General features: G+C 33.0%; 13 protein-coding genes and 2 long non-coding RNA genes across 24 annotated transcripts; 4 read left to right on the forward strand and 11 right to left on the reverse strand.

Annotated features, from left to right (window-relative positions):
- Nucleotides 1-13,265: 13,265 nt before the first annotated feature.
- Nucleotides 13,266-15,752, reverse strand: LOC146940475 (uncharacterized). Of its 2 annotated transcripts, none has more exons than XM_085754174.1 (8): nt 15,616-15,752; nt 14,795-14,966; nt 14,578-14,710; nt 14,222-14,399; nt 14,059-14,116; nt 13,882-13,970; nt 13,628-13,720; nt 13,266-13,539 (listed from the first exon to the last, which is right to left on the reverse strand). In XM_085754174.1, exons 2-8 carry the CDS (start codon nt 14,819-14,821, stop codon nt 13,533-13,535), a joined length of 585 nt encoding a protein of 194 aa, XP_085610300.1. In that variant the 5' UTR covers nt 14,822-14,966; nt 15,616-15,752; the 3' UTR covers nt 13,266-13,532. The 2 variants fall into 2 exon arrangements, with proteins under 2 accessions (XP_085610300.1, XP_085610299.1); XM_085754173.1 differs by having other exon boundaries at nt 14,059-14,125.
- A 230-nt stretch (nt 15,753-15,982) lies between these two features.
- LOC146940476 (phosphatidylinositol/phosphatidylcholine transfer protein SFH11-like) lies at nt 15,983-25,440 on the reverse strand. 5 transcript variants are annotated; one of them, XM_085754175.1, is made up of 12 exons: nt 24,817-25,105; nt 24,200-24,322; nt 22,433-22,479; nt 21,975-22,078; nt 18,104-18,179; nt 17,771-17,889; nt 17,429-17,695; nt 17,313-17,341; nt 16,893-17,033; nt 16,718-16,774; nt 16,176-16,235; nt 15,983-16,014 (listed from the first exon to the last, which is right to left on the reverse strand). In XM_085754175.1, exons 6-11 carry the CDS (start codon nt 17,816-17,818, stop codon nt 16,208-16,210), a joined length of 570 nt encoding a protein of 189 aa, XP_085610301.1. In that variant the 5' UTR covers nt 17,819-17,889; nt 18,104-18,179; nt 21,975-22,078; nt 22,433-22,479; nt 24,200-24,322; nt 24,817-25,105; the 3' UTR covers nt 15,983-16,014; nt 16,176-16,207. The 5 variants fall into 5 exon arrangements, with proteins under 5 accessions (XP_085610301.1, XP_085610302.1, XP_085610306.1 ...); XM_085754176.1 differs by having other exon boundaries at nt 15,989-16,014; nt 16,176-16,240; nt 24,817-25,106; XM_085754180.1 differs by lacking the exons at nt 15,983-16,014; nt 16,176-16,235; nt 16,718-16,774 and having other exon boundaries at nt 16,894-17,033; nt 17,264-17,341; nt 17,429-17,679; nt 24,228-24,317; nt 24,817-25,440.
- A 126-nt stretch (nt 25,441-25,566) lies between these two features.
- Nucleotides 25,567-29,313, reverse strand: LOC146940477 (linamarin synthase 1-like). The gene is made up of 2 exons (XM_085754172.1): nt 28,800-29,313; nt 25,567-26,747 (listed from the first exon to the last, which is right to left on the reverse strand). Exons 1-2 carry the CDS (start codon nt 29,293-29,295, stop codon nt 25,792-25,794), a joined length of 1,452 nt encoding a protein of 483 aa, XP_085610298.1. The 5' UTR covers nt 29,296-29,313; the 3' UTR covers nt 25,567-25,791.
- An 18,228-nt stretch (nt 29,314-47,541) lies between these two features.
- LOC146940478 (linamarin synthase 1-like) lies at nt 47,542-51,002 on the reverse strand. Its single transcript, XM_085754182.1, has 2 exons — nt 50,354-51,002; nt 47,542-48,723 (listed from the first exon to the last, which is right to left on the reverse strand). The coding sequence occupies exons 1-2, from the start codon at nt 50,901-50,903 to the stop codon at nt 47,780-47,782; spliced, it is 1,494 nt and encodes a 497-aa protein (XP_085610308.1). The 5' UTR covers nt 50,904-51,002; the 3' UTR covers nt 47,542-47,779.
- A 7,673-nt stretch (nt 51,003-58,675) lies between these two features.
- On the forward strand, nt 58,676-60,112 carry LOC146940479 (uncharacterized). Its single transcript, XM_085749879.1, has one exon. The coding sequence runs from the start codon at nt 58,676-58,678 to the stop codon at nt 60,110-60,112; it is 1,437 nt and encodes a 478-aa protein (XP_085606005.1).
- An 11,395-nt stretch (nt 60,113-71,507) lies between these two features.
- On the forward strand, nt 71,508-75,124 carry LOC146940480 (NADH--cytochrome b5 reductase 1-like). The gene is made up of 9 exons (XM_085754164.1): nt 71,508-71,720; nt 72,831-72,972; nt 73,135-73,225; nt 73,332-73,409; nt 73,674-73,754; nt 73,866-73,955; nt 74,189-74,254; nt 74,464-74,550; nt 74,829-75,124. The coding sequence occupies exons 1-9, from the start codon at nt 71,612-71,614 to the stop codon at nt 74,919-74,921; spliced, it is 837 nt and encodes a 278-aa protein (XP_085610290.1). The 5' UTR covers nt 71,508-71,611; the 3' UTR covers nt 74,922-75,124.
- A 127-nt stretch (nt 75,125-75,251) lies between these two features.
- Nucleotides 75,252-76,840, reverse strand: LOC146940481 (SMAD/FHA domain-containing protein). The gene is made up of 5 exons (XM_085754165.1): nt 76,485-76,840; nt 76,174-76,238; nt 76,037-76,097; nt 75,723-75,869; nt 75,252-75,511 (listed from the first exon to the last, which is right to left on the reverse strand). Exons 1-5 carry the CDS (start codon nt 76,762-76,764, stop codon nt 75,378-75,380), a joined length of 687 nt encoding a protein of 228 aa, XP_085610291.1. The 5' UTR covers nt 76,765-76,840; the 3' UTR covers nt 75,252-75,377.
- Nucleotides 76,841-77,777: 937 nt separating this feature from the next.
- Nucleotides 77,778-82,044, reverse strand: LOC146940482 (haloacid dehalogenase (HAD) superfamily protein). Of its 5 annotated transcripts, none has more exons than XM_085754161.1 (7): nt 81,458-82,044; nt 80,407-80,421; nt 78,999-79,748; nt 78,817-78,894; nt 78,582-78,655; nt 78,376-78,483; nt 77,778-78,107 (listed from the first exon to the last, which is right to left on the reverse strand). In XM_085754161.1, the coding sequence occupies exons 3-7, from the start codon at nt 79,678-79,680 to the stop codon at nt 77,991-77,993; spliced, it is 1,059 nt and encodes a 352-aa protein (XP_085610287.1). In that variant the 5' UTR covers nt 79,681-79,748; nt 80,407-80,421; nt 81,458-82,044; the 3' UTR covers nt 77,778-77,990. The 5 variants fall into 5 exon arrangements, with proteins under 5 accessions (XP_085610287.1, XP_085610286.1, XP_085610285.1 ...); XM_085754160.1 differs by having other exon boundaries at nt 80,391-80,421; XM_085754159.1 differs by lacking the exon at nt 80,407-80,421 and having other exon boundaries at nt 78,999-79,568.
- A 1,962-nt stretch (nt 82,045-84,006) lies between these two features.
- Nucleotides 84,007-87,933, reverse strand: LOC146940483 (serine carboxypeptidase 1-like). Its single transcript, XM_085754183.1, has 7 exons — nt 86,585-87,933; nt 85,977-86,084; nt 85,608-85,882; nt 85,151-85,515; nt 84,941-85,033; nt 84,681-84,786; nt 84,007-84,454 (listed from the first exon to the last, which is right to left on the reverse strand). The coding sequence occupies exons 1-7, from the start codon at nt 86,967-86,969 to the stop codon at nt 84,302-84,304; spliced, it is 1,485 nt and encodes a 494-aa protein (XP_085610309.1). The 5' UTR covers nt 86,970-87,933; the 3' UTR covers nt 84,007-84,301.
- Nucleotides 87,934-89,132: 1,199 nt separating this feature from the next.
- LOC146940484 (serine carboxypeptidase 1-like) lies at nt 89,133-91,968 on the reverse strand. The gene is made up of 7 exons (XM_085757973.1): nt 91,578-91,968; nt 90,832-90,939; nt 90,463-90,737; nt 89,992-90,365; nt 89,783-89,875; nt 89,525-89,630; nt 89,133-89,285 (listed from the first exon to the last, which is right to left on the reverse strand). Exons 1-7 carry the CDS (start codon nt 91,966-91,968, stop codon nt 89,133-89,135), a joined length of 1,500 nt encoding a protein of 499 aa, XP_085614099.1.
- Nucleotides 91,969-94,140: 2,172 nt separating this feature from the next.
- Nucleotides 94,141-97,359, reverse strand: LOC146940485 (serine carboxypeptidase 1-like). The gene is made up of 7 exons (XM_085754184.1): nt 96,764-97,359; nt 96,090-96,197; nt 95,723-95,997; nt 95,266-95,627; nt 95,055-95,147; nt 94,781-94,886; nt 94,141-94,571 (listed from the first exon to the last, which is right to left on the reverse strand). Exons 1-7 carry the CDS (start codon nt 97,179-97,181, stop codon nt 94,407-94,409), a joined length of 1,527 nt encoding a protein of 508 aa, XP_085610310.1. The 5' UTR covers nt 97,182-97,359; the 3' UTR covers nt 94,141-94,406.
- Nucleotides 97,360-102,486: 5,127 nt separating this feature from the next.
- On the forward strand, nt 102,487-103,634 carry LOC146940486 (uncharacterized). Its single transcript, XR_015033496.1, has 3 exons — nt 102,487-102,623; nt 102,737-102,791; nt 103,483-103,634. It is a non-coding gene; the product is annotated as an uncharacterized LOC146940486 (long non-coding RNA).
- An 8,735-nt stretch (nt 103,635-112,369) lies between these two features.
- Nucleotides 112,370-115,184, reverse strand: LOC146940487 (serine carboxypeptidase 1-like). Its single transcript, XM_085754186.1, has 7 exons — nt 114,745-115,184; nt 114,242-114,349; nt 113,873-114,147; nt 113,402-113,781; nt 113,189-113,281; nt 112,914-113,019; nt 112,370-112,701 (listed from the first exon to the last, which is right to left on the reverse strand). Exons 1-7 carry the CDS (start codon nt 115,127-115,129, stop codon nt 112,546-112,548), a joined length of 1,503 nt encoding a protein of 500 aa, XP_085610312.1. The 5' UTR covers nt 115,130-115,184; the 3' UTR covers nt 112,370-112,545.
- On the forward strand, nt 115,181-117,778 carry LOC146940488 (uncharacterized). The gene is made up of 2 exons (XR_015032022.1): nt 115,181-116,610; nt 117,114-117,778. It is a non-coding gene; the product is annotated as an uncharacterized LOC146940488 (long non-coding RNA).
- Nucleotides 116,955-119,818, reverse strand: LOC146940489 (serine carboxypeptidase 1-like). The gene is made up of 7 exons (XM_085754185.1): nt 119,356-119,818; nt 118,814-118,921; nt 118,438-118,712; nt 117,982-118,343; nt 117,774-117,866; nt 117,505-117,610; nt 116,955-117,327 (listed from the first exon to the last, which is right to left on the reverse strand). The coding sequence occupies exons 1-7, from the start codon at nt 119,741-119,743 to the stop codon at nt 117,175-117,177; spliced, it is 1,485 nt and encodes a 494-aa protein (XP_085610311.1). The 5' UTR covers nt 119,744-119,818; the 3' UTR covers nt 116,955-117,174.
- Between the last annotated feature and the right edge of the window lie 2,302 nt (nt 119,819-122,120).

Here is a 122,120-nt window from a genome sequence, read left to right on the forward strand (position 1 = left end):
TGAATAGTGAATCACAACATAGTATTAAATATTATGTCAGACACAACCCGTGCGACGCACGGGTGTAGGTCTAGTTAGGAGTGAGCATCGGTCGGGTTCGGACGGGTTCGGTCCGAAAAACCCCATCTCAAATGAAACCGAAGAGAGAATAGCCAGACCCACTTCCGTCCGTTCAGAGCAACGGTTTGGTCGGTTCGCGGTTGAAATCGGTTACGGGTTGAACGGTTCGGTTAATTCGGTTTGTGCCTTCTCCATTAGTGAGTTGAGTTTGAAGATTTTCTGAGGAGGGCAAGGACATGTTGCTCACACCAAAACATTATGAAGGGTGGGAAGAATCATTTCTAGATGAATGTGAAATTTTTAAGTGAAGTTGCATACTTGCATTGTATGAGACTATTTTCTTTGTTGTTGATGGAGGATGAAGATTTTCATCAGTGCAGAAGTGTAAGCCGTAACAGAGAAGGAAGGATAGCTATAGAGGGAGGCGCAAAGCTTAGGGCTAGAAGAGAAGAGAGTACAAATTACTCATACTGTGAAATTAGAAAAGAGATTAACATTAGAAAATATTTGAGTGGTGTCTATTTATTTTATTTTATTATCAATAGCTATCCACATGCTATGCACTATCTTTATGCTGACACAAATGATATGACTTGACAAGAGGAATTAATGAAAAATATATTAAGGCATTAGACACAAGCACGTGAAGCTGTCATACGTGTGATGAATTTTTCATATAAGCTACTTGCAATAACTATAAGTCGGTCGGACTTGGGTTTCGACATATGTAGTTTTACAATTCGATTTCGACCATGCATAACCATACCAAACTGATTTTTATGGTTTTATAGACCCGTAGACCAACCCGTAACCGACCGAACCTTTTATTTTGCAACGGGTTTATCGGGTTTCGGTCGGGTCCGGTAAATATGCTCAGTCCTAGGTCTAGTAATATATTGATTCTTCCCCGTGATCATAACTTAATAGACAAGAACAATGCATTATTGTATGATCGGGGTTCGAACCTCAGAAACCCCATTTATTTACTTTAAAAAGTGAATTCTAGTCACTAGATTACTTGAAGAAAAAAAATAAAATACCGATCTAAAATTATTAGTAGTAATAAATATGGTTTGACATATGTTGACAGATAATTAGGTTCCTCAAAGGATCATGAGTTCTTTATCTGAATGGTGCATTTTGAAGAACTTGTTGTGAAAGGCAACACCTTAAATTAATTTTTGTACCTTGAACGATTCATTTCTGGTTGGGAGATATCACATGTAACAACAAAAATCGCTAAATATATCACTAGACTACAAATGAATGAGGATGGTCTCCTTCCATCATTTCCTCTTCTTCAAATAGTACTCGCTCTATTGCAAATTATATGTCATTTCAAGAGAGAAAAATTGTCGCATATTATATGTCGTTTTACAATATCAATGAAGTATTAATGTTATTTTTTCTATTATATCATTAACTATTTATTACTCTCAACTTATAATATATATTTTCCACACAAAATTAATTACATTTCTTAATACGTGTGTAATAATGCTAACGACATCATGCAATTTGGGACTGTGGGAGTATAAGAGTAGAGGAAAAGTTAATGAAATATAACAACACCACCATAATATATAAAATGTACGAGATAGATATGACTGTGTATAATTAGAACTTCTAAAAAAATTCAAAAAATAAACCTTTTAATAAGAAAATGATTTTATAATAATAAAAATAAGGGATAAAAATAATATCTTATTAGAATTTATTTTAAAATGAAAAATACACCGTTGAATCGAGGATGAACAATTCATTACCGTATCATCAAATTGGATGGTTAAAATCATAGGTTAGTCATAATTTCTGAAATATGAGACAAAAATTGCGCAAATAAAAATGAGGGGACCAAATTGCTATTTAACCAAAATAGTGGGATCAAAACTTATTTTATATTAGATTGAATATAAAGGATTGATCAAATAGCATTGTGATGAATAACTTCTTTGATGGAAATTATTGTATGATGATCCTCCTAAATCAATAGTTTTTGTAGATTTCTTCTTCCACTCCAAGCAATTTTGTCTCATCTCTTTTCCTTTCTCCTAAGAGGATAAGGTATAACATGGTATAACATGTGGCGCTTCCTGGTTGACTGCCTAAATTTATCTCACCTTAATAATTTGAACTCAATTATTTCATTCAAATTAATTTTTTTAATTTTTTTTTACCAAAATTCATGATTTTTTTTTTGTTTATAAATAGAGACTTGGTTCATTTAATTTGGACGCAGAAAAAAATGAAGTTTTTCACTATCTTAATACTATTATCTTTTTATTAGCTTTTTATAAAGTTTTAATCTTCTTTTTAGTGAAATGGGTCCCAATAATAATCATTTCAACACCCATAATTCTTCTAATTACTCATTTAGCTACCAAAATCCCGACAATTATCAAAATCCAAATCAATTTTCCAACCAACGTCCTCAAAACATACCTAATTAAGTTACTTGTGTGCTATGTGCTTAGTTTGTTGTCTTGCATTTTAAGTTATTTGTGTACCGCATGCTTAGTTTATTGTCTTGCATTTTAAGTTATTTATGTGTCGCGTGCTTAGTTTATTGTATTGCATTTTAAGTTAAGAAAATAAAAAATAAATTATTTAAATAAATTTTGTTTTTACAAAAATCTAAAAGATAAATTGTTTAGTGTTTATTATTTTAATTTAATTATAATCGATAATGGTAATTTTATGTAATCATAAAAACAAAAATATAAAATTAAATAAGAATATATGAAATAAAAAAGTGGTAGGGTAGAGTGTTGAATGAAAAACCATCGGAGAGTATAAAAGTTGAATGAGTGTTGAATTATTAGGTGGAAGAGAGAGAAAATGACGTGGAGTGTTGGTAATTGAAAAAGTGGGTGTTGAGTTTTTTAACCATCGTAAATGGTCTAGTGTCAATCTTTGTTTAAACTCTCATGTGTGGTGGTCGTGCCCTTTTGTTTGTATGTGCATTAGTTAAGTCCTCTTTTTCTTCTGTTTTTGGTTTTGAGGACCGTAAATTTTTGAGGTTTTTTCTGACAAACTTTACGCTAGTAAGGACTTTCAGTTGGTGTAAATATAATCCATTTTTGTTTGTTAAAAGTTGTTGCATTTATAATATTTGGCATTTTGACCTTTAAAATTTATGTTTTAAACCAAGTAAATTGTGTATTGTTCACCATATCGTGCAATTCGTGGGCTAAAACTCTCATACCATGTAGCATCTCTCTTAATGAATATGGTGTCACACAATTGACACATAATTAATTACGTTCCAAAAACATATAATCATGAGTTTTATCTCTGATTGCGGCATAATGAAGAACATGTTGAGAAATAAAATCCCTTTCAATAAATTTGCATATCTTGAAGGATAAATTTCTCATCGGGAGATATCACTAGTAACAAAAAATAATCGCTAAGTAAATCGCTATGCTGCAAATGGATAAGGATCCTCTCCATCCATCATTTTTTTATGAATAAAAAAAAAGCAAGGAAAAGATCAGGAAGCAACTAGACATCCCACCTAAGGTTGGCACCACATAGTTGCTCCCGTTTCCTACCACTTGCTCTAAAATTTTATTAAAAAAATGAAAAACTATATAAAAGGGAAGACTAAGCCAAAACCCTCAGAGGCGAAAACAAAACCATCATTCCCTCTTCCAGAAGCAAAATAGTATAAAAGGATAGGGAAAGCCAATAAAACATTATAATAAGATGAATAACATATAGTCCATATGACCTGTCTCTATGAAACATAGATCAGTTGATAGAGACATTACATTATATATATATATAGGGGACGGGTTTTGAATCTCATATTCCCCTCTTATTCACTTTAGAGGTGAAATTCTATTCACCAGACTACTTGACAAAAAAATAATAACATATATAAAATGTAAGGGATGTATAGGTGTGTAATATGGACTTCTAAAAAATTATACAAAAGTGGACCTTTAACTATTTAAATAAAAAATAAATTTTATAATAACAAAAAATAAAATTTACTTAGTATATTTTGCTAGTATATAATTATTTTACACATGCATCCAATGATATGTTGTTACGTCAATTAATAAATATGAAAACACATAAATTATTATATTTATTAATATTAATTGATGTGACAATATATCATTGAATGTATATCATTGAATGGAACTCATATTAGACTACCTTGTACATAAATAAGGGTCATGCTAACAAGTACCCTTAATAAATCAATTTACAGTAGTGATGGTGAGGTGGTCACAAACAATGTGACGACAAAATGGTGAGAGAGAGGTACAAACGATTCAACATGAAAATCAACACAAAAAATAATATACACATAAAAATAGTATAGAGATAAACTGATTCAAAATTTCTTCTTACAGGAGGAGTACAAACGGTTCAACATGAAAATAATATACACATGAAAAAATAATCTTGCAAACTGTATCAAACAATAGCCATTAGGGATAAAAAAAATTAGATAATAATTTTTTTGGACAGAATGCTATAATCTAACATGTCGCAGCCAAGGAAATTCTACGGAGCTAAAAAAAATTCAGATTGATAAAGTGAGCAATAATAACTATTTCTTTCCAAACTGCTGTCAAAACTTGCATACCTTTATAGGTTTAAATGAAAATTTATAGATGTTTGTGTGGATTAAATGGATAGAGACAGACCTATAAAAATAACCAATATAGTATAACCTAAATGGTTTAGGCAAAACCCTTGCAATTCAAAAATAAGAAAAATGAAGAGAGAAACTTGAAACCAACTTAAAAGCCTATACAATCATTGGAATGACCCCATATTCTAAAAAGCTTGAAACTCTGAACCCTAATAACATTCATCTTCATGACAGAAAAGAAGAGGAGATAAAAGGATTTTGGAGAGATGAGGGAAGAATTGAAATTGAGATCGTGGTTATGAAAAATCATTCGTTCTTGTAAGTAAAAGAGATAGAGTGAATGAGGGAGATTAGATTGAGGTGTAAAGAATGAAGGGGTGAGGACAAAAAAGAAACTAAGAGAGAGAGAGAGAGAGAGAGGGGGGGGGGGGGGGGGATGGAGAGAGAGAGAGGGATTTGGAACTGCCTGATGTGGGGAGAATGGTCAATCAGCATTTACTATGGAAGAGAAAGTGGAGTCGTGTTTTAAGGGGGAAGGGAAGTTGGGTTAAACAAAAATGATCAATATTTAATTTAAAATAAAGATAAATCGTAAATATGTATATAGAAAGCATAGAGTTGTCCTCGTAAGCTTAGCTCAGTTGGTAAGGACGATGCATAATATATGCAAGGTCGGGGTTCGAACCCCGAACACCACCAAAGAAAAAAAGCAAAGAGTTAACATCATAATCATCAGTGGCACAACAACATAATATTTAACTAACACATTTTCATTTACCATTGATTGTAGGACCATTTAATTTAAAATAAAGATAAATCGTAAATATGTATATAGAAAGCATAGAGTTGTCCTCGTAAGCTTAGCTCAGTTGGTAAGGACGATGCATAATATATGCAAGGTCGGGGTTCGAACCCCGAACACCACCAAAGAAAAAAAGCAAAGAGTTAACTGTTGGAATATTTTATTATTTAATAATATTCCAATATCATTATGTGGGCAAATATCGTAATAATAATTATATTAGCTATTTATCAATTGTGAGCCTTAATTGATTAGTGATCAAATTAAGTAATAAGGCTATTAGATTTCTAATTAGATAATTAATTAAATATTTAATTAGTTGATATGGACTCAATGAGTGGATGTCCGGATGGCCCATTAACGGAATAATGGGAAACCCTAATGGTCATCCAATATAAAAGAGGCTATGGTCCCCAATATACCGTACACGGCATACTCTCTCTTCTCCCCATCTGAAGAGAACTTGAGGCATAAAGGTACCGGTTGAGGAAGAACCAAATCGGCCGCCACTAACCCTGTTTTGTGTTTCATATCATCGCATCTTCTCTTTGTTTATGGTTGTTGCTGAGAGGGCTGAATATGAAAGCTCTATCCAGGTATTCCTAATACCCTAATTCTTAATATCTTTGATAAATCAAACATGTCGTAGATCCGATCATAATCATGTTCAATGTTTTGTTTGCTTCCGCTATTGATTCATAATTGTTGAACATGTTTTATGAAATCTGTTTATTATTAAGACCTAAATTTCCAACAAGTGGTATCAGAGCCACTTCATGTTTGATTTATTGGGATTGATTGATTTTCAAAATTTTGTTGCTTTGACCTAATTATAATTTGGAGCTTTTCGGTTACGTTTACGGCTTAAGAAATATGTTTTTTTTAATTTCGGTAATCAAATCCTCCACCTTTTGATTTAAATTGTTGCACTCAATTACTTATCGATTATGGCTTCAATCGGTATGGAATAGTAAACTTGATTGTTATCACTATTATTTATCATGCTACTGTGTTGCTTGAAACTTTGTGACCCTAATGTAATTTTGGTTGAAATTGGTTGTTGAATGTATTTTATGTTCTTTTCCAATTTTGTTTGAATCCTAATTTAAAATTTGGTTCGGTATCAGTCATCGATCCAGTTCAATTTTTTTTTTTTTTGCAATCTGGCAATCCTTTTGTATATTACACTTTGGATCTCATTGGTTTGACTTGTTTCCAATTTTTTTTTAATTGATTATTCACTATAAGTCTTTACCTATTTCGCCTCTAATTTGGCCGCTTCATTGGTGGCGTATAAATTTGCAATGACCTCGGTGAATAGTTTAAATTGAAAGGAAATAGTCTCTCAAGGGTTGATCCAATTTTTTTTTCTTTTGGAATCATAAACAGATTGAAATCGATAATTTTGTATTCTTCATGTTTTGTGGATACAATTTTGACAGCAAATGTTTTTCTCTTCTTTCTTTCTTGTTTCATAAGTATATTCCATCCTCTAGGTTGTATATATACATTTTTTGGGAATATTCCTTCAGGGTGAATATTTGGATTTGGGAAGAAGTATTCTTTCAGCATGAATATTTCAATTCAAATGCATGTAATTTTGTGAGCTATTTTTTTTGGATATGAATTTGGTTTGCTGCAGCTTTCGAAAGCAGGATACATTGATGAAATTGAATTCACATACTTGAAGTTTTTAGAAGTAAGCATTTTGCATATTTCGAATTTGTGAAATCAATTGTGTTTGCTCTTGGCTTTATTTGCATTTGATTGTCGGTTTCCAAAATGAAATAAGGATTTGAATATGGCACTGATAAATATTTGGATATTTTATCGTGAATTTGATGATTTAATTCTATATTAAATCTTTTGGTCAAAATAATTTTTCATTTTTTATCATATCTTGCAGTTTAATTTATATTTGAAATTAGTGTTGATTCACAAAGATTTTGTACATAAAGTTTATTTTGAGAAGTAGGCAAATAAAGAGTTAAAATATATTTGTGATATATATGTTGCCTTTTAATAATAAATCTCAAAATAGTATGAAGAAATTTTTTTTAGTACAGAAAGTGAGAATTTGATTTTTTAAATTTGGGAAATAATAATTCTAATTTTATTTGTTTATTTATAGACATATAAAGTTTGTTTCCTTTATTTAGGAAATATTTATGCTAGAGTTATGTTTTATTTTGTTTAAAGAATCATTCAGTTTATATTTGTGAATCAATTATAGCATGAATATTTTTGGAATATAAAGATTCAATTTTCATTTGGCTTGAAATTGAATATTTGGTTATAGCATGATTATCATATTTGAGTTTATTGTTATCAAGTTTTCTACAATAATATTTTCTTATCATGCATTTTGAAAATATTTCATGCTATGGTTGTTGTTGTCTTTTTTTTTGTGATATCTGTAAATGTATTGTTATACATACATTGGTGTGGTTGTTTTTTTGAAACTTGCATCTTCTCTTCAATTATTGTGAATTTGTCTTCACACTTAAGGGTTGTTGAGTAGCCTAATAGTTACACAACAACATAAAGAACTAATTTGGCCTACATTATGTCGGTAGTGCATTGTAAATTTAAGACATTTCCCATTTGCCTTGTAAAATTAAGACCATTCCCACTTAAATTCATTTATTGAATTGTCTGGTAATTTTGGTTGAGTTGGTTGAAACAACAAGTTGCAAAAGTAACCTCTGTTGCGTAGATTTGATTCAATTGGAATTACAAAAGATGTAGTATGAAATTGTTCATGCGAGCTGTTTTAGTCGACCAAAAGGAAGGCACAGCTTGGCCGAATAATTACATACCTGCGATGGTAAATATGCGGTAATTATTAAGTATTCCATGTGGATAATGAGGATGTCAAAAGGCACCCATTATCTGACAGGACTTCTTAAGTTTATCCATGTGGATAATGAGGATGTCAAAAGGCACCCATTTTCTGACCGGACTTGTTACCATATTTGATCATTGCATTGAGATACCGTTTGCAGTTAATTCTTAGCAGTCAAAAGATTGTGTTTTAATGGTGCTTTGGTATCTTGTTTTGGGTCTTTTAATTTACAACTTGTGATGTTAAATATGTGGTAATTCTTAAATTTTTCATGTGGGTAATGAGGATGTCAAAAGACACTCATTATCTGACAAGACTCTTAAGTTTTTCCATGTGGGTACTGAGGATGTCAAAAGGCACCCATTATCTGACAGGATTTATTACCAATATTTGATCATTGCATTGAGAGTACCGCTTGCAATTAATTCTTAGCAATCAAAAGATTGTGTTTTAATGGTGCGCTTGGTATCTTGTTATTGTCTTTTAATTTACAAATAAAGATCAATTGTGCATGTCTTACAATTAATTAATTTTGACATGTCTATTAATGTTGTGTGAATGTAAACTCATTTAAGTATTTAAGAGTTTACATCTACACTTGTGATGGTAAACACACGACAATTATAAGAATTTATTCTTTGTCAAAATAAATTGTCATTGTTTGATCATTGTTATAAAATATCACTAGCAATTGATATTATTATTTAAAGACTTGATATTGATGATGCACTAGGTATTTTAGTGAGTGCTTTTGCTACTCTTGTTCTCTCTAAACTAATATAGTTTATGTATCTGCTAATTTGAGTTAAATTCTTTAACTCTTAAAATTCTAATTTAGGATTTAAAGAAGAACATTGATATTGTTCTTGGATCAAGACCTTAGATAAGGATGGTGAAACTCACATTCTCTCACAAATTCAGTACCTAATGTGAGAATCAAGTTTGACAAGTGAGTATACACCAAATTCCATAGGCCACGTGTGATCATAAAGCTAAAATATCATATATATTAGAGGTGTTTGCTTTTTTTAAGATGACAAATTTTTTTGTCATATTTCCTTTGCTTAAACTAAGGTGCTTTTGAAGCAATACAGAGAAAAACAAGCTCTCATTGGAGAGTGAGTATTCTATTAAGATTATTAGGCAAAGAGAATATTATGAGCACATTATGTAGATATTTAATCTTGCTGAGACACTATAATTTCGACTATCAGGCAACTTGTTCGAAAATTCAGAATTTATTATTCTATTTGCACAATTAAGTTTATAACTGTTATAGTTAGAAATGATCTTTTTGAAAGATCTATTCATAAAGTGTGCAAATAAAGAAAAGTTGAAGCAAGAGAAAATTAAATAGTGCTCATTCGGAAAATACCTCAAAAGATAAGGGCAAATAAAGAAAGGTAGTCTTGACTGACTTATGTCCAATGATGTTGAAAGATATATCAATTTAGAATGGACAAAGTCGATAAAGATTGCTTTATTCATTTTTTGAACCAATTTTAGATTGTCGTTACTAGCTTTTTTTTGTATTTAAAAGACAATTTGGTGAATCATCATTTTTTTTTTCTTTATTCTTTTTCTCTTTGAATAAGCCATGATATCTTGAGTTTTATTTTCAAATGATGATTCAATGTGTTTTTTAAGTTCAGTTATTAGAGTCAATTTAGTTATGACTTGTGACATTCTATATTGTTTAAGGTTTTGAATACTATTAGTTTTCCGTCCCACAAATTAAGAAAATTTTGAGACATAAATTTTTAAGTTTTCTTGAGGATATTGAGTTTGGGGGAGAGATATGGTTTTAGATCAAAATTGAATGAGGAAGAATTAGTTCTAAACTAATTCATATAGTTACTATTATTATAGTATATTTGGATCCTCATGAGGACATTATTGTTATACCTCTCAATCAAGTTAAGAAACTATTTCATATAGATCAAACTCAACACCCTCAAGAACTAGGGATTCTAGTGTCATTAAGAATTGACTGAAAAGAGAAATTCTATTTAGTATATTTGAAAGACTCTATTAAGACAGTCTTGATACTAGTTTGCTTATTATAATTTTGGAGCTGCACAAGATGGATTTCAATTTAGTGTTTCTTAATGGTGACATTAATGATACAATATGGTGCAACTTAAGAAAACTTTTGTGTCAATAGATACAAAGTAGATGTTTTGCAAAGTCATGAAATCCACTTATGAGTTAAGAAATTTGTCTCTTTATTGTTACTACATATTCTCATAAAGCAATTATCTCATTTGGTTTTGAGATAATATTATGGAGAATTGTGGATTTAGCAAGTTCAGTGGGAGTAAGTTTATATTAATATGTCAATTTTATTTTATTTAGTCAACAATGATATATGTTTGTTATGTGAAACCAAGGAAATCTCAAACAAAAGTTAGTGATGAAAGATCTTGGGGACACCTCTTTTGTGTTAGGCATTTCAATACTTAGAGATTCTTCTCAAGGTATTATTCGGATATCACAAAAGATTTATATCAATAAAGTTGAAAATGAAATGACATAATTTTTGGTAACCTCAATCACCGAGAGAGACTTTTCAGTCTCAAATATTGCCCATTAGGAAATTTATGAATTCAGAAATTTAAGTATTTTCCTAAGTTTTGCCTATAAAATATTTTTTTATGTATGATCTTATTTATATGCATTTGGAAATAGCATATATAATTAGATTGTTTGGCAGATACTTGAGCAATTCAAAGTTTGAATTGTTGAAAAGCAACCTTAAGGATTATTAAAGAGAACAAGAGAGCTTATGCTCACATCAGAGATGTGACAATTTGGAGATCATTTTTGTGTCAGACTCTGACTTTTGGATGTCAGTATATGACATACATCCTAACTCAGGAAATGACTGTAAGTATTTATGTCACTTGGTTGCATATCGTTAAAGGCATTGAAAGACCACTCAAGTTATATAGTGACATAATTCAGTCGTATAGTTATTTGATAACAAAGTTTATAAGGTTCATTACCTTATAGATTATTGTTGTTGAATGATAGAACAAGTAGAGACAAACTTTATGCTAGCTGATCCGCTATTCAAAGACATGACACATAAGGTCTTTCATATGGTTGTTGTCATTAAGGATGTCTTGGATTAGTGGGAGTCTCTTTTACTTTATGTTCTATACTTTTGTTTTGGTATTGATACAGACTTTATGTTATGATTTTCTGCAGAAATAAAGTTCATGAGGTTATATTTATTATAACCATTTCTGTATCATTTTGTGCAAATATTGAATTTGCAAACTTCAGTTTTGATCTCACTAAAGTTTTCAGTTGGATCAGTTGGAAATAGGCATGATTTAGAGATCACATTACATGAAATTTCCATGTCACTCATCCATATCGATCTATGTCATCAAGTGCATTGGTATGGTGGTCGTTGGGGTTCCGTTACGTTATATGTCAGTGACGACAGCCGCGGTGGTCCCATTATTAATGTATGAGGTGGACCAGATTGTAAGGTTGAAATCTAAAGATAAATAGCATTCGGATGCGCGCCTAAAGAATTCTGATATAATTATTAAGATATGTAGCCCAAGTGGGAGATTGTTGGAATATTTTATTATTTAATAATATTCCAATATCATTATGTGGGAAAATATCGTAATAATAATTATATTAGCTATTTATCAATTGTGAGCCTTAATTGATTAGTGATCAAATTAAGTAATAAGGCTATTAGATTTCTAATTAGATAATTAATTAAATATTTAATTAGTTGATATGGACTCAATGAGTGGATGTCCGGATGGCCCATTAACGGAATAATGGGAAACCCTAATGGTCATCCAATATAAAAGAGGCTATGGTCCCCAATATACCGTACACGGCATACTCTCTCTTCTCCCCATCTGAAGAGAACTTGAGGCATAAAGGTACCGGTTGAGGAAGAACCAAATCGGCCGCCACTAACCCTGTTTTGTGTTTCATATCATCGCATCTTCTCTTTGTTTATGGTTGTTGCTGAGAGGGCTGAATATGAAAGCTCTATCCAGGTATTCCTAATACCCTAATTCTTAATATCTTTGATAAATCAAACATGTCGTAGATCCGATCATAATCATGTTCAATGTTTTGTTTGCTTCCGCTATTGATTCATAATTGTTGAACATGTTTTATGAAATCTGTTTATTATTAAGACCTAAATTTCCAACATTAACATCATAATCATCAGTGGCACAACAACATAATATTTAACTAACACATTTTCATTTACCATTGATTGTAGGACCAATAACACTCTAGTAATTAAAATCACACAAACCGGCAACCACATATTTGTATTTAGATGCAGTACCTATTGTTTTAACTTTTTTTTTATAAAATAACTAGTTACAAACCCGTGCTTCGCACGGGGGTTAGTTACTTTTTTGACAAAATATTACATCGGACGGATAGATTGCGAAATGACAGATAATTATAAACCATAACACAATATTTAGAGTACTCCTGCATCACGAGTTAGAAAATGAAATGTTCAAAACGGCTTATCACGAGTAACAAATGAAAACGTCAAGGACTTTTTTGTTAAAATTTTCTTCAATAAGGTAACAACTTTAAGTAATAAGATATGATATATAAAGATATTTTAGTAATTTACTAAATTTATTATCGGGTATGAGTACACGTGGTTATGGATACAATCAAATCCGTGTCTGTGTCCATATAATAATGGATAGTTAAATACCCGTTTATTATACCCGTGGATACCCGCTCCATGCCCGTGACGGATTTTACCCACGGGTACCCGTGGGCATTTAGAATACTATGGTTTTGAAATTCTTTATTATATGTTTGAATAAGTTATAATTTAGAAAATCTGTTTATTACTAAAACCGATTCGTATTTGCGCTCAGGTTTCTACTTTTTTTAATAATGTTGATACAATTTATCTAAGAACATATATGTGGCAGAGGCTTAAAATTCTGCTTCTTAATAAACTCGCTTCTGTTATTTTATGTTTGGCTATTTCCCTTTGAGCTGAATTCTAATTAATATGTGAATTTGACAGCTTATCATCTTAGTATAGATTAAAAAATATAACAAAATAGCTCCACCATCACTAAAAACATCACATATGGAATTTGTCAAAGATTCACACCCAGAGAGGTCCACTTCTTGTAAAGTTTTGCATTGCAATGCTAATGTAATTAAGTTGTCCTGCTTTTGCAGTGCTAATTTCTGCATAACCAAAAAGCCCATCATTAAGGGCTATACTCTAGAATATAAGAGAATGGGGAATGAATGAAGACATAATTATAAGACATACTTGAAGTGAATTTGAAGTGATATTGATCCGGTGGAGCAGTTAGACACTTGTATAGAAGAAAGTGATATAGCACTCAAGTTCAAATCTGCTAGTCTGCAAAGGAAACAATTCAAAAATAAAATAAAATTAGATGCAACAATAGAAAAAAAGATTTGGTATTGACTTACAGAAAGTGAAAAGCAATAGCGAGAGACACATCAATAATAGAATTATAGTGCTTTTCTTGGGAGAGAAAAAATGAAGCAGAAACATACTTGCGACAGTACGCCAATCTAATATTCTTCATACGTGGAAGATCCAACGACACCGAAGTCAATAGACTGCAACTGCAGAGTTCCAAAACCTGCATTGGCGGTGATAAAATGTATTAATCCTTATACTCACGAATTCAGACATGTCATTAATATCAATATCTGGGACAGATAAAATACCTCCAACATATAGCTATGAGCTATTGCAGCCATTGATGCAGAAGTGATGCCCTCGCAGCTATGAAACCTTAGAATTGTCAACATTGTCATTCGAACCAACTTAAAAGAGAAAAGCGACCATGTTAGACAAAGCCATATACTTTAGTTCAAAATACAAGCTTACATATGCAAAAAGCGAGTGTACAATTTGAAGCACAACTCCAAAGATATGCTTGGGCAGTATGATGCATCAAGAAAACCAAGATTAGGGCAATGATGCGCTATTTCACGCAGGGTTTCATCGCTAACACAAGAACAGTTATGCATGTCCAGCTTCACCAGTTGAGGGCATGAAGTTGCAGCTGCACAAATAAATGTATCAGGAAGTTTGTTGCAAGAACCAATATCAAGTTCATGTAGAAGAGGGCAATCAAGTACAAATTATATGAGAGACAATTATCAACAAAATAATAACTCAAGACTAACTTCTACATTAGGTTGATGTATTTGAGGCATTTTTCGAGCTCAGCCATGTCTTACCATCATCACAATTGTAGTACCGTTTATCCCAAGGGATCGACGCACTTCTATGATGAACTTGGACTGGAAACTTATCATCATATCCCACTAAATAACTCATTTTCATTGGATTTTGTCCCAAGATGTAGTTAACCTGAAACACAAGGAAGCAAAAATTTAGACTATTTCCAATTCCTATATGTTACTATCGAAAATGGTTAGAAGGTTAGTAATTCACCTGAGAGCTTGAAAAATCACGAAGCATTGAAACTGAGAATGCATCGGTTTCGCAGTTGCACCGGATATTTTGAGATGATCAATGTAATCACTATACAATTTACTGAGAAAAGATGTTGTTGCAGCATACTGGAGTAATGGTCCATTATCAGGTTTTGGAATAACCAATCCACCTACAATTATGTTTAACATTAATCATTTATTTTTTTATTCAAAAAAAAAATTAACAATCTTTAGCTGCATCATTGCATTCATACTGTAATCTTTAGCTTGAAATCATTGCATTCATGTTCTTTTAGAACCTTGACTTTGGAAGATAAACCAATTTTCACCCAATCATCTATGAAGTCACTGCATAATTATTCAATTAAACCATAAAAACTGTAAATATTAACAATTTTTAATAACATAATAACTATTGTCATTGCATACATAATGTACTGCAACACACATATAGATGATGCCATGTAGCCAACAACCTATTTAAGGTTGATTATAAAAAAAAGGGTTGGATTATTATACGAACCCTAAAACAGGTATTATACGGACCCTAAAATCTGGAACAATCTGACAAAAGGACATCGAAGTCAGAATATGTAACCAATGCGACTAAATGTTATTATAACAAATGCGTAATGGCTTGACAAAAATGTCCGAAAATTACTACACTTAGGCTTGTTTGATTGTGTTTTGGTTTTTAAAAACTGTTCAATAAAATAGTTTTGAAAAAATGTGGTCTAAAATAAGTTTTATACTATCGAACAGTCACAAAATAGATAGTGGTACAATAAAAAAATGATTAATAAAAACTAACAAAATCACCTGATAGTCTGAAGGGTTTTCCTCTTCTCCACTTGGACCCTTAAATGGAAGCAGTTTAACTTTAGGTTTTTCTAAAGAAAACACAACAGGGAAATCACCATCAATGCCACGATCTCCACCGTCTAAAGCTTTGTAATAAGCCAACCAACTCTAAAAATCAATATGAAATTCCAACCAATTAGTTAGAAGCACAATGTATAGATTGCATACATAGAACTCTAAGCAATAGCATACATCCATGAATATTTTACTTTTATTCTGATTTCTACTCTCTGTTCCTGAAATTCGTTTTAGATTGCTGAAAGGCAAAGTTCTAAGATCAGCATCAGCATTTTCAGTAGACAGGTAAGAATCCACATTCTCATCTGCTGGTTTTCCATCTGCTGCATCCACACATTCCTATAGTTTGTATTCCATTGAAGAGAACAAAGATTAGAAGACGGGAATCCAATTCACAAAATAAAAAGAAAAATGAATTAACACGAATGGTGATGGAATTATTCATTGCAAGTTGGAGTGAGAAGATATCAGGGTTCTTCTTTGTCTTTATGCAAACCTACCAGGACACATTCTCTAGGTGCTACGGGTGCTGTCATTTATCACTCAAGAGATGCATCACCCTGGACTGCCAAAATATCAGAACTTGCAATACACATAGCAAGTAAAAATATCTTTGAATATTGGTAACTCACATGAAGACTATAAGTGCTATCCACACTATATTGTAAAGCAAGTTGCAAAAAGAGCAAGAAAAAGTTACAAATCTGTCACAAGTGATGGCTAAACTACGTTCCTAGGATCTATGATTGAAACTTAATAAAGCATTGATAAAAAAGATACACCAATCTGTCAAAAGAAATTGTTACAACAATTCAACACTTGAATGAAATCAAGTTCACTTCCTAGCTTTGAAATCAAGTGATAGCTTTAAAGCATGGCAACAAACAACAGGAACATAGTTTTTGGTATGTCACATGTAATTTTGAATTTTGTATACTTGGTTAAAGTTGTGATTGAAATAGCCTTAACTACATTGCATTAAAGTACAAAAGTGGGAGAGAGATTTGAGATGTTGAAGAGAGATTCTCTTAAGGAAGTTCACCTTGCTGTGTCAAGAGCAATCTTCATTCTCATATGCCAAGTCAGCCATGAGATTTTCCTTCAACGTAAAATTTTGCACAAGAAAAATGTAACCGAGTTTAGAATGTTATTTAACTGAGAGTTGTAAATGTCTTCTACTATGTATGTATAAATCAGCATCAAATACAAAACATTACCATATAATAGAGCTTCCAAGGGAAATTAACTCATACACAATAAATCTCATGTCTCCATTAATGCTACAACCGAGTAAAGAAATTATATTTGGATGCTGAATTTTACTCAATAAATCCACCTCATTCTGCAAATTCATCCCACTATTAAAGGGAACATTAGCATCAAGGAAAATCAGCATCAGTATCACAAAAGGAAACATAAAAAGAGATGATTCATTATCAAATGCTACACTTTCAATTCATAGAAGACATGTACATCCAAATCATCTGCTACAATAAAAATTTAAGAATCTGTCTAACTTAATCACACATTAATAGCAGACATATATATCCAAATCATCTGCTCATGAGCTATGATCAACAAAAAGTACCTCAGGGTAATAATTGCTATCAATCTTCTGAATTTCCATGAAGATTTACCTTGCAGGCTCTGAGAAATTAGACATTCCCTAGAAGAATAATACAATCACATAACAAAATCAGCATTATTAGACCAAATAGTAAATTATGAAACAATATATGAAAAATTTGCTTACTACTCCATTGCCATCCAAGATACTTGTGGTGGATGCTATGTGTCTTTTGGCTGCTAATGAACATGCAGGGTATCTTACTCTTAGTGTTTTCTCTTGTTCTGACACATGATGCTTGATAAGCCTTTCTTGTGTGGTTATTTGCCACAGTTTGTTAACATCTATCATCCCACTTCTCCCGATATACACAGGTCTGCCACATTTATCAAGCCCATAGAATCCATGAGGATAGCATTTTTTCACTTCTGTGTATTCTGGAAATTTGAACTCCTGATTATGTACCAAAAAATGAATGACATCGAAAAAACAAATTAAAACTCACAAATGAATGATATCGAATAGTACCTGTCCTGTCGCTGTATACAGTCTGTTATACCAACCATCTGTTAACATCCCAAAAGCTGAATATAGATGTTTGCGACCCTCACCAGGACTTTGCAGCGTATACTCAATGAAATAAAATCCTGAACCATTTTTTCGAGGCAAATTAATAATTAGAACATCAAAATTCAACCCATAATTTCAGTTTTGAGAAGTCTCTCTCTGTCTCATTAAGCATACATTAGAACTATATATAACCTATAACATATTTTCTTTCCCTTATAGTTGCAACCTTATAACATGTACTGCAAAATAATGCAGCAACTTTCAATGACATTTAAGAGTAAAAGTATGCACCTTTATATGATTTACAATCTATGAGTTTAGCAACCACACCAGGTGGTTTTTTCCAGTTTCTGTCCAACCCACTAACCTGTCATATTCATATTAAGCAAAATAGGGTGAATATTAAGCATACCTATGTTGGAAAGTGAAGTTTCACGTACCTAAAATGTTACCCAGTGTTTTATCTTGGTTTTCGGGTGTCAAACATTGATTACGTTTGAACCTTTTTAAACCGGTGATATCTTATTTTTTTCTTGGGAAGGGAAAAAGTAAGCAAAACCCTTGAGAATCGAGGTCCGGGAGTTGTTTTCGCTACGGGAAGGTGTTAGGCACCCATAACGACTATAGTATCCTATAGGAACCGTCTTTAATTTCTACGCGCGCGCTTTATTTTTAAATGCTATTTTGAAAGTGTTTATTAAACCTAAGAATATTCTAAGTGAAGAATTGGAGGGAGAAGAATGTTTTTGGATTTTTATTTTAATTGAATTGAAGGAATTTTGTTCCTTGCCTACGTACCCGTTTAAGGGATCAAATCCACCGTAGTTCTCTTCCAAAAATGTTTTTTTTTTTATTGGTTGATTTTAGGTTTGAAAATGGAATTTTGAAGAATAGAGATTGAGGGGCCTCAAGGGCATGAGAATTTAAGAAAAGGTGAGGTTTGATTAGTCATTTGTAAAAGAAGTCAAGTATGATTATAGTTCATTAGAATTTGATTAAGAAAAAGAAAAGGAAAATACAATGGGATTTTGATCCCAAGGTTTATTATGAAAAAGGGTTTGAGTGAAGTTGGTCATATTTTTTTTGGAAATTGATTTTTCTAAGTTTAAAGCCTAAACATACATCTAAACATACAATCCTAAACATACATCTAAACATGCATATTCTAGCTATATACCTAAAGTGGTGTGTGTGCATGTGTCGGTGCTTGTGTCAGTGTACATCATTAGAGTCCATTGTCCATATTACATCATAGGCCTAGATACATTCTATGGTCTTGCAAGAAATGTAAATGACATGAAAGTAAAGTACAAAAAGTCCTAAGTGTTTACATTCTAAGCCTTGGTACAAATTAAATTGCAAGAAGATAAAGGTGAATATGAGATGAGATGGGAATGCTTATGAAATGATGAACAAAAGAGTTAGTGATGATAGGTATAGTATGGTAGGAAAAATTGACAAGGAAATAAAGCATGGTAACATGATAAAATGGCAAAGAAAGATGACAAAGTATACCTAACAAAATACCAAAATTCCAAGCAAACAAAAGACCTATAACCCTCACATTATAACATTTTTCAAAGAGTTTAGGGGTCAGCCCTAATATGAGAGTTACAAGAAAATCATAAGCCAAAGAATCATGATATGAAATTAGGCCTATTTACATCAATTCACATATTAAAATAACAAAAAAAACTTGCTAACTAAGCAACCAATTATCACCCATTCAAAACAGCACCAAACACTACATATTAGGCAACAAATAACACCCTAAGATCACCCATCAAGTACCAATTATCATGAACCAAAATGTTGGAGCTAAAAAGTGCAAGAAGCTTCACAAAATATGATGAAAAACAACACAAATCACTCACAATTTCACATGTACTTTTTCTAACAATTTTCAACATGCAAAAGGTCACAAGGAACAAGTCTTAATCACTCAAAACGAATGTAAAAGAAATCACAAGGTTTTTACAAATTTTTCATCAAGACTTTCAACAAGAATTAAAGAAAAAAACAATAAACCAAAGTAAAAATAATTCTCCAGTATTTCTTGATCAATCTTGACATGCAATATGTCAAAATTGATCAAAAAGTACAAGGAAAATTATAGGAATTTTTCCAGAATTTTTAAAGGACTTTTTGAACATGCAGGGGTGCAAGTAGCAAGAAATTAACTAAAACGTACAGAAAAGGAGGGTGTAAACAGCAACAACACGCAGCAACAATAAAAAAAGACAGTTATGGGCCCAAAAAAGCTGGATCGGGTAGATCCATGGGTTGGCTAACTGGATCGGTTTATAGAGGGAGTATAAGAAGCTTTGTACAAAAAAAAACTACACACTCAACAAAAAAACATCACATTACCAAGTTCTAGAGAGAGAGAGTCTGACTTCTCTCTAGAATCAACTCGCCGGCGATGAGCTGAGGAAGATGACCGGAGCTACTCCGGTGCGGTGGTTGGCCGGAGCGCCGCCGCACCGGAGTTATTTTTCCCTCTTTTTTTTGAAATTTTTACATCATCTTGCTCGTCTTCTCTTCCTCTACTCAAATCCAGCCTTGGATTTTCACAACGAACCACATACAAGCCTAGATCTACGTTTTAAACTTTGAAAATTTTTGAAACACAAAGGACGAGACTGAAAGAAGAAATCCGTTACCTCCGCTTGTACTGAAAAAGATTCGTCTTATTCTTGCTTCTTCCTTTCTTTCAATTTGTTCTCGGATTCCTCTTCTTTTCACGACCTGGACTTGGCTTCGTGTTTCAACGGCCTTGTATGCATGAATGCTCCTTGATTTCGAACCTGTTGTGGTTGTGAGGTTCGGATTGTGGCTGTTAGGGTTTGGGAAATTCGATTTTGTTGAATTTCGGTTTTGAGGTGGTGGATTGTGAAATCAGTGATGAATTGGTGATGTTTGTGATGTATTTGTGGTGGTTTGCGACGATTTGGTGGTGGTTTGTGGTGTAACTGATTCGATCTTGTTGAATCTGCTTCTTGTTGAGCTTGATCCTTTTCTTCTTCGTGTTCTCTGATCAATTTTCCTTCGACACCTCTTTTTCTCTTCTCAACCTCCTCTTTCTGTGATCGTACAGAAATTCTGTGCTGGAATTGCAGAAAGAGGCAATTCGATGATGAAGATTCGATTGAATCTCTGAAAATTGCGAAGAAATTCGCTCAAATCTTCTTCGATTTCAATTCTGGTATGGCTGTTGTTATTGATTTTCTTGCTGAGAAATTTGCTTGGTTATGGATGAAGATGAAGATGAATCTTCATCTGGTTCTTGAGAATTTACGGTTTTGATCTTGTGAATGGAGGAGAGAGAATCGAAAAGTTGTTATTGATGAGTTGTAATGTGATGAATGGATCCTTGACCTTTTGACTGTGATGTGGCTTATATAGCTGATGATTGTACTGCCTGGACCAATGACAAACTGCCATGTGGCGTAACTAACTCTTGGACAAATCAGGACCTGACACGTGGCACTGGACTATGACTTGGACAAAAAATGGACTAAAATGCAAATTTCAGAAATTTAGGACTTAAAAATAAAATAAAATGAATTAAAATTGGTAACCGGCAAATAACGTAAAGTGAAACGATTAAAACTTGACAAAACGGACTAAAACGAACCAATGGCCTAAATAAGGTACTTTAAAGTAACCTCTCTCTGCCGAAATTTCGTGTGAAATGACCAAAATGCCCCTGGGGCTAAAATGACTGAAAATGACTCAGATACAAATTTTAAAATGGATTTTTAACAAGAAATTGAAGCAAAGACTCATACAAGCAAAATTAAAAGACTCAGAGACAATTTTTAGGATTTAAACAGGGCTTCAACACATGAAAAGACTAAAATGCCCCTAGGGGCAAAACTGACTCAAAATGACTTCAAATGCAATTTTTAAAATGGATTTTGACATAGAATGAAACAGAGACTGATTCAAACTACTTGAAAGGGCTCAAACAAAATTTTGAAAGACTGAGAGAAGTTTGACATAGGAAATGACTAAAATACCCTTGCATGTGAATTTTGCAAATAACATTGAAATAGAATGCAGAGAAAGATGCAATTGATCAGAGACATATCAAATGACTTGAAATGCAAGAAAGGAAAAATTGATTAGTATTTTTAGGTCCAAAATTAGGGTATAACACCCAGCTCTAAAAATTGTTCATTGAGTCGATCCCTCCTTAACTCTTCTCGGTCAGCCTTCTGTGTCTTTCTAGCAGGTGTAATTTCCATTGGTTCAACTTCAGACCTTTCCCAGTAAATACATAAGTTCCAAAAACGCAAAATAATTAAATCAATGAAAGATCATTTATTTCAGCCTTCAATAATAACAAATCCAAAATGATCAAAAAAAGAAAGAATAAAACTAATTTACTTCAACTCTTCAAGCAGTGACCTTTGACATGTCCAAAAGCCACGGCTTGAAAATTTGTTCCACACATTATGAAGCCAATAATACATAACTTCTCAGGAATCAAGTCTAATGGAACTTCTCAAGTTAAAATCTGATAGAATCATCGCTATTTAAATAATATGAAAATGTCTATTGTAGCCTAAGATCATGAAAAGGAGTGTAGCAAGAGAGTGAAGAAAGTGAACATACAAAATCCTTGAAACACAGATTATCAGCTCCAATAAAGCTTGTTCTCCCTGCCAGGATGAAAGTAACTGAAGTCAGATATCCAATTTCGCAGAAAAACCTAACCTTTGAGAATGACCTCACGAACAATTGGCCTTACCACAAATTTACAATCACAGATAAACTGAGCATTTAAAATATCTGGAAAATGAACTCTTACCCAATAGCATAGTCAGAAATCCAAGCCACTCAAACCACCTCTATCATAGGATCACTATCTACAACTACTTGTCAACAAAATTTAGTTTGTATAATCTGCCTACTCAAATCTTTTTAGTTTACATTGAACTGTTATCAATAGTGCATTTCATAAACCCATTTTTATCTTCATCAAATCTAACAAACAACTGAACCTCAATAAGAACACCCAATTCAAAATTTAAGCTACAAAATTTTAATTTCATCAAATCTGACAAATGAAAGAGTACAATATGGCAGACAGATGCATATAAGGATCATTTAGCTTGTGAGAATTCTTTCAAATTTACTAATAAATTAAATTCCTTTTCTTAAAGAGTGATAAAGAAGCAAGAAAAATATTTTAAGTGTAAGATACAATATGATGCTTTATTCTCTTATGTTGATTCAATACACCTATATATAAACAACTTCAACAAATAAAAGTTCATATTTATGTATCTTTCCATGATTGGTACTCATGAAGTTATATGTGCTGCTTATGAGCTTTGGCGTAAAAATAAGGAAGACAGGGAGGAATATCAAGGTTATAAGTTGTTTTATGCGTATTCTATATATCATTGTCACATTACCAGAATGCTCTTTTCTGTAAAAAATTCTTTGCATTGGGACTAATCTAAACCTGTTTCAGATGGATCGTTCTAGAGGTTTTGAAATTGAGACCAAGAAAAATGATGAGACCAGACAGACTATATTCTAAATAGCCTCTAATGTCATAATTTAAATGCACATGCTTCAGTTGCTATCTTTCCAACATTACTGCTATCATACATCTCTGCTATCATAAATTCAAGAACATCATAAGAGAATAAAGCATCATATGTAGATTTAATAGTGTTCAATGCTGCAATCCAGATAAAAATCAAGTACTAAATCTCAAAATATCTAATATTATTGCCAAAAGTCAATATTTTTTAGCACATCAAATGACAGAGCAAACCTATTTTCTCTAGAATCTTGTGCTACCAACTGTAACCATCAAAAACACCAAGCTAAATGTATCAAACCAAATTATATCAAATTCCTCTCAAAGTTAAACATGAAATTGAGACATAATCTGCAAATCCTCAAGAAAAATGATGAGACCAAACAGACTATATTCTAAATAGATGTTAACAGGTAAATTATTCACCAAATAAGAACAATTCAATCATATCAACCACAAGAGTCTTCAGTTACTCATATCAAACAGACTATAACTTTCATTTTCACCAATTGAAAACCCATAAAAGTATTTTCAAAATCCAGACACACATTTTCAGTAATAATTTTTTTTTACAATCCCTTCAAGACCAAACAAAATTTCCAAAACATGCATACCAAAAAACTATAAATCATAATACTCAAAATGAACAGACCATACCATAATCAAACTAAACATATATTTTCCTATAAAACAAACACCAAATAAAAAAATCAACATACATGCATAAAAAAAACCACCAAACATACCTAAAAACATGTCACAACACATGCAAAATACAAAAACAATCACTCAACATCATACAAACACAAAAAACCTCAGAAAATTACCTTGTAAGTATGGTGGCTTAGTAATTACCATTAATACCTCTTCTATGGCCTTATCTTTCTTAGCTTCAATTGCCCTTACGACCTTGATTTCACCATGGCATGTAGCAAGTTCATTAACCTTTTCTGCAACAGATTAAAACTTGTTCATAATTATTTTTTATGGCATTTTAGATAGTAACATATGAGAGGATCCATATTGAACAGATTCATATATCACTGAGACTACAAATATGCCATCAATTTTTAAGTCACCAAGTAAACAATTCATGCATCACCAATTTTAGTCAATTTCACAAACACCTTATGTGCAATTTATACCAAGTGTGATTTCATCTCAAAAGAATCAATTTTTTCACAAGTTACTTGTATAGAAACATCACAAACAAAAACATAATCACACCAAAAAAAGAATCAACAACAAAAAAAACCCAGAATCACCAAACCACAAAAGCAAAAACAAAAATAAAACAGAAAACACACAAAACTCATTCAATCTGAGACATGCATGGCATTAGATTCATGAAAAACCCTAAAATTCCTTTTTCCCCCAAATGAAAACCTAACCCTAAATTCATCAAATTTCAACATGCATGAGGGAAAGGAAAAGGGAAACTCACCTTAAAATTGAAGCTTGTCTTCTTCTCCAATTTCCCTTCTTCCTCCATCGGCTTCTTTTCCTTCTTCTCCTCTCCCTCCCTTCTCTCGTTCTGTTTTTTTTTTTCCTTTTTTCTTCTCTGTCCCGTGTTCTGTTTTCCTTCTTCTTTTTTTTTCCTTTTCTTCATCAACCAAAAAAACACATATATATAGGTAGGCAGCTCCAATTAATTAATTTACCATAATACCCCCAATAAGGGTAAAAAGGTAATTTCCACGGACTATTATTTTCCTATCTAGTTTAGTAGATATACCATAGATTCCATTACAGTTTATAATTTTAGATGTATGCAGCTTAAGAGAGATAGAGATAAAAGAGAGTAATATCTGATAGATGAATAATGTTTAAAAATGAAACCTTACATTTTATATATGTTATTATTTTGTGTGATTAGGGGTCGAGACTTTTAGGGTATGAAAGACAACCCTAAAAGTGGTTAAACATGAGAAAACGTGTTCTAACAATCAACATGCTTTTATATCATTTATTTTTGACGCTTTCAACTACCTAGCATCAGAGACCATCTACATAGTTTTGTCAACTAAAAAGATCTTGCGGTGCAACTTGTTGTCTATTTGCCTTCTATTCATATGTAAGTAATCATTGATATATAAAAATATAAATTTCAGGTAATTAATTTTTTTTGACCAAAACAAATCTATTACATTTCCAAATCAATCAAATGAGCAATCCAAAGGAACATAATCAAAGATAAATGAAGCAACATTAGTAACAATCGTCCTTGTCAACAAGAACCACAATATTTTCCTGTCCATACAGTTGAAAATTATGAAGAAAAAAAGGCACAAACTCACTTTGCACTAATGCAAGATGACACCAAATTCAAAATAGTCAACATGACAATGATTGATGGTGATCAAGTAAGAATTATTTTTACTAAAAGTAATAGAACAATACACATTTCATATTAGACTGATTATAATATAACTGAAATAGCATTGTGATGAAGAAGCTCTTTAATTAAATTATAGAAATTATTGTATGATGATCCTCCAACATTAGTAGCATCTGTAGCTTTCTTCTTCCACTCCAAGCAGTTTTGTCTCATCTCTTTTCCTTTTTCTCCTTCCATCATTTCCATCACAAGTTTGGTTATCTCTTCCCTTTTAACATCATGGTTAATTTCCATCCCTATTTTCCAAGTGTTGCATAAATACCTACAATTTGTTTGTTGCTCACCAAAGAAAGGCCAACAAATAGTAGGCACACCTGCTGAAATAGTTTCAAGTGTAGAATTCCAACCACAATGAGTCAGGAACCCTCCAACTGATGGATGATCAAGAACTTGGTCTTGCATGCACCAACTAGTTATGTATCCTCTATCCTTAACTTCATCTAGAAAATCTTGTGGCAAAGATGAAGTTTCTTCACCCATTACTACATCTGGCCTCATTATCCATAAAAACGGTAACTTACTATTTGCTATTCCCCATGCAAATTCTTTCAAGTGGTGATCAGTCATAACAGTTACACTTCCATAATTAACATATAGGACTGAGCAAGGTTTCCATCTATTCAACCATGTTATGCATTCTATGTCAGATTTCCATAAACTCGAACCACTTGCCGTAAAACCATGTTCCATCTCAGGAAAGTGCCTACCAAGCATGTGAAGTGGACCAATGTCATATATGTTTGGGTTTTTGGCCCTAAGGGTGTCAAGTGCTTCACCTTCCAATTCTTCAAATGCGTTGATTATAATCATTGATGATCTTAAACAATTTTGTGCTTTAGAACCTTGGAAATTAAACATTACATCATTAAGATCTGTGATTCTTATGAAGCTTGGAAGGTCTTTTAGTCTAATATCTTTCATTCCCGAGATCCAATCTAAACTTGTTTCCAAAGTGCCATCCGCAATAAAATTTTCATCTAATAATTTTACAAAAGTAAGTTACTCAAGTTTCAAAATATGATTATGAAATAATAGTTTTTTATAAGCGAAACGATGTCTACAATCGATCATGTGTGTGAATTTAGAAGTGATTATGATAAAAAATCAAACATTTTTAATAATTTGACAATTATAATTAATTTACAGTTTAAAAACTATCCACGCTGACGGTGTATGCAAATTAAATTCAATATTAATAAATTGTATATTTTGTTGTTTTAATAAGAAAATGTACACTACCACAAATTGGCTCTAACAAAAGAAACTAGGTTATACGAACGGATTTAAAAACTTATCCTATCAAGCGCCAAAAATAGAATATATATTTTTTCTATGAACTAATTAAAGTATACTAAAATAAAGAAATAAAGGTAGATACCTAAATATTCATATCGCATTAAAAATTTAATATTTTAAAAATATTTATCGAAATAAATCTAACAACATCTAATATATCAATCATTTATCTTCATATTACAGTGAAAAAAATGATTAGAATATATTACGTAAATAGTGCACATATCGCATTAACGATTAGAATATGATTAGATATTTTGTCAAAAAAAAAAAGAATATGATTAGATATGATTAGAATATGCCTCTGTGCTAATGTCATTTTTATTTGTTTAATAAAATACTTATATGAAGCAACGTTATGATTCATCCGATGGAGAAGTATGTGAGCAATAGTTTAGTTTAGCTACTTCTTGGATTTAGAAGACATGTTCTGTGGCCACTACATTTTTGTTGGTACCTTGGCAAGTGACAACTATGTCTAGGGTCCATGATTGGCATCCGTCAAGTGTTATGTCTCTAGGACACGGACACTTACTAAAGATTTAAAATTGAAAACAATTGATAAAATTTATGTAGAAAAAGTTGTTTTTTCATGTTTTAATATATTGGATATACAATTGTTATCATTTTTCTTAATATAATTGTGATTGTTAATTAAGTTACTATCTTTAAATGATATTGATCTCCAATAAAAAATAATTATTTAGAAGAATAGAGTTCGATTTTTAAATGAAAAATTATTTATTAAATTTTACTTATTTTATGTAGAATTATGGAATAACAAAACCACATTCTTCTACAAACCGAAAGGGGTTAAGACAAAAGAAAACAATAATTGAAATTGTTGAATCAAGATTAGACAAATTATATTTTAAATTCAACATTTTTTTATTAAAATATAAATAAAAATATGTATTGAATTTTCGACCGTGCGACTCAATGACCATGAATTTTATGAATGTATAAAAACATTGACCACAAAGAATCCGATTTGAACTACTTTTTTTTTAAGGAAGATTTGAACTACTTGTTGACTCATTTGGCTAGTTCCAGTGTCTATCCCATTTATTAGCTCACCATTTACTAATAAGGGTGTGAATTTTTTTCATGTTATTTAAGTACTTCATCTCATTAGATTATAAGTGAAAGAAAATATAAATAAATTATTTTTGGAACATTCTTAGGTACTTTTGAGATTAGTTAGATACCAATACTCTTTAGAAGAATTTTTTTTTAAAATTTTAAGTAAATTTAACATAATTGAATTATAAAATGACATAGCATTGAAGATTGTACGTTGAGTATGAATCTGCTGCACAATACTTCTTACAATCAATGTTATAAACAAAAAAGATTATTTTTTAAATTTATTAAATAATTGATATATCTGATCTATATTATATATTATAAATATATGTTATTTAATATATCTAAAAAGTTATTTTTTTTAATTATAATAGTCATCAGTGGATCATATACTAATTTCATCACGAATTAATTGAAGTTGCAAAATTTAACGTCTGCAAAACCACGATACGTTGTATTCTCGTTTGAGTTTTCCTGGGTCAGGTATCATGTCCCTCAATCTTTGTATTTCTTTCTTTTTATTTAATATAGTTTCTCTTTTGCCTAAAAAAAATATATTATAAATAGGATAATTTTAAAACATTATATTTAATAAAAAAAAAAAACTTGTTACGAAACATAGAGAAAAAAAAATCGGTTTAATTTACCTTTGAATGGAAGAATTCCTCTTTTGACAAGCTCCTCGAATTGCAAATATCCCACAAACCCACAAGTAGAAGCAGTCCAAAGTTGGATCTCTCGAATGCCCAAATCCTTAGCCACTCTTCCAGCAAAGTCATAATTGCCATCAGCAATTATACAAGTAACTGGAATATGAGGTGATGAAGTGTTGAGCTTAATCACGAGCTCTTTGAAAGGAGCATAAAAAAATTTTCTAGTTGCATCCCACAACGTTAGAACATCCTGTGTTGCATCTTTATCTGATTCTGGTAAACCATCAGGTATGGTCTCAAATTGAAAATCAGGTAGACCCTTAACAAAGTCAGCTCCAAGAGACTTTACCAAACGTTTGTGGTTGAATTCAGTGTTCACAAAGGTTATGTGGAAACCATTACAACGTAGGAGTTTGGCTAGTTGCATGAAAGGGTTCACATGACCTTGTGCTGGAAATGGTACTAATACAACATGTGGCTTTTGGTCCATTTTAATTTGTTTTTCTGTGAGAGTGGGAGTGATACTTGTATGATTATTATATAGGCCGGAGGGACTTGTATAATGTCGGTACCATTTCTTGTCGTTTATATATTAGTAATAATGTATGTAGTCTTGAGGATAATGTTTTGGCAAATATCACATGTGCGATACACACAATAATTGATATATGTGAGGCTATAATATGTGTCTTAAGATGGATTTATCTTTTTATTTTTGGGGTAAGAATAAAAGGATAGCTAGCAACTTTTCAAGAATTATATATGTTGGAAATTTAGGTCTTAATTCATAAAACATGTTCAATACAAATAAAAGTATAGCGGAAGCAAATTGATCATTGAACATGAATTATGATCGGATCTACGACATGTTTGATTTATCAAGAATATTAAGAATTAGAGTATTAGTAATACCTGGATAAAGCTTTCATAGCAGCCCTCTCATCAAGAATGATAACCAAAGAGAAGGTGATCTGAAACAAACATCAACATCAACACGGTTAGCGGCGGCTGATTTGGTTCTTCCTCAACCGGTACCTTTATGCCTCAATTCTCTTCAGATGGGGAGAAGAGAGAGTTTTGCCGTGTACGGTATATTGGGGACCATAGCCTCTTTTATATTGGATGGCCATTAGGGTTTCCCATTATTCCGTTAATGGGCCATCCGGACATCCACTCATTGAGTCCATATCAACTAATTAAATATTTAATTAATTATCTAATTAGAAATCTAATAGCCTTATTACTTAATTTGATCACTAATCAATTAAGGCTCACAATTGATAAATAGCTAATATAATTATTATTACGATATTTGCCCACATAATGATATTTGAATATTATTAAATAATAAAATATTCCAACAATCTCCCACTTGGGCTACATATCTTAATAATTATATCAGAATTCTTTAGGCGCGCAACTAAATGCTATTTATCTTTAGATTTCAACCTTACAATCTGGTCCACCTCATACATTAATAATGGGACCACCGCGGCTGTCGTCACTGACGTATAACGTGACGGAACCCCGACGACCACCATACCAATGCACCTGATGACATAGATCGATATGGATGAGTGGCATGGAAATTTCATGTAATGTGATCTCTAAATCATGCCTATTTCCAACTGATCCAACTGAAAACTTTAGTGAGATCAAAACTGAAGTTTGCAAATTCAATATTAGCACAAAATGATACAGAAATGGTTATAATAAATATAACCTCATGTACTTTATTTCTGCAGAAAATCATAACATAAAGTCTGTATCAATACCAAAACAAAAGTATAGAACATAAAGTAAAAGAGACTCCCACTAATCCAAGACATCCTTAATGACAACAACCATATGAAAGACCTTATGTGTCATGTCTTTGAATAGCGGATCAGCTAGCATAAAGTTTTGTCTCTACTTGTTCTATCATTCAACAACAATAATCTATAAGGTAATGAACCTTATAAACTTTGTTATCAAATAACTATACGACTGAATTATGTCACTATATAACTTGAGTGGTCTTTCGATGCCTTTAACGATATGCAACCAAGTGACATAAATACTTACAGTCATTTCTTGAGTTAGGATGTATGTCATATACTGACATCCAAAAGTCAGAGTCTGACACAAAAATGATCTCCAAATTGTCAGATCTCTGATGTGAGCATAAGCTCTCTTGTTCTCTTTAATAATCCTTAAGGTTGCTTTTCAACAATTCAAACTTTGAATTGCTCAAGTATCTGCCAAACAATCTGATTATATATGCTATTTCCAAATGCATATAAATAAGATCATACATAAAAATCCTATAGACAAAGCGTAGGAAAATACTTAATTTTCAGAATTTATAAATTTTCTAATGGGCAATTGATAAGTGCCAGGAAGTAGTACTTTTAATGTTTATTTATGGCACGTTTGTTACTTGTTTCACAAGTTATCCAGGGAAAAGCCGAGAGAAAAGTGAATTTTGACCTATTACGCTTTAGTCATCTTACTCTACCCATTTGTGCAGGAATTGAGTGTCCAAACATCAAGCAAGTGCAAAAACAACAAATTTGGGCAAAGGCCAGCTCGCCATGGCGAGCTAAATGGCGAGGACTTCCAGAGAGCACCAGGCCACTTCGCCACTGAGATGGCCATGGCGAGAAATTTCGCCAGGCGAAGATCTGGCGAGGCAAAAGGCGAAGAAAGGCGGTTTGATCTGATTTTTGGTGACGTGGCAGAATCCCATTGGTGAAGAAAATTGAGCTCGCCATGGCGAAATGTGACTTTTGCAGATTTGTATAAAAGCTCATTTTCTCTCATTTCTATTTATTAAGTTAGTTCTTATCTTAGTTTTTCTCATAGTTTTCATAGGTAGATATTTCTTAGGGAGAAATAAGGTAGATCATATAGAGTGAGAGTGATTTTGGAAGTTGGATCTTTATTTCTTTGTTGAGACATCACAAGTGTAATGAATCCTTCCTTTTCAATCCATCCTTGCAAGGCTTCCATGATGATGTGTAGCTAAATACCCTTTGTTGGGATGTAAGGTACTTGATCTTGCTAAACATGTAATCCTTTTGATCTTGCAATATATGATTCTAGCAATTTATATTCAATATTGTTGTTATTCTTGTGTTAATGCTTTCAATAAGATTCAAGATGATTTGGACACAAACTCTTGAATCTAGAGCTAGAGTAGCAATATATCTTAGGTTAACTTCTTTGACAACTTTGTTAATCTTGTGATAATCACCATAATCAAGAGTTTAATGTTTTCGGATGCTTAATCAGGCTGGACACGGTCGATTAAGTTATCCGATCGACTTTGTTATCGTTTAAGGGATTTGGACACGAATGTTTAAACGATAACTTAGAAATAATTATATCACTTTGGACACGAAGGGTAGTTTAGAATTGATTGTGATAATGTTGTTTACAAAGCTAGAATTCGTATGGATCATTAGGTTACGTGTGACGCTTGGTTAAGGAACGCTACTCCTAACAAGTTTCAATCCTTATTTATCTCAACTTTTACTTTTTGCAAATTAGTTTAGCTAGTTACATTTCAATTCAAACAAACAAGTACTCTTAATACTTGGAATGATAATTGATGTTAAACTGTCCTTGATAACGCACTATTCCCTGTGGAGACGATATTAAAATACTTACTTTGTTTGATGCAAGATTACTTCATCAAAATGCGGTTAGTACAAACAACTATCAAATAAAGAAAAAATATTTACGGATTATATACAAATGCTTAAAACGATAAATCAATCGTTCTATCTATGATAACTAAACACCATTCCCCGGCAACGGCGCCATTTTGATGAAGTAATCTTGCATCAAACAAAGTAAGTATTTTAATATCGTCTCCACAGGGAATAGTGCGTTATCAAGGACAGTTTAACATCAATTATCATTCCAAGTATTAAGAGTACTTGTTTGTTTGAATTGAAATGTAACTAGCTAAACTAATTTGCAAAAAGTAAAAGTTGAGATAAATAAGGATTGAAACTTGTTAGGAGTAGCGTTCCTTAACCAAGCGTCACACGTAACCTAATGATCCATACGAATTCTAGCTTTGTAAACAACATTATCACAATCAATTCTAAACTACCCTTCGTGTCCAAAGTGATATTATTATTTCTAAGTTATCGTTTAAACATTCGTGTCCAAATCCCTTAAACGATAACAAAGTCGATCGGATAACTTAATCGACCGTGTCCAGCCTGATTAAGCATCCGAAAGTATTAAACTCTTGATTATGGTGATTATCACAAGATTAACAAAGTTGTCAAAGAAGTTAACCTAAGATATATTGCTACTCTAGCTCTAGATTCAAGAGTTTGTGTCCAAATCATCTTGAATCTTATTGAAAGCATTAACACAAGAATAACAACAATATTGAATATAAATTGCTAGAATCATATATTGCAAGATCAAAAGGATTACATGTTTAGCAAGATCAAGTACCTCACATCCCAACAAAGGGTATTTAGCTACACATCATCATGGAAGCCTTGCAAGGATGGATTGAAAAGGAAGGATTCATTACACTTGTGATGTCTCAACAAAGAAATAAAGATCCAACTTCCAAAATCACTCTCACTCTATATGATCTACCTTATTTCTCCCTAAGAAATATCTACCTATGAAAACTATGAGAAAAACTAAGATAAGAACTAACTTAATAAATAGAAATGAGAGAAAATGAGCTTTTATACAAATCTGCAAAAGTCACATTTCGCCTGGCAGAATATTGCTCGCCATGGCGAGCTCAGTTTTCTTCACCAATGGGATTCTGCCACGTCACCAAAAATCAGATCAAACCGCCTTTCTTCGCCTTTTGCCTCGCCAGATCTTCGCCTGGCGAAATTTCTCGCCATGGCCATCTCAGTGGCGAAGTGGCCTGGTGCTCTCTGGAAGTCCTCGCCATTTAGCTCGCCTTTGGCTCGCCATGGCGAGTTGGCCTTTGCCCAAATTTGTTGTTTTTGCACTTGCTTGATGTTTGGACACTCAATTCCTGCACAAATGGTAGAGTAAGATGACTAAAGCGTAATAGGTCAAAATTCACTTTTCTCTCGGCTTTTCCCTGGATAACTTGTGAAACAAGTAACAAACGTGCCATAAATAAACATTAAAAGTACTACTTCCTGGCACTTATCAGCAATATTTGAGACTGAAAGTCTCTCTCAGTGATTGTCACCTATAATTTATTATGTCAATTTATTTTCAACTTTATTGATATAAACCTTTTGTGACATCTGAAGGATACTTTGAGAATAATCTCTAAGTATCTAAAACTTAATACAAAAGAAGTGCCCCCAAGATCTTTCATCGCTAAACTTTCATTAGAGATATTCTTGGTTTCACATAACTAATATATCAATGTTGACTAAACAAAATATAATTGACACATTAAACTTGAACTATAAATTTACTCCCACTGAGCTTAATAAAACCACAATTCTCCATAATGTTATCTCAAAACCAAATGAGACAATTACTTTATGAGAATTTGTGGTAACACTAAAGAGACAAATTTCTTAACTTATAAGTGGATTTCATGACTTTGCAAACCATCTATTTTGTATCAATTGACACAAAAGTTTGATTCAGTTGCACCATATTGTATCATTAATGTTACCATTAAGAAACACTATATTGAAATCCATCTTGTGCAGCTCCAAAATTATAGTAAGCAAACTAGTATCATGACTGTCCTAATAGAGTCATTCAATTAAACTAAATAGAATTTCTCTTTTCAGTCAATTCTTAATAACACTAGAATCCCTAGTTCTTGAGGGTGTTGAGTTTGATCTATATGAAATAGTTTCTTAACTTGATTGAGAGGAAGAACAATAATGTCCCCATGAGGATCCAAATATACTATAATAATAATAGTAACTATATGAATTAATTTAGAACTAATTCTTCCTCATTTAATTTTGTTCTATTACCATATCTCTCCCCCAAACTCAATATCCTCAAGAAAACTTAACAATTTATGTCTCAAAATTTCCTTAATTTGTGGGACGAAAAATTTATAGTATTCAAAACCTTAAACAATATAGAATGTCACAATCATAACTGAATCGACTCTAATAATTGAACTTAAAAGACACATCGAATCATCATTTGAAAATAAAACTCAAAATATCTTGATTTATTCAAAGAGAAATTAAAACAAAATTTAATTCAAATAATGATTCACCAAATTGTCTTTTAAATACAAAAATAAGCTAGTAACGACAATCTAAAAATAGTTCAAAGATGAATAAAATAATCTTTATCGACTATGTCCATTCTAAATTGATATATCTTTCAACATCATTGGACATAAATCAGTCAAGACTACCTTTCTTTATTTGCCCTTGTCTTTTGAGGTATTTTTCTGAATGAGCACTATATTATTTTCTCTTGCTTCATTTTTTTTTCTTATTTGCACACTTTATGAATTGATCATTTCAATGATCATTTCTAACTGAAATAGTTATAAACTTAATTGTGCAAAGAGAATATTAAATACTGAATTCTCAGACAAGTCATATGATAGTCGAAATTACTGAATTTTCGAACAAGTCATATGATAGTCAAAATTTTAGCGTCTTAGCAAGATTAAATGTTTACATAATGTGCTCCTAACATTTTCTTTGCATAATAACCTTAATGAAATACCCATTCTCCAATGAGAGCTTGTCTTTCTCTATATTGCTTTAAAAGCACTTTAAGCAAAGAAAATATGACAAAAAATTTGTCATCTTAAATAACACCTCTAATACATATGATATTTTTTTTTTCTTTATGATCTCACGTGACCTATGAGATTTGGTGTATACTCACTGTCAAACTTAATTCTCACATTAGTTGCTGAATTTGTGAGAGAATGTGAGTTTCACCAACCTTATTTAAGGTCTAGATCCAAGAACAATGTTAATGTTCTTTAAATCCTATATTAGAATTTAACTCAAATTAGCAGATACATAAACTATATTAGTTTAAAGAGAACAAGAATAGCTAAAGTACTCACCAAAATGCCTAGTGCACCATCAATATCAAGTCTTTAAACAATAATATCAATTGCTGGTGGTATTTTACAGCAATGATCAAACAAGGACAATTTACTTTGACAAAGAATAAATTCTTATAATTGTCATATGTTTATCATAATATATGTGAATGTAAACTCTTAAATATTTAAATAAGTTTACACCAACACAACATCATCACACATGTCAGTAAAATATTAAAGAAACGTGCTTCTTTATTTGTAAATAAAAGACCTTAACAAGATACCAAACGCACCATTAAAACACAATCTTTGGATTGCTAAGAATTAATTGCAAGCGGTACTCTCAATGCAATGATCAAACATTGGTGATAAGTCCTGTCAAATAATAGTCACCTTTGGGCATCCTATTACCCACATGGATAATTACGTTATAATCACCACATATTTACCCTCGCAAGTGCACAATTATCCGGCCAAGTTGCGCCTTCCTTGGGGCCAAACAACAACTCGCATGAATAATTTTACACTACATCTTTTGTAAGCTTAATTGAAATCAATTTACACAACAGAGGTTACTTGGGCAACATTATTGTTTCAATTGACTCAACTAATTTTACTAGACAATTTTAATATATATTAAATGGGGTGATACATCCTGTCAAATAATAGTCACTTTCGGGTATCCTATTATTCACATGGAAAATTACTTTATAATCACCACACATTTACTATCATATGTATGTAACTATCCGGTCAAGTTGTGCCTTCCTTGGGGCCGACGACAACTCACATGGATAATTTCATACTACGCCTTTTGTAAGTTCAGTTGAATCAAATCTACGCAACAGAGGTTACTTTGGCAACATGTTGTTTCAACCAAAACAACCGCAATTACTAGACATTTCACAGTAAAATAAATGGGAATGGTCTTAAATTTACAAGGCACTACTGACATAATGTAGGCCAAATTAGTTCTTTATGTTGCTAAGTAATCATGAGGTCACTCGGAAACCCTTAAGTGTGAAGACAAATTCACGAATTTGAAAGAAGATGAAAGTCACAAATCACACCAATGTGTGTATGACAATACTTAAGTATGAAGACAAACTCACGAATTTGAAAGAAGATGCAAGTCACAAATCACACCAATGTGTGTATGACAATACATTTACATATATTGCATAAAAACAACAACAAACATAGCATGAAAATTCAAAATGCATGATAAGACAAAATATTATTATAGAAAACTTAATAACAATAAACTCAAGCGTCACAATCATGCTATAAACCAAATATTCAATTTTAAGTCAAAAGAAAATTGAATCTTATATGCCAAAATATTCATGCCACAATTGATTCACATATACCAATTGATTCTTTAAATAAAATAATGAATAACTCTAGACTCAATTATTTCCTAAATAAGGAAATATACTTTATGTTTATAAATAAACATACAAAACTAGAATTATTTATTTCCTAAATAAGGAAATATACTTTATGTTTATAAATAAACATACAAAACTAGAATTATTATTTCTCAAGCTTTGAAGAACCAAGTTCTTACCTTATGTACAAAAAAAAAAAATGTTCATAATATTTTGAGATTCATTATTAAAAGGCAACATATATATCACAAATATATTTTAACTCTTTATTTGCCTACTTCTCAAAATAAACTTTATGTACAGAATCTTTGTGAATCAAAACCAAGTTCAAATAAAAAATTAAGCTGTGAAATAAGATAATGATATTTAAAAACCATCTCAAATAATTTTTTTTTTTTAAAACAAATCAAATCCAAATACTTATTTATTAACAATATATTTGTATTTGATATATCAAAGACCTAATAGATATAACAAATAAAAAAATCTTTATAAATAAGTCAAACCGTAAGATTTGTTTAAAGATTTCCAAAATTTATATTTGACATGAATCCAATATACTTGTATGTTTTCTAAACCGAATAAAGGGAATCTGATTATATGAAGTATCTTTCAAATTCACATATTTGATTTGAAATGGATATGGAACCATATATATCCATAAAACAAAACAAAAATCAAAAAACAAAAAATGCCGAGAAGGTTTTCTGGATTTGTTTCAAATTTAATTCCCTTTTATTTCATTCAATAACAAAAAAAAATAAAAATACAAGCCAATAACGTCGAAACATGGTGGCTGGATTCATCATAAACATGACAAGATTTAAAATTTTCCATAGGTCTAATTTACACTCAAAATTATGCACACAGTACTTAATCCACCCATGAAAATTTTCGGAAATAATAGCAACATGGTGGCTGGATGCATGATATTCATGTAAACATCAATGATGAATTCTAGAGAAGACCTAGTGAAAATTCATAAATAAAGAATTGCCAAATTACATGAGACTATATTCATCATTTATTTATTTTTAAGAGAAAAATTGTGCACAGCAATCACAAAAAAAAAAAAAAAAATTGTGCTGAAAGTGCGAATGGCAAAAACATGTAATACCAAAAAATCATTCGGTGCAACCAAAATAAAAATATCATCACTGATGGCAAATATGAGCCGAAAAACAAAGAAACCAAATATGAATGAAAATTATTATTTACAACTGAAACTAGGTTCCTTTCAATTCATCAAAATTAAGTTAAGGTTCTAAATTATATAATATTATGCACCGTACATCAAATTTGAGACATCAACGCAAATTCATTCATCTTGATGCGCATATAAATTTCAATTGAAAAAGTAAAACTGGACCATTGTCGAAGAAACAAGAATCCCGATAAAACAAAGTTTTAGGGTTCATACCATTCACATAATAAAATTAACCAATTTTGATAAATCAAAACATGAAGATCTGCTCTGATACCACTTGTTGGAAATTTAGGTCTTAATTCATAAAACATGTTCAATACAAATAAAAGTATAGCGGAAGCAAATTGATCATTGAACATGAATTATGATCGGATCTACGACATGTTTGATTTATCAAGAATATTAAGAATTAGAGTATTAGTAATACCTGGATAAAGCTTTCATAGCAGCCCTCTCATCAAGAATGATAACCAAAGAGAAGGTGATCTGAAACAAACATCAACATCAACACGGTTAGCGGCGGCTGATTTGGTTCTTCCTCAACCGGTACCTTTATGCCTCAAGTTCTCTTCAGATGGGGAGAAGAGAGAGTTTTGTCGTGTACGGTATATTGGGGACCATAGCCTCTTTTATATTGGATGACCATTAGGGTTTCCCATTATTCCGTTAATGGGCCATCCGGACATCCACTCATTGAGTCCATATCAACTAATTAAATATTTAATTAATTATCTAATTAGAAATCTAATAGCCTTATTACTTAATTTGATCACTAATCAATTAAGGCTCACAATTGATAAATAGCTAATATAATTATTATTACGATATTTGCCCACATAATGATATTTGAATATTATTAAATAATAAAATATTCCAACAATATACACATCTATTTTTTTTTTTTTGAGAAAAAAATTCAAAAATTTTATTTCAAGTTAGTATAGTATCATTATTAAGTAACAAGCTTTTTAAAATAAAATAAGTTTTGAAAATTTTAATTATCTATAATTATTACATTTTTGTCATAAACACGGGAAAGGAAACCGTGGAAGAGAGAAATAATTGTATAGTCATAGCCTCAAGTAAAAAATCATTTAGATGCAGAAATTAATATAGGACATATATTAATATTTAAATACACATAATTTAACGTTGTTGAATTCGTATCCAGATCCTCTAATTAAGTTGGAAGAGATCTTTTATCATCTCATTCAAATTATTTTGAGTAAAATACAACCAATTGTTGAATGATAACAACAAACAAACAAAAAAAATAATCGTGTAAAATAAGTTTACCTATTAAAAACAATGAAATAACTTGTATTGAGTAGAGGATAGAGACCATTTATTTTTTAAGTTTGATCACTACGGTCGTTTGTGGCTTCTGATATCCCATTGGATTGGTATCTATACAGTTCTTCATGGCGACTTATATACTCTTTCAAATCAGTTTTGTGCTCTTGGAGGGTTCTCAAAAAATTCAAGGACAACTTCTCTATTATTTGGATTTCGGTCTTATTTGTTATCTGGAAAACCGTAACAATAGAATTTTTAATAATCATTTTGATCAGCTTACATGACTTCTTGAAAAGGTTAAACTCCAAACCTACTGGTGGTTGAAAGCGAACTACATTATGTTCGACTTTGACTATCCCTTTTGGAGGCAAAATCCTTTATGTTGTTTTCAAGCTGCAATGTAATTTTGTTTTTTGTTTCTTTGGCTGTTGGTAGCCTGACTTTATTGTACTTAAACTTTTAACAATTACCTCTAGCAAGCCTTGTGCTTGAGGGGCTGTTAGTTTTTCCTTTAATAATTCGCTTAGTTTATTAAAAAAAAAAAAGATTGTTGTTGGTGTTATTGAAATAAATAATTATGTTTAACTTGGTTTGTTATAACTAGAAAGCAACAAACATTTATATTTTTAGTTTTAATCAAAATCAAAATTTCATAAAAAAAAAAAACATAGTTCATAATTTTCAAATTTTAGCTCAGCAAAAAGAGCGGAAAGACGGGCACGTGAGTGCCCGTCCTTTCGCTAGTATAAGATAGAGGTAGATATTTGAAGAAGATTATTCAACCTCACCGTGGATGAAGCCGTGCAACATCTACTAATCACGTGATCGTGAAAGTTGCCAAAAGTCAACGGAGTCAACATTGAATCCAATGATAATTATGATATATTTTTGTTAAATCGGAAAATGTTAACAACTGCTCAGTGAGAAAGAATCTTATTGTACTAACTCTAACCCGTGCGATGCCCGGGGTTTTATAGAGTTCCATATATACCTATCATATTAGCTATATATAGGACACAGTGATACCTGATAAAAATCTGGCAAGTGTACCAAAAATATATCGAAGTAATAAAATTTATAAGTTCGTATCCACAAGGACTGTTTCAATTTCTACTCGGCAAAAGCGTTAAAATAAAGGATGTATTAAATTTATAGGGTTGCCCTAGGCAGTTGGATTAAGTGTTAAAATAATAAATTGCAAGTAAATAAAAATGGTTGGAAGTTATATAGAAAACAAATGATTAAGCCGGTGAATCCGCTATTGCTCTATATGACTAGTTTACCTCTCTTTACTCTCGATTGCTATTCATTCTTTACGACAAATTAACTAAGTGGTTTTGATCAATCTCTTGACTCAAAACCCTTTCCTAAGTTATAACCCTATTAATCTCTTAGCCAGATTGAATAACTGCGGAAGCGATGTTGGAACGTTAATTTATATGTCATAACCCTCAATTTCCTATCTCTAGGTTCCTAGTGTTGAGTTAAACAGAATTATTATTTCAGGATTAAAAGCTAGGGCTAGTAGTCATTCAATTCCTAAGATTAATTCATGTAATTGCAAGAAGCTAGGGTTAATAGTCATACAAACAATCATATGAAAAGCAATGAACACAAATAATTCTGAATAAAAACTAAATAATAATGATAATAAAGAGAGTTCAACTATTGGTTCATATATTACAATAGGTTCATCATGGCTTAATCAAAGAAAATTAGCTACACATAATTGAATGAATAAACAACATAATAAAGAAAATAAACCGATAGAGTTTCGACGTTGCCTGCGTTGCTCCTCAATTTCTTTTCAACATGTGCTGCTATTGTTTCCAATCATCCATGTGCAACTCTCTTTCTGTCTCGTGATGCGTGCTTGTTTTCCAACCCAAATTGTGGTGCGGCTGCTGTTCCCAAAACCGTAAAAACGTGAATGCCTTCCTTGCTAGCTTCTTGTAAATATATATATCTTGTGACCTAGTTGTTTTCTTTTGCAACAAGCATGTTACGTTTTCCTTTTCTTTGCTTAAGCCCACTTTTCTTTTTGTCTCATACCTTCTATTCACACCACCCAAAAGCAAAACACTTGTTCTCATCCTCATTAATTCATACGTGGCAGCAACTTAATTCAATAATCGTGGCACGTTTCGTGGTTCATCGTGCCACGAAATTTCCAGAAAGTATTAGTGAATTCTACATCCTTGCAACGTGGCACGATTAGAGCAAACGTGGCACGATTCTTCACATTTTTTCCTCTTTTTCTCAATTTCTTCCTTTGGGCTCTTGTTCCTGTTTTAATCTGATTTCACCATGAATTACAAGTAATTGACTCTCTAAATGCTATAAAAATATCATAAAAAGACTCTAAAAACGTGGAATGACGGACTGTCATCACAACCCCCAACTTGAACCATTCCTTGTCCTCAAGGAATCTACTTGCAATATTGACAATCGACAGTAAAATAACAATTACCTGATCAAGCGATAGTACCCAAAAGTTCAACACCTTACTAGCTAAAGATGAGCTAGTTTGACTTGTTAGCAACCACCAATTCACAACTCCACGCAACAATATGAAAAGGGTTCACACACAGTCGACATGCAATCTACATATTACCATAAGCTTGAAAAGTTTCTAAACGTCAATCAAAATCAATGTCAATGCACACTTTGAGGTCTTTAAGGGTTATAACGGGGCTTAGGTAAAGGTGGGATAATATTTGGATAAGTAGGCTACACAAAATTTGAGTTAGGCATTCCTACGGAAGTTAAGCACAGAAGTCAATCCATCATTCATTCACCTTATGGAACAACAATTATTGCAAAGGTACTAGAGAATACTTGTAACTATTGGGACCATTGAGTTTAAAGTTACTCTGATTTTAAATGTGTTGTCCCTTTTTCATTCTATTTTTTTTCTCTTTTTTTTTTTTGATACACCATTTTTGAGTGTATATACACCAATTTTTAGTGTATTTTTCATGATAATGTTCTCTCTTTGTTCTCTAGTACCTCCACCCCCAACTTAGTTGGTTGCAAATTCCAATAGCAACCCTAAACTTAATATTTAGCAACGTTCTACAATGCCTAACTCAGAAAAACAATATGTGACAAGTCTTAAAAGTCTCTAAGCTTGTAATGCAGTTTGTCACCGAACAAAAAGATCTAAACCTACCGGCTCAATTTGGCTAAAGAAAGGATAATTATTCAAATATAAACAGGGTAGGCTTCAAAAAGGCTCACGGGACCAAGCACTTTTGCCTCAGTGTGCTAATGACAAAGATCAATCGACAGTAGAGAAACAATGCAAGTTCTAGAAATGTAAAAGCATGGAACACTCTATATAAGTAAATTGAAAAAAATAAAATTTGGTCATGAACCTTACAGTGTTAGATTTCTGGGAGTTGTGACTACCTATCTTTAACTGTCGTACACTTCGCCTTTGAAATCAAGTCATTCCTCCTTTTGAACTTTTGGAATACCACTTGAACAAGCATTTGTTACTAAACTGGAAAAAGTCAATAAAACAAACAAATTCATCAATAATAAACAAGTGCAAATTCAATACATAACATGGGGTACAACTGAGTTATTCAAACACAACGACAATTGTCTGACTCAACAATAGAAATAAAATACTGAAAATAAAGACATAATAAAAAGGATGGGTTGCCTCCCACCAAGCGCTTTCTTTTACGTCATTTAGCTTGACGCTTCAACCACTGTTAGGGTGGCAAATATGTCAGAAAGAACACTTCATCCTTCTTCTTCCTCTTGTTTGGTAGGAATTCCATGAATTTGTAACAAAGAAGTAGATGCTCCCATGCGCTCACAGTTAAACCTTTGAAATTTAAGCTCTCCCACCTTAGAGAAGGATATACATCAATTTGCACACGAGTGATTTCCTTAACCCCTGTTGGTTCAGACTTTGAGGAAATATCTACACTCCTCACTTTTGGATTTTCTTCCAACACAACCTCGTGACACTCAGTCTCCATCTTAACCAACTTCCTTTAAGACTCACATGTTTTCTCAACAAGATCACCACACTGAACATCAAACTTCTCAAATGAAACTTGATTTGACACCAAGAAATCATCTAAAATGTTTTGCAGTTGAGTATTGTAATCAATGTTAATCAACTCTTTCTTCCTTTCACAATTACTACCTGGTTGATTTGCCTCATAATGACCACAACTCGAGATTTTGTTGTCCAAAATTTTGATCTTAAAAGATAGCATATATTTTTCATACTGCAACTTACCAATCTCTTCTGTGTCATAGAGGAGTACCCTGTCTATCATAGCTGCAAAACTTGGATAAACTCTTCAGTAGCAAAGCACAAAGAAATAAAAGTGAAGAGCATTTTTTTTATATATATAAACAAAAAATATAAATGACAGAAATCCTAAATAATAACGAAATTACCAAGCTGAAATGATTCAACAGTCCCCGGCAACGGCGCCAAAAACTTGATAGAAATCTGGCAAGTGTACCAAAAATATATCGAAGTAATAAAATTTATAAGTTCGTATCCACAGGGACTGTTTCAATTTCTACTCGGCAAAAGCGTTAAAATAAAGGATGTATTAAATTTATAGGGTTGCCCTAGGCAGTTGGATTAAGTGTTAAAATAATAAATTGCAAGTAAATAAAAATGGTTGGAAGTTATATAGAAAACAAATGATTAAGCCGGTGAATCCGCTATTGCTCTATATGACTAATTTACCTCTCTTTACTCTCGATTGCTATTCATTCTTTACGACAAATTAACTAAGTGGTTTTGATCAATCTCTTGACTCAAAACCCTTTCCTAAGTTATAACCCTATTAATCTCTTAGCCAGATTGAATAACCGCGGAAGCGATGTTGGAACGTTAATTTATATGTCATAACCCTCAATTTCCTATCTCTAGGTTCCTAGTGTTGAGTTAAACAGAATTATTATTTCAGGATTAAAAGCTAGGGCTAGTAGTCATTCAATTCCTAAGATTAATTCATGTAATTGCAAGAAGCTAGGGTTAATAGTCATACAAACAATCATATGAAAAGCAATGAACACAAATAATTCTGAATAAAAACTAAATAATATTGATAATAAAGAGAGTTCAACTATTGGTTCATATATTACAATAGGTTCATCATGGCTTAATCAAAGAAAATTAGCTACACATAATTGAATGAATAAACAACATAATAAAGAAAATAAACTGATAGAGTTTCGAAGTTGCCTGCGTTGCTCCTCAATTTCTTTTCAACATGTGCTGCTATTGTTTCCAATCATCCATGTGCAACTCCCTTTCTGTCTCGTGATGCGTGCTTGTTTTCCAACCCAAATTGTGGTGCGGCTGCTGTTCCCAAAACCGTAAAAACGTGAATGCCTTTCCTTGCTAGCTTCTTGTAAATATATATATCTTGTGACCTAGTTGTTTTCTTTTGCAACAAGCATGTTACGTTTTCCTTTTCTTTGCTTAAGCCCACTTTTCTTTTTGTCTCATACCTTCTATTCACACCACCCAAAAGCAAAACACTTGTTCTCATCCTCATTAATTCATACGTGGCAGCAACTTAATTCAATAATCGTGGCACGTTTCGTGGTTCATCGTGCCACGAAATTTCCAGAAAGTATTAGTGAATTCTACATCCTTGCAACGTGGCACGATTAGAGCAAACGTGGCACGATTCTTCACATTTTTTCCTCTTTTTCTCAATTTCTTCCTTTGGGCTCTTGTTCCTGTTTTAATCTGATTTCACCATGAATTACAAGTAATTGACTCTCTAAATGCTATAAAAATATCATAAAAAGACTCTAAAAACGTGGAATGACGGACTGTCATCAATACCATTCAAGAAATCAAGTTATAATAATTTCCAATATCATAAATTAATTTATAGTCGTGATGGTGAGGTGGTCACAAATCATGTGACGACAAAATGATGAGAGGGAGAGGTAATTGGAGAAGTTTTTTTTTTTTTTTAAATAACTTGCTTTGGAGAGTTTAAATAAACTATTTGGTAAACGTAATTTTTGTGCATTTAAAATACTACGACCTATAATTCTTTTCAAACAGGTGCACCGCAATTGCAATAACACGAACATTTTCATTGTGTACAATGTTTATGTTATAGCCAATTATAAAATATTCCTCGATATTAAATTGGATTTCAAAGGAAAATGATTCAAAATATATTTCACTTGAACATAATTAGACAGTAGATTTAAATTCTTTATTTTTAGCAAACAATAGATTTAAAGTCTTATAAATTGTTCAAACACGAAAATAATATACACATAAAAAAAGTATAGACATATACTGATTCAAAATTTCTTCTTACCGGAGGAGTACAAACGGTTCAACATGAAAATAATATACACATGAAAAAATAATCTTACAAACATGATCAAACAATAGCCATTAGAGATAAAAAAAAATTAGACAATAAATTTTTTGGACAGAATGCTATAATCTAACATGTCGCAGCCAAGGAAATTCTACGGAGCTAAAAAAAATTCAGATTGATAAAGTGAGCAATAACTATTTCTTTTGCAACTGGTGTCAAAACTTGCATACCTTTATAGGTTTAAATGAAAATTTATATATGTTTGTGTGGATTAAATGGACAGCGACAATCATATAAATGTAACAAATATAGTGTAACCTAAATGGTTTAGGCAAAACCCTTGCAATTCAAAAATAAGAAAAATGAAGAGTGAAACTTGAAACCAACTAAAAAAACTATATAATCACTTGGAATGACCCCGTATTCTAAAAAACATGAAACTCTGAACTCTAATAACATTCATCTTCATGACAAAAAAGAAGAAGAGATAAAAGGATTTTGGAGAGATGATGGAAGAATTGAAAATGTGATCGTGGTTATGAAATATCATATTTGTTCTCGTACGTAAAAGAGATGGAGTGAATGATGGAGACTAGATTGAGATGTAAAGAATGAAGGGGGCGAGGAAGAAAAAGAAACTGAAAAAGAGAGAGAAGGAGCGTGTGAGGACTGAGGGGGAGCAATAAAAAGGAGGGATTTGGAACTGCCTGATGTGGGGAGAATGGTCAATCAACATTTACTAAGGGAGAGAAAGTGGAGTTGTGTTTTAAGGGGGAAGGGAAGTTGAGTTAAACAGAAATGATCAATATTTAATTTAAAATAAAGATAAAGCATAAATATGTATATAGAAAGCAAAGAGTTAGCATCATAATCATCGGTGACCCAACGACATAATGTTTAACTAACGCATTTTCATTTACCATTGATTGTAGGACCGATAACACTCTAGTAATTAAAATCACACAAACCGGCAACCAAATATTTGTATTTAGATGGAGTACCTATTGTTTTAACTTTTTTTTTATTTATAAAATAATATACCATAGATACCATTACACTTTATAATTTTAGATGTATGCAGCTTAAGAGAGATAGAGATAAAAGAGAGTGATATCTAATAGATTAATAGTGTATAAAGATGAAACCTTACATTTTATATATGTTATTATTTTGTGCGATTAGGGGTCGGAACTTTTAGGGTAGGACAGACAACCTTAAAAGTGGTTAAACATGAGAAAATGTGTTTTAACAATCAATATATTTTTATATCATTTATTTTTGACACTTTCAGCAACCTAGCACTAGAGACTATTGACCATCTACATAGTTTTGTCAACTAAAATGATCTTGCGGCGCAGTCTGGTGTCTATTTGTTTTCTATTCATGTGTAAGTAATCATTGATATATAAACATATAAATTTTAGGTAATTTTTTTTTTTTTACCAAAACAAATCTATTACATTTCCAAATCAATCAAATGAGCAATCCAAAGGAACATAATCAAAGATAAATGAAGCAACATTAGTAACAATCGTCCTTGTCAACAAGAACCACAATATTTTCCTGTCCATACAGTTGAAAATTATGAAGAAAAAAAAGGCACAAACTCTCTTTGCACTAATTCAAGATAACTCCAAATTCAGAATAGTCAACATGACATTGATTGATGGTGATCAAGTAAGAATTATTTTAACTAAAAGTAAAAGAACAATATACATTTCATTTTAGACCGATTATAATATAACTCAAATAGCATTGTGATGAAGAAGCTCTTTAATTAAATTATAGAAATTATTGTATGATGATCCTCCCACATTAGTAGCATCTGTAGCTTTCTTCTTCCACTCCAAGCAGTTTTGTCTCATCTCTTTTCCTTTTTCTCCTTCCATCATTTCCATCACAAGTTCTGTTATCTCTTCCCTTTTCACATCATAGTTAATTTCCAATCCTATTTTCCAAGTGTTGCATAAATACCTACAATTTGTTTGTTGCTCAGCAAAGAAAGGCCAACAAATAGTAGGCAGACCTGAAGAAATTGCTTCAAGTGTAGAATTCCAACCACAATGAGTTAGGAACCCTCCAACTGATGGATGAGCAAGCACTTGGTCTTGCATGCACCAACTTGTTATGTATCCTCTATCATTGACTTCATCTAGAAAATCTTGTGGCAAAGTTGAAGTTTCTTCACCCATTACTATATCTGGCCTCATTATCCATAAAAATGGTAACTTACTATTTGCTATTCCCCAAGCAAATTCTTTCAAGTGATGATCTGTCATAACAGTTATACTTCCATAATTAATATATAGTACTGAGCAAGGTTCCCATTTACTCAACCATTTTATGCATTCTGAGTCATTTTTCCAAAAACTTGAACCACTTGCTGCAAAACCGTATTCTTTCTCAGGAAAATGCCTACCAAGCATGTGAAGTGGGCCAATGCTATATATGTTAGGGTTTTTAGCCCTAAGGGTGTCAAGGGATTCACCTTCTAATTCTTCAAATGTGTTAATGATGATTGCCGATGATCTCACACAATTTTGTGGCTCAACACAAAAGAAATCAAACATAATATCATTTAGATCAGTGACTCTGATGAAGCTTGGAAGGTCTTTCAATCTGATATCTTTTATTCCAGAGATCCAATCTAAACTTGTATCCAAGGTGCCATCGGCAACAAAATTTTCATCTAATAATTTTACAAAAGTAAGTTACTCAAGTTTCACAATATGATTATGAAATAATTTTTTTTATAAACGAAACAATGTCTACAATCGATCATGTGTGTGGATTTAGAAGTAATTATGATAAAAATCAAACATTTTCAATGATTTAACAATTATAATTAATTTACACTTTAAAAACTATCCACGCTGACAGTGTATGCAAATTAAAATCAATATAAACAAAGGTAAATTGTATGTTTTGATAAAGAAAATGTACATCACAGAAATTAGGTCTAACAGACGAAACTGGATTATGTGGACGGATTTAAAAACTTACCATATCAAGCTCTAAAAATAGTAATATTTTTTTTTTCTATGAGCTAATTAAAGTATTCTAAAATAAAGAAATAAAGGTAGATTACCTAAATATTCATATCACATTAAAAACTTGATATTTTAAAAATATTCATCAAAATAAATCTAACAACATCTAATATGTCATCATTTATCTTTATGTAATATAGTAAAAAAAAAAAAATATCAGAATATATTACCTAAACAGTGCACATATCGCATTAACGATTAGAATATGCCTCGGTGCTAATGTCATTTTCATTAGTTTAATACTTATATCTGAAGTAACGTTATGATTCATCCGATGGAGAAGTTTGCGAACATTAGTTTAGCTACTTTTCTTGGGTTTAGAATTAGAGTTAGTCAAGGCACGATAGTAGGGGAAATACTTTGGTGCCATTAATGGCACCATACCATTAGATCTGGGCCACACATTATCCAAGTGTGTGTGATGTGTGTGTGGGTGTCATTAATGGCCATGATTTAATGGTACGGTGCCATTAATGGCACCCAAGTGCTGCTCCGCTAGTAGCGTGGATCCAATCTTTCTCTCTCTCTGATAGAGACATGTAACGTGCCCACTACATTTTTGTTGGTCCTTGGCAAGTGACAACTGTGTCTAGGGTCCATGATTGGCATCCGTCAAAATTTGACGCATTTAATACAAGGGTCATGTTATTGAATTTTCGACCATGTGACTCAATGACCATGAATATTATGAATGTATAAAAACATTGAACACAAAGAATCCGATTTGAACTACTTGTTGACTCATTTATTGGCTAGCTCCAGTTTCTATCCCATTTATTGGCTCACTACTAACTAATAGGGGTGTGGATTTTTTTTTCTTCATGTTGTTTAAGTTCATCTCATTAGATTATAAGTGAAACAAGATATAAATAACTAAATTATTTCTTGGAATATACTTAGGTACTTTTGAGATTTGTTAGATACCAATACTCTTTAGAAAAAATAATTTCAAATTTAAAGTAAATTTAAAATAATTGAATTATAAAATGATATAGCATTAAAGATTGTACGTTGAGTATGAATCTAACGTACAGATCGGCAGAATACTTCTTATAATCACTATTATAAACAAAAAAATTATTTTGATCTATATTATATATTTATACATCAATTATTTAATGTATCTAAAGAGTGGTTATTTTTATTATAATAATATCAAATAAGTATATATTAATTTCATCACGAGTTAATTGAAGTTACAAAATTTAGATTTTACAAAACTACGATGGCTCGTTATGAAACATAGAGAAAAAGATCGGTTTAATTTACCTTTGAATGGAAGAATTCCTCTTTTGACAAGCTCCTCGAATTGCAAATATCCAACAAACCCACAAGTAGAAGCAGTCCAAAGTTGTATCTCTCGAATGCCCAAATCCTTAGCCACTCTTCCAGCAAAGTCATAATTGCCATCAGCAATTATACAAGTAACTGGAATATGAGGTGATGAAGTGTTGAGCTTAATCACGAGCTCTTTGAAAGGAGCATAACAATTTTTCCTAGTTGAATCACACAACATTGGAATATCTTGTGTTGCATCTTTATCTGATTCTGGTAAACCATCAGGTATGGTCTCAAATTGAAAATCAGGTAGACCCTTAACAAAGTCAGCTCCAAGAGACTTTACCAAACGTTTGTGGTTGAATTCAGTGTTCACAAAGGTTATGTGGAAACCATTACAACGTAGGAGTTTGGCTAGTTGCATGAAAGGGTTCACATGACCTTGTGCTGGAAATGGTACAAATACAATATGTGGCTTTTGGCTATGACTATTAGGAGGTGGAGGAGTATACTCTATTTTATTTTGCTTTTCTTGAGACATTACTGTGGGATTGATATTTTTGTGGATTCAAATGGAGCACTTATGTTTTTGAATGAATAGGGTAAAGAGGAAGAAGTACTAGTAGTATACAATGGCGGTGAAGCTTTCTCCTTACTGTCTTGTATATATAATAACAATATAATGAGTAATTGATTGCTTTATAAACTGTAACCAAATATTATTTTAAGGAGTAAAATAGTAGGACACATTGGATTGTGCTCGTTGCGCCCATTTTTTTACGGACAGCACTTGGGTGACATAATGTCACCGTGACATTAAATATGGGCCACACAACACACATTGTCATTTGCATATGGGCCACACAACACATTCATGAGTACATTTGTGTGGCCCAGATTTAATGTCACGGTGACATTATGTCACCCAAGTATTTTCCATTTTTTTACATAGCATATATGATTTACAATACACCCTTAAGTGTTGAGAAGCCATGAATTATAGATTAGAACTTACATATTTTTTTTTTTTTTGAAGTGGCTGGGGTTTGAACTTCGGACCTTGCATATTTTTATGCATTGTCCAAGCAATTGAGTTAAGCTCAACTTCATATTTTTCTAAGAAAATACTTGTTTGTCAAAGGTCTTTATAGTTTTTTTTTATCATATACTCTCTCCGTCCTTATATGTAAGCACTCTTTTATTAGAGGCAAATGATGCTTATATATTGACATGGAGGGAGTATAAATTATACTCACGAAACTAAAATTTATAACACACCAATCTGATCCATGCTTGCTTGAAATTTAATGCCTGCGCCAAAGGGGACGTTATGGGACTCTACTACTAGTGGGCAGTGGTCGACGTTTGGGACTGACATTTCTGGCTAGGCCTAACATCCATGGGTTAACCTAACTTATGGGGCATGGCAATTGTTTCCATTAGGTAAAATTTAGGCTAAAGTGCAACTTTGGCCTCTTATCTTTCAAAAAGTTGCGATTTTGGCCCCCTAAGTTTAAAAACTACAATTTTGGTCCCCTATGTTTTAACCCCTTTGCATATTTGGTCATTTTGGTCAATTTTGACCGGTCAACGCCCATGTGGATGGAAACAGGCCAACGCCCATGTAGAGGCAAATGATGCTTAAGGGCAAATAGTCTTTTCTTTTGTTCTTGAATGTCCATTGAGTATGGATGGAAACTGGCCAAGCCAGTTAACAGGAAGATACAGTCTAGTCTACGATACGTTAGGTTAGGTCAAACTTTTTCTTTAATAAGGAAGGTATAAGCTTTTTCATAAATCTATTTAGCTTAAAAGACTATGCCGCAAATTATTAAAAAAAACATCTTAGGCCTATTTGGCCGGTCTATTTAAGTAAATATGAATACTCTTATTTATTATTATATTTTGTACTTTGAATTAAAATATAAATTAGTTAACATTTTCAGTAATTTAAGGTTATATATAAATTAGTTAACATTTTCAGTAATTTAAGGTTATTAGCGTACATTAATTTTTCGCATATATAAATGGATTATTATAAACTAGAATTGAAATATGATACAATATATAGTCAAATTTCCTAAAAATTCATGTTGATTATCAAAAGAAAGTTTAATCTAATTGATCTATTAATTCTCTAGTTTATTTAAATTTAGATCACATTGCTTATTTAAAGATGTTCATATGATATAAGTTTTTAAACAGACTAACAGACCGCATCAGACTTTCAGTTGGCCAAACTCAACGTAAAAAGTAAGTCTATGAAAGTCTGCAAGACATGCTTAGGCCTTAGAAAAATTTGGTAGGCCAAACGTAGGCCTTGCAAAGCCTATTCTCACCTCTACCAATGAGTAACCACAATAATCTTTTAAGGGTTAAATAAGTTTGAAAATTGCTGTTGACACATTGCATAAGGCTGTGGCACACATGTAAAATACGTTTTTGCCCCCTCGGCAGTTAACTACCGAGGAAAATTGAAAACTTCGGCAGTTAACTGCCGAGGAATCCTCAAACCCTTTTTTTTTTTACAAAAACCATTAATTCTTTTTATTCTTTAAACTTAAATTTTCCTTAATTAAATTTAATTCTTTAATCCTTTTAAGGAATTCAACATAATTCTTTTCATGATTTCATTCATGTGATTTTGTTGCCATAAATGAAGAAATATGAATTTTGTTACCATTAAATACACGATTCTTTTTATAAAGTTGTTGATTTCATTCATATGATTTTGTTGCCATAAATAAAAAAATATGAGATCATAGAATTACTACATATTCAATCACGTTTATTAATTAAAAAAATGTTTTTTTTTTTGAAGAATAGAAAAGTGGTTTTATTTGTACAAAAAAGGTATTATTGATAGAATAATTACAAATATAATTATTTGAAAGAGAGATGAATAATATCTGAAATATTATAATTTGTGAACAACAAAAAAATATCTTAAATATTATAATGGGTTAATTATGTTTCTAGTCCCTATAAAATAGCGACCTTGTAAGTTTAGTCCTTACTTAATTTTAATAGCATTTTTAGTCCCTAATTTTGTTTTTTTGCCCTGAGTATTAGTCCCTACTCAATTCAAATTTGTTTAATTTATGCTTAAACTCTTAAATTTTTGAACAATTTTTTGCAGACATGTTTAGAACATTACTAAAAGTTCCTACGCAAAAAATTATCGCAAAATTTGATTTCTACATCCAGATTTTATTATTTTTTATCTTTAACTTTTGTCGTTTTAAAAAATTCATATTTAATTCATTTCATGTCTGAAAATTCTAAATTTTAGTAAACGAACCTTTCATAGTGTTCTAATCTTGTCTCAAAAAAATCGTTCAAAAATTTAAGAGTTTAAGGATAATTAATCAAACTTTGTTTTAGCAGGGACTAAAATTATAAGTAAATTTTTTTTATAGGGACTAAAAATGCTATTAAAATTAAGTAAGGACTAAACTTACAAGGTCGCTATTTTACAGGGACTAGAAACATAATTAACCCTATTATAATTAATTACTAATAATTACAAATATAATTATTCTATCATTTGTAACGTTTTTTTGTTGTTGCATTTTTTTTATTGAATTGTCATTTTAGGTCCATTAACTACCGAATATTATTCATCTCTCATATTTCTTCATTTATGGCAACAAAATCACATGAATGAAATCATAAAAAAAATTGTGTTTAATTCCTTAAAAGGATTAAAGAATTAAATTTAATTAAGGAAAATTTAGGTTTAAAGAATAAAAAAAATTAATGGTTTTTGTAAAAAGAAAAAAAAAGGGTTTGAGGATTCCTCGGCAGTTAACTGCCGAAGTTTTCAATTTTCCTCGGTAGTTAACTGCCGAAGTTTTCCTCGGTAGTTAACTGCAGCCGGTTTCATAATTCGGCAGTTAACTGCCGAGGGGGCAAAAACGTATTTTACATGTGTGCCACAACCTTATGCAATGTGTCAACAACAATTTTCAATAAGTTTTTCGTCCTTAAAAATATATCAAATTTTGATTTTTGTCCCTAAAAAATAAAATGATATGTTTTCATCCTCACAAGATTTTTTGTTTTATTTTTGGTCCCTAATGGATATAATTTTGATATGTTTTTGACATTTTTTGAACATAATAAACGGACATAAAATGAATACAATTTGAACATTAAAGAGCTATAATCTTGACATTTACATGAACATAAAGTGGACATTAAGGACCAAAAACAAAGTAAAAAAATTTGTGAGGATGAAAACATTCAATTTAATTTTTGAAGGACTAAAATCAAAATTAGTTATATTTATAGGGACATAAAACTTATTTAAAATAACTCATGATTGAAAAATCTTTGACATTAAAATGCTCCATTAATACTTTCATATCAATCACTCAATATATTTATTCATTATCATATCAGTCCCGATAAATACTTGTTGTCATATTAGTCTCTATAAAAAAAGTTACTGTCAGCATTAATAAACTATTTTAATTTTGGGACTATTTTAACTAACAAAATCAAGAATTATTTTAAAACTTCGATACATTGACATATTATTGTGACTACTCGTTACATATTCAAAACAAAAATGACTATTAACTCAATAATATAACGTATGTTCTCCTTCTCTCCTCAACTTTCATAAAAAAAAAACCTATCCAGCATTCAATTTAAAAAAAAAATATCCATCATTTTAATTATAAGTTTTTGACTCCCTATTGAACCAGCTTGATGTTTAATTTTTACAATTGCGGTTTGTCATACCCCAATTTTTGACCTAAGGATCCCACATTTATACACCGACACGTGTCCTTTGACCACGATCAGTCTCTGTCTTTTCAGTAAAAATTCGGCAGAGAGGTATTTTAAAATACCTCATTTTTTATTACGAGTCGGATCCTCTTTTCTTTTATTTTTTTTTCAATTTCCATCTTTTATTTAAGTTTTTAATTAACTTTAATTTTGTTTTTTAAAATCCTAATTCTTTATTTTTTATTATTATTATTTAAATCTCATTCTTTTTTTAGTCCCTATCTTATTTTCTTCTTATTTCTTATCATTTATTTTTAATTCATAAAAATCCAAAAATATGCATAGTTATTTGCTTTATTGTTATTATTATTATTATTATTATTATTATTATTATATTTTTTTTTATTAAGTGATAAGTCCCAAAAGTCAAGTCCATGTAGTTATCCTCTTTTATTTTCATCCTTTTGTTATTTGTTTTTTATTTATTTTTCTTAGTTGATAAAAATCCAAATTCAAGCTGTCACGTCTGGAACAAACATTGCAATTCTCCTCCCCAAGCCACCTTCTTTTCTGCCTCCCATAACAAACTCTAAAACCTAACACTGCTACTATAAAACCAGCATCTGCACATCAACAAAGGGGGCCAAAATTCATCAACGCGCAAACTGGCCGAAAATCCAAACAACAACCTGCAAACAAACCATTAACCTGCAAATCAAAACACAATTTCACGGCCAAAAAGTCGTCAAATCATCGCGTCGTCACAAGACAATGAACCAGTCATAACCGCTCCAAACAACACGATTCCAACATACCACCAATCCCACACCAGTCGTCAAAATTCAACACAAACCCTTCAACCACCACAACCGTACCACACATCATCACAATCCAACACCAATTCAATCGGACGTATCATCGAGGCCAAACCACGTGAAATCAAACCGAGGAAGGTTCAGAATCGCAGCAAGCAACAATCAGAACAACCTCAACAGCAGTCCGACCGTCGCCGCCGCAAACAAACAGTCACGCACGCAATCACAGACGACCACTGCAATTCAAATCGGCCGAACCAACAACAACAGTAGCACGATACAAATCCAGTCGAGTGACACAAGATCGAGTCCAAACCGGCGTGAATCAATAATAAAGAGGTGGTATTTCTAATACTCTTAGATTTAGGTCTTTGGTTTTAAGCTTTTGAAAGTTTTTTTTTTAAAAAAATAACAGTGAGAAGTAGGAGTAGAAGAGAGAAAGCCGAAAAAAACAAAAAAATTAAGTTTTAGGGTTCCGGCGTGGTGGCGCCGCCGCACCCGCCGGCCAGCCGCCGCCGGAACCCCCTTACCGTCGCCGGATTCTGGGTTGATGGGGAGTTTGTTCTTGCTGTTCTTATGAGAGAGGGAGCCGAGAGAAGAATTAGGAAAAGAGAGAGGAATTTGTTTGTAAAAATGAATTGGAAAAACTCTTACACCCTTTATATATTACCCATTCCCAAACCGGTTCACCCATAACCCGCTCCAGTGTGAAACCGACCCAGTAGGCTGGCTCAAGCCCATTTCGAAAGCCAGCAAGGTCCAGTTTGCTTATTCTTCAATTCCTGCACCCCCCTGTTTCACTGCCTACACCTTTTTTTCCTGCATTTTATTTCATTCTAATTACTCTTGCATACATATTTAATTTACGTTGCATATTATTTACTTCTTTCACATTCTTTTTTTATTAAGCTAGGTTCATCGTATTATTTTGCATTTTCTTTTATTTTGGTGTCTAATTTCATCACATAGACTTGGAACATACATTAGGCCATTATAAATAATCCATGCATTTTTAGCCTAGTTAATCATGCATTTTAATTAATTTTTATGTCATTTAGAATGTATAAATTAGGTGTTACATAATTTATTCACTTCTCTTCGTCTTGTATAGAACCTAGAATGTAAATATAGGCTTAATGTAATTTATTTATTTTCTCGCAGACCATAGAATGTATTAATAGGTTTTTTGTAATAGCTTAGGTGCATGTGTGCGTGTGTGGGTGTATGTTTACTTCTATGCTTGGTAGTTTAGGTAAAAGGCCCTTGTGGTGGTCCAACGCCACCATGGGGATCCCTACGCTTTTATTTCTTTATGCTCCGTTAGTTTATCATTCAAAAACAACAAAAACATGCAAATAGTGTCAAAAAATCACAAAAATATTTTTTTAAAATAAACCTTGATCTTAAATCAAGTGACCGTCTTTTTGTTTTATTTTCTTAATCAAATATCAATCAATTTAACTTTATTTTGAGTCCATTTTCTTTAATATTAAAAAACACAAACAAATACTCATTTGCCACTTTGGCTTTTCATTTTAAAAACTTTTTTTCAAAAACTAATAAAAAACACACAACCAATCAAACGTCAGTTTTCTAACCCCGAACTACGAGGTTTTGATCCCTCACGGGTACGTAGGCAGAGGACACTTGTCCTTCCAAATCAATAAAATGTAGATAATTAGGTCTTTTTTTTAATCATTTCAAAATTCCATTTTTTTTTTTTTTCAAAAAAGCAAGTAAGTTATAGCACATTAATTAAATAAAACCAAGAGGTTCCCGTAGAGTACTACGGACATAAAGGGTGCTAACACCTTCCCTTTATGTAACTAACCCCCGAACCCTAAATCTTTTCAAAATGTGGGGTGTTTGAACTTTTTTCCCCTTTTTCTTAAAAAATTAAATGTTCGGTCGTGAAATAAATTTAGTGAGTCAAACGCTAATCAAATAGCCTTGATCTCCGAAAAATGACGCGACAGAAATGGCGACTTCACTGGGGACCCCCTAAGAGGGTTGAGCCTAACTTGACTTTATTTAACTTTTGTGCTATAACTTGCTTTAAAAAAAAAAAAAAAAAAAAAAAAAAAAAAAAAAAAACAAAAATAAAAGATGGAAATTCGTGTATATATTTGTTCTTCCTTCTTCTTCCTTCTTTCTTTACGAGAGTGGTGAGATAAGTCCTACACCCGGACTTGAGAGAAATTTAAGATAGGATGGTGGTATAATCATAGTGCCTTGCCAAGAGTGAATTTTGGTTTGTGACACATGTGATAACCCCACTCAACTGAGGGATCTTGGAAGTATACTATGTTGGCATGAGTATTCGTGTTGGCATGTTATTTTCAGGTGACTGTCGAAAGTTGAGGACCTTTAGTCACCTTTAACCCCTCTTGGCCTTTTAGGACGTGGTGCGGTGGCTAATCATGAGTAATCTTGGTTTAGTTGATACGCGATACCACACTCAGACGAGACTTTCTTACGAATACTGTTGGATCGGAAATATTTCCGTAGCCCGATAGTGTTCGGAAGTGGTTGATAACTCTGGGAACTTGGTAGAACCCGTGATACAGGTACATTTGAAAACCATAGTCCTTACCAATGGCGTTTTTACCCTTGACTCCATCATTATGGGCCTAACCTCACTGTGTTTTCACCGTTTGTGTAGCATATTCATGCATACATGCATTCATTCATAAAACTTTCTTTTTCATCATCAAAATATCGAAGGACTTATATGAACTTTTTTCTTTTGTAAACATCATAGATGGAAATTCCTACAAGAAACACTAGGAAGTATACTTTCCAGAAGCCAGATGTGGCTAAATTAAGGGAGCTAGGGAGGAAGGTAGCTAGCCAGGATGATTTTCGCGAACTTCATGGGAAACTGCTGGATATCCTCAAGGTAGATGTTACAAAAGGCGTCTTGGAGACTTTGGTTCAATTTTATGACCGTCATTGTCACTGTTTTACTTTCCCAGACTATCAGCTTGTCCCTACACTAGAAGAGTACTCTCATTTGACCGGTATAACCGTGCTTAACAAAGTACCTTTCAGCGGCCTTGAACCCAATCCCAAAGCCACAACCATTGCTAAAGCCCTCCATCTTGAAGCCTCCATCGTAAGAGATAATCTTATTGTCCAAACCAAAGGGGGTCCCTCAGGTTTCCCCACCGATTTTCTCTACGATCAGGCTTCCATTTTCGAACAGTCTGGCGCCAACCATGCCTTTTACTCTGTCTTAGCCTTACTTATCTATGGTCTTGTGCTTTTCCCGAACATTCCTAATTTTGTTGACATCCGTGCCATCCAAGTTTTCCTTACCAAAAACCCCGTCCCTACTCTTCTAGCAAACACCTACCATTCCATCCATGATCGAACTCTTGCAACTCGTGGAGCTATCCTTTGTTGTGCACCTTTACTCTACAAATGGTTCGTCTCTCATCTACCTCAACCCCGCTCTTTCATAGCCAACCTTGAAGGTACTCCCTGGTCTAAAAAAATTATGGCCTTAACAACAGCTGATATAGTTTGGTACCATCCAACCTGGGATGATGGGACAGTCATTATCAGATGTGGTGACTATCCCAATGTACCTCTCATTGGTATGGAGGGAGGAATTAGCTACAATCCCGTCCTTGCCCGACATCAATTGGGATACCCGATGAAGACACAACCAAGTAACCTGGCTTTAACCAATGAGTTCTACTGCAATGACGGTAATCACCTGGGTAAAAGGGAGGAATTTGTGCAAGCTTGGCGGAGTATTCACAGACTTAACAGGAACCAACTCGGAGAAAGGGACAATTTTCTGCATGGATCTTACATTCAGTGGGTCATTAGTAAAGCTATCCAGAATCAGATGCCTTACACGGTACCGAGGCTCGTATCCGTAACAATTCCATCATCATCTTTACCCTTACCCTCTAAGACTATGGGGGAGCACCAAGAACGATTGGCTGATAAAGACCGAGAAATTGCCACTTGGAAAAGGAAATATGACGAGGCTATGCTCATGGTGGAAGATAAAAAGGAAGAAATAAGGAAGCAGGAAAGTGTGATTCTCAAACTAGGGCAACAATTGATCGAGAGAGATGATCTGCTCCAAGAGAAGGACAGGCTGCTTAAAAAGCATATCACTAAGAAGCAGTGCATGGATTCCATGGATTTGTTTGACGGTCCACACTCCGATTTCGAAGAGTAGTCTACTATAGGGGCTCAAGAGTTTCCCATTTGTTTTGCCACTTTATGTTATTTTATAGCTTTTTGTGATGTACTTTGGAGTCTATCCCTTGGCTCAGTTTTGTTAAAAGGGAATTATCTTGTAGTACTTTAAATATTCAATGGAATTTTCAATAATGATGTTTACAAATTTGCTTTTATAAGTCCTTCGATAAAAAAAAAAAAAAAAGGTGTCTATTTTTGCATAAGCATCATGCATCATTTTGCATATCATAGTCTCAATTCCGAGTCTCACAAATTTTCCTTTTCATAAAAAGGTCAACCCGTGTCAACAAAGTGGTCCGACTGTCCTCATCCAAAGTCGACTCGCAGCTACAACACTCGTGCAAACAAAAAGAGTGAACGTATCAATTTGAACAAGAGATCACAACGCTCCAGGCCGAATCAAAGCAGCCGCAGTTCCAGCAAAGGCCCGAACGCCAACATCAACAATAGCCTCGACAACAGGCTCCAAAGATGCAGTTTGACCCAATCCCAATGACGTATGCGGAGCTGCTTCCCATCCTGCTCATGAAGAACCTTGTCAAAATTAGAAAGCCTCCTCGAGTGCCTAACGAGTTGCCGGTTTGATATCAACCTGACCTCTCCTGTGCCTTTCATCAAGGAGCACCCGGCCATGACATTGAGCACTGTCTCTCTTTGAAGATTGAAGTCCAGAAGCTGATTAAAGCCAATATATTGCTCTTCGAAGATTGAATTCGGACTTGCAAGCCACATTTGAGTCGTTTTTGATGTTCCTTCTACTACTTATCTGTTCAAATAATGCGTTGGTTTGTTGTTTGCTGCTTTTCAAAAAAACGCTTTCGTTCTGCCCGAGACGAAAGTGAACTGGTGTAGGGCTTTTTGCTTTAAGCATTTTCATCATTAATAAAAAGGTCGTTTTGATCCCGACTTTGTTTTTTATTTTGTGCTTTGTTCTGGAAAAATGGTAATACAAAAAACCAAAAAATATAATCATTCTCAAATATCTGCATAATCATAACTTACACTTGTCAAAATCAATAATCAAATCATGCATTAATAAACCCGTTGAACACATTAACCATGTACTCTCTTCCAACTTTGAGTTCCCTGTGTCCGAGGCTGAAGAAGGGAATGAAGAGACTCCTGACTAGATCTCTCACATACTGGGGCATCTTAGCCGTCGAAGCTGCAAGCAAAATATCAAGAAGATTGCCCGGATGATGGCATTCACTGGCATTGACTGACAAAGACTGTCTCGAGGTGCTACCATTCGCTCTGCTCAGATATCGTACTTCAGTACACATTTCAACGGGGGCAACCCCCCTCCTTCCCCAATATGCAACGTGGAGGTCGTGCTTTCCGTGAAGGTCGAAGTCCCGTCAATAGGAGTTCTGCTAAAGTCCAAGCTTGATCGAATTTAAACACATGACGACCTTGTGCAAACATATCAAAAGAGGTTTGAAACAAACTTCTAACAAAAAGGTTCGTCCCCATGAATTTCAAGAAGGAGACTTCATGCCTAAAAAGGTAATACTTTCCAACCAGACTCCAGGGGCAAGTGGACGCCTAATTATGAAGGTTCATGTGCAAAAACTTTTACAACTATGGATGATGACAAACACACACGTCATATGAATGTCGGTGCAGTCAAGAAATACTCTGTCAAAAATAGAAAGCTCGATAAGTCGCAAACCTGAAAAGGCGGCTTAGGCAAAAATGAGCGTCTCGGTGGACTGAAAACCCGAAAGGGCGGTCCAGGCAAAAATTAGAGACATGAACAAAAATGATTATCCTGATAGATTGAAACCCGAAAAGGGCGATCTATGCAAAAGTTAAGGATCATGACAAAGTAACTGCATCCAGTCAAGCACCATCCACTTGGGGGCATCCAGCTGTCAAAAGACCTCTGATTCGAAGCATCTGCAGATCAAAGACTCGGAACTGGGGCATTCAAAGTTGTCAGGGAGTGTAACGGTTATTGTGTTCAATGTACCTTTCCCATATATTTACTATTTTCCAATTTTTTCAAAGATCCGTGGAGCCATGCCATTGGTAGGCCACCACTCAATTCATCAAATTCGAGCCTGTGCCCATTTATTTGGAACTCTCATTTATTCTATTTGCAAATTTCTTCTATTTTTGATGGCAATACTTGAAGCAAAAAAAATTTTCAAAATACAAAAACCTTTTTTTACATCTTTTGAAAAGTGTGAACAACAAACGCACTCTCTTTGAACTTGTGAGTAGTCGAAGCGTACATCAGCATCCGCCTCGAGAACGGTTACATTCCGGAAGAGAAACATGTCTAAACACAATGGAGGGGACCTCTGCTTCAAGCAAGATGCTTTCACAGTCAAAAAAAAAAAAAGAAAAAGAAAAAAGAAATACAAAAATAAATGCTCGCTAAGTTGAAAACCTGAAAAGGCGGCTTAGGCAATAGAGAGCGTCCCGGTGGACTGAAAACCTGAAAGGGCAGCCCAGGCAAAAATTAGGGGCACAAAAAAAAGGAATATATTCCCGGTGGACTGAAAACCCGAAAGGGCGGTCCAGGCAAAAGTTAGGGATTTTTCAAAAAAAAAGCATAAAAAAAAATGACTGTTGAAGCATACCAGTGGAAGAACACTCTGCATCGATTTACAATTGGCGACTTCTTCCAGGCTGTTGGTTAAACAATGGGCTTTCTCCCCAAGATTCATCAGTTGCTATTCATCAATTGCAACCTTGTGCCGGGTTTTACACCGTCAACGGCTTGATTTGTTCACAATAACATCATCTCCAAGGAAGTTTGCCAAGTGTTTGTACTGCGACGTCAGTCCGTCTCCCATCTTACCCGTCTTGTCTCGTTTCATCAAGTTACCTGTCACGTACAGTTTATACGGCCATACAAGTTACGTTCATACATTCATGCAACCATACATTCATACATTAATACTTTCACGTACTCATACATTCATACATACACACCATATATACAATATCAATTCATACATGGTTGCATCAATCACCCAAAGTCTTGTTTGGTTGCATTCTTTCGTCTCTGTCCTCAATTGTTTCAAGCCGCCAGTCCTAAACAACGGACATCTTGAGTCTATCTCGAGTCTATCTTTATCTTGTTTCAAGTGGCAGGTCCTAAACAACGGACAGCTTGAGTCTAGCTTTATCTTGTTTCAAGTGGCAAGTCCTAAACAACGGACAGCTTGAGTCTACCTTTATCTTGTTTCAAGTGGCAAGTCCTAAACAACGGACAGCTTGAGTCTACGTGGCAAGTCCTAAACAACGGACAGCTTGAGTCTACCTTTATCTTGTTTCAAGTGGCAGGTCCTAAACAACGGACAGATTGAGTCTAGCTTTATCTTGTTTCAAGTGGCACGTCCTAAACAACGGACAGATTGAGTCTAGCTTTATCTTGTTTCAAGTGGCACGTCCTAAACAACGGACAGCTTGAGTCTACCTTTATCTTGTTTCAAGTGGCAAGTCCTAAACAACGGACAGCTTGAGTCTACCTTTATCTTGTTTCAAGTGGCAAGTCCTAAACAACGGACAGCTTGAGTCTACATTTTATCTTGTGTCAAGTGGCAAGTCCTAAACAACGGACAGCTTGAGTCTACCTTTATCTTGTTTCAAGTGGCAAGTCCTAAACAACGGACAGCTTGAGTCTACCTTTATCTTGTTTCAAGTGGCAAGTCCTAAACAACGGACAGCTTGAGTCTATCTTTATCTTGTTTCAAGTGGCAAGTCCTAAAACAACGGACAGCTTGAGTCTACCTTTACCTTGTTTCAAGTGGCCAGTCCTAAACAACGGACAGCTTGAGTCTACCTTTATCTTGCTTCAAGTGGCAAGTCCTAAACAACGGACAGCTTGAGTTCACCTTTATCTTGTTTCGAGTGGCAAGTCCTAAACAACGGACAGCTTGAGTCTATCTTTATCTTGTTTCAAGTGGCAAGTCCTAAACAACGGACAGCTTGAGTCTACATTTTATCTTGTGTCAAGTGGCAAGTCCTAAACAACGGACAACTTGAGTCTACCTTTATCTTGCCTCAAGTGGCAAGTCCTAAACAACGGACAGCTTGAGTTCACCTTTATCTTGTTTCGAGTGGCAAGTCCTAAACAACGGACAGCTTGAGTCTATCTTTATCTTGTTTCAAGTGGCAAGTCCTAAACAACGGACAGCTTGAGTCTACATTTTATCTTGTTTCAAGTGGCAAGTCCTAAACAACGGACAGCTTGAGTCTATCTTTTATCTTGTTTCAAGTGGCAAGTCCTAAACAACGGACAACTTGAGTCTACCTTTATCTGGTTTCAAGTGGCAAGTCCTAAACAACGGACAGCTTGAGTTTACTTTTATCTTGTTTCAAGTGGCAAGTCCTAAACAACGGACAGCTTGAGTCTACCTTTATCTGGTTTCAAGTGGCAAGTCCTAAACAACGGACAGCTTGAGTTTACCTTTATCTTGTTTCAAGTGGCAAGTCCTAAACAACGGGCAGCTTGAGTCTACATTTTATCTTGTGTCAAGTGGCAAGTCCTAAACAAGGGACAGCTTGAGTCTACCTTTATCTTGTTTCAAGTGACAAGTCCTAAACAACGGACAGCTTGAGTCTACATTTTATCTTGTTTCAAGTGGCAAGTCCTAAACAACGGACAGCTTGAGTCCACCTTTATCTTGCTTCGAGTGGCAAGTCCAAAACAACGGGCCGCCTGAGTTTTTTTTATCTTGTTCCAAGCTGCCAGTCCTAAACAATGGACCGCTTGAGTTTACCTTTCGTCATGTTTCAGTTTGGAATCACATTTTATTTTCTTCGGTGTCATCCCCAGTTTAGCTGTTCAAGTGATGTCGCTAAAAAGTTTTGTCTTCATTAAGCTATCATTCCAAACCAATACGGTAGTAGACAATCATTTTCCCCAGTGAAACTACATTCCCCTTAGCGGAGTCGGATCTCATTCTTCAACGAATTTGGGTATCCCGTCGTTGTTTCTCGTCTCAGTCAAGTCAATTTTGTCTATCTGCATTCATACAAGCATTTCACGAGCATTCATAGCATCTTAGGTCCAAAATTGGTGTACTTTATATTTAAGTCTCTTCGCTCCGATCGAATTAAAGATTTCATCTTCAAATCTCCGGACGAAGAAACTTAAATAGGGGCATCTGTCATACCCCAATTTTTGACCTAAGGATCCCACATTTATACACCGACACGTGTCCTTTGACCACGATCAGTCTCTGTCTTTTCAGTAAAAATTCGGCAGAGAGGTATTTTAAAATACCTCATTTTTTATTACGAGTCGGATCCTCTTTTCTTTTATTTTTTTTTCAATTTCCATCTTTTATTTAAGTTTTTAATTAACTTTAATTTTGTTTTTTAAAATCCTAATTCTTTATTTTTTATTATTATTATTTAAATCTCATTCTTTTTTTAGTCCCTATCTTATTTTCTTCTTATTTCTTATCATTTATTTTTAATTCATAAAAATCCAAAAATATGCATAGTTATTTGCTTTATTGTTATTATTATTATTATTATTATTATTATTATTATATTTTTTTTTTATTAAGTGATAAGTCCCAAAAGTCAAGTCCATGTAGTTATCCTCTTTTATTTTCATCCTTTTGTTATTTGTTTTTTATTTATTTTTCTTAGTTGATAAAAATCCAAATTCAAGCTGTCACGTCTGGAACAAACATTGCAATTCTCCTCCCCAAGCCACCTTCTTTTCTGCCTCCCATAACAAACTCTAAAACCTAACACTGCTACTATAAAACCAGCATCTGCACATCAACAAAGGGGGCCAAAATTCATCAACGCGCAAACTGGCCGAAAATCCAAACAACAACCTGCAAACAAACCATTAACCTGCAAATCAAAACACAATTTCACGGCCAAAAAGTCGTCAAATCATCGCGTCGTCACAAGACAATGAACCAGTCATAACCGCTCCAAACAACACGATTCCAACATACCACCAATCCCACACCAGTCGTCAAAATTCAACACAAACCCTTCAACCACCACAACCGTACCACACATCATCACAATCCAACACCAATTCAATCGGACGTATCATCGAGGCCAAACCACGTGAAATCAAACCGAGGAAGGTTCAGAATCGCAGCAAGCAACAATCAGAACAACCTCAACAGCAGTCCGACCGTCGCCGCCGCAAACAAACAGTCACGCACGCAATCACAGACGACCACTGCAATTCAAATCGGCCGAACCAACAACAACAGTAGCACGATACAAATCCAGTCGAGTGACACAAGATCGAGTCCAAACCGGCGTGAATCAATAATAAAGAGGTGGTATTTCTAATACTCTTAGATTTAGGTCTTTGGTTTTAAGCTTTTGAAAGTTTTTTTTTTAAAAAAATAACAGTGAGAAGTAGGAGTAGAAGAGAGAAAGCCGAAAAAAACAAAAAAATTAAGTTTTAGGGTTCCGGCGTGGTGGCGCCGCCGCACCCGCCGGCCAGCCGCCGCCGGAACCCCCTTACCGTCGCCGGATTCTGGGTTGATGGGGAGTTTGTTCTTGCTGTTCTTATGAGAGAGGGAGCCGAGAGAAGAATTAGGAAAAGAGAGAGGAATTTGTTTGTAAAAATGAATTGGAAAAACTCTTACACCCTTTATATATTACCCATTCCCAAACCGGTTCACCCATAACCCGCTCCAGTGTGAAACCGACCCAGTAGGCTGGCTCAAGCCCATTTCGAAAGCCAGCAAGGTCCAGTTTGCTTATTCTTCAATTCCTGCACCCCCCTGTTTCACTGCCTACACCTTTTTTTCCTGCATTTTATTTCATTCTAATTACTCTTGCATACATATTTAATTTACGTTGCATATTATTTACTTCTTTCACATTCTTTTTTTATTAAGCTAGGTTCATCGTATTATTTTGCATTTTCTTTTATTTTGGTGTCTAATTTCATCACATAGACTTGGAACATACATTAGGCCATTATAAATAATCCATGCATTTTTAGCCTAGTTAATCATGCATTTTAATTAATTTTTATGTCATTTAGAATGTATAAATTAGGTGTTACATAATTTATTTACTTCTCTTCGTCTTGTATAGAACCTAGAATGTAAATATAGGCTTAATGTAATTTATTTATTTTCTCGCAGACCATAGAATGTATTAATAGGTTTTTTGTAATAGCTTAGGTGCATGTGTGCGTGTGTGGGTGTATGTTTACTTCTATGCTTGGTAGTTTAGGTAAAAGGCCCTTGTGGTGGTCCAACGCCACCATGGGGATCCCTACGCTTTTATTTCTTTATGCTCCGTTAGTTTATCATTCAAAAACAACAAAAACATGCAAATAGTGTCAAAAAATCACAAAAATATTTTTTTAAAATAAACCTTGATCTTAAATCAAGTGACCGTCTTTTTGTTTTATTTTCTTAATCAAATATCAATCAATTTAACTTTATTTTGAGTCCATTTTCTTTAATATTAAAAAACACAAACAAATACTCATTTGCCACTTTGGCTTTTCATTTTAAAAACTTTTTTTCAAAAACTAATAAAAAACACACAACCAATCAAACGTCAGTTTTCTAACCCCGAACTACGAGGTTTTGATCCCTCACGGGTACGTAGGCAGAGGACACTTGTCCTTCCAAATCAATAAAATGTAGATAATTAGGTCTTTTTTTTAATCATTTCAAAATTCCATTTTTTTTTTTTTTTTCAAAAAAAGCAAGTAAGTTATAGCACATTAATTAAATAAAACCAAGAGGTTCCCGTAGAGTACTACGGACATAAAGGGTGCTAACACCTTCCCTTTATGTAACTAACCCCCGAACCCTAAATCTTTTCAAAATGTGGGGTGTTTGAACTTTTTTCCCCTTTTTCTTAAAAAATTAAATGTTCGGTCGTGAAATAAATTTAGTGAGTCAAACGCTAATCAAATAGCCTTGATCTCCGAAAAATGACGCGACACGGTTAGAGATTGCTGATGACTAAATTTGATAAATGCACGAAATTGTTTTTAAGTAATAAGGTAGTAAGTAAAATCGTCTCTACATGAATTGTCGTTTCAACTAGACAATCAGCTATACTTATTGAAACAGGAAATTAGAAGCAAATGAATTAAATAAAAACTAGTAAATTGGAGATAGTTTACAAATTTGATTTGATTGCGGAAAACAGTTGAGTTTTAGTAATGACTTTTGATTGCAGAACTAAGTGGTGATTAGGATTTTTCGAATCCCCTCCATTTCTTTGTTGAATTGTAGAAAAGTAATTATCAATTATGAGATAAAGGTTCTATTTAAGTGATGCGTTCGTGAAATTGTTGTGTCTCTCCAACTATCAAGTTGTGCGTACTGATCACAATAATGTTATATGGATTATACGGGTATAGGGTCATCAAACTTACATGGTTTGTATGCATACGTAAGGTTGTTAAAGCGGACCTTACTCTGAAGGTGAGAAAAACACAAGAAGGGGGGTTGAATTGTGTTTTGGAAAATTCTTCGTTTCTCCTCAAAACTGAACACACTGATCAGAAGCTAAGTGATGCAGCTTCTGAAGTGATAAACAGAATCTGAACGCAGCGGAATAAAACAGAGAGAGAGAGAGAGAGAAGAAGAAAGACACAAAGCAATTATACTGGTTCCTTCCACAATCCGGAAGTAGTCCAGTCCCCCTTGCACTTCCAAGGAGATTTCACTAGAATGTAATATCTGATTACAAATGCTCAAGCACACAACAAGAGACTTCCTTTGCTCAAGCACACTTTGCAAGAGTCTTCCTATGCTCAAGAACACAATCAAGAGACTTCTATGCTCAAGCACAACTGCAAGAGGCTTCTAAACAAACAAGATTACAAAGAATAATGTTTAAGGTTGAACACTTGATATACAATCAGAGATGCCCACAATACAATCAGATACAGACTCTAAGACTTAAGAATTTCTAAGATTAGAACTTTGAGAAACAAAAATTCTAAGTGAATGCAGAACAATTTCAACAGAGGTTTGGCACTTGTAAAAATGTTGAGAGTCTTTCGTTCAGCATTGCCAAATCTCTAAGTCTTCACTCCTTTATATAGAGGTGTGAAAGAGACGTTGTGAAATTGCCAGCACATCAAAAGAGTCGTTGTTGAAGCTTGATCTTTCACCAATGATCTTTTGCCTGATTTGGTTGTTGTTATATGAAGAACCAATTTGAAATTCATTCCTAATCCAAAGGAACATCTTTGCAGGCGAAGCCGTATTCTGGAGCTGTTTTCTTGTCTTGTAGCGTGGACACAAAACAGAGTAGTGGAGAAGGTGGTTGTACAGTTCGTACAAAGTACAATGTCAACGCTTTCGTTTCTTTTGCAAGCAAATCCCTTCAAACAACTTTGAAATGACCGTTGCAACGTTCCACTAGTCTTCTGTTGTCCTTTGATGAATTTTGATCCATGAAACAACTCTTGAATCCTTGTATTTCGCAAATTCAGTAGATCTTCAGCTTCTGGTGAAATGGCTTCTGATGAGGCAGCTTCTGATGATGTTGCTTCTGATGATGACGTGGCACTTCAGGACCTCTAGTCTTCAGGAACACTTGACTTCAGGAGCGCTTTTCTCTCTTTAGGAGCAAATTGACTTCAGGAGCGCTTTTTGGTCTTCAGGAGCATATTGCCTTCAGGAGCATCTAAGCTTCAATTTGATGATTTCTTTTGCTCTTTATTTGTTCTTCAGTACCAATTAATGATGTAAAAAATTTAACTATGGTCCTGTACACTTGAACAAATATTAGCTAGTCCAATTTACAATTTTTAATACCTTGTTATCATCAAAACTCATTAATTGAAATATTATGTGGTTGAAATTAACTATGGTCCTGTACACTTGAGCAACATTGTTAAACACATTTTGTTCCAACATACTCTCTCAGAGGTAATTGAAATATGAAAGAACTGAGATTCCTAAATTATCATCTAAAAGCTTCAACTTCATATATGAATCCTAGAAGTACATCTCATACCTTTCTTACCTTAGTAGTTCTACAAACGGGCATTCTTATACGTCTATCTTACCAAGGGGAAAAAAAATAAAGTTTATAATGCAACGTTTAAAAAGGAGTGACCACGGGTGTCTTCATGATCACCATTTGCGTCCCTTGTTTTTAGGTTCGATTGAGATTCACTAGGTATGTCACACTCCCTAGGATTCTTAAAAGCATTGAGACTTTTGCATATATACAAATTAAACAAATCTCATAATAACTGAATAAAAGACTTAAATTAAAATTTTCAACAAAATAAATAGAGGTTAATCATAAAATCCTACCAAACTAGGGTTTAATTATTCATAGTAAACAAAAGAAATAAAACATATTGATCTAGAGACAAAAACTGCGGAGAGATTCCTCTCTTGAAGCTCCTAGCGTTTGTATTCAGAGATCTCTTAAATCTTCATTCATTGTTTCATGAGGTTGTTTTGCTTTGCTGAATTACATGATTTTTTAGTGAAATTCATCTAAAACATCTAATAATTGATTGACTTAGGGAAAACTAGAATTACATGTCTCGATATGAAAACATTACAAAATGTCTCTTAAACCGTAGACAATTCATCTAATTTAGGTCAAATCATAATTAAAATAATTGAAAAATATGCTTAAAATAACATAAGATGACATGCCATCAATTATCTAATTAAAAAAAAATTTGAGTGAATATCCATTTTAATTCTTCACAATTTTCTGACGTGCCAATTCATTCGTAAAAAAAAAAAACCCAAACATTTTAATATCAAAGACAAATTAGTCTCCAATGTATTATAACAGAAAGACTAATATAAGAACTAATTTTTATATCTAGTATGAAAATGTCAAATATTAATTGAGGTTTTCTTTATGTGAAATAGTGAATTGGACCGTCAGAAAAGTGTGGGTATGAGTGTTCAAATCCATCCAAAATAAAATCGCAAATCAATCTTAAAAAAAAAAATAAATCAAAAAACGCGATTTTTTTTAGATACGTGTCGATATAGATTTGTACAAACCATTCGGATTGAAATTTTGGATCACTTTATTAAAATCGAACCAAACCGATTCACAAAAATAAATTTTAATACTTATTTATTAATTTTATTAGTATTCTATATCGCATTAACATATTTTTGCTTGGTTTTTAATCTTATAAAATTACACATGTTGCATTTTAGATATCAAATAAATTAAACCGTATATATTTAAATTAAATCAAAATGAACTTTTATAGAATAGTCGTCAAACTGAAATAAACCGCATGCAACTTTTATTTTAGATCAAATGATTTTTTACATCAAAATCAATGTATTAAAAAAATTGAAAAATACATCGTTGGGATTGGTAGACGTGAAAGGGAGTGACGTGTGCAAAATGTTCCCTTGCATTGCAAATGGAGGAAAGAATGATCCAAAGATAATGCCACTCAGTTTGACCCAAAACAAACCAAAATCTCTCTCTATCTGCAAACAAATTGAATACAAAGACTCATTCTTTGTTTGAGATTCTCAGATCTCAAAAAATGGATTTTCTGCAGAATCAGAAGGTAGAGGTGATAACCATGGCAGTAGCTCTTGTTGCCATTCTTGGTGGTACCGCTTACTATTACTATCTCACCAAGAAACCCAAAGGTTCCTTTTTTTGTCTCCTACCTTCTTTTTTATTCAAATCAAAGGGTTTTGTTTTTGTTCTAATTTATTCAAGAAAAATGTTTGTGTTTGTGTCTTAGTGGATGTGTCGTGCCAACTTTTTATTTGACATGTAGTTCTTGTTTGTTTCTGCAAAGTGATAAAAACAGAACTTTTTTCATGAAGGAATTTTTATTTATTTTTTATTTTGAGAAAAAGGAATATATGGGTCTTTGTAAATTATAATCATTTTGAAGTCATTAAAATGAAAATTCTTGAAGAATCTTTCAATTTCATTTGCTCATAATATGACAATTTTATTTGTGTAGTTTTATGTATTTGGTGTACATGTGTATGTGTGTTATAATGTTCTCTGTCAAATGCAACTGCTCTAGGTTTAATTTATAGGATTTAATATCTATATAAAACTTTTTTACACGGGCATCAGATCAATCCACGCGGCCACGCCATGTAAATATATGTGGGAATATTTTAAAAACTAACTTGAGAAAGTGGCATTACGCTGTTATTTGATTGGATGCAGGAGTAAAAAAGTTTTACAGCATCAGTGCGTATAACTTAATCTCTAATTTATAATAATTGAAGTATAGTTGGTTCTTGACAGAGTTTCTAAATTCTGAAGTTCTAGTAGTAGTAATTTAGGTATGGTCTGAATTTAGAAAATGTTCTTCATTGATATATTTTGTTTAGTTTAGTTTTGATATACCGTCGGGTTAAAAAGTTTTACGATGTCAACAAATCACATTTTTATCGTTTCTCTATTTGCTATACAAATCTTGTAAGACAAGAATCAAAGTGAAAACACAATGGTATCTTTTGCAAGCAAAAGTGTAAACAGGAAATGAAAAAAATAAAGGGTTTCTCAAACTATGGATGCCCTTGCCCTTAGTAGGGTTTGATTTTTATTAATCCTCCCTGTTCTCCTAAATAAGGAAGTTGACCTATATATTGCCCACATTTCAAGCAAAAAAGAATCTTGTGTAATGGGGCTTGGTAGGTATAAATACCATTGATAACCCTTCATACAATAATTCAAGCTTTAGGGAGAAGTTATTTCTTAACAATAATTAAAGTTTCTACATTTCTTGCTAGGGTGCTTGGATCCTGATAATTTCAAGGAATTTAAACTTGTCAAACGCACTCAACAAAGTCATAATGTTGCAACATTCAGATTTTGTCTTCCTACTCGTAGCTCGGTGTTGGGGCTTCCTATTGGACAACATATCAGCTGCAGGTTTGCGTTTTGTTTGTTTTCTCTTTTACAATTCATTTCATAATGCCTCCGCCTAATTCCTTTTTAGCATGATCAGCTTTTTGTGTTTACTGGTTCACACTCAATGAAGGTGTTACAGGCAACTATAATGCTTTCATTTTGAATATATCTGTTTTCTTGTAGAGGAAAAGACAGTCTTGGTGAAGAAGTAATCAAACCATATACACCAACAACATTGGATACTGATGTTGGATACTTTGAATTGGTTGTTAAGGTTACATACTACTAACTAATGCTAAGTATTTTATTTTTGTTAATCAACGTTCCTTTTTAAGTGTACATATTGATTTTTGCTAACTGTATTGTTTGCTAATAATTAGATGTATCCACAAGGAAGAATGTCTCATCACTTTAGTGAGATGCGTGAAGGCGATTACTTAGCTGTGAAAGGACCAAAGGTTCTTAAAATTCTTTCTCCATATCTGTTTTGAATAATTCATTGGCTAAATGTTATTTGAGTAGCTTCAATTATACTTTGACCATTACTGTATTAGTAAGTGAGTTTTAGTTGAACTGTGTTGGCCCAGTTAATAATTAAAGTTGTTACTCCAAAAAGCTCAAGTTATTAGGTTAAGGTTTATGAAGGTATCCATATACTAGGATTTTAGTATTCTAAATATATGCATTGCAAACTAGTTTGTAATATAGTTTAATGTCTCCAGGGACGTTTTAAGTACCAACCCAACCAAGTAAAAGCTTTTGGAATGGTTGCTGGTGGCACTGGCATCACCCCAATGTTTCAGGTATTGAATATGCAAAGGATTATTGAGCTTCTGTTCCCTCCTTTGATCTTTCAATTTTTGCATTTTGAAACTTTGTATCCTTAATAATCACATTTATTATTTTTTGTTCAGGTTGCAAGAGCTATACTAGAAAATCCACAGGACAAAACCAACGTAAATTTGATATATGCCAATGTCACATATGATGACATTCTTCTAAAGGTAAATCTGCTAAACCTTTGTAGTTTTCGTTGTATGTTAACGTAAGTTGTATGGAAAAATCAAAAGAATTCATCTATGGGCATTTTGTTTTATTGAACAGACAAATATCTTTGGAAACTTAGTTGCAGAAATTAGTCAAATGAAAAATACGAATGGACCATAGTCTATAAATCTCAAGCCTGTATTATGGTTAAGAATTTATGTTTATATAACCTGCTTGTTTTCTTTTGCAGGAAGAGCTCGATGACTTGGCAATTAAATTCCCAAATCGATTTAAAGTTTATTATGTTCTAAATCAGGTAATCAAACTATTTTCAACTTCTTTTCTCTGCAGCTATTCAATCAGTCTGATACTACCATTCGTTTTTCCTTTTTGTTTCGAAATAGCTATGCAAATTTGGAGTCAAAATTAATCCTTCATTTTTTGTCACCAAGATAGATCCACTTAGATGGAATTTTTGGTTTAAATGTATTCTCATGTTGGTTTTGAATGCAATATACTCTGCAGCCACCAGAAATATGGGATGGTGGAGTCGGATTCGTTTCCAAGGAAATGATTGAAACACAATTCCCTGCACCAGCGCCGGATATTAAGGTCATTTTTGAACACCATGTGACCCCTCCACTCTCAAACACCGATTCCCAGCAGTCATAATTTCCCAGTTACTGCAGTCAGTTCATCGAAGTCATTGAGTTGAGATTGAGCGGTTCACATCCTGACTTTGGCTGATTGAAAACTCGCAATCTCATCTGTTTGATCTTGATCAATGGCTAAGATAACTTACTGTGGTGACTGCTAGTTCAGGGAATCCTATCTCTATTTCACGCATTTAAGGTGAGAAAGGTTAACAAAACCAAATATTTCTTTTGCAGATATTAAGGTGTGGACCACCTCCCATGAACAAGGCTATGGCTGCTCACCTTGAAGATCTTGGATACAGTCCCCAAATGCAGTTTCAGTTTTAGTTCGTGGATAAAGCTATATTCTGATATACATTTTTAGTCCAAATTCAGACATGTTTTTGACAGAATAAACGTCAATTAAATCCACTAGAAATTTTACACTTACACGTTCAGGTCAGAAAGTTTTGTTGGCTATGCTGTATGTAACATTGGAGGATATTGCTCTATCTCACACTTATTAATAATAAGACGAAACTTTTTTAGTATTGCGGTTTTTAGGTATATAAGGAGTAAAAAAACTCAAACATGATGACTGTGTAGGACGCCAATTTTGTTTTTCACCTAGCATACAAAGATATAAAAAAATAAAAAATAAAGAAATAGAAAAGAAAATGAAGAAACTAACTTTCATTTATGTGAGCAGAATATCAGCTATCGACAGTACAATATGCTTTGTATCAAAATGGCATTGCAAAACAAAGCTGAATAATTTCACTACAAAACAAAGTAGTATGTTTTTCAACTAGAAGTTGAACTTGTTTCAGTACTATCAGATTTGTCACCATTGTCTAGTTCACCTTCTGGTTCTACAACTGTATCTGCAGCCTTCTCTTCTATTTTCGATACACGGAACATAGCCAAATTAGTGTCCCCTGGCATTCATAATTGCAGAGGTTAAATATGGAATAGGGTACTTGTAGTGATGATTAGTTTATCATTTTGAAATTCTCTTAGGAATATGGAGTCTTTTAAGATCCTTCTACAGACAGGGTTATATAATTATGTGTATAATGAAAAAAAACTAACATAGTTATTCAACAGAAAAGGTAAGCAACTAATAAATAAAAAGAGAGTTAGTAGTACCAAAAGTAATATAACTCCCAGAAGATACAGTGGTAACTACTCCAGGTTTCAGCCTTTTGTCACCAATGAATGTTCCATTGGTGCTATCCAAATCTATAACAAGAAGATTGTCTTGTTTCATCCGAATGCGTGCATGCACACCTGACACTGTAAATACAAAACAATTTATTCAAATTATATTGTGATTCTCTGGAACATAAACAAAGCATAGTACATTAAGATTAAGGAGCTTATTTCAGTGGAAAAAATGTTAGTAACTGTAAGAAAAATAGGAATCGAAATACACAACAGTTTATTAACTTGAACTTCTATACCTGTTGCAACTGGGATCACTAAATCAGCTTTCTCTGGAACACGTCCTACAGTGACTTCATTCTAGATAATTCAAAAACAAGAAATTTAGTCTGAAGCATACTCAGCCACACAAATCATTGATTCTGATATTACTTACAGAAGTAATTTCATAAGCACCTGGTCTCTCAACCTTGAAGCCTATATGCCTTGAATCACCATCTCCTATCAAAATGATTGGTTTTGTTTCCAAAATGATAAAACACCTTGTTAATATTGACCATATTGAAACAAATACTTAAAAAGTGGTTAATTGAGGGAGTCCTATTTGTAGTAATATCATGAAGGATTGAGCTCATTTATCTACTCAATCAAGATAAGAAAAATGGTAAAGTTTGCTATTGTAGATATTGATTTTAACAATTTTTCAATTGGTTTCTAGATATGATTGAAGAAGAAAGTGTAACTAACCAACTGGTTCAAGAATCCATCTTTGTGTAGCATTAGTTGTTGGAGTGGTAGCTTTTGATGCATGTATAGCTCCTAGGTTCACTTTTTCCTGTGATTTGGGATGTATAACACGACCTGGTTGCTGAAAAAGAAAGCACTTGTGCAGATGATTTGTTGCTGTACTGAAAGTTACTGAAGTGGCATTGGAGTGTAATAAAATTGGTGAGTTCAACAGAGAAGCAGAACATGTTTGAGACTTTGGAATTTTTGTTAGGTAGAGAGATTTTACAATGCCTTCCATTATTGTTGCTAGAGTATTATTAGCTTGGTGACTGAAAAACGAAAACTAGAATTGTTTGCTCATATGAGCTAGCTTTGTGGTGTTGGTGATTCTAGAGATGAATAATTAAGTTACTCTTGGTTGCGTAGGTCATGGACTTGTCAATTGTCACTTGTTTATGTGGCAACCATTTAATGCATGATGAGATATTGGATAACTATATCTTCATATCTCAAACTTGTTCATGTCCTTTTTTCCATACTATTGTTGCATAGTGAAAACTGAAAACCACATAATGTACTTTTTTTTTTTATTGAAGATAATTAATTATTCTAAATACTAAGTCAACATTTAAAATTCGAGGCTAGTTGCTTGAATATGTCATAGGAATTTGAATGCCATGGATTTAGAGAACTATGATAGACTATTTTTTTTCGTAAGATATTCAATATTTTTATTTTAGAATGTAAATACTTTTTATTTTATTTTTCCAACTAGAGAATGTGAATACTTCTACATATTGTCCGCGACTTATTCCTCAAAATCAGATTAAATTTTAATATTTCAATGAAATAGATCTATGTGACTTTTGTTATATTCACTTATTTTAATCTACTTTTAACTTATAAAAAAAATTAATTTTGTACTTTTTAAAAATAAAAAGAGATCCATAAAGTAATAGACTAATCCATCTTCATCTATAATCGTGATAATAGAATCACATTTTCATAAAACTCCAATTATAGAAAAGGACAAAATCAAAATATTTAATTATTAACTTACTTGTCAAAAAATAATTTATTAACTTGCTATTGCTGACAAACCAAAATATTTAAATTGGTACTATTGTCCAAGTGTTTGTGCACCAAATAGCTCATTTGATCCCTTGATCAAAAGGGCAAAACGATCATGCTTTTTTGCTTCAATTACTTTAAACTATATCGGGATTCTGAAGAGCTTACTGCGTACTTCTGATTTTAGTTAAAAGAATCTAGGGTGAGAATTGATTGAAATGAAATTTAAACTTAAAAATGTATTGAAACCCAACTTTCTCATTTTTCTATACCCGTTTTGAGTGAACACAGATTATGTAGTAGAGATAACTTAACTAACCAAAAAGACAGGTTGGTGGGTGATAATACACATTACCAGTTTGGTAAAAAAAATAGTAAATAATGTAACAAAAATCGACTTGTATGCATTACTACAGTGACCCAGAAAATTAGTATGCTATGGAGACAAGTCTATCAACGATGTGGCGGCTCTTTGACACAATGTCTAGGATCTGGCAATAGCTTCTGGTCAAGTGGCTTCAACCCTCTTCTAGACCAGTACTTTACAAATGTAGTTTCTAGCTTCCTCACCTATCATCACGATCATTGAAACATCATACTTGTCAGAAAGAAATGTTTATAAATGGATTTAGTGATGAAACATAACATGCATCAGTCAATATTCATAAATTAAAATGTACAAGGTTGAGCTAAGCATTGTCAACCTTTAACTACACTTTTACCAAACTTCACTCTAAACATTCTCTTCTGTGAATGAGATTTCTTTTTTCTACTATTAAACATAATCAAATTGAACACTTCTAGCACTCAAAAAAGAAAATGAGTATAAAACACAAACCTGCTTAACAATAAATGGCTCCTCTGCAAGACTCAATGGCTCTGTCCAAATAGTTAGAAACCCATTCCGATTGCCATAAACAATGTCAGTGAAGGGGCGATCACCCACCTGCATCCGAATATTTATGGTTTAACATAAACCTGAATCAAATCAAACTACATAATAAGTATCTAATAGAAAATAAACATTACAAAATTCTTATCTACCATGATTAACTCTGATGCTTCACAGCCAAAATGCTTTTCAATTTCTTCAGCTGTGCCACCTGGCTTCTTCACTCCTGCAGTATACATACAAAGTATCAACAATAGTCGTTGAGTCAATTCTCCCTCAGAATTTTCACAATCCTAGCATTTTAACATAAGCTTACAATAACATTTGTTTTCAAGATAAAACAAGCATTGCAGAATAAAAATTCCATACAGAAAAAGCACCACTCACTGTGTCTGATGACTTTAATTCCAATTGTACTCTCAAGATTCCTCGCTTTTGAACCATCATGGTCATACTCACGAAGTCCTGATTACAACAACAATGAAGAGCACAGAACATTGTATGAGTATGTGAACAACAACTAAAGCCAAATTTCAGAACAAGTTTGAAATGCTTCATGTTAGAATTACCAGCTGAGTTACTAAATACAGCAATATCTTGACCAAACTCTGATTTACAACTTTCCAATGAAGACTCAAGTGGAGGCCAGAGCGTTAAAGAGTAGGGTACTGTAATAGTATTATCTTTGTCAAAGACAACACCCTTAAATCCCTTTCTACGTAGAGCAGCCCAGTCAATGTATCTTATATCAGGAACTGAAATATGGGGCAGTGACAATTTTGGGTCTTTTAAGATGACCATAGTTGAACATAGAATGCCCTCAAAGTTGATTCTTTGGCCAAATGCCGCTTTCACATCTGCCCACCACATCTTAGTGAAAAGTGCAGTGTCTTTTTTGTGTTCCTTGAATTCCCTTTGTCTGTCTAGTTGATGTTGACTGTGGTTTCTGGTTTCTGGATTTTGATTACTGGTGTCTTCTGAGTCAGCAAGTGAGAAGTATTTAATAAGGAATAGGTGTTTGTCGTTCTGATTTGAATTGGAATTGTATCTAGACCTGTAATTGCTTTCTAGCCCTTTGTTGCAACTCTGTGTCTGAGGAAGACTTGGACCATAGAAGTTTCTCAGAGGGACTTGGCTATCTGCATTGGCAAGTGATAGAGTGGTGAGTTTTCTCTTTCGTTGGGCATGATGATGTCTGGGAATGTGGTACGAGCAACTGGGAAGCTGAGCAGCAGCACTAGTAGACAGCATTTCAATAGTTTTTCTTGCTTAAATAATGCCTGACCACATGTTGCTACAGCTGTATGCTTCAATGATCACTATTTATAATAATAATGATCAGTATAATTAGACTTATTAAGATTAAACAAATTTGAAATTTGGTATCAATGAAAATACAATGACAATTAACAGTAACATCTTACATAAACGAATATGTACAGAAAAGCATTTGAAAAAGAAAAGAGCAACATGTATACCCCAACCAAAAGGAAATGGTAATAAATATTAATTGTTACAAAGCCTTCTCATTAAAAAAAAAATTCAGCCTTTGCTTAGTGTTGTGTCTACTCATTGCTTCTTTATCCAGTAGTTGCCAAAATAACATTGAATGCCTATACGAAAGGTATGTAATAGCAATCTTAAAGGCACGCAACTAAAACACATTCCACATGGTCATGTATTACGATATCCACTTTAGATCCAGAACCATAACCAAAAGCAAGAGATTTGTTACCACTTGCCATCAGTAATAGCCATAGTTGATTAATATTAGTCATCACAAAAAATAAAAAAAATCAATTATGAATTTATAATGATGCAGAAATGAAATAACTTTACATATGCTCAATAATACAGGATTTGAGCTCTATTTACAAGGACTTATTTATCGTCACCATGAACAAAAAAAATCATGGAATGACAGAAACGATCCACACGTGAAATCATGACTCAACACTAACCTGTCAGGTAACTTACCCTTGTATCAATCACCTGCGTAAAAACAAAATTTTCAGAAATCTAGTCACATAAATGAATGCTCATAATCTCTGAACGAAATATAGCTCCAACTTTAAAATATACATGAAAAACTGACATGTAGGAAGTAGAAGAGTAAAAGTTTAGTACAAATGCAAACCAAATGAGTAGACACTATCCTGCAACCCATGGAACAAAAAACACTAGGCAACCCTACCTATCATGGTACTAAACAATTAACAATGATCGTTTTTTTCCACCATGTGAGGATTTTTAGATGAATTAAATGACTCTTAATTTCCTTTACATGAATTAAGTTCAAAAATAGACCCTTTACCTCTAAATCTCTCCTAGAGATTTATCAATAATAATTTTCTTGGTCTCTCTTTTTCTCTCACTAATGAATTACTCTCTACCTGGTTACCTATCCTTAGTGGTAGTTCTACAGATTTTCAGACACACATGTTCAAACTACACAAAAGACAAGACTCTGCGATCTTTTCTACTAAAGAAGCAATGCCAATTTTCTGTAATTCTACCTGTCCACTGTCCATCATAACATTTCATCTCTGTAACACAAGTTCACTTTCTCGTTCACACGAAAGTAAACAAGCAATATAAAAAACTTGGATTTTTGCACAGAACCAAACACATCATTAATGCAATTGTGGACACATTAGTCTGGAATTCTCCACAATATTAAGGATAGTAATACAACCGTAACAATAACCACAAAAAGTTTGTTGCTGGCATTGCTCAAATTAGAGGCCCTGTTTGGATTGACTTATTTGAGCTTATCAACTAACCTAAACACTTATGACACTGTTTAGAAAAACATAAGAAAACAACTTAAGAAAAAGAAAAAGCTTATTCATATGTTTGGAAAATAAGTTGTTTATGGAAACATGGTCTAAGCGAATTTCGACCAGTATAAGCAATAATTAGAAGAAATACAATTAAAAAAAAGAGTAACTGAATGAGAAAATGTAGGAACAAAAGCGTGAATCCGATTAAATAATGTAAATTCGAAAGTATAAGAGAGAGAACTTACCGAAAGTGAATGGTGTTTGACGCCGCAGCACTGTGTTGTGGATCCAACCCAAACACACACGATTGAGGAAGAAGGAACGAGATGGATAGATAGATAGGTAGATAGATAGGGATCGCACTTCAGTAACTTTGAGGCGTGCCATTCAATAAATCCCGGCCGTATGATCGCATGAATGCATCAGATTGTGCCACATCACCAAATCTTAATTAAAAAAAAAAAAACGAGTTTGTGAGAAAGAGAGAACAGTCGCGTATCAATTCATCCTCTCCAGCCGTCCACCCGGCCAGTTCACCTCTTCATACATTGATACTTTCCATCCACTCACAACCCAGTCAACCACCCTCACGCCGTCCGACCAAATCCGATGAAGCATAAACACTTGACTTGCCCATGATGAAGCTCTCACAACCGCACGATTCATCGGCGATCTAAACGATGACGACGAATCACAACTCGCCCATGGCAAAGCTCTGAGAACATGAGGAGGAAGAAGAAAAACAGGTTTAGACCGGTTCATCTCTTCCCCAGAACTCGAACCCAAAACCGGTTCTGGTTCACACACAAGGATAGCTCTTCTCTCTTTCTCACAAACTCAGTTTTTTTTTTTTTTTTTAAATAAAGATTTGGTGACATGGCACAATCTGGTGCGTTGCTGAGATCATACGGCCGAAATTTGTTGAATGGCACCGTGACTTTGGCGCCTCAAAGTCACTGAAGTGCGATCCGATAGATAGATAAGGCTCTGTTTGGTAACACCAAAAAAGAGCTTTTAGCTTTTAGCTCATAGCTTATAAGCTCGTTTGGCAAAAAAAAGCTCTGTTTGGTAGCGCTTTTTTGCAATGAGCTTATAGCTTATTTCAAGAGCTTATAAGCTATTTTTCAGAAGCTACTTCAAGTAGCGTTTGAGCTTATAACTTTTAGCTTATCATATTTTGTTCCATTTTTACCCTTACTATTTTTTTATGTAAAATCCATGTTTACCCATTATATTTTATTACATCTATAATTTAAAATACCACGTTTATTACGCCAACAGACTTTGTTTCTAATTTTCTTTATAGTACAATATACCTTTTTTTTTTACGGAACAATATAATATAAGTGTTACTTCAAAAAAAAAAAAATACAATATATCCTCTGACGGAAAAATATATATGTTATTAGTGTTATTTTTTTTTTCTCTGGCCTTTCGTTGTACTTTCTGGTTACTGTTTATTGTTACCTTTAATTGTTTTATAAAGAAGAAACACTTAAATAAAAATAAATATAAAATAAAATTTTAGTGAATAAATTTTAATTTAATATATAATATAAAAGATATATTAAATTAATAAATAAATTTAAAGTACTTTTTTAATGAAAATTTGGATGACGAAATTACAAATACTTAAATATTAACTGATATAAATTTTATTATGAATTAAGAATGCCCTTTATGTCATTTTACATTTATCAGCTAATTGAACCGCTAGTTTCACCAAACACTTTAGTTAGCTTATCAGCTATCAGTCATCAGTCATCAGCTATAAGCTATCAAATAAAAGCTATCAGCTAGCTTATTAGCTAAAAGCTATCAGCTATCCGCTATTTTTATCAAACAGAATATTTGATTTCAAGTATCATAGGATAGTGGTCGACCTATTTATATTCCATCAATCAACATGTTTTTTTTTTTTTTTACCAGATTCCATCAATAATTTATATTTTTTATTTTTTACTGGACCAGATTCCATAAACTAGGGTAACCGTTTTTTTTATACTAACACCCCTCCCCAGACAATAAAACCACCCTTAGTCACATATTTATTTTATTTTATTGATTGAAAACTCATTCTATATCTTTCATTACCATTAACATTTTATTGTATATGTAAGTGAATTTGAATTTAAATTTTATTAATTTGCTATATCATTCATTTATTCCCATTGAATTAATTTTCTAAGTTTATTTTTTTTGTTTCTATATTTTTTTACTTCATAAAAAAAAAGTTGATTGATTTTAGCCTCTTCAAAAACAAAAAAAATTGATTGTAACCAAACAATTGAGTTCAAGTGCTTAATGAGATATATCAAAAGAAAAATCGTTTAAGAGATTCCGAGTTCAATTTTTAGGTAAAACAATTTTTGGTCAGTTAACTCACAGTCAAACTCTAAATTACCAGACACCATTCCTTTAGGATTCAGAAGGTTAACACAAAAAAAAAAAATTGTAAAATTATTGGTAACATAACAAGTAGTATGTCATTATGAATAGAGCAGTAAGTTTATGTTATTTTAAGTCAAATTAGTCCACCAAAATTGATATCAGTAAAAATTGAACCTGAAACCTTAAATAACAATAGTGAAGAATCAATGTAAGCTCGAAGAGAATAGTTGTTATCGAACAACTCTGCTTTCATTATACAAACTTATACGCTATAAGTCAGTGGTTTTTACTGAATTTTCTAGAGAAATAATAAAGATGCAAGTAATGGTGGGAGTGGAAGACGGAAGTAGCTTATGAAGTTGCATTGTTAAAAGTGTATTTGTATTTCAAATTTTCTACCATATCAAAAGATAATTCTGATCTCTTATCAACTAATTTGATTCATCACAAATGTGACATAAAAAAGCAAGACAAGAAACCCTCTCACAACAATGGACTAAGGGAGAGCCTATAATATGGCCACACACATACCAAAGACATGTGGCCACATCACATTAAAATCAGTTGACATGTAACAAAACTTTTAATTGAATGATCAAACTAATTCTTTAATTATTACAATCTAACTAGTAGATTTTGGACAAAGTGCATTCATTTCATGGAAGTATATTTGAAACATGGATCATGCTTAGAACCAATTAATTTGATGGTGAACTAGGAGGCAAACTTCCATAGAGGAATGATGAGATCATTGTCAAAGCCCGTTCTGGTTGCCAGCTTGGAACAAGATGTCCTGCTCCTCTCACTGTAACAAATGTCAATCCTTTGTATCCCACCACATATCCTCCAATCTGTCATTATTATTACAATTTGATCACATTTCAAAAATGTTATTACTTGGTATACAAGAAAAGGTAATAAATCAACCACATATGGAGTGAATTAGAATTTTTGTACTCGACATTGTAAGTGTCAATTGTCCCTCAAATTTACAAAATAACAAATCAGTCTCTTAAATTATAGAATGTCAATTAGTTTAGTTTCTCCATCAAACTACGAATAAATTAATTTCAGTACCTCTTTTCCAGAATACCATGGACGCCAAGCTGCGTTTATAGGGAGCTTAAGGGTGTTGATTGAATATCTTGAAGATGTAACTGAAACCACTGCATCTGTATCACCACTGTAGGAGAACGCACCATCAAAATTTAGGAGTTGGAACCTCTCATTAGTCATTATTCACAATAGTCTACATGTTATAATTATAATATTGTTCTTGAAGATTTAAATTGTGATAACAGTGTTAAGAATTTATATTATAATGAAAGTGAACTTGCCTGTATATCCATAATTTAATGCCGCTATCGATGAGATACTTGACAGTTGGTAAGATGGTAATTGGACTGTCTTTCCAGTCAGTAAGAAGACGACTATGAATTGTCATAAAAAATACCACATTCTTGATTAGCATAGAAAAATAAATTTATGTAAGTGTCAAAAAAATAGTACTATTTTAGAATTTCTTAAAAGTGATTATAGAATATTACCTGCAATGGGTCCAATTTGTAGGTTTTGCATGAAGAGCCTTTTGAACCTCTGGTCTATTTAGATAGGCAGAACCATAATAATCAGAACAAGGGTCAAAATCATTACTTACATAACCAGTTGAACCATTTTTCAGAGAGGAGTCATGACACAATGGAGCATAGATGTTATATAAGTCTATCTTTCCATGTTCAAAGAAGGCCTTTAGTGTTACATTATTGATACAAATTGCTGAAACATTTTCAGTAGTGAAGTCACAGTACTTCTCAATCAACTCATGAGTTTGATCTGAGTTCAAAGCATGAGTCCAAAGGTAATCGAAAAACCCCTTTAAACTTGTGGCATCATCAATCCAAGCATTCCCTATCTGAAATTTTTTAAAGTAAAGATAATAATGAAGTTAGATTTATGAGATTGTGAGTTACATTTCATACTTGGTCTTTTGAAGTTTGAACATACAGAAATGCCTTTGAGGTTAATAACAGTGTTGTTATAGAGTTTATTGTTGTGAAGAATAGTGGATGCAAGCTGAGGAACATAATGACCAGCATAACTCTCTCCGGTTATGTAAAAATCTCTGGTTTTGTACTGTGGAAATCTCTCTAGCCAATTGATTAGGAAGACATAGGCATCCTTGGCAGTTGATTTATCTCCTGATTTGTCATAGTCGGATGTTGTATTTGAGTATGAAAATCCCACTCCTGCTGGAGACTCTAGGAAGAGTATATTTGCAACTGCATATTTCATAATGATAAATTGGTAAAATATTCATGTCTCAGAATAAATGCATCATAAGAAACAATTTCGTTCTATTGATGATTGTCTCACCTTCATTCCAAGAATACGGGTTACGGTATAGTGTTTTGCCATTAGAGTTGATTCTGAAGGGTCCTAGCTCCTGAAAGGCTCCATACCCCAGTGAGGAACAGCCAGGTCCTGTGAGTTTCAAACATTATGTTGTCAGAATCAAAGCTGTCATAATCTCGACTAAGTAAACTTGTTGAGCTTACATAGACTCTCGACTCATAGTTGTAAGAGTGTAAGGGTTAGCCCGAGAATTTAACAACCATGGCCGGAATAATTTCCTCAAGAGTAAAATTCAGATGATGATGCTCATAATAACCAGGTTTTACCATGTTCTTTTAATATCAAAAGAAAAATAAAGTTCAATATTAAAACTATACTATCATGTTTCACTACTATGAAAATGAAGTTATATCATCAATCAAGTATAATTAATAATCTATTTATAAACTATTTTTATCTTGTGTAGTGTTGCAAATTTTCTTATTTCGAGGTCTCTGCAAGGTAATTTTCACAATTTCAAACATCATAATATAAATAGACAATGACACATTAAAGAACATAAAAAATAGAAAATGCATACAAAAGATCAAAAGTTAACTGTGAAAAATAGTTTCTAATGCAATTTTTACCTCCATTAAGCCACAATACTAAAGGTTTAGTTGAAGGGTTATATGGAGACTCCACAAAATAATAGAAAAGCTCTCTTCCAGCCTCAGGATCAACAGTGACGTAGCCTGAATATTGCTCAAAATTCACTCCATAGGGTTGACCAGGCAATGTGACAATCTTGTCAGCTTGCATTAGCCCGTCTTGAGGTGCAACATAAGCAGCAGAAGAAGAAAGTGTTTTCACTGCATCTTCCACTTCCCAAGAAAGAGTCTTGGGAGGATTCTGAGATTTTCTAGACAGAATAAACTCATTGAGTTTATCAGCTTGACTAGCTTTGCTATATGGAAAAATAACCAATAAACTCAAGTTGAGTAATAAACAAGCATAAAGAGAAACCTTCTTCATCTTGTTCTCAACTTGGTTTTGTATGTACTTAGTTTCTAATCTTACTATTTATAGATAAAAAACAGTGGCAATTTTACAGGACTTATTTGTTTTTGCTTGTTGGAGTCATGTGAAAGAAACAAGGGAGTTAGCATTACTATTGAGCAATGACCATGCATTCGTCAGCCGGCTGATTTAATTTAGTTTCTCATTGAATGTAATGGATTGTTCTTGTTTCCCTTTTTCTAGAATTATGTATCAAGTTATTTAACATTTTAGTACTTTGTGATTAACTTTGAAAGTTAATGGTATGTTTGTTCCTCTAACTTATTGTGGTTTATATGCATTGTATACAGTGTCTCAGAGTATTTGTAATTGGGTGGCTTAGGGGTATGCTTGCCCGTGCTAGGCTCTGCATAAGTAAATATGTGTTCAAAAAATTGAAGTACTAAGTCTTACATGGTATATTGTATTTAAATAAGTAATTTGTCCGATATAACAAGCTAATTTGTCAATGAGATTAAGTTCTATTTTGAGATTTAACATTAGCTTTTAGAGAATTCAATTTTAATTGACGTTTGGTTCTATTTAAATTCTATTTTCCAGTAATACATTTATTTGTGTCAAGAATTGATTGGTAGGCTAATACACTTAAATCATTGTTTTGGATGATGAAATTTTTTTCTCGAATGTAAAGTCATATCTGGAGAGAGCTTGAGTACGATAATTTAATTTCTTTCACTAACATATTACTAACTATTAATATTTTTTTCTTCAAAAACTATACTAATATTATTCATTAAACAAAATTTAACGCTATTGTGTAAATAAACAATACATGACAAGTACGCAACTTCTAAATTTTACAATACCGGAGTTGTGTGTATTGAATAAATATATTTTTTGTTGAGATCCATCAAATGACAAATCGTTTGGGAGAATCCAAGTTTGATATTTAGGTAAAACAATTCTTAGTTAGACTATACTTAACCTACGGTCGAACTTCAAATTACCAGGCACCCTTCCCTTAGGATCTGGAAGGTTAACACACAAAAAAATCATTGTAAAATTATTGGTAATATAACATCTTTATGAACAGTGCAGTATGTGTATGTTATTTTAAGTCCAATTAGCCTAAGCCTACCAAAATTGGTATACTATCAGGATAATCGAATCCGATACTTTTTTTTTTTTGAAACAGCTTGTTTATTAGAAGCACCAAAATTATACAAGAAGTACAAAGTGGTGGACGGGAACAAATACAAAGGGCCCAAAACCGGTAACCCACTGAAACACCAGCAGAACAGGTGCTGCACAGGCCAAAAACAGTGCCTGGTAGCATAACAGAAACCACACCTGCGGCTGCCATACCCCAAATGAAACCAAAAAAGTCCCCAAAACCTCTAAAACTGCCCCAAAACTAACGCAACAAGCAAGCCTTGGGGTTCCAACACCACTCGTAAAAGGCAAGGAGGACTCTTTAATCTAGATAAAGCCCAACGCCACGAGAGAACTTTAATATCCTCCACAATTTCACCCGGCTCTTTAAGATTATTAAAAATCCTATCGCTCCTAGCTTTCCACATCGTCCAAAGCACGTCATGCCACATCAACCAATACCCTTTACGAAGTTTTGCCTTCCCAATCTCCCCACTCGAATCCGAGACTTGAATAGTGCAATAGTGAAGAAACAATGTAAGTTCGAAGAGAATGATTGCTATCAAACAACTCTATTTTGATTACACAAACTTATACGTTAAAAGTTAGTGGTTTGACCTTGCCAAATAGAACCACAATGAAGTGGAAAACTTGGAGGTTTTTTACTGATTTTTCTAGAGAAGATAATAAGATGCAAGTAAAGGTGGGAGTAGTTTATGAAGTTGCATTGTTAGAAGTGTATTTGTATTTCAAATTTTCTACCATATCAAAAGATTGAGATCTCTTATCAACTAATTTGATTCATCACAAATGTGACATAAAAAAGCAAGACATGAAACCCTCTCACAACAATGGACTAAGGGAGGGCCTATAATATGGCCACATTAGATTTAAATCACTTCACATGTAACAAAATCTTTAATTGAAAGTTCAAACTAATTTTTTTATTACAATCTAACTAGTAGATTACGCACAGAGTGCATTTCAAGGAAGTACATTTGAAACATTAATCATGCTCAGAACCCATTAATTTGATGGTGAGGCAGGAGGCAGGATTCCATAGAGGAACGATGAGATCAAAGTCAAAGCGCGTTCTGGTTGCCAGCTTGGAACAAGATGTCCTGCTCCTCTTACTGTCACAAATGTCATTCCTTTGTATCCCACCACATACCCTCCAATCTGTCATTATGATTACAATTTGGTCGCATTTCAAAAATGTTATTACTTGCTTGGTCTAGAAGAAACGTCAATAAATCAGTCATATATTGAGTAAATTAGCATTTTGACACTCAAAATTGTAAGGGTTGAGCAATTAAGTCTCTTCATTTTTAAAATATAATAAATTACCCCCCCTTAAATTATAGAATGTCGATCAATCTAATCTCTCCATTGAAATATAAATAGACTAATTTCAGTACCTCTTTTCCAGAATACCATGGACGCCAAGCAGCGTTGATAGGGAGTTTAAGGGTGTTGATTGAATATCTTGAAGATGTGACTGGAACCACTGCATCTGTATCACCACTGTTATGTAGGAGAACACACCATCAAAATCCAGGAGTCGAAACTTTAATAAAGCAAAAATTGTAACCTCTCATTCTTCAAAACAAGAGTCTAGATGTTATATATATTATTGTTCTTGTGGATTCAAATTGTCATAATGAATGTGAGCTTGCCTGTATATCCATAGTTTAATGCCACTGTCGATGAGATACTTGACGGTGGGTAGGATTGTAATTGGACCGTCTTTCCACTTAGTAAGAAGATGACTATGAATTGTCATAAAAAATAACACATTCTTAATTAGATAAAAAAAATACATTTATAGAAGTGTAAAAAAAAAGTACTATTTTGAAATTTCTTAAAAGTGAATATAGAATATTACGTGCAATGGGTCCAATTTGTAGGTTTTGCATGAAGAGCCTTTTGAACCTCTGGTGTATTTAGATAGGCAGCACCATAGTAATCAGAACAAGGGTCAAAATCATTAGTTACATAACCATTTGAACCATTTTTCAGAGAAGAGTCATGACACAATGGAGCATAGATGTTATAGGAGTCTATCTTTCCTTGTTCAAGGAAGGCCTTATGTGTTGCATTGATACAAATTGATGAAACATTTTCAGTAGTGAAGTCAATAGTGAAGTCACAATACTTCTCAATCAACTCATGAGTTTGATCCGAGTTCAACGCATGAGTCCAAAGGTAATCAAATAACCCCTTTAAACTTGTGGCATCATCAATCCAAGCATTGCCTATCTGAAATTTTTTATTGTAAAGATAATGATAAAGTTAGATTTATGAGGTTGAGAGTTATATATTGCATTATTAGTTTTTAGAAGTTTGAACAACATACAGAAATGCCTTTGAGGTTAATAATGGTGTTGTTATAGAGTTTATTGTTGTGAAGAATAGTGGATGCAAGCTGAGGAACATAATGACCAGCATAACTCTCTCCAGTTATGTAAAAATCTCTGGTTTTGTACTGTGGAAATCTCTCCAGCCAGTTGATGAGGAAGGCATAGGCATCTTTAGCAGTTGACTTATCTCCTGAATTGTCATAGTCAGATGTTGTGTTTGAGTAGGAAAATCCCACTCCTGCTGGAGATTCCAAGAAGAGTACATTTGCAACTGCATATTTCATAATGATATAAGTTGGTAAGATAACCATGTCTCAGAAATGCATCATAAATAAACAAATTAATTATATTGATAATTGTTTCACCTTCATTCCAAGCATACGGGTTACGGTATAGTGTTTTGCCATCAGAGTTGACTCTGAAGGGTCCGAGCTCTTGAAAGGCTCCATATCCCAGTGAGGAACAACCAGGTCCTGTGAGTTTCAGACATTATGTTGTCAAAATCAAAGCTGTCAAACTCGAGAGTCTAAATAAACTTGTTGAGCTTCTGTAGACTCGACTAGTAAAACTGACAGTTTATCGACTTTATAACTGTTTACTTAAAACTCGTTAAAGTTTCCCAAACAGAGGGTATACATGTGAGTTAATTTGTTTTTATGACTCATAATTGTAAGAGTGTAAGGGTTAGCCCGAGATCTTAACAACCATGGTCAGAATCATTTCATCGAAAGTAAAATTCAGATGATGATGCTTATAATAACCAGGTGTTACCATGTTCTTTTATACATCAAAAGAAAAATAATATTCAAAATCAAGTGATATTTTTCTTTACGTAAAACTATATTATGTTTCACTGCTATGAAAATGAAGTTATGTCATCAATCAAGTATAACTAATAATCTATATATAAATTCTTTTTATCTTGCGTGCTGTTGCAAATTTTCTTATTTAGAAGTCTCTGCAAGGTATTTTCACAATTTCAAACATCATCATATAAATAGACAATGATACAATGAAGAACATATAAAAATATAAAATGCATAAAAAGAATGAAAGTTCACCCTCTCAGAAAAAAGTTAACTGTAAAAAACGTTTCTAGTGCAATTTTTACCTCCATTGAACCACAGTACTAAAGGTTTAGTGGAAGGGTTATATGGAGACTCCACAAAATAATAGAAAAGTTCTCTTCCAGCCTCAGGATCAACAGTGACATAGCCTGAATATTGGTCAAAATTCACTCCATAGGGCTGACCAGGCAATGTGACAATCTTGTCAGCCTGCCTTAGCCCCTCTTGAGGTGCAACATAAGTAGCAGAAGAAGAGGAAGAAAATGTTTTCAATGCATCTTTCTCTTCCCAAGAAAGAGTCTTGGGAGGATTTTGTGAGGTTCTAGACAGAATAAACTCAACAAGTTTATCAGCTTGACTAGCTTTGCTATAAGGAAAAATAACCAAAAGACTCAAGTTGAGTAGTAAACAAGCATAAAGATAAACCTTCTTCATCATGTTCTCAACTTGGTTTCAATATATCATAAGTTTCTAACTATTTATAGATGAAAAACCGTGACAATTTTGAAGGACTTATTTGGTTGTTCTTGTTGGAGTCATGTGAATGAAACAAGAGAGAGATAACATTTACCATTGAGGCATTGACCAATGACCATGATTTGATCAGCCGGCTGTGTTTAATTTAGTTTCTTCTCCTTGAATGTAATGTAAGGGATTGTCATTGTTTCCCGTTTTCTAGAATCATATCAAGTTATTTAACGTTTTAGCACTTTGTGATTAACTTTGAAAGTTAATGGATGTTTGTTTCCTTAAATTATTGTTCTGGTTTATGCAGTACTAGTACTACATTCTAGTTTCTGAGAGCATATGTAATTTTACTTAGGGGTGGGCATATGCTTCTCTAGTTAGGCTTTTAGATTAAGCTCTATTTTGAGATTTAACATTACCTTTTGGAGAATTACATTTTATATGACATTTCGTCCTATTTAAATTTTATTTTTATAATAATACACAGCTATTTCAACAATTAATCCTTAATTATATAATCTGATTGTTAGTAAGTTATATAAAATCAAATACTGACTTACTTTATTTAGTATTAACTTGTATTGTTTATGATTTGTGAACTATTGTTTCAATTGTTTTGATATGTTGTTTGAGTACTATAGGTCCATTATGGATCTAGACTATTGCAGGAAAGTCTGATCACAGGGACAATAATCATTTGTAAGTCTGAACTGTCTAAAGTGATAAGCGTCAAATTTACCTAAATTTCACTATATTATTTTGGCACTTATTAAATTATTTTGCAGGTAAACTAATGGAATTCACCCAATTTATTGAAAATAGTAGATATATAGTTAGATTTTGAGTATCATCATAGCTAATGCGATCTTTTCCCACTATGTTTATAGGTTTAAAGATCATGGAATGCTTAGAGTATCTAAGAACAACAATTATGAGTATCCGGTGATTCACCAAATGGGCAAAAAACGAGCAGATAACAAGCCAAGTCAGAGAGTTGAGGAAAACAAGGTAAGTTGATTCGCCAAGAGAGCCCAAAGCTAGGTTAAATTGAGCCAAGTTAGAGAGTTGAAAGTGGATTGCATGAGTGGATTTGCTAAGAGTGTCAATTCACTTGGTGAATTCAGGCAGCATTAGTGACCTCTATGAGATGACAATTTCTTCACAATAAAGAAACTTCAATTCTATAAGCTAGCGCACATTCACTTAGCGAATCTTCAATCTACTATTATCTACTACATCTACTTCTACTACTATATATATAAAGTATAAACAAAAGGGAGAAAGATAGAAATAGAGGCAGGAGTTTTTATTTTTTATGAAAGAATATAGAGGCAGAAGTTAAAAGGGAGAAAGAAGAAGGAACGACTTCTAGTGGTGTTTGTCCTTGACGGCAGCGATATTGCCATTGAAGTGGACATAGATAGATATGGAAACAAAAGGTAACAAATAGGAAGTTGACATAGCGAAAGCAAGACGGTGCGACCACGCCCATGGTGTCGGTGGAATCTGCGGGGGCAGAGCCCATGGTGACAGTATAATTAAAATACTGAGAGTATATAATCGATTTAGAGGATACATTAGAAAATTAGCTAACGAAATCAAATCCCACCACAAATTTTTAACATGTTTAGTTTCATCACTTCTAATGCATTCTTTTACATACTAACAACCTTCCAAACCCTAATTTAGAATGCTATCATTGTTGAATGGTTCGGATATTAGCACGTCTTAGTGCATACTATAATTATAAATACTTTGATACCACTATAGCATATCACTAAGTCATTAAGGACTTTGTTTTTCAATTGCATTTGTTTTCAGACTTAGATCATGAAGGGTTGAAATGAGATTTTAGGGTTTATATCAATTATAATCTCATGTTGGAGCGAGAAGTTGTGAATTAAAGATCATTCCTTTAGATATTTGAAGTTGATTAATAACCGTTGGATAAGAGAAGTCCTTACAATTGAAACTAAGTTGATAACTTTATTATGAGTTTGATGTTTCTACTTTGATCATACAAGCTTCTACATTATAAGTTTGCAGTTTGACCTTGCAAAATAGAACCAAAGTGAAGCGAAAGAGTTGGTTTTTTCTAGATAAATAATAAAGATGTAAGTAAATGGTGGGAGTAGCTTATGAAGTTACACTATTAGAAGTCCATTTGTATTTCAAGTTTCCTACCATATCAAAATACTGAGATCTCTTATCGACTAGTTTGATTCATCACAAATGTGACATAAAAAAGCAAGACATGAAACGCTCTCACAACAATGGACTAAGGGAGAGCCTGTAGTGTTGCCATACACATAACAGAGTTGTATGGCCACATTCTATTACAATCTAAGTAGTAGATTACGCACAGAGTGCATTTTTAGGAAGTAAATTTGAAACATGGATCATGCTTAGAACCCATTTGTTTTTGATGGCGAAGCAGGAGGCAGGATTCCATAGAGGAATGATGAGATCAAAGTCAAAGCACGTTCAGGTTGCCAGCTTGGAACAAGATGTCCTGCTCCTCTCACTGTAACAAATGTCAATCCTTTGTATCCCACAACATACCCTCCAATCTGTCATTATTGTTTAAAAAATGTTATTACTTGGTATAGAAGAAAAGTCAATAAGTCGACCATATCTCAAGTAAATTAGAATTTTTTAACTCAACATTGTAAGTCTCGAGAGTCCCTCAAATTTACGAAATAACAAATTAGCCCTTAAAGTATAGAATGCCAATCAATTTGGTTTCTCACTCAAAATATAAATCGACTAATTTCAGTACCTCTTTTCCAGAATACCACGGACGCCAAGCAGAGTTGATTGGAAGTTTAAGGGTGTTGATTAAATATCTTGAAGATGTGGTTGGAACCACTATATCTGTATCACCACTGTAAGAAGAACACACCATCAAAAGTCAGGAGGGTTAATTTTTATAAAACAAAATTTGCAATCTCTTATTATTCACAACAAGAGACTTCATGTTATATATTATTGTTCATGTAGATTCAAATTGTCATAAGTGTAAACAATTTATATTATAATGAAAGTGAGCTTACCTGTATATCCATAATTTAATGCCGCTATCAATGAGATACTTGACGGTGGGTAGGACGGTAGCTGGACTGTCTTTCCAGGTAGTAAGAAGATGACTATGAATTGTCATTGAAAACAACACATTCTTGATTAGCATAGAAAAATACAAGTATATAAGTGTATAAACAAAGAGTACTATTTTGCAATTTCTTAAAAGTTATTATAGAATATTACGTGCAATGAGTCCAATTTGTAGGTTTTGCATGAAGAGCCTTTTGAACTTCTGGTCTATTTAGATAGGCAGTAACATAGTAATCAGAACAAGGGTCAAAATCATTAGTTACATAACCAGTTGAACCATTTTTGAGAGAAGAGTCATGACACAGTGGAGCATAAATGTTATAGATGTCTATCTTTCCTGTCTCAACGAAGGCCTTATCAGTTGCATTGGTACAAATTGCTGAAACATTTTCTTTAGTGAAGTCACAGTACTTCTCAATCAACTCATGAGTTTGATCTGAGTTTAAAGCATGAGTCCACAAATTATCATATATCCCCTTTAAATTCGTAGCATCATCGATCCAAGCATTCCCTATCTGAATTTTTTTAAAGTATAGATAATAATGAAGTTAGAATAATGATATTGTGAGTTATATTGCATTATTAGTCATTTGAAGTTTGAAGAACATACAGATATGCCTTTGAGGTTAATAACAGTGTTGTTATAGAGTTTATTGTTGTGAAGAATAGTGGATGCAAGCTGAGGAACATAATGACCGGCATAACTCTCTCCCGTTAAGTAAAAATCTCTGGTTTTGTACTGTGGAAATCTCTCTAGCCAGTTTATTAGGAAAACATATGCATCCTTGGCGGTTGATTTATCTCCTGATTTGTCATAGTCAGATGATGTGTTTGAGTAGGAAAATCCTACCCCTGCTGGAGATTCCAAGAAGAGTACATTTGCCACTGCATATTTCATAAGGATATAAGTTGGTAAGATATCATGTCTCAGAAATGCATCATAAATAACAGATTAATTATGTCGATGATCGTCTCACCTTCATTCCAAGCATATGGGTTACGGTATAATGTTTTGCCATCAGAGTTGACTCTGAAGGGTCCGAGCTCCTCAAAGGCTCCATATCCCAGTGAGGAACAACCAGGTCCTGTGAGTTTCAAACATTATGACGTCAAAATTGAAGCTGTCAAACTCAAGAGTCTAAGTAAACTTGTTGAGCTTCTGTAGACTCGACTAGTAAAACTGAGAGTTTCCAATTTTATTAGTATACTTAAACTCGTAAAATTTTACCAAATAGAGAGTGCATATGCAAGTTAATTTGTTTTTACGACTCATAATTGTAAGAAGGTAAGGGTTAGCCAGAGAGTTTAACAACCATGGTCAGAATCATATTATCAAGAGTAAAGTTCAAATGATGGGAATAACCAGGTTTTTTCATGTGATTTTATAAATCAAAAGAAAAATAAAATTCAATATCAAGTGATATTTGTTCTTAGGTAAAACTATACTATCATGTTTCACTACTATGAAAATGAACTTATGTCATCAATCAAGTATAATTAATAATCTATTTATAAACTAATATTAAATAGACAATGACACATTAAAGAACATAAATAGACAATGACACATTAAAGAACATAAAAAAAATAGAAAATGCATACAAAAAAACAAAAGTTAACTGTAGAAAACAGTTTCTGATGCAATTTTTACCTCCATTAAGCCACAATACTAAAGGTTTAGTGGAAGAGTTATAAGGAGACTCCACAAAATAATAGAAAAGTTCTTTTCCAGCCTCAGGATCAACAGTGACATAGCCTGAATATTGGTCAAAATTCACTCCATATGGTTGACCAGGCAATGTGTCAATCTTGTCTGCTTTCATTAGCCCCTCTTGAGGTGCAACATCAGCAGTAGAAAACGAAGAAAGTGTTTTCAATGCATCTTCCTCTTCCCAAGAAAGGGTCTTAGGAGGATTCTGAGATTTTCTAGACAGGATAAACTCATTGAGTTTATCAGCTTGACTAGCTTTGCTATATGGAAAAATAACCAAAAAACTCAAGTTGAGTAGTAAACAAGCATAAAGGGAAAACTTCTTCATCTTGTTCTCAACTTGGTTTCTATATATCATGAGTTTCTAACTATTTATAGATACAAAAAAGTGGCAATTTTGGCTGTGCTTGTTGGAGTCATGTGAAAGAAACAAGAGATAGATAACATTTACCACTGAGGCATTGGCCAATGACCATGCATTGATCAGCCGTCTGTCTATAATTTAGTTTCTTCTCCTTGAATGTTAGTGATTTTCATTGTTTCCCTTTTTCTAGAATCATGTATCAAGTTATTTAACAATTTTACACTTTGTGATTAACTTTGAAAATTAATGGGATGTTTGTTCCTCTAACTTATTGTTGTGGTTTATGCAGTTGTACTGTCTTCATTCTTGTTTCTGAGAGCATCTGTAATTGTGTTACTTAGCGGTGGGAATATGCTTAGGCTCTATATAAATAAATATGTGTTCAAAAAATTGAAGTGCAAGTGATATATGTTGTATCATATTTATATAATTAATTTGCACTGTAGAACAAGCAAACACGTCAATGAGATTAAACTCTATTTCGAGTTTTAACATGATTTTTTAGAGAATTCGACTTTATATGACATTTGATTCTATTTAAATTCTATTTTACAATAATCCATTTATTTGTGTAAAAGTTTGATAGGTCGGCTAATACACTTAAATTATTCATTTTGTTATAGAAAGACTTGTATGGACTGTAAAATCATATCTTGAAAGAGATTGATAATCCAACATAGTGTTTTGGTGTTTTGGTTATGGTTGTAAGAGTGAAAAGAAAAGTGAAAAGAAGTCGTCATAAGAGATTGTTCTCACGAGAATAAGAACCACCCGTTGTGCGGTCACAAATCATTTTTGTATTTTGATGTGGTCACTTTTATTTTGAAAAGATTATGTGGTCATTTATGCAATTTATATAAATAGAATTGCGAACATCTTGGGTCTTGGTAAATTAAAAAATTATTCTTTAAAAGAGTTAAATACTTCAATTTATAATGCATTGAATACACAAATTTTCATAAAAATTTACCATTTAAAATCTTTAAAGACTGCCCTATCAACATTCATTATCTTTTCCATACATTTTATTGCTCCTAAAATTCTTAAGTAGTGAAGACCCATTTTGGTCCCTAACAATATGTGCAAGGGGGTCAAATTAATCCTCCATAAATTAAAACACTTTATTTAATTAATCCCTTACAAAATTAAACCGAGACAATTTATTTAGTCTTTGCATCAGTTTATTTGACCATGTGACATTAATAGTGTCAAGTAAGTGCCAACGTGGAAATAAAACAATTTTTTAAGGGGCAAATTAGTCCCCCATTTAATAAAAGGAAAAAAAAAAGAGAAAAATAAAACAAAAAATTGAGTGATTGCATAATAAGAGAATGTGTGCAAGGGGGTCAAATTAATCCTCCATAAATTAAAACACTTTATTTAATTAATCCCTTACAAAATTAAACCGAGACAATTTATTTAGTCTTTGCATCAGTTTATTTGACCATGTGACATTAATAGTGTCAAGTAAGTGCCAACGTGGAAATAAAACAATTTTTTAAGGGGCAAATTAGTCCCCCATTTAATAAAAGGAAAAAAAAAAGAGAAAAATAAAACAAAAAATTGAGTGATTGCATAATAAGAGAATGAATAGATTTTTTTTTTTTTTTTAAGGAAAGAGAATGAATAGATGTGTTTAACACAAAAATAATGAATGAACCGTTTAACACATAAGCAATGGACAAGTTAAGAATTTGACAACCCTAAACATGCATCCTCCTATTTCGGTTTTCCGCTTCCCTTTTCTTCCACATCCTTCGGTTTTCGGCGGGTATCAACGACTTTGATGATTGTTTCGACTGGAGAAGTTAACCGGAAAAAGTATCAATTTAGTTCCTTAAAATTCAACAAACTTCATTTTTTGTCCTGAAGAAATCGAAAAATAAGGACTAATTTCATTTTTTATGGGAATCAAATCATCCTATTTTTTTTTGTATACACCTAGATGTCCCTTATTTTTGTAAAAAAATACACGTGACAGTCAGTAAGACAACTTAATTGTCACATATTCTCTCTTAAAAAAAAAATTGTCACATATTCTCAGTCACAATTCAAAAATAAGAAGAAAGAAAACGATTGAAGACAAATATTGACAGAAGGACTGATTTGTCTTGATTTGATTTTGTAAAATATTAAAAAGGGTCATTTTTTCTGTCAAAAAAAAGGGGTCATTTTTTGTGAGGGACTAATTTGACCTCTGTATATTTTGTTAGGGATCAAAATGGGTCTTCAATCAAATCAATTCTTATGTGTCTAAGCTAAGATAAATTTGTCAATGACATCTACTCATTGTTCATGTCCAAGAGTATATATAGTGTTCAAGTGTTGGATGAAATTTTGTCAAATAAAATAAAAAAATTGTTGGAGGAAAGGAAACTTTTGAATATTTACAGAAAATATAATATATTAAATTAAATCAGCCCTCAAATTCTCTGATTGACCCATCATCCATATCTAATGCAAAAATTCATATTTTTTTTTTCTACAACAATATCTTATATCTTATATAATAAAGCTTAACCCCTAAAGCTTTTTCTAACCCTAATATTTTCCCCCCATTTCTCCCTCCACTTTTCTGAGCCATTGGATCTTGCACATTTAGGCGTCATTCAATTTTAGCCATTGATCATCTTACTTAATTAATGTCAGCCGATTTTTTTTATCAAGTTTGCTATAATTTTGGCCAGCCAAATCCTTATTATTTTTTTTTTGAATTCATATACTCCTTTTTTTTATTCCTATCCTCCTTTTTTTTTCGAATTCTTTTTTTTTTTGAATTCCTATCCTCCTTTTTTTTTTATTCCTATCCTCCTTTTGGCCAGCCGAATCCTTATTATTATTTTTTTGAATTCCTATCCTCCTTTTTTTTTATTCCTATCCTCTTTTTTTTAAGCAAATATTTTCTACACTCTTAGGTTTGCAATTATTTAACATAACAAATTTCATCTAAAAAAATGCATCGCACCAATTTTATTCCTATCCTCTTACCTTTTTTTTATAAAGCAAATATTTTCTACACTAAATAATCTTATATAATAAAGCTTAACCCCTAAAGCTATTTCTAACCCTAATATTTTCCCCCATTTCTCCCTCCACTTTTCTGAGCCATTAAATCTTGCACATTTAGGCGCCATTCAATTTTAGCCATTGATCATCTTACTTAATTAATGCCAGCCGAATTTTGTTATCAAGTTTGCTATAATTTTGGCCATCCGAATCCTTATTTTTTTTTTTTGAATTCCTCTCCTCCTTTTTTTTTATTCCTATCCTCCTTTTTTTTTCGAATCCTTATTTTTTTTTAATTCCTATCCTCCTTTTTTTTTATTCCTATCCTCCTTTTGGCTGGCCGAATCCTTATTATTATTTTTTTTGAATTCCTATCCTCCTTTTTTTATTCCTATCCTTCTTTTTTTTTTAAGCAAATATTTTCTACACTTTTAGGTTTGCAATTATTTAACATAACAAATTCCATCTAAAAAAATGGATCGCACCAATTTTATTCCTATCCTCCTGCCTTTTTTTTTTATGAAGCAAATATTTTCTACCCTAATCTATTTATCTATAAAAGTTAACCCGAAAGCTTATTTTAGCTCTAATTTTAACCTAAACCTTATTGCTGAAATTTAATGTTTTAACCCTAAAGCTTAATTCCGATTTGTTTAACCCTATTAACCCTATTTTTTTGCAAGCCAAAAATCGTATTGTTCCTAATCGTTTCCTACTAAACAGATAAACATAAAAAAAAAAATCACTCCTATTAACAAATTGTTCCTATCCACTCCTATTAACAAAATATTATTAACAATAAAAACAACAAATCTGTTGCATATCCACTGTTATCTGTCGCTACAGTCCTTCTTAACAAATTCCACTCCCACTTATCTGTTGCATATCCACTCCTATTTTTTTGACAATACAGATCGCTCCAACCTTTATTAACAAAATTAACAAAATTTTCTTGCATTAATTTCGGTCATTCCTGCCAACTACCCACTGATCCATTAAACATTTAATGTGGCCTTCCATATCTCTCCACGCAGCAAGTGAATTTGTATTCCACGAGAAGTCTCTCCAACTCCCCAATTCATTGTGTACACATGTCACCATGATTCAAATTCATTTTGTCTATGAGTCCGGTATAAATAGTGGCGTGCACATACCTTTGTGGTACAGTTAATCTTAATGGATTTCCATACAATTTCTGTTCTAATCAATCTAATCATGTTTCATTGAATATATTTGGTTCTAATCAGTTGCTTGGTGTTTTTTTGTGCAGTTCCTTTGAATCTAAATCCAGTCACTGATTTTGACAAAATTGTGAATGAATTACGACTTCAATACAAAAGGATTTGCATTCAGTTTCATGTTAGGGATGTAAGAATGCAACAGTGTCGTTTTTTTTTTCCTGTGTTGGACTTGAATCAATGTGGTAACAATTTGTTATTCTCTTTTTATGCAGGGCGCTAGAAGGCCTACTCAAGGAGCAGCAAGGATGATCTTTAATTTCCTGTTTTCTGTATCACTCAGTTTCTTAAGGTTGTACCAGCGCCGCTCCTCCTGTTTACCTTGCCGTCGTCTTGAATATTTTGTCGTTGAGGTAATTTTCTCTCATCATTTTTATTCATGTGCAATTCTTTTTCTTTTGAGGATAGTTGGTTTATCTTCAATTGTTGACCTTTTTCTTAATGTGTATCTGAATGGCTAAAATGGATTATTGATTCGTTCGAGGTACAAATTGTTTTCTTAATTTGCTTTGGAATAGTGAGTTTTAGGACTGTTCTCCAACTCCCCAATTCATTGTGTACACATGTCACCATGATTCAAATTCATTTTGTCTATGAGTCCGGTATAAATAGTGGCGTGCACATACCTTTGTGGTACAGTTAATCTTAATGGATTTCCATACAATTTCTGTTCTAATCAATCTAATCATGTTTCATTGAATATATTTGGTTCTAATCAGTTGCTTGGTGTTTTTTTGTGCAGTTCCTTTGAATCTAAATCCAGTCACTGATTTTGACAAAATTGTGAATGAATTACGACTTCAATACAAAAGGATTTGCATTCAGTTTCATGTTAGGGATGTAAGAATGCAACAGTGTCGTTTTTTTTCCTGTGTTGGACTTGAATCAATGTGGTAACAATTTGTTATTCTCTTTTTATGCAGGGCGCTAGAAGGCCTACTTAAGGAGCAGCAAGGATGATCTTTAATTTCCTGTTTTCTGTATCACTCAGTTTCTTAAGGTTGTACCAGCGCCGCTCCTCCTGTTTACCTTGCCGTCGTCTTGAATATTTTGTCGTTGAGGTAATTTTCTCTCATCATTTTTATTCATGTGCAATTCTTTTTCTTTTGAGGATAGTTGGTTTATCTTCAATTGTTGACCTTTTTCTTAATGTGTATCTGAATGGCTAAAATGGATTATTGATTCGTTCGAGGTACAAATTGTTTTCTTAATTTGCTTTGGAATAGTGAGTTTTAGGATTGTTCTTCATCGACAACATGGTTTGGGCTACAATTACATTGATGTTGTCCCTCCTCACTATTGCAGATTCAAGTGTGTATTGTCTTTAATATTCATCCAAATTCCCTCCTCTACAAATTATGTAAGTTGAATCATCTTTCATTTTCATTTTTTATTTTGTTTTATGGGTTTGATTAGAAACAGTTTAATAATCTTTTTGGGGATTTTTACCAAAAAAGTTCTTCAACAATGATTGATAAGGAGGATAATACTTCAGAGTCTTTTGATGCAGAGACAAAAAGTTGGGTATATTGTGTTATTTGAAGCCATCCGAACTATATAAAATTATAAATAGGATTTCACCTTTAATTTATCCCATCAACCTATAAATAGAGTGATCACTCATGACTCTGACATTGAGAAGGGCATATATAACTCCATTTTGCATATTAGTTTTAGTCCTTTTTATTTTTGAAATAATATTAGCTTTAGTCCTTGATATCTAAGTTCTTTGTATATTCCACAACATTTTTTCCCCAATATAATGGAATTGGGGAGCCAAAAAACTATATCTAATAGCACTAATCCTCATTTGAAATATATGAATCTTTTTTTTTATTTTGCAAAAAAAGCTTAAGTGTGTTTTATTGGATGAATATGAATCTTTTGTTGTTTTTTTTATGCATAAACTTTTGATCATAAAGATAAAATAGGGTGTTGAATAAGTGTTAGGGAATATGAGATGTGTACATGTATCATTGTGTTGTTGTTTCTTACAAGTTAAAGTTGTTTCTTTTTTACTGGTATTAATTTTTTTTCTTTCACATTGACAGATTCATATTGTAGCATTTCAGAAAGAGAATGTAACCAAAAAGCTTTTCAGAAAGAGAAAAGAAATAGGATACTCATAGCATGATTCTCAATGGAAGAAAGATAGTAGCAATGACAAAAAAATAGAAAGTTTAAGCCACTCCCCATTATTATTGTTGAGATTCTGAAATGGAAAATTCTATTGTTTAATGGTAAAAAATGGGAAATTCTTTGTATATATCTCTAAACTTAATACATATATTTAAACTTATATATAAATAATTATTCTTCTGGATTATATAATTGACTTTAAGCCTCAATGTGGAATATCTAACAATCGGTTTAGTCATCATCCAAAAAAGTACATGGGTACCATACCACCTATAAATGGTTGTTTAAAGGGATCCTATTGTAAACTGAAAAAAGGACATCACCAATTTTACTTCAAATTTTAGTTAATATCAGTAAAATATGTGGTTTTTTTTATAGTTAACGGGTCTTAATTATTAGTTATAGTTCTACTTATTTTGATTTTCGAGATCATGCTAACATGTGTGTTAATTTTTCTTTTAAAAAAAATATTTTCCTAACTTTTGTTATCAAAAAGCAAACAAATAAGCTTAATAAATTATTCCCTCCGGTCACATTTATAAGCAAAAAATCACTTTTTAGATTCATTCAATACTTAATGTATTTGGTCAATATATAGACCAAATTCATTATTTATTCAATGAACCTAAAAAGTGCATTTTTGCTTATAAATGTGACCAGGGGGAGTATGTTTTTGGATCTGCTAAAAGTAAATAGATGTTTTGGTAAGATTCAAATGTTATGAAGATTTTTATTTTTATTGCAACATTTATCTCTATTAATTTCTTTTGTAATTTTTAATAGTGTCAACCTGTTTTGTAATTTTAAATTTTTGACATTTCACCATCAAATAATGGTCATAACCAATGAAATCAATTTTCAATTCATTTTATTTTTTAATTTTTATATGACTTCAAATCCTTTACATATTTCGCAAAAAAGTAAAAAAAAATCCTTTACATATTGCATCTGAAACAAGTACTTACTCCAGCTTTCTACTTAAAACAATATTGAAGTGATCAAATCCTTTACATATAAGCGATTTTTGTTTCTTTATTTCTTCTGTTACTAGTTTGTGTTCTAGCAATACACTCTCACAACAAGTGAGGGAGAGCCTATAATATTGCCATACACAAACCGAAGTTATATGGCTGATGAAGTATTTTTGCATCAAACAAGATAAGTATTGTGTATCGTCTCCACAAGGACTAGCGCGATATCAATGACAATTCAACATCAAATATCATTTTAAGTTATAAGAGTGCTTGTTTGTTTCATTTGTAACTAGATTAACTAAATTGCAAAAGTAAAAGTTGAGATTAATAAGGCGTGAAACTTGTTAGGACTAGAATTCCTTAACCAAGCGTTACACATAACCTAATGATCATATACGGATTCTAGCTTTTCAAACCATATTATCACAATCACTCGACAATATCCTTCGTGTCCAAAGTGATATCGTTAGTTCTAAGGGATCGTTTAAACATTCGTGTCCAAACATTTAAACGATCATAAAGTCGTTCGGATAACTTAATCGACGATTTCCAACTGATTAAATGTCCAAAAGCATTAAGTCCTAGATTACAAGTGTAACACTCCGTTTTCCCAACATAAAAATTTCATAATAAAAATCAGAGTAATTCAACTTAAACGGAATGTCACATTCTTTTTCTAAAAACATAAACTGAATAAATAAATATTTATCCTTCAAAATCCAATATCATATTATTTTAAACTTCGCAGCAGAATAATTTCAACAACTTAAATAAATCTTTGGCACAAGGGCCTCAACATAAAATCTCATAAGTCTTGTTCAACATTTATTCATAAAAATCCATAAGTAATACGTAAGGAATAGAAATAGAAGACATAATCCCATCTCGTTACGTATCAGAGCACCTAAGACACACTTGTGAGGAGTCCACTCACGACCACAACTAATCCTGGTTACCTGCAAGTTACCCATACGAAGAGCAACATTTCCAAGCAGAGGGGTGAGATTTCTCAAACAATAATATTAAGCATATAAATCATATAAAGTACATTCAACAACTTAAACATCATTAACATATCTTATACTCCATTAACTAGCATCATTAATCTCCCACATTAGTTATACACTTCATCTTATATCATCTTAATTATAGACGTAAACATCATCATATAACATCAATTACTAATTCATAAACATCAGCATACATCATCAAATATTAATTACAAACATCAACACATATATTAATCACAAACATCAACACATATAATGATCATAAGCATCAACATCTAACACCAAATATAATCATAAGCATCATCATGTATTTCACATAAGTATCATTATCAAAGCATATCATTTATCGAAAACAACTTCATAATTAAGTTTGTAATCAACTTCTTAAACAAACATCATCATTAAATCATCATCAAATATAAGTTATGACGACTCTACAATGCAACAACATCTTCAACAACAACTTAGACAACTTCAATATGCATGTGGTACCACCAGGGCATTAAGCCCCCTTCGCTAAGGTCATATTTGGACCTGTCGGGCATTAAGCCCCCATCGCTAAGGTCATAAAGAACCTGTCGGACATTAAGCCCCCATCGCTAAGGTCATAAAGAACCTGTCGGGCATTAAGCCCCCATCACTGACTATGCAACGACACAATCTTCCTACAACTTGGACAACAACGTGAACATCTTATACAATTCCATTAAAATGGACAACTTCTTAAATCATGACAACTTAGACCGACTTATACATCTTCACTAAGATTCAGCAGCAACAAACAGCTACAATTGCAGCATATAACAGTGCTAGAATATCATATCATCAATAAGAAATGAATCATATCAACTTAACATCATAGAACATCATAATATTATGTATCATGCAATACTCACATAATGTATTCCAACATATCAACAACAATAACCACATATACATTAATCAATTACATTCATATCAAAGTCCAAAACATTCTTCAAAAGCAAATCAAATTTGATCAATGAGACATAAGCCAAATACTCATAAAACACCTCAACTAAATCCCTAATACTTAAGTTGAAGTTGGGAAACCAACCATAAGTTTTTGGACTAACTTGGGATTAGTTATGCTAAGTTTTCTTAAAGTTTTCTGAAGACCCACTTGGACTATTTTCATCAAAACTCAAAATCTACACATAATTTTCTAGTCACTCCAAAGCCAATAGAAAGCTAACTCAATTATCTACAACTTTCATGTTTACACCGAGAGCTAATTCAACACGAAAACGGGTGAAAAAGACACAAGAACGCAACAATCGAAGTTCTGACAGCACGCAACGAAAGCACAACAAGCAGTCACCCATGAGGGGTTGCCTTGCTGCGCCCAGGCATGGAAAACTGTTCCCAGGCGTGGGAAGGCAGTAGCCCACCTGCGACGCAGCTCTGTGCAGTCCCATTTTTTTCGGTTTCACCGTTTCGTCCGTAAAAACCTAACAGTTACTCCGAATCCGATTCCGTTTTCGCCTACACGTTCTATTCGACAAATCCTATCATATTTTACTGAAAAATCATATTTTTAAATCTCCAAAACAGCAGCTTATCCTAGAATCACTTATTTCTCAAAAACACTTAAAATCACTTTTTCTCAGAATCTCAACTTTTCATCCATTCTCATGTTTCTAACCATCAAACTACTTCTAATAACATTCCTATAGGATATCTAAGGTTTGTTCATGATTCTCTCATCAATTATACGGTTCTTCATCATCTAATCATCAAAATCGCTCATAAACCCTAATTCTTAAACTCACCGACTTCTCATCTAATCATATGTTTTAAACCTCAAAACTATTCCAATAATCATTCTACGGATTATCTAAGGACTGTTCACAGTTTCTACATCAATCTAACAATTTTCATCCATTAATCCTCAATTCTTCACTCAAAACTCTAATCCTCTTAATCTCACAAACTCTCCCCAACTTTGTTAGATGTAATCTAATGATTTACAACTTAATATAACATAACAAAATATCACTAAACAAAATATATTAACTAAATTATAAAAAGACATCTAATCTCAACAAATCATATATCCCTCATATACATCATATAAATATATAAATATATTCTAAAACTAATTAAAATAGTTAAATAAAAAGGAGGGCGTTACAACAAGTGATTATAAAAGATTAATAAACGTGTCAAGAGTGATAACTTAAGATAGATTGTTATTCTAGTTCTAGATTCAAGAGTTCGTGTCCAAATCATCTTGAATCTCTTTGAAAGCATTAAAAACAAGAATAACAACAGTATTGAATTAAAATGCTAGAACCATATATTTATAAATCAAAAGATTACATGTTAGCAAGATCAAGTACCTCTAATCCCAACAAAGGAGATTTAGCTACTCATTATCATGGAAGCCTTGCAAGAATGGATTGAAGAGGAATGATTCATTACAACTTGTGATGTCTCAACAAAGGAAGAATAATCCAACTTCTAATCACTCTCACTCTATATGATCTAACCCTATTTCTCGCCCTAAAATATCTACTGTTTTATCTTGGTTTTCGGGTGTCAAACATTGATTACGTTTGAACCTTTTAAACCGGTGATATCTTATTTTTTCTTGGGAAGGGAAAAAGTAAGCAAAACCCTTTGAGAATCGAGGTCCGGGAGTTGTTTTCGCTATGGGAAGGTGTTAGGCACCCATAACGACTATAGTAACCTATAGGAACCGTCTTTAATTTCTACGCGCGCGCTTTATTTTTAAATGCTATTTGAAGATGTTATTAAACCTAAAAGGATTCTAAGTGAAGAATTGGAGGGAGAAGAATGTTTTTGGATTTTTATTTTAGTTGAATTGAAGGAATTTTGTTCTTTGCCTACGTACCCGATTAAGGGATCAAATCCACCGTAGTTCTCTCTCAAAAATGTTTTTGTTTTTGTTGGTTGATTTTAAGTTTGAAAATTGGGTTTTGAAGAATAGAAAGAGGCCTCAAGGGCATGAGATTGGAAAATGGTGAGGTTGAATTAGTCATTTGCAAAAACTAGTCAAAGTATGATTATTTTCATTGGATTTTTGATTAAGAAAATAAAAGGAAAATTCAATGGGATATTGGATCCCAAAGTTTATTTGGAAAAGAGTTGTGTGAAGTTGTTCACATTTGTTTGGAAAATTGGTTTTTTTTCTAAATATAAGTCCTAGGCATTCATCTAAACATACAATCCTAAACATACATCTAAACATGCATATTCTAGCTAGATAGTGATGTGTGTGCATGTGTCGGTGCTTGTGTCGGTGTACATTATTAGAGTCCATTGTCCTTTACATCATACCCTAGATACATTCTATGGCCTCTTTGCCAAGAACATTAAAAGCATAGGAAGAATATTACAAAATTCCCTAAGTGTTTACATTCTAACTTTGGTACAAATTAAGTTGCAAGAAAGAACTAGAGATGAATATGGGATGAGATGGAAATGCTTATGGTGAATATGAAATATGAAGTGAAAAGGTTAGTAGCATAAGGCAATATCAAAGAGGTGAAGTAAGAGAAATACTAGAATATAAAAGATAGAAAATAAGTGCAAACATGGCTAAAATTTGTTCATAGAATGCAAGAACCATATGACCTATAATTCTCACATTCCAATACATTTTTAAAGGTTTAGAAACAAGTCTTGGAATGGGAATTAAGGCAACATGATTTACTTGGCATTTTAAAACAAATTTTAAGCATACTTGCATTATTTAACTACTCAACTAACTTGTAAGCTAAGTAACCTAATAAAATTCACAATTATGCAACAAAATTAAACACAAACAGTGGCTAAACTTCTATGGAATCAAGTGGCATAGGTCACCAAAATTCATCAAGCAATTTGGATTGAAATCAAGCAAAGTTTCACTTATTTTTTAGCACACAATATGACAAAAAATAGCAAGAAAAATAGCACCTCACTTTTAACCAATTTTAACATGTGAAAATTATCACAAAATGCTACAAAAACATCAAGAAGTCTATGTGAATTTTTTAGGAATTTTTTTAAAGGTTTTTTGGACTAAAAAACACAAGAAAATTACTAATTTTAACAAAAAATGGGGAAAAAATGCTTCAAATACTTTTCTCAATTTTTAGCACAAGAAAAAGTCACAAACATGTTAAAAGAAATATTAAGAACACATAGAAAAAATTTTAGGATTTTTCATGAAAAGATTAAGTGGACAGGGGTGCAAATAGCGAAAAAATAGCAAGAAACGCAGGGAAACGGGGGTGCAAACAACGAAACTGAATACACACACAGCTGGGCCTAGCAGAATTGAAAACAGGCTGGGTTGAAAAAGCTGGATCGGTTTGGATCCATGGGTTAATGGGTTGAGTGAAATTAACACAACAACACATGAGCACAGAAAAGCAAAAACGGTTCCCTCTTCTTCTTCTTCACCAAAAACGTGTCCTCTCTCTCACCAAAACTGCTTTCGCTGAAACCATGGAAGCAGGCACTCGTTTTGTTATGGCTTTCTACACTCTTCCCTTTTTCGAATTTTCTTGAAGCAAAACACTCAAATTCCTCCCCTATACTCATTTCTTTAAACCGATTTTTCATAGAAAAGGAACCACACAAATTAAATCCAGCTTTGAAGATTCAAAAAGACTTAGAACACAAATGAATCAAGATCAAAGTAGAAAGCTGTTTACCACTATTGAATCGGAGGAAAACGAAAGCGTCGACGGAAGACTTTGAAAGAATTGCACGTTGCTACAAGCTGCTCCAATTTCGGATCCGCTTTGGTGATGAATCTTGAGTGTGGCTTCGTTCAGCTCCTCCTTGCTTCAACGTTCTGTTCTGGTTCCTTTTCCCTTCGTTCCTCTTGTTCTTCTCAGTTCCACGTTTTTCCTTCTCCTTGCGTCATAGTGTTGTTGCGGTGAACAAGTGATGAAAAAAAAAAAGTGATTAATGGATGAATCAGTGATTAATTGATGGAAGATTGGTGATGATGATTGCAGATTTTGATGTTGTTGATGCTAGGTGATGAAGGTTGTGGGAGATTGTGGTGGTTTTTGATGAAGATTGGAAGTAGTTGTGGTGGTTTTGGTGGTGGAAAGTGGCGGTATTGTGGTGGTGTGAGGTTGTTGGTGAAGATTGATGAAGAATGGAGGTGGTTAAAGGATGAGAGAGAAGGTTGTTAGGGTGGTTTTGGGAGGTTGTTATGGTGGTGGAAGTTGGTTATGGTGGAGGGAAGTGGTGGAGAAATAGTTGGTTAGGGAGGAGGGAAGAAAAAGCCACGTGAGGAAAAAGAAAGAGAGAAAGAAAAGAAAAATTTTTTATGACTTTTTTTGTGGAATTTGTAAAAAAATGATTGGTGAATGAAAAGTTGACCATGGTTTGACTTATATAGGCTAAGTCATTGACCTTGGACCAATAGGATAGAGACATGTGGCACTAGACTTGTAACAAACTCCTAAGGACCAATAACATTTGGACACGTGGCACTTGGACTCTAACAAACTAAAAAGGATTAAAATGTTAATAACAAAAGTGCGCGGACTAACATGGAAATTAAAACTAAAATTGAATTGAAAAAGGTAAATTGAAAATTAACGTAAAGCGAGACGATTAAAAACAACGAAGCAGACAAGAGTTTTTATGTGAAATGACCAAAACGCCCCTGTAGGCTTAAAACGACTCGAAACGACTCAAATGCAATTTTAACGATTTTTACAAGGAATCAAAGCAAGAGCTTCATACAAGCAAGATTAAAAGACTCAGAAACAATTTTTAGAATTTAAACATGGCTTTGACACATGAAAAGACTAAAATGCCCCTAGGGGCAAAACTGACTCAAAATGACTTCAAATGCAATTTTTGAAATGGATTCTGACATAGAATTGAAATGAAGACTTACTCATACTATTTGAAAAGACTCAAACAAATTTTTAAAGATTGAAAGAGATTTTATCATGGGAAATGACTAAAATGCCCCTAGGGGCTAAACTAACTAGAAAATGACTCAACTGATATTTTTTGGAATGAATTTTGACATGAGATTGAAACAGGGACTTATACAAACCAATTTAAAAGACTCAAACAATTTTCAAGGATTAAAATGAGTTAAATGCAGGAAATGACTAAAATACCCTTTTATGTGAATTTTGCAAATAACATTGAAATAAAATGCAGAGAAAGATGCAATTGATCAGAGACATATCAAATGACTTATAATGCAAGAAAAGAAAAATTGATTAGTATTTTTAGGTCCAAAATTAGGGTATAACATCTACCAGTAAGAACTATGAGAAAAACTAAGATCTCTAGATCATATCTTCAAGGAATAGCAAGTGGGCTATTTATAGAATTCTTCTTCTGCCTGAACTCGCCTCGCGAGCAGCTTCACTCACAATTGCGAGTGAAGGTTTTTGGACCAATCAGCTTGTGCCACGTCACCTCTAGGGGGCTAGACCGCCCTAACTCGCCATTGCGAGTTAATGAACTCGCAATTGCGAGTTACTCGCATTTGCTACTCGCCATTGCGAGTTGAGTGCGAGCAATGATGGAGCTCTCTGTTTCTGCTTGCATTTGATGCTTGCCATTGCGAGTTGGATGCAAGTGAGCATTGCTCCCTGTTCCAGCTTCTGCCATTTTGCACTTTTTCATGATTTTTCTTCTTTGCTCAGTGTCTTGGGATAAATTCCTGCATAAAAGGGTAGAGTAAGATAAGTAAAGCGTAATAAGGCATTTAACGCTTATCTCTCGGCTTTTCCTTCAATAACTTGCAAAGCAAGCAACAAAAAGTGCTTAAATATAACAAGAATTTAACACTTCTTTGACACTTATCAATGGCCATAGCGCAAAATGCATTTCAAAGAAGTAAATTTGATATGTAACAATAATCTTTAGTTGAAAGTTCAAACAAAATTTTATTTATTACAATCTAACTAGTAGATTTTGCACAAAGTGCATTTCAAGGAAGTAAATCTGAAAAATGAATCATGCTTAGAAACAATTAGTTTGATGGTGAAACAGAAGCAGGCAGGCTTCCATAGAGGAATGATGAGATCAAAGTCAAAGCGCGTTCTGGTTGCCAGCTTGGAACAAGATGTCCTGCTCCTCTCACTGTAACAAATGTCAATCCTTTGTATCCCACCACATATCCTCCAATCTGTCGTTATTAAAATTTGGTCATGTTTCAAAAATATTATTACTTGGTCTACAAGAAAAGTCAATAACCTAGCTATATATGGAGTAAATTAGCATTATAGAACTCAAGTTTGTAAAAGTCGAACAATTTAGTTCCTCAAATTTATGAAAAAACAAAATAATCCCTTAAAACAGCGAGTGTCATTTAATATAGTCCCTTAGACATTTCAGTACCTCTTTTCCAGAATACCATGGACGCCAAGCATCATTAATAGGGAGCTTCAGGGTGTTGATTGAATATCTTGAAGATGTAACTGGAACTCTTCCATCTGTATCACCACTGTAGGAGAAAACATTATCTAAATTTAGGAGTTGGAATTTTGATAAGATAAAAAATTGTAACCTCTCATTATTCACACAAGAGTCTACATGTTATATTATTGTTCTTGTGCATTCAAATTATCATAGTAATGTTAATTAAGACTTTAATATAATGAAATTGAGCTTGCCTGTATATCCATAGTTTAATGCCACTGTCGATGAGATACTTGATGGTGGGTAGGACGGTAATTGGACTGTCTTTCCATTTAGAATTAATTTCACTATGAATTGTCATAAAAAATATTACAATCTTGATTTGCATAGAAAAGTACAGTTATATAAGTGTGAAAACAAAGAGTTTATTTTGCAATTTCTTAAAAGTGATTATAGATTTTTTTTACCTGCAATAGCTCCAATTTGTAGGTTTTGCATGAAGAGCCTTTTGGACCTCTGGTCTATTTAGATAGGCCATGCCATAGTAATCAGAACAAGGGTCAAAATCCTTAGTTACATTTACATAACCAGTTGAGCTATTTTTGAGAGAAGAGTCATGACACAATGGAGCATAGATGTTATAGAAGTCTATCTTTCCTTTCTCAATGTAGGCCCTATTTGTTACATTGCTACATATTGCTGAAGTATTTCTACTAGTGAAGTCAATAGTGAAGTCACAGTACTTCTCAATCAACTCATGAGTTTGATCTGAATTCAAAGCATGAGTCCAAAAATAATCAAATAACCCCTTCAAACTTGTGGCATCATCAATCCAAGCATTCCCTATCTGAAAAATTTGAAGTACAAATAATCATGAAGTTAGTTATATGAGATAGTTAATATTGCATTATTAGTCTTTTGAAGATTGATCAACATACAGATATGCCTTTGAGGTTAATAACAGTGTTGTTATAGAGTTTATTGTTGTGAAGAATAGTGGATGCAAGCTGAGGAACATAATGACCAGCATAACTCTCTCCAGCTATGTAAAAAGCTCTGGTTTTGTACTGTGGAAATCTCTCCTGCCAGTTGACGAGGAAGACATAGGAATCCTTGGCAGTTGATTTATCTCCTGACTTGTCATAGTCAGATGTTGTGTTTGAGTAGGAAAATCCTACTCCTGCTGGAGACTCTAAGAATAGTACATTTGCAACTGCATATTTCATAATGATAAACTGGTAAGTTATACATGTCTAAGAATAAATGCATCATAAGAAACAATTTTATTCTATTGATGATTGTTTCACCTTCACTCCAAGCATATGGGTTACGGTATAGTGTTTTTCCATCGGAGTTGATTCTGAAGGGTCCTAGCTCCTGAAAGGCTCCATACCCCAGTGAGGAACAACCAGGTCCTGTAAGTTTCAAATATTATGTTGTCAGAACCAAAGCACTTAAACTTGAGAGTTAGGTAAATTTGTTTAGCTTTTGGTCGACTCTACTCGTTAACTCGCTAGTGAAATCAAAATTTTACCTAAATTTAATCAGAGTTTACTTGAACTCCTTAGAGTTCACTAAAAAAGGAGTATACATGTGAGGTAGTTTGTTTTTATGACTCATAATTGTAAATTCGTAAAAGAAGTCTCGAGATTATAATATATAAAATAAAATAAATGAAATAAATGATGTGGTGTTTTCAAGGATACTAGTGTAAATATATAAAATAAATGAAATAATATGACATAAAATTATAAAATGCATACAAAATAACCAAAGTTATCGGCTTAAAAAAGTTTGAGGCAATTTATACCTCCATTGAGCCACAAAACTAAAGGTTTAGTGGAAGAGTTATATGGAGACTCCACAAAATAATAGAAAAGTTCTCTTCCAACCTCAGGATCAACAGTGACATAACCTGAATATTGGTCAAAATTCACACCATAGGGTTGACCAGGCAATGTGACAATCTTGTCAGCCTGCCTTAGCCCCTCCTGAGGTGCAACATAAGCAGCAGAAGAAGAAAGTGTTTTCAATGCATCTCCCTCTTCCCAAGAAAGGGTCTTAGGAGGATTCTGTGATTTTCTAGACAGAATAAACTCATTGAGTTTATCAGCTTGACTAGCTTTGCTATATGGAAAAATAACCAATAAACTCAAGTTGAGTAGCAAACAAGCATAAAGAGAAACCTTCTTCATCTTGTTCTCAACTTGGTTTCTATATATCTTAGTTTCTATCTATTTATAGTTACAAAACAGTGAAAGAATTTTAGGGCTTGTTTTCTTGTGGTCGGAAGCATGTGAAAGAAACAATAGAATGACATTAGCATTGACCATGCAACGATCAGCCGGCTGATTTAATATAATTCTTCTTGATTGTCCTTGTTTCCCTTTTTCTAGACTCATCAAATTATTTAACAATTTAGCACTTTGTGATTAACTTTTAAACTTGATGATACATACATATTTTGTCCTCCAACTTATTGTTGTGGTTTATGCAGTTGTACCGTATCTTCATCACAGTTTCTGAGAGCATATCCTCCTGGCCACAAACCTAGAGCATATCCTCTAACTTATAATGATTCGTATTTAAAACAAACTTATGAGTATGATATATAGGTAACCGGGTATCATGGGGTCCTAATGTCCTGTGCGTTGAGTATGATATATACACAGAAGAGAGACAAGGGACGGAGAAGAAGTTGAGCTAGCGAACGTTGCGAAGCTCTCTCACTCAGACATGCCCTTGTGTTTGGCTCAGATGTGTTAGGCCCAATTGTTGTTGTTGGGCGCAGCTTGGGGTGCGGGGGGCAATAACCTCATGGTACGATTTAGAGGTATTATTATTGTAAACTGAAACTGAACCGTAGTACTATATAATATTGGTTGTAACACTAAACCCAAATTCATACAGAAATTAACCAAACAATAGCAGTCTTTATAGTTGAAGAGATAGACATCATTGATTGCGTGAACAAAGATTCTGTCTCATTTTTTAATAGGATTTATTTATTTGAATTCGAGATGGCATCAAAAAACACACATCCCCAAGAGTAATTGATCTTCAACGCAACTGAACCTCTTCAACCAAACTTGCTTCTTCCGTTATCTGTTGTTCATCAACAAACCAACCTTACATCCCTCAAGCTTCATTCTTGAGAAGTTTGTGCATAATAGTTTTGGTTGATATATGTATTCTAAATTAGGTGGCATGGTTTTGGCTACACGTGTGTTTGATTCCATGGTTGATAAAAATTTAGTGTGTTTGAATTCTTTCATTGATGGGTATCCTCGAATTAGCGTTGAAGGTGTTTGATGAAATGCCTAGTAGGGATTACTGGAAATTGGCTAATAGCATCAGACCAAGGCATACTGGACATGGGCAAGAGTGGCAGCGTGTCGAGACAAGGGCTGTAGGGCAGTGAGAATGCACAAGATGCATCTAGAGCGGGAAGATATAAATGCAATCTTGATGCTTTGTTTTAACAACAACGAAACCGTGTTGATTTTGGTTTGTATCTGAGATGACAAGGATCGTTTTGTGCTCGCTAAAACATTGTGGTCCTCACCTATATGTAACGTGGATGTAGGAGAAGCATTGATTTGAGACTTTTCTATGCTATTACATGGGGTTCACCAGCTGCAGTTAGAAGGAGTTGATTTTGCTGTATTCGAAAAAGGTAGTAAATTATTTTCATAATGTTAGCGTGTGTTTAGTTTGTATTTTAAAAACTCTTGTTGAACTTAGTAGGAAAACAGTGGTAGTTATAATCTAGTTATAAATAAACTCAAATACACATCTGAAAAAACGATATAAACTACTGAAGAAACTATGTAGCGCAGATAGATTGGTGGTTACGAAACAATTTTACTTTGATAATACTAGCTTATATGCTATAAGTTATCGGTTGGCCTTGCCAAACAGAATATAAGAGAAGTGGAAAAACTGAATTTCTTACAAATTTCCCTTGAGAAATATAAAGATGTAAGAAGTATATGGTGGCAGTAACTTATGGGAACCATATCAAACAATTGAGCTTTCTTATCAGCCAATTTGGTTCATCACAAATGTGACATCAAAAATCAAGACACGAAACACTAGTAGATTTTAATCAGTTGATATGTAACAAAAACTCTAGTTGAAAGTTCAAACTAAATTTTGTTATTACAATCTGACTTGTAGATTTTGCACAGAGTGCATTTCAAGGAAGTAAATTTGAAACTTGGAGCATGCTTAGAACCCATTATTTTGATGGTGAAGCAGGAAGTAGATTTCCATAGAGGAATGATGAGATCATTGTCAATGCCCTTTCTGGTTGCCAGCTTGGAACAAGATGTCCTGCTCCTCTTACTGTCACAAATGTCAATCCGTTGTATCCCACCACATATCCTCCAATCTGTCATTATTAAAATTTGGTCACGTTTGAAAAATCTTATTACTTGGTCTAGAAGAAAGTCAGTAAATCAGCCATATATTGAATAAATTAGCATTTCTGTACTCTAGGTTGTAAGTAATGAGCAGTTAGTCCTTCAAATTTATGGAATACCATGGAAATAGACAGATTTCAGTGTACCTCTTTTCCAGAATACCATGGACGCCAGGAAGCGTTGATAGGGAGCTTAAGGGTGTTGATTGAATATCTTGAAGCTGTGACTGGAACCCTTGCATCTGTATCACCACTGTAGGACAACACATCATCTAAATTTAGCAATTAGAATTTTGATAAAACAAATTTGCAACCTCTCATTATTCACAAGAGTCTACATGTTATATTATTGTTCTTGTGAATTCAAATTGTCATAACATTGTTAACACTTTATACAATAATGAAATTGAACTTGCCTGTATATCCATAATTTAATGTTGCTTTCAATGAGATACTTGATGGTGGGTAGGATAGTAATTGGACTGTCATTCCAGTGAGTAATAAGATCACTACAATTGTCATAAAAAATAACACATTAATGATTAGCATAGAAAATACAGTTATAGAGATGTCAAAACAAATAGTACTATTTTGCAATTTCTATAAGTGATTATAGAATATTACCCGCAATGGCTCCAATTTGTAGGTTTTGCATGAAGAGCCTTTTGAACCTCTGGTCTATTTAGATACGCAATACCATAGTAATCAGAACAAGGGTCAAAATCATTAGTTACATAACCAGTTGAACCATTTTTTAGAGAAGAGTCATGACACAATGGCGCATAGATGTTATAGAAGTCTATCTTTCCTTTCTCAATGAAAGCCCAATCTGTTACATTGATACAAATTCTTGAATAATTTTGTTTAGTGAAGTCACAATACTTCTCAATCAACTCATGAGTTTGATCTGAGTTCAAAGCATGGGTCCAAAAGTAGTCAAATAACCCCTTGTCACCTGTAGCATCATCAATCCAAGCATTCCCTATCTGAAAAATTTGAAGTACAAATAATCATGAAGTTAGTTATATGAGATAGTGAGTTATATTGCATTATTAGTCTTTTGAAGATAGATCAACATACAGATATGCCTTTGAGGTTAATGATGGTGTTGTTATAAAGTTTATTGTTGTGTAGAATAGTGGATGCGAGTTGAGGAACATAATGACCGGCATAACTCTCTCCAGTTATGTAAAAATCTCTGGTTTTGTACTGTGGAAATCTCTCCAGCCAGTTGATTAGGAAAACATAGGCATCTTTAGCAGTGGACTTATCTCCTGCTTTTTTATAGTCCGAAGTTGTGTTTGAGTAGGAAAATCCTACTCCTGCCGGAGACTCTAAGAAGAGTATATTTGCAACTGCATATATATCATAACGATACATTGGTAAAGTATTCATGTCTCTTAAATGCATAGTGGAGAAAAAAAATTAATTATATTGATGGTGATGATTGTCTTACCTTCATTCCAAGCATATGGGTTACGATATAGTGTTTTTCCATCAGAGTTGACTCTGAAGGGTCCTAGCTCCTCAAAGGCTCCATACCCAAGTGAAGAACAGCCAGGTCCTGTGTGTTTCAAATATTATGTTGTCAGAATCAAATTTTTCAAATTTGAGAGGCTAGGTAAATCCTTGGAGCTTCTGTAGACTCGACTCATATACTTGTTAGTAAAATCGAAAGTGTTTCACTAATATGAAAATGAAGTTATGTCATCAATCAAACATTAACTAGTAATTGATCAATACGTCTTATCATGTGCGGTGTTGTAAATTGGCTTACTACTTCAATTACGGCCGCACTATTAAGGTTTTAGAGATTTCTGCAACTGCATGGTAACTGTATTCATCGGTGATTTTCACAATTTCATGAATCATAATGTAAATAGACGAAGATATATTAACGAACATAAAAAGTTGAAGAAATACACAAACGGAGAAAACTCATAAAAAAATGGACCAAAGTTATTATGAGCATAAAACAGTTTGTGAGGCTATTTTTACCTCCATTGAGCCACAAAACTAAAGGTTTAGTGGAAGAGTTATATGGAGACTCCACAAAATAATAAAAAAGTGCTCTTTCGGCCTCAGGTTCAACAGTCACATAACCAGAGTATTGGTCAAAATTCACATCATCGGGTTGACCAGGCAATGTGACAATCTTGTCAGCTTCCCTTAGCCCCTCTTGAGGTGCAAGATAAGCAGTAGAAAAAGAAGAAAGTGTTTTCAATGCATCTCCCTCTTCCCAAGAAAGAGTCTTGGGAGGATTCTGTGATTTTCTAGACTGAAAAAGCTCATCAAGTTTATCAGTTTGACTAGCTTTGCTATATGGAAAAATAACCAAAAGACTCAAGTTGAGTAGTAAACAAGCATAAAGAGAAACCTTCTTCATCTTGTTCTCAACTTGGTTTTGTATATACTTAGTTTCTAATCTTACTATTTATAGATAAAAAAACAGTGGCAATATTGCATGACTTGTTTTGTTGTGGTTGGAGCATGTGAAAGAAACAAGAGAGTCTATTGACCACTGGCCATGCATAGATAGCCGGCTGATTTTAATTTAGTTTCTTCTTGAATGCAATGGATCGTCCTTGTTTACCTGTTTGTAGAATCATAACAAGTTATTTAACAATTTTGCACTTTGTCATTAACTTTGAATGTTAATGATATACTTTTTCCTCTAACTTATTGTTATGGTTGATGCGATTGTACTGTATCTTCATTCTAGTTTCTGAGGGAGGTAGTATTCTTAATAATAAAATATTATTTTTGTGGCCATATGTAATTTAAGAAATATTTTTTGTTATAGTTTTTTTTTTGAGGTATTTTTTGTTGTAAAATTCAGGCATAATATTATATCTATAAATAATAAACAATATATAAATATAATAATCAATTTATATTGATGAGAATAAACAAAGGAGAAAGATCAATTAAACTTATCTGTCTTGATATTGTTGTAGAATTGACCATCTACATAATTCATCAGCATCTTTAAACATCAATTTGATAAGAGGACTGCAAAATGAACAAACGGTGGAAGTAGTCTGAGACGTGCTGATCGCACTGTTCTTAAGGATTTTCCGCGTAATTATACGCTAATCCCCCAGGATTTAACAGACCCTTCTCGGTAAGAACCGAGGATACAGAACTGACAAGAAAGAAATATTTTCAGGAAGATGAGAACCCAGAGTTGTGCATAGACTCATGAAAAATCGTTCAATGTATAACTTGAAGCATAAAAGAGGAGATTTTATTTTTTATGTGCTATAGTTCAAAGGCTAGAAAAAGAAAAGAGCTCAACTCTCATCTATGTTTGTTCACGTTCACCAAATTTATATATCAACAAAAATTGCTTGGTCATACAAGAATAAAAACTTAATAATGCCAACAGATTGTGAACCTTATGAAGAAAAAGTAACTGCCTTGAGTTATAAAACGTGCAAGTAAATTAGTTAAGAAAAAGCAATATTATTTTCACATTTAAGAGATATAAAAGCAAAGGCCGTTACAAAACTTTGGAGTTAAAAATATGTTACAAAACCTGGTCAAAGATGATAAATAATAATTAGATAATGATTTTTTATTAAAATATTTTTTTTTCTATATTTCTCAATTAAAAATATGGGACACAAATATTTGAAACTTTTGAAATATATTCAAAATTTACAACATTTTTTGTTATAGTAATTGCACATTAATAAAGCATTAAAAGAAAGTTGTATAGTGTTAACGAAGTTATTGAACTCAAGTGGTTAATAAGCTCTACCAAATGACGAATCGTTTGGGAGAACCTGAATTCGATTAATGGGTAAAAGTTATATTTATCTCACAATCGAACTTTAGATTATTATGACCCCTTGAAAATCAAAGGATTAACAAAAAAAAAAGTTGTTTGATGTGAGAAACATTAGTGTATAATAGTGAAAAAGAATATGAAATTTTGAAGTGAGAGTGATATTAAATTTAAATTTAAATAGCAAATATTAATAATTAATTGTTAGACTAATTTTTCTCCTTCCTTCAAATTTAAATGCAGGACCTCTAACTTTTTTTTTTTTGACAAAAGGACCTCTAACTTATTATCCCTATTTAAATTTAAAAATAGAATACAAATAACTTTTGGTTCAACAATAAATATATTTTTAAAACTTTAAATTAAGTTATAGAATAGTTGTCTAGAAATCTATATTTTAGACATATATTTTTGTGTCAACTTGTTTCTTTTTTTTTTTTTTTTATTATTATTATTTGTAAGAGCAACGGGTACACCTTCTAAAGACCAAATATTTTTCACCCGTGTAACACACAAGTAACTAGTGTGTAGTGGCACCATGTAGCAGGAGCACAATAACAACTCTCTGTTTTTGGCTATACTATCGGGTGAATGAATCCTCTCATGTGATATACAAGGGGCTATCGAAGTCCGGAGTTATTGGCTTGAGACCTGGAAGTGTGCTCCTCCTCGAGGTCTCAGGTTCTTTCCGGTGCCAATTTAAGTGGGCTAATTTAGCTTCTTCAAAAAAAAAAAGGTCCATCGAAATCTCCACCATCAATTTGAAAGGAGAGAAAGATAATTTAACAAAAAATGAGTTTTAATGATGTAGATCGTAAAACATGAGGAACTATGAGAGAAAAAAAAATCGAGAGAGTCCATTTCCATTATTAAGTAGATAGAGTTGTCGCAGAACTCACAGAGCTTCCCATAATTGGAGAAGATAAAAAGAAATTAAGACCCAAGAAAACTAACTTTGAGTAGGCTATCAATT

The sequence above is a fragment of the Medicago sativa genome, chromosome 3, assembly GCF_051527215.1.
Source record: "Medicago sativa cultivar Bolivia chromosome 3, Bolivia_mono, whole genome shotgun sequence".
In the NCBI taxonomy this organism is placed as follows: Eukaryota; Viridiplantae; Streptophyta; class Magnoliopsida; order Fabales; family Fabaceae; genus Medicago; species Medicago sativa.

Bases quoted from the DNA above. Each gene is read 5' to 3' on its own strand.
- LOC146940485 (XM_085754184.1), bottom strand. From the start codon at position 97,181: ATGATATATAGAAACCAAGTTGAGAACAAGATGAAGAAGTTTTCCCTT. The intron at 96,198-96,763 runs GTAAAAATTGCA...TGAAACTCACAG, and splicing joins AGTATTGTGGCTTAATGGAG to GACCTGGTTGTTCCTCACTG. The intron at 95,148-95,265 runs GTAATATTCTAT...GACAATTCATAG, and splicing joins ACAAATTGGACTCATTGCAC to TCATCTTCTTACTACCTGGA.
- LOC146940480 (XM_085754164.1), top strand. From the start codon at position 71,612: ATGGATTTTCTGCAGAATCAGAAGGTAGAGGTGATAACCATGGCAGTA. The intron at 73,226-73,331 runs GTTACATACTAC...GCTAATAATTAG, and splicing joins ACTTTGAATTGGTTGTTAAG to ATGTATCCACAAGGAAGAAT. The intron at 73,410-73,673 runs GTTCTTAAAATT...TAATGTCTCCAG, and splicing joins TAGCTGTGAAAGGACCAAAG to GGACGTTTTAAGTACCAACC.
- LOC146940489 (XM_085754185.1), bottom strand. From the start codon at position 119,743: ATGAAGAAGGTTTCTCTTTATGCTTGTTTACTACTCAACTTGAGTCTT. The intron at 118,344-118,437 runs GTATGTTGATCT...CAAATTTTTCAG, and splicing joins TTAACCTCAAAGGCATATCT to ATAGGGAATGCTTGGATTGA. The intron at 117,867-117,981 runs GTAATATTCTAT...TGACAATTGTAG, and splicing joins ACAAATTGGAGCCATTGCGG to TGATCTTATTACTCACTGGA.
- LOC146940479 (XM_085749879.1), top strand. From the start codon at position 58,676: ATGGAAATTCCTACAAGAAACACTAGGAAGTATACTTTCCAGAAGCCA.
- LOC146940481 (XM_085754165.1), bottom strand. From the start codon at position 76,764: ATGGAAGGCATTGTAAAATCTCTCTACCTAACAAAAATTCCAAAGTCT. The intron at 76,239-76,484 runs GTTAGTTACACT...TCATTTTGATAG, and splicing joins ATGGATTCTTGAACCAGTTG to GAGATGGTGATTCAAGGCAT. The intron at 75,512-75,722 runs GTACTACTAACT...TATGAATGCCAG, and splicing joins TGGGAGTTATATTACTTTTG to GGGACACTAATTTGGCTATG.
- LOC146940484 (XM_085757973.1), bottom strand. From the start codon at position 91,968: ATGAAGAAGGTTTATCTTTATGCTTGTTTACTACTCAACTTGAGTCTT. The intron at 89,631-89,782 runs GCAAGCTCACAT...CCTACATAACAG, and splicing joins ATTAAACTATGGATATACAG to TGGTGATACAGATGCAGTGG. The intron at 89,286-89,524 runs GTACTGAAATTA...TCATAATGACAG, and splicing joins CATGGTATTCTGGAAAAGAG to ATTGGAGGGTATGTGGTGGG.
- LOC146940475 (XM_085754173.1), bottom strand. From the start codon at position 14,821: ATGCTTCGTGATTTTTCAAGCTCTCAG. The intron at 14,400-14,577 runs GTAAGACATGGC...TTATTTGTGCAG, and splicing joins GTACTACAATTGTGATGATG to CTGCAACTTCATGCCCTCAA. The intron at 13,721-13,881 runs GTATGTTTCTGC...TTTCCTTTGCAG, and splicing joins AGATTGGCGTACTGTCGCAA to ACTAGCAGATTTGAACTTGA.
- LOC146940476 (XM_085754175.1), bottom strand. From the start codon at position 17,818: ATGTTAACAGATGGTTGGTATAACAGACTGTATACAGCGACAGGACAG. The intron at 17,696-17,770 runs GTACTATTCGAT...GTACATAATCAG, and splicing joins TGTATACAGCGACAGGACAG to GAGTTCAAATTTCCAGAATA. The intron at 17,034-17,312 runs GTAAATCTTCAT...TCCCTTTAATAG, and splicing joins AATTTCTCAGAGCCTGCAAG to TGGGATGAATTTGCAGAATG.
- LOC146940482 (XM_085754159.1), bottom strand. From the start codon at position 81,599: ATGGCACGCCTCAAAGTTACTGAAGTGCGATCCCTATCTATCTACCTA. The intron at 78,656-78,816 runs GTGAGTGGTGCT...TGTATACTGCAG, and splicing joins AATTAAAGTCATCAGACACA to GAGTGAAGAAGCCAGGTGGC. The intron at 78,484-78,581 runs GTAGATAAGAAT...ATTCGGATGCAG, and splicing joins AAGCATCAGAGTTAATCATG to GTGGGTGATCGCCCCTTCAC.
- LOC146940483 (XM_085754183.1), bottom strand. From the start codon at position 86,969: ATGAAGAAGGTTTCTCTTTATGCTTGTTTATTACTCAACTTGAGTTTA. The intron at 85,883-85,976 runs GTGAGACAATCA...TGAAATATGCAG, and splicing joins CCCGTATTCTTGGAATGAAG to TTGCAAATATACTCTTCCTA. The intron at 84,455-84,680 runs GTACTGAAATTA...TAATAATGACAG, and splicing joins CATGGTATTCTGGAAAAGAG to ATTGGAGGATATGTGGTGGG.
- LOC146940478 (XM_085754182.1), bottom strand. From the start codon at position 50,903: ATGTCTCAAGAAAAGCAAAATAAAATAGAGTATACTCCTCCACCTCCT. The intron at 48,724-50,353 runs GTAAATTAAACC...TAAAATTATTAG, and splicing joins AGGAATTCTTCCATTCAAAG to ATGAAAATTTTGTTGCCGAT.
- LOC146940477 (XM_085754172.1), bottom strand. From the start codon at position 29,295: ATGGACCAAAAGCCACATGTTGTATTAGTACCATTTCCAGCACAAGGT. The intron at 26,748-28,799 runs GTAAATTAAACC...TAAAATTATTAG, and splicing joins AGGAATTCTTCCATTCAAAG to ATGAAAATTTTATTGCGGAT.
- LOC146940487 (XM_085754186.1), bottom strand. From the start codon at position 115,129: ATGAAGAAGGTTTCTCTTTATGCTTGTTTGCTACTCAACTTGAGTTTA. The intron at 113,782-113,872 runs GTATGTTGATCA...CAAATTTTTCAG, and splicing joins TTAACCTCAAAGGCATATCT to ATAGGGAATGCTTGGATTGA. The intron at 113,020-113,188 runs GCAAGCTCAATT...TTTCTCCTACAG, and splicing joins ATTAAACTATGGATATACAG to TGGTGATACAGATGGAAGAG.